Consider the following 118,826-nt stretch of genomic DNA (forward strand, 5'->3'; position numbering starts at 1 on the left):
ACTTTTAAAGTGCTTGCATTACTTGAATATACGGAGTGGTTTACTAAACAATATAGTTTAACAATTATATATTATTTACGATAGAAATGACGCGCATATGACAAACACGTTTACGAAACGTGAATTAAAAAAAGATGTTTTTTTCTCCCCACCCTCTTTTTATACTCCAAAATTTGCCACCCTGGGCAATTAGCCCGCTTAGCCCCCCCCCCCCCCCCCTGTAAAAACAATACTGCCAGCGACACGTTTTCAAATCAGTGAAGTAGCCCGCACTCTTCTTAAGGTTGAATTGAAAACCTTAATTTAGCTTAACACGAATCTCTTCAAATTTCAGAAGATAATATTTTTTTGCTATTTCATATTAGTCTGTAGACATTCAATTTCGGTAATGCACAGAATTATGAATTTTTGTTCTCACTGGACACTTTTAATCCTTCACTAAATGACTTATAATCAGATTCGTCTTTAGAAAGCTATCCTTAGGCAGGGCCGAAACTAGAACGTGCGTCTAGAGCCTGCGGCAAATCGCTTGAAGAGCGCTTTGTGGCAGACGCACGTGAAACTAGATGTTTGGTCAGCCGGAGGGAAGCCTCCCTCTTTCTGATGCCTCCCACCCTTTTGTAATGTTGAAATTACAAAACGCCTTATTACAAAATTACACCTTACCAGACTCCCTTCTGGTAAGGCGCCTGGGGCACCAGACCCACCTTCTCTTCCCCTAGTTGCGGCCCTGGTCACGATACATAAGTCAAGAAACCCGGGCTGCTAGTTGATTTTAACGACATATGTCGGAAGACCCTGCGAGTCAAGTTAGCTCAAGAATCTTTAGCTGTAAGAGAATTTCTACGACCCATATGGAAGCCCTCGCGACGACCCGAAGGCATAGGCAGAGATAGACTTAGATGTCTGGGGGGCGACATGGTCATTATTGCTAGAGGGGCACTATGATGTTGTTGTCAATTCATATATACACAAATACATTGGATCAATCGACTCCACCTTTGAAGCTGGGGGGGGGGGCATTGCATCCCATGTATCTCCGCCCATGCCCTAAGGTTGAGAAACCCTGGCGTAGGTATATTGCAGCCCGTCTCAGTTTTTCCCGTGTTTAAAAATCAAACAATGAGCTATGAAGTTTCATTGTTGAAGCTTTTGGAACCGAATTTCTTAAACAATGTGAAAACTCCATTGTTTTGATTGGAAACATGATGCTTTCAGATTTCTTCATTCTTAACCATCCCCTCTGAGGAGCGCTCCACGGCTTTTGCCCGTCCCATCTTCGGAGACGACGAGTTTGGATGACCAACCCCCAGTTTGCCCCCGTGTGCAGCTGGCCGGTCGCCATTTCTATCGCGCGCGAGATGGTCGACTGTCAAGGAAGCCGGGGCAGAGGCAAAGCAACCTGTGTCGAAAGGCTTCTTTCCATCGTTGGGCCGAGCCATACGACCTTAACCGGGTCCGGGGCTCGGCCGAAACGTGGTGTACGGGCGAGGCCTCTACCAGGGCACCCAACCAACTTTTACGGTTGCTGCTCTGGGGCCCGTCGAGAGAAGATCTTCGACGGGTTGCGCAGGGTGAAGACGGAAATATGCCTACGTGGGAACCCGCCGTACACAAAGGGGTAACGCGCCTGGCACCATACCTCTTGGGTGGTGTGGAAAATGGTGCATTTTTTAGTTTTGAAAGAAGTTTGTGTACATATACAGTCGAATCCCGTTATAACGAACTCCAAGAGACCGGAGAAACCACTTCGCTGTAACGAAATTTCGTTTTAAAGGAATCTCAGGTTTTTGCATTTTATTCCTATGTAAACTTATCTGGAGAATTAGAAAAGTTTTCGTTAAAACGAGATTTTCGCTATAACGGTATTCGTTAAAACGGGATTCGACTGTAGTTCTAATTCTTTCTTCATTGATTGAAGGGCAAGGTGTTGTATACAAGATCCATTGCCTATGACTAATTGGTTATTTGTGGAGATGAAGATTACAAGGAAGAGAAAATTCATCACTGCCCCCCACGGGGACCCGAACCCCGGTCTCTCGTTTGCCGGACGAGTGCTCTACCATCTAAGATATGGAAGCAGATAGAATATTTCAACCTTGGAACGTATATACAATGCTCCAAGGCTCCGTATATGAACGGCGGCAGCAATCAACTAATAGCTCGTGATATAGTACACAGGCACTCGTCCGGCAAGCGAGCGACCGGGGGTTCGAGTCTCCGTGGGAGCAGTGATGAATTTTCTTCCTTGCGTAATCTCCATCTCCACAAATAACCAGTCTTTCATTGGATCTTGTATTAAAGAGTGGAGAGGACACACGTCTCTATATGCAAGGTGTTGCATGTATACTGAACACTACTACCCGTATTTATCGCATTTAATCTTGACACATACAATTATATAGCCTATATCGTATTTAATCACGTAATTCACTGAAATATAAACATACATACACCACTCTGTTGTAACCAATAGGTGGAGGATTCCGCACTTATTAATCAATTATTAGCTCAGATAGGCTAATTGATATAGTAAAACCCTTCTTTTGCGGAACGTCTAGATACGTACAGGGAAGCTTATGGGAGTCTATAGACTTGGTACGCCCTGAGAAAATGCATCTACCTCAGTCAGATAACATTTTACAATATACAAACAGCAACTGTTAAAATTTTGGAGCAATCTGATTTTTTAATTAATATTATTGCTCATAAAATACATTAATATCATATTGGTTTTTTTCTTTTCCATGCGGTTAGTACATTAGTCGAAAACCGGTTACCCATATCAATCATAGAATTATAACAGTTGTGTTTTTTTATTTGATAGATGACGGAAGGGGTCATAGTTCAATGTTTTTTTTTATATAACGGTATACACTTAGTAGTTATTTTCAATATTTTCTAGAAGGCATATTTTGAAGAGAAAAATGCGTGTCTGACGTAAATATTGTTTTGAAGAATCTGCCTGCTCCCTGCAGAGACACTTTTTGAATGGAGGACCAGCTCACAATCATGCCCAGAAGTTAGAAAAACCATTTCAGGCAACTAATCGCTGCACCGTCAATAGGCCATATGGAATGACTAAATACGAAGCCTGATCCTTAGACTGTATCTAAGAATAGTTCTTATCTAGAAGGCTGCTGTGTTGGTCAATCTGTATCAAGTATTGCGAACATGTTATGATCAGGATTAATGCATCAACATAATTGCTCGTATATATCTCTTTTGGAAAAGAAAATTTATGATTGATAATTTTGATTCAAATATAGCAGTGAGACCTCAATGATCAGGGCCGGATTAACTATTAAGAGCAAAATGAGCACGTGCTTAGGGCATCCGGACAAAAAGGGCACCACAAAAAAAAGATCAAATAGTACATTGTTTTTAAATGTACAATTTTTTTCTGAGCATCAACCATCCAGTAGAAAATTCTAAAATTTTAAATTTCAAGAGCATTTGATTTCACAATTGAAGGTTTTATCAAAAGGTTGACCAGGGCCGCAACTAAAAGAGGGGGGGGGAGTGGGGATCTGTTCCCTGGGTGATGGGCCAGGAAGGGCATCGAGTTTACACTTTTTCCCTTTATAAATTACGGGAAGGGGGATGCCAAAATGGACACAGGACCCCTCCCCAAGCAACGGTAAATTTTCATTTCTACTTACTAAGGGAGCAAAAGCGGAGAAACTTAATCCAATTGCGAACAAGAACTCGCATTAATGATCAGTTTTTGGATTGAGATTTTGCTCAATTTCCATAAAGTAAGCCCAGAGCTGCCTCAACAGCAACATAGGCAAAACGAATTTTTCTGAGCCCCCCCACTTAAAAATACCTGCTTTCCAATTTGCATGCACTCCCGGCACTTGCATTTCCCGGCACTTTGGAAATGGTATGATGTAATTGAGGGAAAGTTCTTCGGTTTTTCTAAAATTTACCAAATAAATTTGTAAAAATTTGAGTAAAATATATACTATTATAAGTTTGGAGCCCACTAAAACATGGGACCCTGTGCAAATGCCCATGTGGAAATCGGGCCCTGCTTACTTGCACTCGAAAATTGTAAACATATCCAATTGTCATGAAGGACCATGGGTTATACTGTATAAGGTTAAAAGTAAAAGGGGGACGGGGCACACACTACCAAAATCATGAGTGCTTAGGGCCTTCATATGGGTTAATCCGGCCCTGTCAATGATATAATCAGTCTATAAATAAAATGAAGTTATACAAAAGAAATCACTCAATGCACAATGGTTTTTATTTCTGAATAATGTGATTAAAACAAATTAATTTGTTTAATTTACTAAATTAAACAAATTTAATGTGTTTAATTTATTAAAACTTAAAAATTAAACACACACACACACAAAAAAAGAAATTTGACAGCCTATAATAAAATGATGCAAATAAAAGCAATCTTTATACATAAATCTCTCAACAATGGTATTCTAATTACTGATATCACAACTCAGCGCAATCTAATCAAAACATAAGTGGTGCAAATTATCGCCCCCCGCTGCATGTGTATTTAAAACCTCTATAGAATAACTGTCTTGCTTTAATTATTTCAATAATCTATTGAAAATTATGACAGATTTTCCAGAATTAAAAAATATCAATTAAAAACAAAATGAAAACGTCATTATTCAAACTCTTTAGTGAATTGTGGTATATATTTCATTCTGGTTTCCTAAAAAAAATATATTTTATTAATAACACAAATTTATCAATATAAATTGAGAAACGCTCATGATATAACATAAAAATATATAAAATGTCTCAAGTATCATTTTACAAATATTTATTCATCGTTAAGTGTTGTCATAAATATCAATAAATAAATTAATTAAAATTTAACTGCTCATTATACTTCATCATATGTGAATTATATTTGAATATGAAATAACCTTCAAAGGGGTTGAATAATTAACAAAATGCTTGTACACAGAATACTCCAAACACAACCCACTATTAATACTCCTTTATAATTATTTACAATGTGATTTATATTTTGCTTCTTTGCACCACTTCATGTTACAAGTTATGCAATTTGACTTATTTTATAAAGACTAATGCAAAAGCAAGTTATGACTAGAAAAGAAATATTTCACAGGTATAATATATGTATATAAAATACACTAATAACTTCCCTTATGTAATTTCTGAAATTTTTTGCAATAATTAAAAGTACAACTTCAAAAACAAGCAGAAACTATACGTATAAAATTAAGCAGGAAGACAATTATATACATTTGAACCTGCATTATAAATCACCATCTAAACATATTTCAAAATTATGCCAATTAAAAAAAGCTACTCATAGAAAAAGCTGTATGTAAATGTGGTTATATGAGCATTTTACGAATTCACCAAAAGATATTTCAAATGCAATGTCTGATAAAAACCTTTAATGGTTCCAAAAACATTGGACGCTCACAAATCTTGCATTAATTAACAAATATTTTACTCTTACATGTAGAAAACTTTTCTCAAAATTACTATTCATGAAACTATATGAAGCAATTATTTAAAAAAGTTATTTCACGAAAGCAACACTTGTTTCATTTTTGATAAACAGCAATTTCTGAACCAATCTATGCACAACACAAATCAATTTCTTCAAAACTATGCAATGTATAAAAGATCAAAATGAACATGTACATGCAATTTAAAGGTGCTAAAAATATATGCCATAGTTATTGATTCAATTATTATTAAGCTCCAGAGAAATTTCCTCTTTTTATTAATCATAGGCTTAAGTTTTGTTATATAAATTATCTTTTATGAACATGAATCTCTTCAAGTTTTGAATCTCACAGAAAACTATGCAAATGTTCTCTGCACACATTATAGTGTAAAGATTATATGTACAAATATTTAAATAAATCATGTATACAGTTGTGAATTAAGTAATTAATTTAGCGTGTAAATACCTAATAATTTCGTGCAACTACAATATATATACATAGCAAAATAGGATATCAAAACATACTAATTATAACTGTACAAATATTTATTTAATCAGCACATCAGTAATGAAATTTTTTTTCTGGCAACACTGACAGAAGATGAAATAGAATTACTTATTTGATAAAGGAAACAAAAATTCTTGCATTAACTATCAACAGCAATCGCAAATGGCCCACTCAAATAATGTCTTATGATTTGAAAAATGGCAGTTTGTGTATTTATTACTTTCACTTGTTTAATTGGTTAACATCAATATCTCTGGTTTCCAACACAAAAAGGTGGAAAGAGATAAGTTTAGATTAATTTTGTGGTGGTTTGTTTGTTGTATTTAGATACTCAAATGAGGCTATATTTAAATCAAAATTAATGTATAAAAAATTAAGAACACAAATGCATCAAATGACATGTGTTACTAATAATTTCTTGTTAGTGTTTATTAATTTTAAATTTCGATTCTGCATTTTACATTCATCAATAGTGAAATACATAAAAATGGAAATTCATACCATTCAAAAGAAAGAAATTGTGGATAAAAAAAATACAAGTAACTTTCGGCGATAGATATAGAAAGGAAAAGAAGATAATAGGTACAAGAATGTCTGCTAGTGAAACTAAGATTTAAAAAAAAAAGAACAGAGCTTCAATCAACGAAAGAATGAAAACATTCCCATTACTCTGATTACATAAAAACCGATCAAGGGATGTCCTGTAACTTTGGAATTGATCTGTGAGAAGATTAGGTTGATTTCTAAAAAATAGCAGCAGAAAACTGCAGTTTGTACATCATCCTGCAGAAAGTTGGTTTTCTGTGGTTCCTAACAGAATTGAGGTGTGAATGCAAGCCGTTACCTGTTACAGTCTTGCCACATAGAGCAACAAACCTACAATTACCCAAACATTCAGTCATTACACTTCACTCATAGCTTGAGAAATAGATGGTGGCACTAAGAATTCACACGCAACACTAGATACAAACCCAGGCTGTTGCAAAGAACGATTGTTCATTAAACTAGAATATGAAATTCAAAAAGGGAAACACGCAGATAAGAGTGAAAACTTTTTTTTTAAAACAGATAAAAACAGAACATTGTGAACATTTTTGAAGATTTCATTGAGGAATTATAATTTAATAATATTCTCATCCCAAGGAAACAGGAGACAAGAACAGGTAGAATAACACAATATCTTTCAGCATCTACAACTCAATAAATTAGTAATGCATATATATTTGGTAATGTACGTTATTTTCTAATTTTTTTTACACAAATGCAGGAAAACATGTAACGAAAGTAAATAATATAATTATTATTCCCTTGCGCTATTAAGGGTAGAGAGATGAAGTTAGAAAACTTATACAGAAAAAGTTATAGCAAAATTTAACATGAATTTATCGACTGACAAGTTTATGATTGCGAGGCACCATATTGTATACTCATTCTAATATTATTTGAGAAGGCCATGTTGGGTTGCCACGAGTCAATGCTGTTCTACACTAAATTCTCAAGACACTTCTTCTAAAAATTGATCGTCAATAATTAAATGCATTTATTGGCCACAATATGCCCCAGAGTTTCAACTCGGCAATGAAGGGTATTGCACCACAAATTCATACAAATAATTTAAAAAGAATCTTTTTCCTCATCAGAAAAAATTGGTTATTTCCCCCACAGAAAATTAACATACTGGAAGGAAGAAAACACTATAGAAAATATTGAAAATTGACTTATAAAAATTAGAGAAAATGAGGTAGTAGGCACTATTCACATTTGCCAATATCGATATTTCCTCAGAAAAAAAGCACTATTTTAAAATTTAAAAATGAAGTTAATAAATTTTGTACCATTTGATAAATATTTATTAATTTATCAAAAATAACTCATAATAATTATGACAAAATTAAGTAAATACCTTAAATATTTAAATGATTGCTAAAAATAATTCCGCTAATGATATCTTCTCATTACGCTTAATATCTTAGAAGGTGTACAGGATTTTACTTCATTTTCATCATAAGAATTAAAAATGTCCTCTTATATGAAAATGAGCAGAATTGATTATCGATGGATAGATTTTCTTCTGCAATGCTAAAAAAGGTATCATTCAATCATAAATTTGTTTCCTTGGGTCATTTCCAAATTCATTTGGTTCTTTTCATTGGTTTTCTTGGGTTATTTCATTCGATAAGTATAAATTTTTCAAACGACCAATAGAGTCTTCCCATTTGCACACAAAAATCTCATAGGAGACATAAATCCATTTTCAACATTTATCACATTTTACTATATCCTACTAGCTCTGCACGTCCGCAATACTTTGAAATATACACAATTCATTTTGTACTATTATCACTCGCAAACATTTTAATAGGTTACCGGTATGTGCATATATACAATATTGTAAGTACTATACTTGTAAGAGATAGATTACTTTTATTATCAACATAGAGCTGAAAACTTTCTAAGCACAATCAACATAAAAATATAATGTCAAATCAGTTACAAAATATTTTCACATTATGATGGCCGAATACGAGTCATTCACGATAAATGTTCTTATGTATTCTTAAAATTTCTCGAACCAGATAAAATCTAAAAAAATATCGGAATTAAGAGAAATAAGCTATAACAAAAATTTACAAAGCATAACTCTCCTTAAAACACTGTCGACACAGACTAATATAGAAAATTAGTTCATACATATAGTTTTAGGAAATTATTTTGGAACTATGGTAATCTAATGAACTATATATTTTGATTTTTGCTTGACATTGTAAATAAAAATATACCGTAATTTTTTTTTGTACAAAAATTACAATAAATCAATAATCGTACAAAGATAATTTACATTATTGTCATGTATCACAGAAAAATAAATTCTAAACTAAAAACCGGCTTCACACATTCATGTTTTTTTTTAGTATCTACTGGAAATTCATCTTCGGAATTTTCAAGTCCACATTTTTTATCACAAATGTTCACAGCGATCCAGATCCTTGAGACAAATGACATTCCTATGTATGTATGAAAATTTAAACAAAAATTAATGCAATGAAATAATAAACTGAATGTTTTATAAAATCAATAAAAGAAATATGAAATGAGTTTAATACTGATTAAACTAGGGTACAAAGAAAATAGGATATAATTAAATCAGTTTTTTTTGCCAATAAATGATATGTCCCGAAAAATGCTTTTGGGATGCATGTTTGTCCTTGTTTTTCATTTGCGTAGTTAAAAGATCAATGAAGTTAGCTCATGATTGCACGGGTGAGAAAATATTCTGTTAGTGCACAGGTCAGGTATCACAGACCCATTTTTGAATATATTTTATATAAAGTAGCTATAATACCCGGCGCTGGCCAGGTTTTCTTCAATTACTGGGAGGATTAAAAAGATTTCAAACCATTATAAAGGCGTAAACATAATACTGGCAACATTGAAGTGACGAATCATTGTAAAGGCATATACATGTCAAAAGCATTGCTAGGGAACTACGGTAACCAAAATAAATGTACTGAAAGTGATTGTTGAGGCCCAGGAACCATTTTTGCCTGTCTTTTTTTTTTTTTTTTTTTTGCCCATTCGGGACATTTTCCCAGCTCTGAGAAACTTTTAAAGTAGCTTATCGTTCAAGTCAGGTCTTGTTTGGTATATATGCAAAATTTGACGATGATCTCTCTAAAATTGTATATTTGTATAGAGAACAGACAGAAAATCAATTTTATATATGTATAATTATGCAGATTTTACTTATAATATTTTGATTGATTAATGATTATACAGGGTGCATAGGAATAACTATCCTGCAATAACTCCCAAATCATTGTGATCCTAGAAGTATACTTCTAATTGGAAAAAGTATTGAAATAATGTGTAGAGCGTAGATACGTCACTCATATTGTAAGGGATTGCATAGCTATTAAAATAAAAAAAAATTAACTTTTTATTTGGTCACCCTGTCCTAAAAAACTCAATTAGAAAGTTATTGCCCTGTCGCTCCTGATGCCAATTAAAAGTTTCTTGTTTATAAGTGCAATATTTGCTTCAATGTTATTGAATTCAATATTTGCTAAAAATGAGGGAAAGAACAGCATACAAAGCGTAGAATGAGCTTGTCCGCTAGTTTATTTATTTTGCTTATTTATTTTTTCTTTCCCTCATTACAGTCACTTTCGAATTCAAATATCGCAGCGATTATTACAATATTTTACTTGTAAACATTGTTTCCCCCCCCCCCTGTTTTGTTGGCCTCGGGAGAGAAAGGGCAACAACTTCCTAATTAGGGTTTTTTAAAAAGACTGTAATCAAATAATATTTTTTTTAATTTTGGAACCTGTACAAGCCCTTGCAATATGAATGATGGAGCCAAGGTCTACACATTATTTGGATACTATTTATAATTGGAAGTATGTCTGGAAATAACGGTTGACGAGTTATTCCAGAATAAAAAGACTCCCCCCTATGCACCCTGTATTTTTAATTTTGGAGGAGAAAGTATAGTATCAGTTGATATTATATCAAATACTCTACACCAGAGGTGGCCAACAGCTGATCCTCAAGGTGATTTTGTATGGTCCTGACAAGATGAAAATACTGTTATATTTTTGATATTAGTTCCGATTGGCGAAATTGTGGTTATAATGTAGAAAACAGAATTATTTCTGATTTGACAAAAACAATTTGTATTTTCAACACACAAACATAATACCTTTTTAAACACAAAGGTCACATAACTGATTTCAAAAAACCTACTGTGGAAACTCATTGGAAGGTCAGTGATGGTAATCTCAACAAGCAAAATTTCCTTTTTTTTAAGTAAAGCTAAAAAAAAAATTTTTAAATATGCGAGGCACACAAAAAAGATTTGGCCAAGCTGCGAGCAACTGACATCAACTCAAGAAATAAAAGAAACCCTAACCAGAAAAAATTAAGTTCACCAAGTTTGAAAAATCTGAGAAAAGCTATCCCAACACCACATTTCTATCGTAAAGTGCTTGGGAAATGTTTCACAACCATGAAGAAATCAACGTCCGAAATCCAGCCATGAGTGGAAAGACTGCACATAAATGATCTACTGAATCTAATGAGTTGCTGACAAACTTGGGAAAAAATCAGATGTGTCAACCCCAAAAATTTTTTCAAGTCCAGTTTTGTGGACTTGCGGAGTGGATCTCCCGACTTTGACCAAAGCTCTGGAAAAATTCTAGCCAGCGAGGACTTAGTGAGAAGCAATCAAGTCTTAATTACTGATGTACATTAAATATCTCTTCCTAGGCTGTTTACTAACTCGTCTGTAATCCCACCATCAGCCTTGAGAGCTGGGCATCGGGCAATACATTTGAGTCTGATCTGATAAGAAATTGTAGTCCGCGCTGCAGCTATTTGCGCAGTTTCTTTTGAAAGAAAATATAAATGCTCTTTTCCAAAAAATAAGGAGTCCAGTTAATAATTCATTATATAATAATTAGTAATTAAATTAATCAGTCAATAAATACAGTCAAAATGTTTGTGGCCTACGATACCATAGCAACCAATCCTTCTGGGTGCAGATTATGTGCTGAAGTTCTCTCCCCTTGTGCATGCACGGCAGCTTACATACCGAAATTGTAACTGATGTGGCCCGCAATACTACCTCTGAACATTACGTTGGCCCTCGTACAGAGAGAAGTTGGCCACCCCTGCTCTACACACAATAAAGGCACTGAACTGAATTAAGAAAAAGGAATACAGTCAACTCCACTTAATTGAATTACGCGCGGATATGCACAAAAATTTCTCTCATAGAGGCAATGTTCCCAGCTTAATAGGATAATTTCAACTACTTTTTCCCTGCTTAATTGAATGGTACGCTTCACACGTCAGCTGTAAATACACATCAACCACTACACATATAATGTTTTTATTGAACCAAACATTTGGAATTAATGTAAAATAATGTTACTATAGTCCGTTTCAGGTTAACTTTGCAGTGAAGAGGAAGCTACGAGGGAACCTCATCACTCGTTGCTATGGCAACAAAAGCCTCTTAACCAATGTATCGATGCGCGGCCTGGGTAAGGTATGGACGATTTCTAGGATACCACGAAAATGTCGTTGTGGTTGCTATAGATTTTTGGATAATGGTAACCAATATTTTTTTCTAATTTAAAAATTTCAAACGAAGAAACATCGGTTCAAAACGATATTTTTCTTTTCTTTTTCACAAAATCATTAAAAAAATTGAAATATTCTGTATAAATGATCATCATAAAACTCCGATTTATGGGAACTTTATTTTGCGGCGGAGGAGTACACTCTCTACCTTTCTCTCCACTGCAAAGTTAACCTAAAACAAACTATAGGTTAAGATAGCTACATTTAAGAGTATGTACATGCCTCCAAGTATTTAAGTTGTCATCAATACGTACATTTAATTATTTTATTTTTGTTCTGTGTTGAGCCAATAGAGGGAGCTAACTTTCCTGATGAAAAGTAAAAATATCAGGTACTGCAATCATTGTAACTAAATATGATTTTCATTTTTCCTGTCTGATTTATTTGAAGAGCTTTATTAATATTTTGATAATATATAATTTATTCAATATCCTTCATTAAATATACAAACTACACTAACGTTGTAAAATGGCAATTGAATTGTTCCCCTGCATAATCAGAGCTGACTGTATTTACTATTTAGCTTATAATAGATCAATGCAATTTACATTTCAAAAGTTACCAAACTTTAGTAAAATAACTGATGCTTACACAGTCAAAAATAAATGTAATAAACAATTAAACGAATAGGATCACACTCACCATCACAATATTTTTAATGTTAACGGAATGGGTCCCTACATGAATAACTGAATGGGGTAGTCACACACTTTTCTCCCTAAAAATAACATGTTCATTCCTCAAGGCCCTGAGCGAGTGTGTGTTATATATATCTTCACCCTCAGTTCCACATATCTCCTGTCTTTGATATCAATGCATTGTTTTATTTTTTGAAGGGATGCTTTGGTCATGGATTTGCACATACAAAAGTTATATCTTATAAAGTGATTAGACCAGCTCTAGTAACAGATGATGGTTATTTATATTCTTAGAAATTCGAATATATATCACTGATTTAGGTCTTACATTTGAAAAAATTCAAATGAAAAATTATTTTTTATATTGACTATCTAATAGTTATTATGTGCGGATTTATAATTTAAAAATAAAAATTATACGTATTGAATCATATATGTTTACCATTCATTCGTTCAATGGAAGTCTGGGGTGGTGGTCGTCTGCCTCATGTTCTGGTGGTCTGGTCCACTTGATCAACATCTCAGGAGAACGGTATAGGAATATCAATTTGGCAAATAGATCTTCTTCCAAACTGAACTCGCGGCTCTCACGAACAAGATATATGTCTAAGCAAAGCTGGAGTACTCTATCCACATATGGCATGTCATCAAACATGATCACGAAAGACTGGCCAGCCACTAGAGTACGTACAACTCTTGACACCAATAGAACGAATGTGGTATACAGGCCGATGATGCTGTAAAATATTGGAGAGAGAACATTTTTATACAAATCAAATACTCTGATAGATTTTGTTTATTTTGCATACTAGATATGCGTTGATTGTTAAGGTTTTGACAATACAAAGGATTATATTATAATTTTCTAAATAATAATAATGGTGTGTGTGTGCGTGCGTGAGTGCAGGGTCCATATACTTGTAATATTATTTAGAGAACTCACCCATATCCGGAAATTATGGACAGCTCTGCAGGAAAAGCTTTTTCGTTGAAAGCAACCATGCGCAAGTAATCACAGTTTTTGACACCTGGAATTCTGTACAGGGGATCTGTACACTCATTACCAATCTTCTCATCTTGCACTTCCCACCATTTTGTGCTCGTTGTATCATTAGGATTTAGAAGGCACATAGATATCTGCAAACCACGATATGCAGATGTCCCGAAATAGTTAGATTTATCTTTGATATCTAATTTGAAAATCAATAAAAAAGATTTGCAATTGAAGAACAGCGCAACAATGAATTGCAATCACTAAGCCAACTTGATATACATGTGCCAGAATCTAATTTCAATGCTAATGCTAAATATATCTTTTTAATTATTTCCTATATATTGATAAATAAAAAAATTATATTTTTATTTTACAATAAAAAATTCACAATAGAGTAATGGTTTCCAAACTGTGCATCACAGCTCCCAGAAGCAGGTGTGGATCCAGAAGAGAATGGAAGCAAATGCCCCTCCCGAGCCCTATGAGCAGAGAGTGAAGTTATGTAATATGAGAAAAGTTGGTTTGTCCTGTAAAATACAGGATGAACCACCTAACTTACACAACAAGTTGCCCATCCTGAAATATTGCCCTGAATCTGCACTTGTCCAGACCAGCCCTCAAACTTTGCCAAAGCATTGCATAGACTTGGGATAATGAAAACGATGCATGCATTAACGATTGACAGAAATTTGGCTTTTTATTGGACTATTTAAATGACTGTTGCAAAATTGTTACGGGTACATAGACATAGGGTTAAGATTATGTCTCTCTCTAATGGTCATATATCCTTACTAAAGCAAACAAGTATCAAGGATATATGGCCATTATGAAGAAGAGCCATTGGTAAATTATCACTAAGCAAGAGTACTTAATCTAAGGGTTAATGACAAATTATCAAGCTAAATTATCTTCAAGGAAAGAGATTAAACCCGAACTTATCAATAGGTGAGTGACCACTAAGCCAGGGAAGCCACTGTGCTGACATCAAACATTTGAAAATCACTGTACGAAAGTGTTGAATGACTAAGGTAAATGTAGTGCAGGGATTAACACTCTATGTTCTTGGAACCCTTGGTAATTTGAAATATACCAGGGCACCCCTGCCCTATCTCAGAGTATATCTATGACACACAAAATCGCCATGACACACCGGTTGGGAATCACAGCCCTATTGCTACTTTTAATATCATTTTATTTCGAAAGCACCTCCTGCCATATGATAGATTTTATGGCCTCACTACACTTTGAGAATCCCATACAATTGGTTATAACCAAATTGCATTCCTGGACGTATTGGTCACTCGCCATGAACAAACTTTCTCTACCACTGTATTTCGCAAACCGTTTGCTGTTTCTCTACCCCCTCACAACCTCTCTGTGCATCCTCCGGCACAAAAGAATGCCTCGTTCTACACATACGTGAAGCGAGCCATTAATATCTGCTCTTCGCTGACGTTACTCGATGCTGAACTGAATATCCTTAGAGCAATAGCAGTCGATCGTGGCTACTGTAGCTCTCTCATTGATAATCTACACAGCAAACTGATTAAAAACACTTCCAAAACCAAGCCTAAACCTGAACACAAAAACTTGATCATTTTGCCTTTCTTCCCAAAAACCAGCCAATGCATCGCTAAAATCCTTCGAAAATACAATTTTTCTGTGGCTTTCACCCCCGTCAATAAACTTTGTTTCTCTCAACTAAAAGATCCCATTGACACACTCAACAACTGGGGCATCTACAGCATTTCATGCCAATGCAGATTATCATATATAGGCCAAACTAAACGTGCCCTAAAATACCGTTTAAATGAGCATAGAAGATATGTAAGCAACCAAGACTTTAACCGCTCATCCATAGCCCAACACTGCTGGTCCTTTGACCATAAATTTGACTTCTCTTCTGCCAAAATCATCCAAAAATGTCTCTCACCATCTGACTTGGATTTCTTCGAATCATTCCACATCAACAAAAACACAAACCAGTTGGTCAACGACCTATCTAGCACACCACCCTTCTCAAAAATCTGGCAACAGTTTCTACAATAATTATTCTTCTCCATCAGCATCACTATCACGTTCTCTGTTGCGATTGGCTCCACCATTTTTCTTTTTTTTCCGTACTCTTACTCTACTCTTTTGTTGCTGGTTCATTTTGAATTTGACTCTTGTCTACAACAGCGAGTAACTCCCGCTATAAGGAGTTTCAATATTTTTCTTTCTTCTTTGATTCTGCTACTGATGAAGGAACTTCATATAGTTCTGAAACGCATATAGCCGTGTTCGTTTTGGAATTTTGGGTACACGCAAACGTCAATTATTCAATCGTATAATGATATGGTGGTGTAAGTTTTAAGGGCGTTATTAAAACAAGTGTCAACTATTTTTTCAAAGAAATAATTTGACTTACTTTTGTCTGGATAAAACTGCTCCACAACAACAGGGTTCCCTTTCCCAAAAACTTCAACAAAATTCGGGAATATTCCTGGGATCCTGGCAGATATAGGTGGATCGTCTGGATGAGGATTGTCGTCGATCATGTCTGCAAGTTTATCTCGTAAAGTTCGATTCTCACTAGTCAAATTCAGCTCCTTCTTGTCTCTGACTTCAGCATTAATGAGTGGAGTCGACTGTTCTCTCAGAAATGACCATGTCAACGTGATTTTTATTTCACCTTCACCTCTGAGTTGATTCACTAGAGCTGTCCTACTCGGGGGACTAATAGACCAAATAGATGTTGAATTACCACTCAACTCAATAATAACAGTATTATCCTTGTCATAATTAGCTAGGAAACTTGTTGCACCTGGATCTGCGAGTGCAGTAACACCTTCTTGCAAATATTCCCACTGGTTGTCGTCTAGGGTTTTGATTTGGTATTGCAGAGCACTCATTCGGAATAGTGGCTCAAAACCACTTATTCCAAGTTCTACAGAACAACTCACTGGTATATTACTTCGACCGACAGTGCCTCCAAGGGCGAAAAGCAATAATGGGAACCAGATGATCAGAATTATAAGAAGCAGTGATGTTCCACCGACACCATACTTCACTAGAGCGGTTCGCGGAGCTCCTCTTGGTGTTGGATATGCATCCTCTGCTCTTCGAGTACACTTCAAGACAAATATATTCGAATAAATGTCTTCCATTTTCAGCCAGTTTGTCACATTCATACTTGTATCCGTCCAAATCCAGTCCATCAAACTTCGTAGTTCATAAAGGAATGGGATAAGCAAATACCTAAAACAAAGACATAAGTAAAAAATATGACAAACCATATTTTACATTCCAATCACAGTATCTCAAGTCTTAGACTACCACTACTACAACTATAAAGCACACATATACCATCATAAATTCTTTTGAGAATAAGTGCTGTGCATTTATATATGTGGCCCTTATGTTATTATGGTGTGTGAATTATGTGTGCTTTATGTTCGAGAAGTGCTGCCACCTCTTTCATATGAAGTGAAAGTGGCATATGCCAGAATTTTTGTGTTTATACAAGTATCATGTTGAAAGCCAGCCTGCTGTCTGGAGATAAATCTATCTCCAGAAGGCACAAGATGTTGAGCAATATGATTTTTGATTATATACAAGCCTGTTGGCATTATATTATTTGACTGCCCATTGGCTCATATTTTAACACCCATTGAGCATGAACAGTAATTTTTACTTTTTTATTTTCAAGGTTCTAATTAATAAAATTTCCATATGCACTCATAGTTCTGCGCCACTTCAATATCGACCTGAGATATGAAGCAGGGTGTGTCTGATCCTTCAATGCTCAATGTCTGTGGATAGATATTTTTTAAATAGGAGATCAGCTCAAATTAACTCCCTGAAGCTACTTCACCGCACACCAACTCTGGCCATATTTCTATAGTGCAATTTACTGCCATTAACGAATTGGGTTGGAAAGGAAGGTGTCATCTATCAGTGATCACCTCAAGATCACTGGGGAAAATACTATATCTATATTTTTACCCCTAATTAGAACCTGGGACCTTACTGTAATTTTTATTGCTGTAGAGGAGCATCTTATACTCTGCAGCTGATGTAGCACTGTTTCCTGTAGCAGGGAAAACAGTGTTACAAGTGCTGCCCTCTCTTCCGAATTGGAAGGAAATGTGAGAGATGCCTAACCTTTTGCATTTTGTAATAATCACGTTCAGGAGAGACTCAAGGCAATATTCTCACCTGTGTGAGACATCGTTTCAGTACTCCTCGTTTGTATACCCCCCACTAGTAGTATGACCCTAAAAAAGTCACAGCTGTGTCGCCAGTTGGATGAAACACATAAAAATTAGTTTTTCTGCTAATTAAGCCATCCAATGCATTCATATTCTAAATTTTGCAGACAGAACACTTTTTCTGAATTTTTCAGCAATAATTTTTTTCCTTTACACCTGATTTGGCGCTCCTTCTACAATGGGCCTCTCCATGCGGCTGCATGGGTTGCACAGCCCCAGATCCATCTCTGATCATGTAGTAAGTCCCATTGCTGCACCGTTGTTCTGTGACTGCTGATACTGAATGCAATTTTTCAAGTAAATATTTGTACAAAAAAAGTATGGGGGGGGGAACTCTAATGAACTTCCTTCAAAATTTTAAACTTACCCTTTGAAAAGAAGATAATTGGCATAATTATATTTTTTGCAGAAAAAGTTTCCAAGAATTCTCGTAGGATATCCAGACCTTATCTGATAGGCAGACAACAGCAAATACACAGACTTTGTGAAATACCAAAGTTTCGGGGGAAGGTTTTTGCCTGCTGTGAATTCCCTGAATAAAATTAGAATATTGAATGAGAAAAATATTTTATATAAAAATTTTTAATGTAGCAGAGATATTTTAGATAACATATTATAACATACAATAGGCAAAATCTATGATTATAAAGCTGAAAAATTGACATATTTTTTAAATCTTTCCAAATTAGAATGTTTCTCTCAGATAAATTTCAACACTTAACAATTAGAATTAATATTTGACCCATATTCAGAATTCACACACATTGAAGTGAATTAGGGAAACATGAAAACAAAATAAAATTTTATTGCAATGATCTGAGGTTTCAACTTATTCATCTGTTTTGTATTACAGTAGAATTTTGATTACTAAATCCTCGTTTATCTGAAATTCTCAGTTAGCTGATGCTAATGTTCTTTACAATACTTTTTTCTTTGATAACGAGGAATTACCATTTGATCATTTTTGTCGCACCACTGTCATTTTTTGCACACGAGGGCTAATTAGAGACTGGGACCTACAATTTATTGCCAAATCCGAACGGCAGGCTCCTTTTTTTATACTCATCGAGAGGTTGGTGCGCTAACCCCTCGATGGGGGACTCCCTGCGGTAGCAATTTTTTCTGCGGGAGGAATTATCACTGAAGTCTAAAAACACTTACCAATGACAATAAGGATAAAGAAATTTAGCATGTGCAAGTAAGCAAAAAAAAAAAAAAAAAAACACTTTCAAATAACACTTTTGAAGAAGTGCTTGGTTACAGCAACAAGAACATTGCCATACTAAAAAAAAAGTAAAAAAATGTGTGCTTTAAAAGTCATAAAAAAAATTCCAATACAGCTGTAAAAATAAAGATGACCAAATTATCTTCAAGTCTGTTGAACACTATATAGAATAAAAATTAGCAGCAGATATTTCAAGAAGCTACTGAAGCCTATATTTCTCCCCCACCCCACTTTTCACTGCAGGCTCATTGACAGATTCTTCCAACATAGGGTTATTTCTTATTTGGGAATGGTTTAGCTGGATTCTTTTTCTTGGAGATACGGTTTTTGGTTAGCATTTGCTGAGAAAGTGTCTTTGGCAGAAATTTGCCATTTTTTCGTTTTTTAGAGAAAAAACATTTAGTTTTAGCTATTCAGTATTTTTGTGTTTTTGGCGTTTTAAACAAATTTTAGCTGGATGTAAGTCAAGCATCTATAACCTTGTGTTCATTCACTCTACTTGTCAAAATGTTGTAAAAATGTAAAAAAAGTTTGTTCACCTTTAAAGCAAAGCAGCGTTATAGTGGAGGAACACGAAAAACCGACTAATTAAGAAAATTGGTATCGGGATGTAAAAGCACAACAGACAGACTTCCAATTTTGATCTTCTTTGGAGAATAGGATCGTTTTTTCACCTTCCAATTCCACATAAACAAAACTCGAAAGTTTTTTTTCAGTGAAAAATATTATTTTTTCGAATTCATAAAAAATATTATATTTTCATGATGTTCCAAAAGAATTAAACTGCCATACAAGGCAACAATACTTTGGTTCTATAAACATGCAGAAAAATTTGAAAATTTTTAAAAATCGAAAAAAGTAGTATTTTGTGTTATTCAAATGTTAAATAATGTAGCAAATAAATATTAATTGATTAAAGAAAAACTCGAATAATCAGTTTTTACGATTGAACTCACTTGGATAACTAAAATTTGATTTCTTTCTGCATGAACGCATCAAAAGGAAGACCAGAATCGGCATGGCCATGGCTTACTCCATTTAATGAGTCACTCTGCTTACGAGTTCATATTTTTGGTCTCCCAAGAGTGACTTATTAATGAGGTTTAACTGTATACAGAATCTTCATGAAGATTTGAAAATTTCAAGTTGAACAAACATATAAACATTCTTGGCCTGGGTTCGAGTCCCTGTGGAGACAAGATGTGACTTTTCTTTCCTAGTTCACCTCAGCATAATACCCAGAAAATATCTGTTTCCTTGATTTCTTGTCATCGTTGCATAAATCATTTTACGGTTGGAAAGATGAAAGGTGAAATTGAGGAATCAAACAAGGAGACTGACACATTGAAACCTGCAGAGTTAATATTACAATAGGTGCATTGCACGTGTGTCGATGATGTGTAAAGTCTATTATTGATTGTTATAGTACTAAAATTTATATTTAATAGGGTTTGCTAATAATGGCCACTTTAGAAATAGTATGATGTGATTTAGAAAAAATTCCTCAACTTTCTAAAAGTTCACCAAATAAATTTTATAAAAATATGAGTAAAATATATACAATCATAAACTTGGGGGAGGCCCCCTTAAACCATGGGATCCTGGACAAATGCCCATGTTGAAATCGGGCCCCGATTTCAATTCAAAAGTATTAATTATTGAAACTTTCATTCATCGTCAAATAAAATCTATTAAAGCAAAATAACAACTTCAGTATAATGACAACGTTTTACTCTAATGCATACCTTAATGTTATACCAGGCAAAATGAAAAACATCCACATATGTACCACTATCACAAGTATTATTTGGAAGATGAGTTTTCCCAAGATATATTTTCTGAGATACAGTGCTCTGTCGATTACAATCAAAGCAAACTGTGCTATCAGCATAATTAGGAAAGGTATGGGAACCTGAAAAACAAATTGCTCTTAGTGTATGTTTATAAAAAAACTGGAAAAATTCAAAGAAATTAAAATAATAATAAATTTATATTAAAGATAAAAATATATGCTGCTCACTTTATTGTCTTTGAAATATGAAGTTACAGCCTCTGTACCACCAGTCTAAGAAATTAGAATAACAGGGATTAGTATGCACATCTGCTGGATTTTCTTCATAAACAAGTTGAATTTAATTGCTCAAAGCTCTCGAATCTAATCATTCAATATTTTTATAGCATAAGAAAGCAAATATGTAAAGATGCATAAATAATACATACACCAAAAGCCCAATAACCAAATCCAACTATGAAGAAGTTGATGAAATCGCAGAAGAACATGAAAGCATACACATCAACAGTCACTCTATATCTCGGGTAAAGCAAGCGATAAAAGAACTGTTTCACTGGATTAACCATTTCATCAAAGCTGAAATAAAAGTCAATAAATATGCATAATCAGCTTTCTATATACACTTTACAGAATTCTTTCATATACTTTTTATATGAAAACAACAAGTATTTTCACCTCACTATGAAGAAAAATGACGAACATGCTTATATTTACTATGAAAACACTATAATTGGTTCCTTAATTTCAGAAGATTGGGAAAAACAAAACTCATTGTGGAATGCATGAGATTTGTGACTGAAGTAGGAATGTCATAGGTGGTACAAAAGTTTTATTGAACACATGAATATAATTCTCTTACACATCCCTCTAACTTGATCACCAGAAAAGGGCTATATTTTTCTCTAAATGCATCAGAGCTGTTGGATGCCATCTCAGCAAAGTGTTTGCTGTTGATCAATACCCAATGGGAGTAACACGCTGACCTCATGCAGGCTTTATCTAATTTTTATGACATTCCTAAGCATTGTTTTCAATGGACTACCTTGATTTTAAGCCATGTGATTGCTGTTCAATCTTTGTTAACAAGCTTTAGTGTTATTAAGATAGCACAATTTCTCCTTTTACTGTTCACACTCTGCACATCAATATTAGCTCAGCATAACAAAACCTACTTCTTTGTTTTGCACGTGTGTGATTGTGTGCAAAATTTTGAGGCATTTTAGTCTGTCGTATTTTCCTGAGTATAATTCACTGATTATACATTGCATATTATCAGCAGGTTTTTTTCTCAGAAGTTAGAAATAAATATTTCAAAAATCAACTTGAATAAAAATTCATTTTTTTAAGATTTATAGATGGCAGTAGAAAAATCAAAAAAATTTCTGCAAAAACACAACAACAACAACAAAAAAACCCTGTTCCATTCTTTAAGATTTCATTACCAATGGAACATTAACTTGTAGTGAAATTTCATTACAAATTTACATTAACGAATGAAATTTTCACTTCAAACTATATAATGACATTTTTTCCCTCAAAGTAACAAAATTTGCATATGCGGATTATACGCAGGAAATTAGAGTATGTTATCATTACTTTATTTTAAAATTGAAATACTTAAAGTATTCAAGCATTTCCCTGAATATAAAAAAATCTATTCTCACCATTCTTTTACTTTCAGGTGTGCCTGAGCTTCCAATTCATCTAGCATTGTTTCACTGCCTGTAAAAATTACCAAAATATTATGCATCAGTTTTTAAAAATATCTGCTCACAGACTTTTTCAGTGAATATTTTTGTTTGCTACACTATCACATAAAGTAATAAAATAATATAAATAACAGTAAAAAATATCAAAACTGGTAATTTAATATTCCATTTAATCTGAACGATGGAAAGTAGTTTCTTGAAATGCTAAAATTCTTTATAATACACCTCCAATATCTGCATGCTCTTTTTCAAAGTATGATAATTTATTGTGCGTATATACAGGGTGATTCAAAACTAAACATACAAACTTTTAGGGGAGGTAGAGAAAACAAAAACAATACAGAATTACAAAGGAATGTATGACCAGAAACCCCAACCTGATCAGCTGGAGGATAAACGAAGATACAGAAATGACAAGCCAATAATACATGGAAAAACTCTTTATTTAAAGATACTTTACACAAGGACAGTACGTGTACACTTTAAGTTTCACAAGTGCTCAAAGATTTTACCACACACATCCACAGTTATGCACACTTGAGGGCACACAAACCTCGTCGCAAGAATCTCAGTCGCAGCTGCAAACGTCAGCAAAATGTAGGGTTTTTGAAAAATTTGACAATCAATGCATCCCCATTGTGAAGTGTGCATAACTGTGGATGGTAACAACTTTGATCACTTGATGTGAAACTTAACATGTAAATGTACTGTCCTTGTATAAAGTATTGCTAAATAAAGAGTTTTTCCACCCATTATTGGCTTGTCATTTTTGCATCTTCGTTTATCCTCCAGCTGTTGGGGTTTCGGGTCATACATTCCTGTGTGATTCTGTTTTGATTTCGAAAGCACAAAATCAAAACAGAATGCACTTTACAAACATTCCTCTGTGGAATTTCCAATGAATTAGACATGCAAGTATATGTGTTATATGTGCATGGTCCTAATGTCATAATGTTGTCAGAACTATGCTTTATACAAAAATTGCCACGTTTTTAAGACAAATAAATTACACTGGTTGAATGGTCAACGCGTTTCGGCTCTTCAATGGAGAGCCGTCATCAGGACCTCGTGGTCAGAACTCACACGAATGAAGAGTGATGTTTACGTCTGGTCGTCCGAAGAGTTCGCCTTTGTATTTGCTGCGTCCGAGTGGTCTTTGGATGCGAATTGGGGAGCCATCTGTTGTAAAGTGTTGAAAGTTTTTTCACGACTGAGGTTAATAAAGCCTGTCCAAGCTGACGAAATAGGTGGTGTGTTTCTTCCATCATTAACGAGGATTTTTGTGATAAGAACTATGCTTGTTTCATAAAAAACTAGTACCACTGACTTTCTTCCATATTTTGAGGTGAAAATGGCTAATGCCTGATTTTTTTCATGTTATGCAAGTATTGTGCTGAACGTTTGTGTGCATATACAACAACACAGCATAGAGCAGGAGTTTTCAAACTTTACGCTATAGTAGCTCTCCCTGAACTCCCAAAATTTACATGTGGGCTTGCCCATATCTTATTTTTTTGTCATGTTGCTGCTAAAAAAACTTATCATTGATTAAATTAATGAATTTGCACATTTGTCCAAGAAACTTTGTCAGTTTCCCTGGCACAAGCGCTCTAAAGTTCAAAAATGCCTGTCATAGAGAATAAATGAAGTATAACCTTCTTCATCCTCAGCCTCATCTTCTTCTGAACTTGGACAGTGTTCACTTAACTGCCCATCATCAGGGGGTAGAACAGCTATAGCAGTTGCAGCAGAAGCATCTTTCTTTATTTCAGGAATTGGTGGTGGAAGTGCTTGCTGCAAAAAAAAAAAAAAAACTAAGTTCAAATGAGTAAAGCACAGGTCAGCCTCAATGACTGGCAACTATACTGAATGACTAATGAACTAATGACTGGCAATCATCATTAAAAATGCTGTACTTTTTGTTCCAGAGGAAAAAGTATCATTTATTTAGATATGATTACAATGTCAAATATTTCTTTTTTCCAGGGCCATAACTACGACTTTTGCCACTGCCCTCCCAATTTTAAAATTCAATAATTTATCTTTTGCTCCCACTTAAAACTGCTACCCCCACACTAGGCTTCAGCTAGTACATATACTAAAATTGGAATGACACAGTGAAGTTACCCCTCCCCTTTGCCTTCTACTTACGTCCACTGAATTTTATTTTGTTTATCAGAATTATTCATTATCGCAGAGTAAGTAAATAAATATGAAGGAGTTCTTATATGCTCAAATTATTAAAAAATTACAAATCATGGCTGACTGATTTATATTTGACGTAAGCCACAAGCTTATATAATAATTTTTCTCAGCTTCACTAGCTTTGTTAAAAGCTGGGCTAATGAATCATATAATGACTGCACTTACATCTGATTTACATGGTTCTTCATCTTTACTTTCATTATCTTTCTCCAATTCTGCATCATTATTTGGGAATGTCATATTTCTTTCAGTATCTTTCCATAGACCAAGGCTCTGTGTCCCACAGATAAGAAGTTAAGAATTTTAAACCACAAATGTGAAAAAACAAAACTAGAATATTTTGAACACATTAAAATGTTAAAAACATCACATGTTTATTGGTACACTATTGCCCATATAAAAAAAAAAAAAAAATGAAATAAAAGCAACTCATTAGCATACTACAAAAATGTAAACAACTGGTACACAAGAATTTACCATGCATATTTATCAAATTAAATTACAGAGCCAAATACCTTGAGCATAATGCGATGAAAGAACACAACCATGAGTACCACTAAGTCATATGCAGCGTAATTACCTCCACGCATTACGCCAAAAAGCACTGGTGGATAAAATGGATCATTTGGAGGAGCCACGAAGACATTCCATTCAAAGAAATAAAACTGGAAGAGGTATTTCAGAACAACTATTGCCTGGAAATGGGTAATGAAATGATGGTAAGTTGTACTTGAGCTGATTACATGAAAAAATTACAGTATATTTCAACATATATAAAGAACCCTTGTGTGTAATCAACCTCCTGATTTTTTGGGGCTTAAAATTATGAAAAAAGCTGAAAATATATATCTAATACTATCCATGTATATGCAACCCTCAGTTTATTAACGTCTTGGTTTGTGTACGATTCGGTTAACAAACAACAAAAATTGATTTGATTTATCAACTTGTTTTGGTTTACAGACATGCAAGCCGGAAAAAATTAGTCTAAATCCGAAAGAACAATAAAGAAATTGAGAAGTCTACAGGCACATGGCATTTTTTTTAAAGTTCTCTCGAAATACAACTCCTATCCAGCCCATGGATTATCATGTCATTTCAAATTTTTAGAAGGTTTACATCAAAGAACTTTGTCAGAGATGTTTTGCAATAATCTCTGACCCAGAAGCAATACTTACTGACTTCTGAAAAATGTCCTGCATATACTCATAGTGCTCAATCGATAAAGATAAGCAACAAGTGCCCTACGAATTCTGCTCCCAGATTGCTTTGCAGGCAGAAATTTTGCGGGATTCCACACTGAGATTAATAGATTAAATAATTGAGACTAGACGGGTCCAGCTTTGCCCTGGTATAGGGTATAATTCTATTATATCATATTATTAGGATTGTTTCTCCTTAAGGAAAAGTGTTTTTCATGTAAGTATGATGATTTCAATTGATTTCACATTATGAACTTGAGTGTAAAAACTCACACTAGAAATCTTTGGGGACCCAGAAACGAATTAATAGATTTTACAATAAGAGATACAATGCAATTTTACAATACTTATAAGAAAAGTAATTTCAGTTTGGCAACAATTAGGTTTGCGAATAGACTTCAGGAATGAATTAAGTTTGTAAATTGAGAGTGGGCTGTATAAAAAAAAACCTCTCCTATTTTTGGCAAAAAGGGGGTTCCTTAGACTTTAAAATATGCTAGTATAAATGGTAGCTCGTATATGTAGATATACTGTAAAAGCTGAAACAGGCCCCGGCCTCTTGTTGACTAATAATATGCTAAATATTGTAATTTTATGACACATCTTAAACTGAAATAAATAAAGAAAAAAAAAATATATAAAGTCCAGCTCCAATATAGAGTCCCCAATTCAGCTGTTACCTCCCTCCAGCACCAAGAAACTTTCAGTGAAAAAATTTTCTATGCATAGGGATTGCAAAGAACCATGATTTGGTATGACATTTAACTTGTGGTAGTGCCAGAACTTTGCAAAACGGATTGGAGTTGCACTGTACTTTGCTTATAATTTTTAAAAATAGAATTAAAAGCACAGCTCATATATTCACTTACTTCGGTATAGGTAATGATGGTAATCCAGAATGCTTTTGTAGGCCTGGGTACAGACAAAGTTCCCCACACAAACACAAACAGAGGTAGAGGCAGTGAAAGTATGCTGGCAGTTTTTATCTGGTTAAGTATTATGGTAAGGTAACATAAAAGCTCTGAACGAGATATCGCAGCATAATAGCATGCAACCAGGAACTTGATGCACACAGGTTGAGATTTTTGAAACTCCCTGTCTAAGGCATCTGGCGTGCTTTTCAATTCGGCACTGCAAACAGTAATATCAGATTAAATTTCCTATCTTTAATATATATAAGTATTTCTTTTCATATTAACAACAGATTTTATTGGAATACAAATGAGATTTTAACACAAACCTATCAAGAAAGTCCAAACTTGTCTTTTTCGTGACAGACAAAGTTGACTGCTTCAGATCCTTAGATGAACTGCATATAGAATAATTACACAATAGTACACTATTAGATAGTACAGTAAAATAATAATTGTTTTATTTCTTACAGTTATATTATTTTAAAATAGCTTTTCTTAATTTTTTCTCCTTTATATCAGAAGAAAATTTCATAGGCATAGAATTACATTAGAAATATGTATCTGAAAGCTAAGTTAAGTGGATAAAAAAAGATTTAAAAATAAAATTACTTATTACCCAGGTAATGCGTCGACGTCTCTATTCTTCATATCTGCTTCAGCTTCCTCCATATTGAAACAACCCTCTCGTATATACTATCATATCGAGGAGAAAACATTTATGACAGTGTTTTTTAAAATTGCAAATTTATAAAAAATTTTATTACAAATATCATGGGAAAGTTGTTAACATGGGAACATTTACCTTCTCCTTCAAGAGCTTTTTCTCCATAGATAACTTCCTTGCTACATAACGATAATCTCTTGAGATTGCATTCAGCTTGGCTGTTGTGCTGATCAACACACTGTCCATAAATTCACAGAAAAAATTCCACCAACGCTTCACTTTTTCAACAAATGTCTCTGATCAAGGAAAAAGAAATTTTTAACTTTCAGAACACAAGGATAGAAATTTCAAAACTATGAGTGAGAAAGTAACAAATATATATATTATACACAGTATTGTTTTTATTCAAATGTATCCACATATTCCCATGAATAGGGAATTTGTATTTCTCTTATAGGAAAAGTAGTGTGATTTTAAAAACAAAAAAAGCTAATTTGTTGTTAATGATAATTTAAACAAACCTTCTTTAACTTCTTTCTCTTCTTCTAGTTTCACATCTTCTGGTGTCAGAGTATCTTCATCCTTTGATGTACTGGCAGTCAAATCTGGACTCGGAAGGGACAACGTCATGGTCGGGCCACTGCTGATTATGGTGTGGGGATCAGGAGACCTCACTGATGTTTTCTAAAAAACAAAACAAAAAAATGGTTTTTCAGAAATTTTTTTTTTATAAGCACTTATCATCCCAATATATTTTATTAATTTTCATTCATAAACAGTAATTGTATCCATGGCCCTCACAAGGGTAGGGCTGACAGGGCTTCAGTCCTGGGACTATTCTCATTATTTGTTTTTTTTTATGCAACAGAATCACTATAGAAGGCATTCGATCGGGTCCAACAAGGTAAACTCTGGAAACGTTTACATGAGATTGGGGACACCTTGTTGTGTGAATTGGATAGAATCGTGTGGTTAAGATACAGGTCCAAACAGGTTATGGTGAATGGAGAATTTTCTGATTGGACAGTTGTGAAAAATGGGTACTCCTCAAAGGCATGTCTTTGGGCCCATACGTTTTTCAATTTTTATCGATAAACTTGATCAGGGTATCAATTTGATTGCTAGCAAATTCGCAGATGATGTGAAGTTAATGTGGGTAGTCTGAAATCCAAACAATCGGGAGAGATGCTCGAGATGAACTTGATTATGATTGCATGCAACATGGGCTAATGAATAGAGAATGGCCTTTAGTGTTGATAAGCACATGGTCACTCATTCACTCATTTTGGGTCAAACAATGCACGTTTCACTTATGAGTTGAATGGCATTATTATCCCAGATACAACTAGTGTCACTCATTTGGGAATTCTCATTAACGAGCTGCTTAGGTTTTTTAAACATTGTTTAAAGATGGTAAAAAAAATTGAAGAGAATGGTAGGTTTCATTCTTAAAAAGGTTTCTTCACGTTCTTCTAAAGTTATTTTTCCACTTTTCCAATGCTTAGTTTGTCCTGGACTGGAATATGCTGTAAGGTTTTGGAGACCATACCTACAGAGGGACATAGACTTGGTTGAGGAGGTGCAGAAAAGAGTTATTATTTTTATAGGCGGTGAATACATTGTTAACATTGTTAATTACTAGTTTTTTTGTGATATATGGTCTTTGACATCCATATTTTATGGGCATCTTTCTTTAACCACCTCATTAAGAAATTTGTCTGTTGTGACCTTTTTGTTTGTATTTGTATCGGTTTTCTTTTAATTCATCTCATGTTCTCTGCAAAAATATGAAAAATCACACGAACCTAAGAGAAACTGGTAATAATGTTCCAAAGACAAACATACCTCTGTGGAAGTGCTCTCAATAGGAAAGCGATCTGCACTCACAATGGTAGACGACTGTCTACTATATTCTACACTTTCATCTCCTTCTCCCGAATCCTTTTTGGGTTCAACTTTCAGATTGCTTCTTATTGCTTTGCTTAAGAGCTATTAACAGAAAAAATTATAACATTGTTATTCCCTAGACACTCAGTAATAAACATTATAATGAACATAACGTAGATGGTAAAAATAAATATTATCCTTAAAAAGTTATATCTAATCAGCATCTCAATAACTCTGAGAATATAAATGTAATTGAATGTACAGTGGAATAACTTATTTAATGGCCTATGCAATTAATTTTTCTTTGCAATAAAATTTTGCAAGGAACTCATTTTTATTTAATACACATTAATTTACATTGGGGGAAATTTTGTTTATAGTTATCAGGATTTTGGTTTATATAATCAATTTCTCTTCATCAAAAGTTTTTCCTTGCACATTCTGAAGCTGAAATAGTTCAAATATTTTCCCCTCTAGAAATTATTGTTATCAGACTGCAGACTATGATGGAGGCTACCCGCTTCCCATGTTGACTAATGTTTCCATACTCTATTCATGCATTCCTCATAAAGCCAAAGTAACCACTATGATCCATGTATTTATTGTACGTTCACAATATTTGTATATTCTATAGCAGAAGCAAATGAAATGTAAAGTAAGACCCTTCAGTTCTTGGTCGGTTTCTTTCAGTTGACCAGTTTCACCCTTCCTCAGCTGAAAACTTTCTCAAGGAATCTAAAGATTGCACCATACATAAAAAAAGTATGTGTTGTGGTGCATGTTAAACAGCTCTATTATAACACTATGTGTTATATTTAGTCAATCTTTATCATTATCTTTAATATCAGTCTTTTTATCTCTTAAGATGTAATCTTAAAAACAAAACAAAAAATCATGCTTTAGAATAGAACGTAAAGTTTCTGAAAATGAGTCAGCAGAATGCACATTATTATGCAGAATACATATCACAGCCATCCTGAATTTCCAGAATTATATTCAATTTTTTCTTTCTATCTTCGAAAGCCTCAGAACAGTATCAATTGATCTTTGGTTTTAGATCAATTGGAATAGTCAGACAAATTGAAAGTTTAAAGTATGTTTCTTTTATACAAAATGGAACACGTAGTTATCTTTATTAGCACCTATACCTTTTTCAGTTTTGTTATCAATCGGGTTATTGTTGTCAAAAATCTGTATTCTGGAGTGATCGCATTAAGTGCTGTACACTGTATTTGCAATATAACTTAATTCGCTCACTATAAGAATATAATGAATATGCAATTCATTGATACACATACTGTGCTAAGCTTATTGAAACTGACCATTGTGCTAAGCTAAGACAGTAATAGCCAGTTAAAATATTCTTTATCTCTATATAATAATGATATCAGGAAATTATAATCATGTTTAGGTAGATATTTGCTTATTAAATGCAAGCTGAAGGAGCATCATGGAGTTACCATACGTACAGCATTTATGCCTTTCTCTTTAACTTCTGCGTTCTCCTCATCCTCTTCTTCAGTTCGCTTATGGCGAGACGCAAGTTCTAAATCAATATCTTCATCTGAATATTCTTCAAACATATAGTAGTCCCCAGACCTAATAGCTGCAAAAATAAATATTGAAACATAATTTGAACTATAGATACTTTTGCGAGTGGCAAGAAAATGCTGATCGTAGAGAGAACCACAATTCTTTCATCATATACTACTGACGTGAGCAAGTATTCTTTAGTGAGCAAGATTTGAGTATTTTGAGTCCAGAATCAATGTCAAATCTATGAAATGGGTTAAGTTCAGTAGCAATTAATGCACATCAAATAAATCACAAAGTTATTGTCAAAAATTTGTTTGACTAGAATTTGGGTTCAACTAAATGAAGAATGTAAAGCAGTGTTTGTTAGCTTTCTATGTACCTCATTACCTCGGAATACAGAAATAAATATAAATAAATATTTTCCGTAAAGGAAATGTATTCCAGTTCTCATACCGATCAGCATCTTCTTTTCATAACTACCTGAAACTATTTTACACAATAAAATACATGATTTCACATATATCCATACACATGCAAGCTTTGCAGGCAACTCAAACATTTCAGAATTTGAAATGTTTTTAAAAGTAACTTTGTCAAATGACCAGTAGAAGAGACAGAGATAGTGTAAGCTGCTATGAAGAGAGAAAAAGGTAATACTAAAACAATAACCACACAACAGCCTAAAGACAGTTTCATTCCTTTGAGCACCTACGTTCTACAAAGATAGAGGTACAGAAAGACATCATTACAACACAAAAATAATTAACGAACAAAAAAAAAGCAAGGACAGTATTCTGCATTCACCAATTATTTTTCTAGATAGAAAACGCTTTTGTATTTATGCCTCTTTTTTTTTCGTCAAATCTATGGCCAAAGTAAGGTTTTATTTAAAAATTGATTCTACTGAAAAATTCCAAATGGTTCAAATTTTATTCTGTAAGTTACAGTGAAACCTTGCCGTAACAATACTCGATATAACAATAAATCCCTTTATAACGATATTTTTCCAAGTCTTATTTGGAAATGTCCATACTCTAATGTTTAACTGTTGCCTCTTGATATAACAAAAATCCCTCTAGAACATAGTTTCCCAAACTTTTTGTTCCATTGCCCCCCTTCATCAACAATTTCTTCTTTCTCATTGCTTCCTCCAACTCAAGTGAACTCTTAGGATCCTGTGTTAAAGTCCATAGCTTCTATTCCCCCCCCCCTCCCAGACCATTCCATTGCCCACTTTGGGAAATACTGCTCTAGAACGATATTTTATTTTTGGCAGCTGAGTATCATTATATTGAGGTTTCACTGTATATCATTCTTATCAGGAAACACTGTATATTGCTACTGAACGTTATCTTTACACAGTTTTAACAGGAAATGGCTTCCATGTACAGTATTCATAACTCCTGATTCTGTGAATGCAGAACTTTGCTGAAATAATAATAAAAAACTAACAATACAGGAACAGAGAAGGTTAACTTTAGTTACACAGGTGATGAGATGAAGGAATAGATGAGGAACGGGTATGATGTGATTGGTAAGGAAGCAGGTTAGGAAAGCACTTCACCAGCTGCGGACCACATCCACAAGGTAAAAGGTGCTCAGGATCATAGTCAAGGTTCTCCAAGGTAGCAGGATAAGGTGGAGGGGAGAAGACAGGATAGGAATCATCTGATGGCGTTCTGACATGATGCGCTCGAGTGCCTAACCTAGGCTCCATGTAAGCATCGAGCGACTGCGTATTGAATGCAGAGCCTGGGGACATTGTACGAGGTGGTAAGGGAGTGAGAACAGCGGTCTCTACAGCTTTCTCTTCTTGTTCGAGAGCTTGAGGAGTAGTGGCCATGGAATACATGGGAGTAGAGTAAGAACAGCATTCCGAGCCTGGATGCATCAAGGAAAAATGCAGGAGACAGGTTAAACAAGGTTAACAGCTGGTTTCATGAACAAACAAAGATTACAGTTAATAGCAATGATCTAATACTACAATGTCTTGTTAGTTTACTACTTGTTTGCGCTGGTTACTTTCTTGTTAGTTGTGTTACAGAACACAAAAACTTAGTACCTTTTCCTATTCGCCAATTTAGATGAAACTCATCACCTAAATAAGAAATCCTTAATTTATTGTTGACTGAATTTTAATTTTTAACATACTAAAAAAAATGCAAGCTAATGTGGTAAGCGCAGTAAAAGCCATGAGTAAACATGATAGTATTTCCGCCTTCTCCATAAGAAAATAATTTAATTCTGAATATGATTTATTGGTTGGAAATGAATTTCATATGTATGAAGAACCAATGTCCTTGAATAATGTCAAGTATTTGTTTTGTATAACTTGTAGTAAAAAGCAGCACCATAGCTGCAGAAGCCAAAGATAATTAATCATTTATATTTCACCACTGTTATTTCCTGCACACATGAGCCAGTTAGACTATGACCTAAAGTTTATTACAGATTCTGAACGGCAGTGTTGAACAGTTATTTTTCTCGCATGTATTAAATCAAGAGGTTGGTGTGCTAACACTTAGGTAGGAGACTTCCTGCAGTATCAATGTGTTCTGTATATATCTATACATGGATGAATCGTGTATCAACCTTGCGACACCTCTGAACATCCTTTGGTATAATAGCCGAGTATCTTATTGCCCTGGGCTGCCCTGCCCAGGAACAGCTCAAAAAAATCTCAGCCCATTCAGAGCCTATTTTTGTCACCTTCCCCTGGCCATGTTTTTCTGTGGTTCACAAACGTTTTTTAGATATTTTCAACTCAACTTTGGTGGCCCTCATAGAGTAACACCATATGCAGCAGCATGGTCCAAAAAGAATTAACTCGCCCTCTAGACAGATTAAGTTCCATGGACTGGATATTAACCATATTTTTTTGTAAATGGCTTATCTGAGTGCTCCCTGAAGCTCAGAACCATGGAGCATTGCTCCAGAGTAAGCATGACCCTGGTAAAAAATATCATGATTTGATTTTAAAAAGAAAGAAATGTACCTTATTATGAAATGCAACTATAATTTTTTTTCCTTTCAGCTTTATACTTAGATAAGTATTACTAGAGAGTTTTTGAGCGTATTTAATTTTTTGTTTTCCACTGCTGTATCAAAAAAAATTCCCTGCTGGAAAAGAAACATGCATGATAAAAACTACTAAACATTAAGTTATTAAATCACAACACATTAAATATACTTAAATTTTAATCAATTAATTAATTTCAAATAAATTCCATAATCAGTTCTACAAAATCAATTACTTGTATTATTTTTCCATCTAAGAAGGAAATCATGCTGATAAAAATGCAAGAACATAAGAACATTTTTTAGAACATTTCCTTGCTGAAAATTTCTCAAAATAAAAATAACACGATACCTTTTGTACGATATTTTACTGTTGTGAATCTATCGACATAAATACAAAATAAAATAACACAATAACAAATCATTTGTTTTTCTGAAATGAAAAAAAAGATCATCTATTGCAATTTATAGATAATCAGCTGCTGTAATGTACAAGTTACAATCAACATTTTACACAAGGTAAAGTGAGTTTCAGAATTTAAATTTCATTCTTATAAGACAAGTCAATGCTAATTTTTACATACTTGAACAAATAGTTCCTGATTAGAAGAGATGGTCAAAGAAATAACAATGCTTGGAACCACAGGACTAGTTCTTCATGAACATATCGATTCTTAAAATTGAGTGCTAACTGTACTCTGGCTCTGTTGTTCTTATTGCTAAGTATGAATGCAAAGTAGTTTTTCTCCCTTTGGTTTCAATTAAATGAGCTTGGACTCTATACATGTTTCTTTAATACTAAATTATGAGAACTTATTTCTCTTTAAATTTGAAAAAATAAATGAAAAAACTTCAGTTAAATAAATGTTTCTATGTAAGGAAAAACATTATAAAACACATTGTACTTTTATTTCTTTTCTGTGAAGAATTTTACAAATACAAGAAGTAATTTTGTAACTCTAAATTGTATTTACTCATTTATTTATTATTATTTTTAAATTATGTAAATCGGAAAAATGAAGCTCTAACTTTACCTTGGAAATGTGTTTTTGGTTCCATGTTCTTGCCACCTCTTATCTTCCGCTGGTAAGCACGAATTCTATCCATTTTCTTTTTGATTTTTTCCATTATTTCTTTTTCGACAATACTCTGCTCTTTGACATCACGCATCTGGATTTCATGAATAAGTTCAGCTCCTCTGAGAACAGAACATATTATTTGAATATATCATTGAAAATTTATATTATATAAGAATAATGTGTATTCACTACATTTGTAATATAGCTTAACTTATCATAACTTTAGCAGATGAAGAACATTATATGTATGCATGTTGTATATTAGCAGTCACTAGATAGCATTATATATACAGAAGCTTTCAGCATGTTTCATTTTTTTTTTCCTTCAGTTTCAGGAACATTTCATGAACGAGTATATGCAAATCACTCGGATGAAAAGCAGCAATGACTATCATTGAAGTGTACAAATTTACTCCGAGTGAATAATCATAAGTATTAATGCAATCAATGCTAGGGTACAACTTGATGTAATTTACACAGATTTTTCAAAATTATTTAACAGTGTGTCCTATAATATTCTTGCTCAGAAAACTCTTGGAATCGGTTTTGAAATTAGATTGGTTCACTCATTTTTGTTTTACAAAAAGGCCCAGACTTTTTTCTATTAACCCTTTAAGCTGCACAGCAGAAATCATAGTCCCTTCAAAAAAAACCTAATTTTTTTTTAATGAAGTTGGCTTTTTTCTGATTTTCCGCAGGAGCAAAGTAAAAGATATAGGGGAAAAGTGTCTCATTGAGAAATCCACTTTACAGAACATCTGAACTTGTCAATGCTAAAATAAGAGGCTTTCAAGGGAGGCAAGATATCTTGTCAATGCTGCTTAGAGGGTTATTGATATATCATTCCAAACACCTCCCATACTTAGAAAAGTCTGATTCTGATGTCAAGAATATCAGTATTGGGACTTTCAATAGTCAAACTTCTGAGATTGGATATCTTTGGAAACAAAAACTTAATATTGACTACATTAATGTATGGAAATGCAAGCAGGAAACAATTATCCCCTTAATTCAGTGTATCTCAAAATATGGGTCACAGCTCTTAGGGGCGTCACCAATCTTTATTTGGTGCATCTCACAAAAAGTTGGACTATTGATCTGTGCCCATTCAGTGTTTTGAAATGATTATTTTCTAGACTATTTTGGAGACTGCAGACAAACAATGGCTGCTGTGCAGTCCTGCACTCATAATAACAGACTCACATCAGAAGGACACAGGTTTGAACCACATCGGTAGCATATTGGTGGTCAGTTGAAGTTTTCTGTGATTGCAACTTCACTTCAGGCTTGAGAATGTGAGTGAATCTCCTTGTTAAAAAGTCTCACTGCAGAGCACAACAGACCTCCTCCTCCTAACCAGATCATGGCTTGCCACTGTCTTGGTGAATAGCAGGTGTCAATATGCAGGTGATCAACGAAGATTGTGGGGTCAACTGGTTTCACTTCTTCCCTATATGGTGGTCCACTGAATAGCCACTAAATGGAAATGGGGTTCTGATGCAACGCATCCATTGCTCCCCCTCCCCATGAGCCTGAGCCTGCCATAGATTCTCCGAAGTTGAAGAGAAAAAACAGAAGACATTCTTGCATTTTTTGAATGACTGCATGCAGACGGCAGTTTTGACAAGAAAAAAGAAAGTGTATTCTTTCAGTTGTTAAGACATACTATATGATGACAGGAGCTCTGAAAATTCTGGTTCTTGTCAGTGAATGCTATATACGTGCTGTAAGTAAATTGCTACTTTTAAACCATGTTACAAACGTTTTCAAATTAATGATGTCTCAAAAGCGAAAACTCTCATCTTTATCTTTAAAGGAGAAAAAGATTTGGTTGCTCTTTCGAAAAATCGAATGTTTCGAAGTTTGCTTTTGCCAAGGAACACGGTTGAACGATATTTTATCGTCCAAAGGAAGTATAGAGGCAAGTGATTGCATGGACCAAAGGAAACGATTTCGAAAATCAAAATTTGAAGTTGTCGAAGAAGTCCTTCTCAGATGGTTGAAATTCATTAGATCAGAAAATGTCCCAATTTCCGCTGTTATTCTAAGAGAAAAAGCCCTAGAAATTGCAAAGGAACTTGATGTTGAAGGTTTCAATGCTAGTAATGGCTGGATTGAATGCTTCAAGAAGAGACATAGTCTTTCCTTTAAGAAAGTGAACAGGGAAGCAGCATGTGTTGATGTCAGTGTGGTAGAACACTGGAGAAATCACATTCTCAAGGATATTTTATCACGTTATTCTGGATCGGATGTGTTCAACGTGGATGGAACTGAAAAGCTAAAGCCTCTGGTGATTGGAAAAAGCAGGAAACCTTGGTGCTTCAAGAACATTAAATCCCTCCCAGTGGATTATGATAGCAATTCAAATGCATGGATGTCATCAATAATTTGGGAACAGCAAATTCGTAAATTGGATAAGCAATTTTCAAACCAAAGAAAGAAATTCACTATCATAGTAGATAACTGCCTGGCTCACACTCATCTTGAAAATTTGAAAGCCATTGAAATGATATTTTTACCGCCAAATGTTACAGCACTTCTCCATCCCCTCGATCAAGGAGTAATTCGAGAATTCAAACAAGGTTATAAAAAATTGCTTATTAAAGATTTACTTAAAGCTGTTAAAGAAAATGAAAAGTTTGAAGTGTCCGTTTTAGATGCAATTAAGTATACCCACAAAAGTTGGAATTTAATATCACAGAAAACAGTGAAAAATGTGTTTAAACACGCAGTGTGTGGTTGAAAATGAAGACCCCGATTCTGATACTTTTCCCAATTTATTGGATGACATAAGTCTTCAAAACTCAAATATTCCCGATATCATTGATTATATGGACACTGATAACAACCTTGCAATATGTTCAGAAGCGACCGTGAAAGTGTTATGTGCGGAACTGTCAGAGGAGAAACAACATAACAGTTCAAATGACATATAGGAAATTTGTTTGCCACCTAAAAAAACAAAAGTTCTTGAAGCTTTAGAGACTGTTCGAGATTACCTTACATCTGTTCAAGGAACAACCGATGAAGATTTCAAAGCACTAAATGTGTTAGAGAAAAAAGTCATTCGTTTTAATAGCTGCTCTGTTCAGTCTAAATTAGAAAATTACTGGAAAAAACCATAAATGCACCTGTATACATACAAGAAATACAAGAAAAAAACCATACAAGAAAAGTAAAATTCGAAAAGGTGAAAGCTTTTTTTTTTTGTGATCTGAAATCACAATTTTTTTTGTGAAGTTATCCTTTAATACAATGCTATGCAGTGTAACCTTTCAATAAGGGACACCCACAGAAGTGTTGTCCCCTTATTCAAAGGTAAATTAATTCATATTTGAAGGTGACAGATCATGGAATAGAGGACTTAAAATAGTTTTGTGCCTTATTTTATTCCCTAAAACGGAGGTTTAACTGTATATTTAAATTTTATAAAGTTTTACAATAATGCACATTTAAACTGACGGCACTCCGCTTAAGCTGTCACAATTTTTCGATAACTTGAGGTGACGACTTATTGAGGTTTTACTGTATATTTCAAACTATGAGTGAAGTGTAATGACTGAGAATTATAATGTTATAGGGCTGTTTCTCTCTGTGGCAAGACTTTTAATGGGAAAGATCAGCTTGCATTTGCGCCTCGAAGTTGGGAACCACAGAAACTAACTTTAGCCGGCTACCACTGTAGTGGCGGTGGGGTTTGAACCCAGGTCCTCATGATGTGAATCCATCACCATGATTCTTCTACCACTACAACAGCACACAACAGACCCGCAATTAAAATTTCATCATTGCACTTCACTCACAATTTGAAATATAGATGGCAGCACTAAAAAATTCACATACTAGATACAGATTATTAGGTATACACACACACTTCCAGTAGAGCTCACTTGGTTGTGCATTTCCCATGGCGATAGGCCAGAGTGGTGTTTTATTTGAAAGAGATAAAAGACAATAACAAGGGGAAACAGTAACAGGTGGAGGAAGTTTGAGAAACATTGCCTTAATGAGTATATTCCCCTATCTGATACACACTTACAGATGTTAAACTGAAACATAAAATAATTAAAATTTACCTGGAAGAGAGCACCTGTTGTGCTTTGATTTCATTAACCAGGTGTTGAAAGTAGTAACTAGAGAACAGCCGTTTCTGAAGGAGCAAGAAACCGAAACATATCCCATCTACTATAACACCAGCATCATGATCATCAGATGGACATTTGACTAGTAGTAAAAAAGTATATGAATGAAATTGTACTTAACCAAAATCAGTGCCTGACTAAAAGTATTGTTTTAATAATATTAGTAGTCTAAGTTTTATAACAGCAACAATGAGTTACTGTGCATGAATAGAAATGAAAGCAGTATAATCAAATTCACTAGTGACGATACATCACCGGTCTTTGAGAAAATCAAGAATGCCATATAAATATGGTGAATGAACCCCAATTTAACGAATTGGAAGAAATCAACAATTTTATTCATTAAATCGAGAAAATTGCTAAATCAGTGTTAAATTGATCAGGGGCATAAACACATTAGAAACAGAAAATTTTAAAAGCTACTACTTTGGGGTTGCTATGGCAACTTATTTCTGACAATAATTGAAAAGAAAATACGTAAACTTAAGGACAAAGTCAAGATGCATTGCTTAATAGAAGTCTGATACATCGAACATTTTTTATCAAATTCTGTCAAAATTTTCATTTTTTTGCTAATCAAAAGACGTTTTCTCCTCAGATGACCTGCCATTCTTAAAAAAACCAAGACAAAGAACCAACTTGAATTAGAATATTTTTTACTGAAATGTAAACATATAGACAGCACAATTTTTTATGGTATTGATGTTACGCCGATTACTGAAACCTTCCTATGTATACTATAAATGACTTCATGGGTTCCTTTGTTAAAAAAGAAACAGATTCCTATTCTCCCTTTTTTTGGTTTGTCTGTAAAGAACGGCTGAAAATCAGTTCCTGGGAAATCAAATCTTCGGATTGTGGTATTGGGTAACAAGAAATGAGAAAAAATTATTTTCAATAGTTCAAAAACATTCCTTATATTAAGGTATTTATTAGTTAAATGGTTTTGTCACTATTTTCACCAGAATTTCAGAAAAAAACTTTGTTAAATCGAGGAGTTCGTTAAATCAGGGTCCAACTGTATTTAAGACATGGAAAAACTTTTGAGCATTGAATTCTTATTATAGCAATACATACATCTGTCATCTGCTGAATATTTCTTCAAGCACGCTATTCCGAATAACTGCACTACAACACAACAATTTTTTCTCATTGCCTCATTATAAAGACAACCTATAAGCTGCAAATGAACAAGACATACCTCATTTAGTACAATATATTTGTCTTTCAAGTTTCGTTAAAATGATAAAATTTGATATGGTCTTAATCCATGTATTAATCTATACACAGTAGAATCTCATTATGATGAACATCGCTTACAATGGACAGTTAAAAAAATACAATAAAAAGGTTGCGTATTTTTATCTGACAAGTTTTATATTCCTAAGCAAGTGATTAAACATTGATTGTCCTGTTGTTTTGAGTAAACATGGATGCGCTGCATGTGAATCATACTGCAGGCGAACCAAAAAAAAAATTAAGTTTTTCAATGAAACAACCTATGTTGAAGGCTTAGTTGTTTTTTATGTGATACAAAATAAACACTTTTTATAGCTAACTACTGTACTTTTATTGATATACACCCTGTTGCATTATATCTCTATGAGAGGTTCATTAAAACGGAAAACCCTATTAGTTTGTTTTAATGAGGTTCAACTGTACATATATAAACAAATCCAAAACATTGAACCAAATGCCTGCCTTCCCTCTGGATAGCATGTTACTGCTGTTGAAAGGTCCCGAAATATTTACATGAACAATAGTAGATTTTCAGAAACTTGTGCGACTAAAGGGTATGTCTAAATCTGATAATTGAAATTGCCATATAATCAAGAAGTGATATTACCAGGGCTATTTTCTAAGCATACAAACATTAAATAAAAGTATAAATAGTATAAACGAAGAAAAAATAACTATACCAGTGAAATACTATAAGTAAAAGATAAAATAAAAATAATACGAATTCAACATGTGATTATAATTATCTTTTTGTCTAGTTTTTCGGAACATACCAATTTTGTTAATAATCTTAATTTTTTCACACCAGTGCATTAAGGTTATACAAAGGGCCACAACAAACAAATGCCCAACGAGGTGGCTGAAAAAAGATGCCCATAAAAATATGGATAACGAATATGTATCTAAACTATAGCAAAAATACAGCAACCCAATAAGAGCAATAAAAAACCAATAATTATGATAAAATATAAATATACAGCCCAGAAAAAGTTATGGCTGTTTTATTCTAAGTATGTATAGCTTCTCGATTTATCCCAATGTGTTTATTGTATTTCTTTTTAAACGTGTCAGTTGTGTTAGCATTCATGACCCTGTCAAGGTGGAAAAGTCATGGCACACTTTTCCCCCTCTTTTGACATATGACATAGTGTTTTTTGTAATCGAGAGTTATTCATATCATATTTATGTGTCATGTTTTTGTGTCATAATTATGTGTCATGTGTTTTGTGTTGTAAGAAAATAAGTTTGTTGTCCTTTTTTTTTTTTTTTTTTTTTTTTTTCAGTTGGGAAAACGAGTAGGTTACACACATTTTTTTTTTGTACACACGGTATGTGTTTTCGAAATTTTTGATTTTCCACACGATGTCGTGGACTTTGACCGATTTTTCTAAATTAATCCCCTGGAAATTTTGCTCCTTGGTGTCAACAGTCAACCGATTTTGAGGCATCTTTGTTGAAAAAATTAAGAGTTTGTAAAAATTTAAATTTGTTCCAGGATAGTGAAGCAGGAGATGGCCATTTTTCGAACTTTCGTTTCCGATCTCGAAGGTGACGCGGAGAGAATATTTTTTTTTCTGTTTGTTTGTTTATTTTTGCAGAAGGAAACACACAAAATTACCGCTTTTCGTGTTTGAAACTTTTTGCAACATCATCAGAAATTTTCTAGAGGATGAGACATACATGCTGATCTATTTTGTGGAATCATTAATTAAGTAATTCATTAATAATTTCTTTTTTTTGAAATGGAAACTTACACACGTGCCGTTGATATTTGTTAACGTTGAATTTGAATAATAATTCTGATTGGAAAATATTTAGATATTTCAAGAAAGTGTATTCTATGTGTCATCTTGAATTTAAAATCATGTGTTAATTAATTTTTTTAATTTTCTCTGTCATATGACGAAATTCTTTCTGTATCATTAATTATGCGTCGAAGTATGTCATGTGACCTATCATTGGAACGCGGAATTAATTTCCCATCTAATGGTAAAATTTAATTTGTATTTTTTTAATGATGTGTGTACGTAATTAAGCGTTTTCCATTTTGTATAACATTTATGCATTGTCCTTGGGATCAGAAGAGACTCCCCGTAGGAAGAAAGTTTCGTTCAGGGCGTTATTTTGTCTGGATTTTAGACTTGCCCTTTCACCTTAATTGGTCAAAATTGATGTCGTAAAAATTTACGCCACGAATCAAAGTGTGCGCATTTTCGAAGCCACGCCCACTTTTCATTTTACTTATACCCTCGAAACGTCGGTGGGTTGGTCAGTTTTGGTTAGTCGTTGGTCAGTCTTGGTGCAGTCTTCCGTGTTTTCTCTCGTCGAGAAAAACGCGGTAAATTTGATGTTAGTAATGTGAAATCGTTCTCGCGAGATGTTGCTTTCGCTACCGCAGTAGTTTCTTCATTTTGTTGCCGAGGCAAATCCTGAAGCCTGTCACCATGTCCAGAGCAGAGCCTGTTGTGCCAGCGGAGAAGGATCCGGAGAGTTTTGTCCTATCTTGGATAGACCGCCTGTTTCCCGATGTCTCTAGAACTTGATTCGAGATCCAAGAACTGTGGCAGGAACACTGACCCCTGGGTGGCAGAACGTCGAGTCACTCGGAATTTGTGAGTATGTGAGATATTTCCTCTTTGTTCTCTCTCTCATTCACCATTTATTATGAGTTCATGGCGGTGATCCGAAAATTTGTTAAGTTGTTGTTAATATCATGATTTCTTTGAGGTTAGATCAAACTCCCCCCCCGTTGAATTATTCAGTTAAGTAGAAATTTCTTTAATGTGTCTTAATGCTAATGATCGCTATGGCAATGCACCCATTTGTGTTTATTTCAATATGTTTGTTTCGCTGTTTAAAGTAAAGGTTTGTTAAATGTTGATGTTGGAAAAGCATTTATTTTCTGCTATAAGAGACTTTTGAATTTGCTCAATGTCAGTTTTGAAGTATTTTAAATGATGCTGCTGTATTGTTAAAATATCTCATTGAGGAAGAAAAGTAATTAAAATTTAATTATCTTAACTATTATGAATGTGTATGTGTGACTTGTAGTGATTTGGTTTTTTTTTTTTTTTTTTTTTTTAGTTAAGATAATTAAATTTTAATTACTTTTCTTCCTCAATGAGATATTTTAACAATACAGCAGCATCATTTAAAATACTTCAAAACTGACATTGAGCAAATTCAAAAGTCTCTTATAGCAGAAAATAAATGCTTTTCCAACATCAACATTTAACAAACCTTTACTTTAAACAGCGAAACAAACATATTGAAATAAACACAAATGGGTGCATTGCCATAGCGATCATTAGCATTAAGACACATTAAAGAAATTTCTACTTAACTGAATAATTCAACGGGGGGGGAGTTTGATCTAACCTCAAAGAAATCATGATATTAACAACAACTTAACAAATTTTCGGATCACCGCCATGAACTCATAATAAATGGTGAATGAGAGAGAGAACAAAGAGGAAATATCTCACATACTCACAAATTCCGAGTGACTCGACGTTCTGCCACCCAGGGGTCAGTGTTCCTGCCACAGTTCTTGGATCTCGAATCAAGTTCTAGAGACATCGGGAAACAGGCGGTCTATCCAAGATAGGACAAAACTCTCCGGATCCTTCTCCGCTGGCACAACAGGCTCTGCTCTGGACATGGTGACAGGCTTCAGGATTTGCCTCGGCAACAAAATGAAGAAACTACTGCGGTAGCGAAAGCAACATCTCGCGAGAACGATTTCACATTACTAACATCAAATTTACCGCGTTTTTCTCGACGAGAGAAAACACGGAAGACTGCACCAAGACTGACCAACGACTAACCAAAACTGACCAACCCACCGACGTTTCGAGGGTATAAGTAAAATGAAAAGTGGGCGTGGCTTCGAAAATGCGCACACTTTGATTCGTGGCGTAAATTTTTACGACATCAATTTTGACCAATTAAGGTGAAAGGGCAAGTCTAAAATCCAGACAAAATAACGCCCTGAACGAAACTTTCTTCCTACGGGGAGTCTCTTCTGATCCCAAGGACAATGCATAAATGTTATACAAAATGGAAAACGCTTAATTACGTACACACATCATTAAAAAAATACAAATTAAATTTTACCATTAGATGGGAAATTAATTCCGCGTTCCAATGATAGGTCACATGACATACTTCGACGCATAATTAATGATACAGAAAGAATTTCGTCATATGACAGAGAAAATTAAAAAAATTAATTAACACATGATTTTAAATTCAAGATGACACATAGAATACACTTTCTTGAAATATCTAAATATTTTCCAATCAGAATTATTATTCAAATTCAACGTTAACAAATATCAACGGCACGTGTGTAAGTTTCCATTTCAAAAAAAAGAAATTATTAATGAATTACTTAATTAATGATTCCACAAAATAGATCAGCATGTATGTCTCATCCTCTAGAAAATTTCTGATGATGTTGCAAAAAGTTTCAAACACGAAAAGCGGTAATTTTGTGTGTTTCCTTCTGCAAAAATAAACAAACAAACAGAAAAAAAAATATTCTCTCCGCGTCACCTTCGAGATCGGAAACGAAAGTTCGAAAAATGGCCATCTCCTGCTTCACTATCCTGGAACAAATTTAAATTTTTACAAACTCTTAATTTTTTCAACAAAGATGCCTCAAAATCGGTTGACTGTTGACACCAAGGAGCAAAATTTCCAGGGGATTAATTTAGAAAAATCGGTCAAAGTCCACGACATCGTGTGGAAAATCAAAAATTTCGAAAACACATACCGTGTGTACAAAAAAAAAATGTGTGTAACCTACTCGTTTTCCCAACTGAAAAAAAAAAAAAAAAAAAAAAAAAAGGACAACAAACTTATTTTCTTACAACACAAAACACATGACACATAATTATGACACAAAAACATGACACATAAATATGATATGAATAACTCTCGATTACAAAAAACACTATGTCATATGTCAAAAGAGGGGGAAAAGTGTGCCATGACTTTTCCACCTTGACAACCCCCCCCCCCCCCGGATGCAAGCTATTTCATTTATTCATACCCTATTAGGAAAAAACTCCCTGAAACAACATAATCTGGTGTTGTCTCTTACTAAACAATACTGGTGCCCTTGTTGGAGCATTTGATTGGGAGTTTAGAAATAGCTTGTGGTCCATTCTATCTAAAATTTTAAACACTTTGGAAAAGAGTAGATGTCAGGGATATGATCAATGTAAACATTTTCAAAAAATCAAGTCTCTTGTAATAGCTTAAGCCCTGTGTGCCATCAAGATCACACATGGCTCTTCTCTGTACCCACTTGACCAAGTCAATGCTTCTCTGTAAATATGGTCTCCGAAACCTGATGCATACTCCAATCCAGGACGAACTAAGCCCCAGAAAAGTGGAAGGATCACTTTAAGAGAACACGAACAGTCCTTTTTGAGAATGAAATGGAGCATCCTATTTTTTGGGTTTTCTGACCACCGCTGAACAATGCTCAGAAAATCTAAGCTGCTCATCAATAAAAATACAGACATCATAGAAGGTTGTGTCGAATAGTTAAAAGTCTACTCATTAATTTGAAACTCTTAAAAATAAAAATGCAAACAAATTTGTATCTACAGTTTAATGCTATCCAAAAAGCTGGAAAGCAACCAAACCTTATTTATCCTTTCATGAGCCATTTTTTTTCTCATTCAAATTTCTGGAATTTTAATTTGGTTATTTACTGTTATTTTCAGAACACTGTTGAATGAAATAACTTTTGTTTTATTAAATATATTTACACCCGCACTAGAAATTTACAATCTTGAGGTGGCAACCAGTGATCTGTCATATACTAGCAACACAAAACTATTATGCGGGGGAAAATGCACTTCTCAAATGAGTATTTAACATGGAGAAATTAGTGGAGCAGTATAGATCCCATGGCTAATGAAAGGGTTAAAACGAGACCAAAGAATTTATTTTGTGTTATCCTAATTTGGTTTTATGCAACAAACTTGGAAACTGCAAACTTGAATGAAGACTTGCACAATAAAAAAAATAAAACCAATCTTTAAATCTGAATTTCTTGCAATTTATCGTGAAAAAGTTTTTACCTGGAGAACAGTCTTTATAAGAATGACTCCAACATTATATGCAACCAGCACATTCCACCTAAATAATTGAAAGAAAGTGCATAAAATTTTATTGGTATTATAAAAAGTAATGAAACAAAATATATTATATCACCACTTTTAAACATACATTTATCACTGCTTTTGAAAATTCTTACAAATTTTCACTGCTTTTAAAATTTTTTACATTTATTACTGCTTTTAAACATACTTACATTCGTAAGAGAACTTTGATAGGCTTGAGATAGAATTCATTCCCATTCCACAAGAAATAAAAACATCCAATGACATAGCCCATTGCAAAAAGATTTGTTCGACTGGTGCCTGCTTCAAAAACCACTGCTAAGGTCACCCAGAAAAATGAGAAAAACGAGAGAGCTTTCAGCATATCCAAGCCTGACCTGAAATATGAAATAATTTCATCAGAAAGCAAACATTATTAAAATTAGAAACTTTCACCTGAGTAATATTCTTTTATCCTGAAAAAACCTTGTTAAAATTATCAAGGATAAATCATATATAACTGAATTCTAAAACTAGTTTTTATATATACTTGGTGTATGTAACAAAGTCTGGAATAGGATTGCATCGAGCTGCTGCTCCACTGTCATCGCCATAAATTTCTTTATTGCTGCCACCTTCATACATCTCTGCTATAGGACTTGTCTCGATTCGGAAGACAAAAAGTTGGCAACATGCAAAGAGTAACTGGAAGAAGTCCACTGAAATATTTAAAAAAGTTGATACACAGAGTTAATACAACTATACTACTGAATTGGTATACTGAACAAATATAATTATAAAAAGAAACCAAAGGCATCAAGAAAACAATTTTAATTAAAAAGGTTTGGTGGTTCATACACAAAAAAATATTACACGCTATACTCATTTATTATTGGAGCCAGGTTATGTACATATGCATATTTCAGACTTTTTAGTATTCATGCATATAAATACATAAAATTGAAGAATTTCTAGAATAAGTGCATATTTTTGAAGTTTTATGGAAGCTCAATCATTTTTATAATTTTTCAAAGGAAATATTACCCATTAGCACTTTTGGCTATGTATTCCTTACATAATATTCACAACAGATGGCATCACTACATTTTCCAACCAAAACAGAACCACTTTTTAATATGTGTGCATTTGTATAACAGTGCTTTTTCAACAGAGGAAATTTATTAATTATCAGGCATTTCATATAATTTTACATCCATTTCATTCCTGTTCGTTTTAAGTCCCACCAGGCATGTGACCTGGGGGCCTTCATGGGCTCAGGTACTATGATAAATAGCAGATATCGTGCAACCTGGGCAGTTGCCTCATTTTCACCAAGTAGGAATTCAAGTAATTGACAAGGGCTACATAATTTTAGTGTTCTCTGATTAGGGCTTTGCCCAAGGACTTGATCTAAAGGCAGATTTGTGGCAGATTTCAAAAACTTTTTTTTTTGTGGAGTATTCTTGACACTTTTCCTCAGTTTTAACACATATTTAGAAATTTTTAACAACTTTTAAAGGATTTTCAATGCATATTTTGGCATTTTTAGTGCATATTTGCATACATTTACAGCACATTTCACCACTTTTTAATGTGTATAATCTTGACTATTTATTACTATTCTGAAGCACATATAATCATTATACTCATAATACTTACTAATAATTTTGTGTGCATTTGGTGGCATTTGATAATTTGGAAGGAACAGCCATTCCTGGAAGTCAGGTTCAAAGCCTAATGCTTCCCATGGGTAGCCTGTGGGTTATTTATAAGGTTATCAGAAAATAAATTTCGAAAGACATAGAAATCAAAGTACAGCAAAACTTTTATTTACTGAATTTCTCCAAATAATTACTTTAGTGCTTATGTTTTTAGAAACATAATTTTGAAAGTTGTGCAACATACAGCACAATTTTTTTTTCAGTCTGTTTTGGAAAAAATATATTAAAGAAATTAACAAAAGGAAAGAAATATTTTAACATTTCTATTATTTTTTTCAGGTATCAGTTCACTGAATAAAATTTTAAGCAGCCCAAATATATACTAGTTATTCAGCCAAAACTTTCAGCATAAATGTTTATTTGTGAAATAAAAATTACCATGACATAAGTGAGTTTAATCATAAAACTGAGCAATGCATTTGTTGTAGTAAAAATCCAAATACTGGTAAAACCTAGAATTTGTCAAAATGAAATGGTAAAAGCTAAAAAAGGAAACATTTTATAGGCAGCATTATTAATAACGTATAAAAAAAAACACATGGACTATCATTCAGGGAATGTGTATACTAATTGATAAAAATTAAATAACAATATTAATTTACGATAAATATTTAGAGTATTAAGTAATTTTAAGTTAGTGATGATCAATTAATAACAGATTTATAAAAATGCATGCTCGTTTCAAAAAATATGATTATAAACACTACTGAATTTCACTTGAAGGATGAATCTAAGTTACATTGTACAAGAAATTCAAATTTTTTTCCAGAGAAATATGTCGTCCCCTTATGTCAGAAACATAAATGTGGAGATTTTCAGTTTTTTGGTTTATCAGCTGGTTGGATCTCTTATTTTGCCAGAAACATGAATGTGTATCCCCTAGTGAAACAAAACATTTTAGTAAAATAACATCAACGACATGAGTAGAGTAAACATTCGTATATATGCAATTTCCCACGTCCTTTTTTTCTCTCAAGAATTGTACATTCACGTTTCCGACATAAGGGGGGGGGGGACGATGTGATATAAACACAAAATTTTGAGTGTGAAATCACCAACTAGGAAAAAATAAATTGATATCAACTTACTGATACACATTCCTGGAGGTAATCCCACGCATAACAAGTATTGTATAGGAATCATGATGCATTGATACACAACATAAAATGGCCATATTTTAGCCAATATTCTTCTTCGAAGGAGAAACAGGCACAACAACCAAAGTGCAGAAAGCACAGCAAATGCATCCAATCTTACACCAATGCAAGCAACAGTTGTTATAAAACAAATCTACAAGAAAAAAAAAAAAAACCTTAGAAAATTATCATCTAATAAATTATATTCAATGCAACCAGAAAAAATCAGTGTAAAATTTAATTCTTTCAAAATTTGGAATGAGTCAATTTAGGAAAATTTGGAGTTTTGAATTAGAATATTTATGGAGATGATTGAAAATCCAAAGTTCTATTTAAAAAAGTTATGAACCATTAATTTGAACCATTATGAACCTCTGATGCATTTAATCAGTCTTTAAAAATTTTGTAAAACAACTTATTTCTTCAAAAAAATTGTATAATTAAAGTTTTAAGTTTTTAACGCAAAAAGAAATGTTAAAGTAACAAATGAAAGAAAGACGTTAACACAAAGAGAAAGATTACTTCTTTGGTGAACGAAGCTGAAATTAAAAAAAAAAGATGAGATATAAGGATTTACAGAAATATATGGAAACATTCAAAGAAAAACTACGTATGTTGCACAAAACTTTGATCCTTCGAAATAAATATATTTTTAAAATGTAGAAAAATCTTTAAAACTATAATTCAAAATTGAATGTTAGTGTCTAAATCTAAAATAATATTATCTGAATTATAACTGAACTTTTAATGATATTCAATAGCGTTTGGGAACAGCAATGGAAAAAAACTATTGGGGTCATTCAAGTATTACATCAGCATCGAGAGGGGGCAGGGGGGGGGGGGTGTTGGATTTGTTGACTTTTGAATGACAAGGGGGGGGGGGTCAAAAATGGCTGAAAATCTGCTTACGTAATACTTGAATGGCCCCATTCCTAATAATTTGAATATTTTATTGTATCACAAAAAAAAAAAAAAGACTAAAAAATTACATTCATAACATTTTTACTATAAATATGGTTAAATAAGAAATAATTTTCACCTCAAGACCAAATTTGTAGAAGAAATAGTTGACAAGGAATTTGACGCATTCCAGTAAGTTCTTGTCTGCAGTGGCACGAGTACTATCAGGAAACAAGACGCCTGGCTTTGGTTCAGGTTCATTCAACTGAAGTCTATTTACTTTCTGCCTAATTTTGACAACAGCTTGAATTGTTAAAACCAAGATCAGGCCAATGTATCCCTGTTGAGTCAATGATTCTGCATTACATGATTTTGAAACATGTTATAGCTCAATTTTTTGCAAAGTGAATCTCTCTCTCTTTAAAACTTACATAATTTGAAAGGAAAATGAGAGTTCACCCATATAAATTTCACAGGTTTTACATTTTTAAAAATATCCTTTAAACAGATATGGAATGCCATAGATTTTTTTTCATATGGTTATCAATGATATTTTTTTCTTTATTATCTATTGTAATTGTATTATCAATTTTTCTCAGCCACCTCGTGGGGCATTTTGCCTGTTGTGGTGTTGTATTTGTATTTATTCACAGTTATATGGGCATCTCTTACAGTCGACAGTCCTTTTTGACGAGCTTCACCAATTAGCACATAAAATCAAAGTTTGTAAATGGGAAAGATGTTTAAAAAATGGACTATTGTTTGGGACCAGACCAGTTTGTAAAAATGTGTCAATTCCTAAATTGGAGGTGTGCAAAATCAAGCATCGTGACTGTATTATTACAATATTATCATTTAAGTAGAAAAAATATTGAATAAATTTAATCATACCTTACAATAATCAGCTAAATATGTTTTTCTCTCATATCCTATCCATTGCCTACTATCAAAGGTATCATTGTAAGGATAAGGCATATTGGACGAATTCTAAAGAAAAGAAGAAAAAGACAAGAAATAGGTGATTATACAATTACAGATATAAATTAAATTCATTAAAACTTCACATAAATTTTATATACATAAAACTCTCAGATAACTTAATTTCCAATACAAAATTCAATAAATTAAAGCATTCGTATAACATCAGTATACGATCATTTGTACATACTTTACAAGAATGTGTAATACATTTATCCCCGTAGACAAATATTAGAATTAAAAAAATTGTAAATATAAATATGGTAAATTTAATTTAAAAAACTTACTGTGCAATTTACTGTCCAGTCTAAGTAACTAGTTACATTCAGTTGATAAATCATTTTGGACAACAACAGGGTCGCAGTCCATACAGAGCAGCAATGTGACATGAAAGTCCGCAGAGACTTGGTAGGCAAAGCAATCACCACAAACACAACATATACAAAATGTATGGCACAAACCTAGTTCAAGCGACAACAAAAATATGTAGGAATATACTTTCAGTAATACAGTTAAAACTAATTGCTACAATGCTTTGGATAAAAAAACAGCGTTGTTCCACATTTTACTGAATTATTGGGCAAGCCTTAGAAGGAAGTATTGGAATTGTTGTGATCTTGGGAAGGAAGTATTGTGATCTTGAGTTGTTTCTGTTCTTTTCGGACTAGAATAATTAATAAAATGAAGTCTGCTGAGTATTTTAACATACTATGACTATATTTATGTATCAATGAATATTTTCTTTTATGAAGATTATGGCATGATGCAGAATAGCGATGCCAACATATTATAGTATGTCTTAAATGACGAAAAAGTGACTGAAAGAGCTCGAAGGTTGTAATTCAATAGGTACTCATTTCAATTTAGGAGAGGACACTTATGAAACTTTTTACAGAGATGACCAAGAGTCTACCAAAAGTCATGGGGGGGGGGGGCCATTCAAGTATTATGTCAACCAATATTTAGCCATTTTTGATTCCCCCCCCCCCATCAGAAAAAGTCGGCGAAACTGACCTCCTAACCTTGTCCGCAAATTTTCATCTGCACCCCCCCCCCATTAACGAATATTGGTGGGATCAGAGATGTACAGGGGATATAGGGAGGCTCATGTCCTCCTCACACGAGAAAAAATTCATTTTTTTCATGCAAAAAATATTTTTTAAAAATTAAATTTCCAAAGAAAATATTTTTATATATGTTATTACATTAATTTCTGTTAATTTAAATGCTATGTGAAGACTTAGAGCTCAAAATGTCTTTGAGAAATTTATTAAAACCCGTATTCATATCATTTTGACCATATTCATGTATGGTAAACCCTTGGCCTGTAGACCAAATGTAGCCTTGGGGGTTATCTGATGCGGCCTGCACCCCCAAACCTAATTTTGTAAAAATGAATTAAGCAGCACAATTCCAGAGCATTTAAGCGGCTCGTGGCACATTTTATGATCACTTAAGTGACCTACGAAACAGTTACAGAACACCTAAATGTGCCATGGATCACTTAAAGGTTCCTTTAGTGACATGTGCCACAGTTTTAGACCATTCAAGCAGCTCCACTGTGGTTCTACATAACTCAAGTTACCCATGGCATAGCGACAGATCACTTGAGTGATGCGTGGCTCAGCTCCAGAGCACTTAAGCAGCCTGGACACATTTTCAGATCACTTGGATCTGTGAAACATTTAGAGATCACTAAAGTAGCTCTGTAGATGACTTATCAAAAGGTAGAATGTTCAGGTGTCCACAAACTAGGGAAAGGTTTTTGTCCTTTTTTGATGCACCAAGTAAGATGCCATTAAGAATATTTCACATGTTTTATAAATGGTGGTTAATGACGTAAGCATCATCTAAACCCCCTCCCCCTTGTCATCAAAAGACAGCAAATCAGAACCCTGTGGTGGTCGAGTGGTCATAGTGACGGACTCACATCGCAAGGTCCCGGGTTCGAACCCCACCATCGCCGCAGTGGTCGTCAGCTGAAGTTGGTTTTCTGTGGTTCCCAACTTTAAGGTGCGAATGCAAGCCGATCTCCCCATTAAAAAGTCTCTCCGCAGAGTGCAACGGGGCTACAATGGTAAAATCGTCAAACATTACACTTCACTCATAAGTTCGAAAAATATGTGATAGATGGCAGGACTACATATAACAAGCATGACACAGAAACAAACTTCAAGTCAGGTTTCACTACATGTACATGCACATTCCAACATGTACCAATTCGTTAAAGGTTCCACAGAGGAATATAGACGAGGTGCATGTCTGGTGCAGTAGTAGCAAATCGGTGCCCCTCAGCCCCTTTACCGCATGGCCCTGGGCTTAATGAAAATTTTATGTTTAAAATTTTCTAGAGTGGGCATGTAAAATGAAAATAAAGTACTTTTTTTCTGGTGGGAGGGGGGGGGGGTTCAGAAATATCATTTTTCCTGGTTCCTATGATGCTACATGTCGGTAAGTGCCATAGAAGCCTTATGAAAATTTAATCTGGTTAAAATTTTAGAGAGTAAATGGGCAAGCAGTAAATTGCATACCTGCAAATTGATAAGCAGGTATCTATAGCTAGGTAGGGCTGGGGCCTCAGAAAAATTTGTTTTGCCCTGGGGCCTATAATGCTGCTCAGACGGATCTGGGCTTAATTTACGAAAATCGAGTGAAATCTCAATTCAAAAACTGATCATTAACGAGAGTTCTTGTTTGCAATTAACTTAGTTTCTCTGCTTTTGTGTCTCCCTCAGTGATGCAACTAGAAATGAAAATTTATTTGGTCACTTGGTATGGAAGGGGGCATCTGTATCTGTTTCAGCATCCCCTTTCCGTAATTTTTAACTTAAATCGAGTAAACTTAGCGCCCTTTCTGGTCCAGCAATCAGAGCACCCCATCCCCTACCCTCCCTTGATTATGCTGTCCTGGTCAACCTTTTGATAAGGATTTTCAACCTTACAATCAAGTGTCCTTAAATCCTTAAAATTTTGGGCTCTTCTACTGAGTGGTTGATGCTGGGTAAAAAATGTGCATTAAAAAATATATATACACTGATAATTTTTAGTGTATGGCATAGGGGCCTTTTCTCCGTATGCCTTAAGCATGTGCTTATTTTGCTTAATGGTTAATCCGGTCCTGTACATACTATGCAACATGCTGCTATTGGCCACAATTTCAATTAATAGACATTTTAATACAATACTTAAAATAAGAAATGTAATAATTTTTTCTAATTACATCATAAACTGCTAGGCACAACACAGAAAACATCACTATCTTTATGATATGAATCTCCAATAAACGCCATAAGAACTCAGCAATGTAAGTAAATATCTCACTGGCTTTTTGAAAAGCATTTCCCAAACAATCCTTTACTGCTTGTATTTCTGAAATGTATAAATATATTCTTGTAAAACTTAATAGCCACACAGTTATGAGGGATTCAAAACAAACAACAAAAAAAATGCACGATGAGAAATTTCAAAAAAGAAACTAAAAACTCCAAAAATTCTGAGTGAATTCACCTCTTTCCACTCTGGTGCTATCCATCTCTTCTTTAGGTGGTGTAGTAGGTGTCTCAGGTTCTGAAATTATTGGTTCCGATGGTTTTATAGGAGAAACATCTTTGATATCGATTTGGTTTCTGGATGTACCAGCAGCAGTTAATTCATTTTCTGGTTCAATAGTAATGTTTGTTTGTGCACTATCATCGTGACCTCCAGCTACAGTTAGCAGTGTGCATCGGTCTGCCAAATACTCTGAAGATCTGTTCATTATAGAAATCAAAATATTGTTTTAAAATCTATACCTAAAACATTTCAGTCCGATTCTCTTCTTTAATATTAATTTAAGTAATAATTAGGAAAATAACCTTTAAAACAATAAAATGTAATTTAAAAACTCTTCAAACTTTTCACAACTCTTAAAGCAGTCAATTAATATGACTGCTTAATTCACCAACTCTAGCCACATTGCTATTTGCTGCCATTAATGGAATTGAAGGCACTATAGATTGGTGGTCGCCTCAAACTTGGGGAAATATTTAGGGAAATATCTGTATTCTTTCCTAACCTGGGATTTACCATAGAAAAATTAATTTTTAGAACTCATGGAGATTATCTGATGACAACTTCCGCAGTAGTAGACGAATGTCTTACCATCACATCACTCGGGCTCTAAAATTGATATGACTGATAATATTCAGGTGTTTGGGATACAATTAACTTCCCAACACAGGGTAAAAACTTACCAAATTCGAGGTTTCAAAACATCTATAGCCAATATTTTAAACTTATCTGAATTATAAGGAAGCATCAAAAATATGATCTGCAGAGTAGCACAAAATACATTGAAATAATGTTAAAAGTAATTGATATCCTAATATAAAGTTATGATTGGCATTGGCAGGTGGTTAGAATTATGGCATTGATTTTTACAGAAATGTCAAAATATTAATTTCTTTTCATTAAATTTAAATAAAAAATGAAAAATAAATTACCTAATAAGGTTTTCAGGGCTGTCATTTAATGATAGAAGAGTTTTTAAAGTTAAAAAGAGCCATATCATTTCGACTTGAGTATTTTTTTATAGTAATTTTTTTTAGTTTCTATAATTCTAGCTGTTGTACCATCAAAGGGTGTCTTCCCAGGCCTTGAAATGATGGGATACAATAGGTTTTGAAAGATGAGATGGTTGACGGCAACATAAAATTAAAGAACAATCTAGAAAACACACTGATAGCAATGCCACTAAAACCCAAAAAAACTCTTCATTACGAATGAGAAAATATCTAAATTTGTTTGTATATGTTATTCTGTTTCCTCCCTTTTTGTGTCTTTGTTTTATTTTTTCTCACTTCTCCTTCATTTTTATTGATGTGATAAAAATACGTGATAAAAATTTTATAATATTGTACAATTATTATACATAAATTGTACATACATGACAATAATAATTGTATCTAGATAAAACTTATGTGTTTGCCAGCATGGATCCTATAAGATCCCGTGATAGATTTCTTCTATTACTTATTTTTTTATGTTCTGTAAGAATAAATAAAATGAGGAAAATGAAGTTATGAACATTCTCATATTCTTTTTTTGCCCCTTTCTTTGCATGTGTAGCGAATCGACCTGTAATGTGAGATTGTGATGTGACTCTTTAGTGAAAGGAAAAGGGATTATGACGTCAATTGTGCTGTAGCACATAAGACGCTAATGCTGCTTTTTACTAACTTGATTTTATTTTTTTATACTAATGTAGGTAGTCTTGTTAAGCTAGTCGTTTTCTTAACATTTTTTTATACTTACAACTGCAATTAATTTTTATAATGCAAAATATGTTCTTAGCTTAAATTAAAAACTTCTGATTATTAACCTCTTGCGCTGGAAATTAATTGGCAGAAGCCTGTGACTAACTCATCCAAAACGAGCATTTGCTTGTAATAATTTCTATTAAAGTTTTAAGCAGGTTGTGTGTAAAAAATGCATATAGTCGCACTATTTAGATAAATATAAATAAGATTTACAACGTTTTTTAAAGCATTTTATTAATAATTCTGTACAGTATGATAACCTTCAAAACAATGAGGAATATGCAATGCAACGATACATTTTAGGATCTAAATAAATGTAATAAACAGATAAAAATAATGCTTAATAAAAAATAATGTACTATTACTGACTTGGTTGTTATTTATTGTACAGCAATAAAACAAATAAAATTTTAACAACAAATGCAGTTCTTTGCAATAGTGCTACTGATTGCACGCTCAAATATCGTGTTGCTGTTATACCTAATTACTTATTTATAAACAGTAAATTCAGTGCCATTTTAGAAGCAGAAAACAAGCGAAGTGCATAGTACATCTTTCCAACGCAAAAGGTATGTATGTATGTATATATTTTTGGTGTTACATTTATTTGCATTGAACTCCAATATTATTTTTTGTATTATTCTTTGCCTTTTTTGTATTGCATCATAGTGTTGATGTTCAATTCTTTTTCTTTCACTTTGTTTTGCATATGTCTATTGTGTGAGTTTATGAGGAATGCAAGGATTTTTTCACAGTCTTACTAGTTTATCAATAAATAAATTTACTATTAAAAATGGTCTATAAATATATCAATAGTTAAAAAATTCATAAAAACAAAAGAATTTGCATATTTAAAAGTGCTTTGGGAAAAAATTATTCTCATTGAAGGAGGATTTAATTTTTGGTACAGAAAAATAAATTCAGTTCAAATTTCTATCAAAAAAAGAAAATCACTGGAAATATGCAAATCAGAGTCCTATAAAATGCAGGGTGCGTGACTAACAGCTCACTTTTGAATTTTCCCATTACTGTGGTGCTCATGTAATGTTTTCATTGTGATGTTGACATAAGTTGGTAAAGCATTATTGATGAAGTTGTTTTACCTGACAAGGAATCACCTGCTGAAGCTTTATGAATGTTTTGAACTTGGAGGAGATTGAAGGAAGGTTCAGGTCTAATCAAGTCTATGTGCCATCCATCGACCAAAATTTAGAATAATTTTTTTTCTGCACCAAAAGAAATCTCTTTCTGTAAGAATAACTTTTTCACCAACTGCATTCAAATATATAAATTCCTTCAATTTTTATGTATTTTTAAACTATTTATGAATGAATTTAAAATTTAATTTGAAGTATTTATGGGACACCCTGTACATTAAAAATCATTTCTGTGCTAAAATTTTTCATACAATTTTTCATTAAACAAAGCAACTTTGTTCTGTAAAGATTTCATTGCATTGATCTGCAAACAAATAATTTTTTATAAAAAATACCATTTTTTTTCTATTAAATTTTAGATTCAAGAATTTATGGAAAGAAAAAACATCAAGATAAACTCATCCTAGATTTACTCACCTGTGTTGAATGTCACTGATAATAAGAAACTCTTTGTGAAAATAATGAAGTTGTATGATGGTTATTATTAAGAAAAATGTGGGTGTCAACAAACGCAAGAAAAGAGTACCCGTGTCCGAGTTGTAAACCTGGAGGCCCAGATCACCTTGACTATGGACAAAATATAAAAATATGAACATCATTAATAAGAGAAGATTTATAGAAAACATAATACAGTGGAATCTCTCAATAATAAACACCCACAGGGTCAATGTTAAAAAAAAAAATGTCTAACCCTGTTTCACAGGCTTCAAAAGTGGCTGTTAGGTGTCCATTAACAATTGCTGTTAAAGGAGGTTCCACTGTATAACTACATGAATTTATAGAACACATAAAACAAAATTTCACAGAAATTATTCATCCAGATAAAATAAGCAAAATAAAAACTTACACATTTTTGGGAATGTGCAGATATTGTTCCCAGTACTTATCGAAATCTTTGAATTGGTATGTGTATATAAGGATAAGGACCAGCATAGAAAATATGATGACAGTAAGCCAGAATGCATACATTATCTTCCGCCAAATTATATAAGAAAACTGATGAAGAAACAAATAATAAATTAAGGAAAAGTTACTAAAAATATACCATGCATAACTTTCAGAGTGTAAAAATTAATTCAAAGCTGATTACAAAAAAACACCTACTTACTTGAAACATTAGAATAAAAAATAAGAACAAAAACATGTAGACAATGCGATAGGCAACGACACCTTCACCGCCAAGGGAAATCACCATCAGCATTATTGCAACTACCCATATCCAATATTTGACTAGGAACCCATACATCATTTCTGCAATCAAACGGATGTAAGGATTTGGCGATGCCATGGATGGTACTATACTAAAGTGCCTTCTCAAGGCTAGGAGGAAAAAAAAAATCAATGTTTATACAATGTTAGCACTTTGTTTAAAAAAATGTCTAGTTCATTTTTACTCAATCATATGGGTGCGTAAACATCATAAACCTGTGCTATAATGTTAAAAGCACCAGATGAGAATTTAAATTTTATATATGTATTGAAATTTAGAAAATAGTAAGATACATGGAAATAGTCCAAAGATATGGAAAGTGTAATAGTAGCCCCCCCCCCATTAACCCCTACTTTGTGGTAACACACATTTGAATACAGTGTCATTTATTAGAACTGCTGTCAAAATTTAATATTTGAACCTAGATAATTAGAACATTCGAGGTAAAAAGTGGTGGGTGTTGCTTGAAGTATATTCATCCACATTTCATCAAATTTATATATATATATACTGACCACAAGTCCTGTTTGTGTAATTAAATTATATGCAGGAAGTTACGAGGAGTTAAGGTTATGAGAAATACAGGAAAAACCATTGGGAAAAAAATATGGTATTGATGTATTTGAAATTTGCAGCAGTAGCATTTTCAATCAACTTGTGAAATTCAACAGCATGCATGCAGAAAATTAGAGCTACAAGCCACTCAAGATATATTTTAAGGTCAAACAGTCACAAAACACTAAAAGCTTTCTTCCAGCTTAACGTCAAAAAAAAAAAAAAATTCAAGCAAGAGAGCATGATTAAAGTATTTATGAGGCAGAGCTTGTATTTATGGCATATGCTTTAAAAGGACTTTTTGAACATTTTTGACATGCGTGAGTGTTGACTGTAATAATAAGTTGAGATTAAAAGTCTATAGAAATTAGAATACAATATCTTTGAGAAGACATAAAAAATGTATGAGAAGCAAACTGATTTTGATGTAAGACATTTCATGGATATCCACTTAAAAAAAAAAATGAAGAGCAAATGAAAAACATAGGTAAATGATCTAAAAAAAGATTTTTGTAATCGCATGTTGAGAGTACTTGCTACAAGAGTTAAAAACTTGTTCGACAGTATTTTAAAAGGGTGGAAGAGAAAGAAGAAAGAAATATGCAAGTTATAATGCTAAGATAAATGAAGAACCAAACATCATGAAAACTGTAATGTCTGAATCAAGGATAGCTTATAAAACAAATGAGTTAGGCAATTTCATCAAGCCCAGATGTAATGTTCCACAAGCCTCTTGTGCCGATAAAATGAAGGTCACGGATCCCTTATGGCTACTTGACCATCCATTGTACCTCATAACCATTCCTCTGGGAAATTTATACAAACTGGTAAATGCAGGAACATGTTGTGTGTGCGTATAAGTGACCCTAATGTATTTATGTTGTCGGTTATGCTCATGTTTAATGTTATATTGGTGCTGCCTATCTGTCTTACATATTTTGAAGGGAAAATGAAAAATGCAAAAATTTTCATGTCATGTAAGTATCAAGTCTGCCTACTCTGCAGAGTTTCTTATGGTTATAAAATGTGCACTTCTATAAACTCTTTTTTGGAATATTAAGCAGGATTTTTATCATGTGGGATTTTTCTTTAGAAGGGGTAATTGAACTTTTTTTTTTCTCCTTCCTAATGGGATTCTTTGACTGCAAAAAAAAAAAATCACCATCTTTTCTCAAGCAGAGACTTTGGACCCAAAACTTCCCCCCCCCCTCCCATGTATACACCAGTGAAACAGAAGTAATTAATAATTTTCTCATCCAAGCTTTTGAATCCCCCCCCCCCTCCACAAAGGAGCCCATGGACTTAGTTAGGAGCCCTTGATCTAGCCACTGTGCTGCCAGAAGATCCAGGTTCAATCACAGTGGTGATTGCATGTTCCCCCTCCCCTCACCAGGGGTGGGACCGACAGGGCCTTGGAGGGTTCTCGTCATTTTTTTTGTTTTTCATACTGTAAATTTCATATAGAAAGGACCAGTGAAAAATCTGGTCTGGGAACTCGTCAAAGATACTAGCCTAGGAAACATAAGTAAGTAAGGAAAGGTAAGCAACTAACGGAAGTTTCTTTGCATCAGTCCAGGATTGTGAGTGGTTCTATCTATCTACTAGCCTAGAGACCCTGCTACAAGATGTGAGGGCCATGGGTGATTGGCTGGCTCAAGTTGGCTTTCCATGTTTTTTAATGATATTTCAGTTCCCATCAGCTTTTTTTTATTCATAATGCATGCAGAGAAGTGAAATAATTTGAACAAAACCAATCAAACAAAAGCAAAGTCATGCAGAATAAAATGTTGTTGCAAATTCATGCACATATATATAGCATGCTTTTCTTGTGCTATAAGTGAAATGAACTTTGTGATAAGTACTAGCATACTGAAGCAGGATAATTAAATTGGCAAAGATTGATCATCATTCTAGTGAGAGCAGATTGAATACACGTACATGGACGGGGAATGCCAGGCTGGGATGTACAATAAGAAATGTTAAAAGGTTCCATCATCACACCTTCTGATATGTCTCTTTGAGCAAGTTCTTGCTTCTCCTCAACAAACTGGCTCAGCGTAATCCAAAACATCATTGTGTACAGTATCTAAAACATTAGAACACAAAGATTTAAGTTGATACAGTGAAATGACTATATAACAATGCTAAAGGAGAAATATATTATTATGAAGGAGTTATTGTAATAGATGGAATATATTAACACTATGAAAAGTGCATTGGGACAGCAGAGTAACAGCATTATTATAGGCAATTACTTTTACAGAATTGTTACTGTATTTACATGAAGATACATATAAACAGAATTTACATAAACATTTTTTTTCTTTTCCAACACATGTACTGTATTTCTCGGAATAAGTATCATGTGTGAATCTGCCACAGTGTGAAAAAAAATAGGAAAATATGTTTGTGAGATTAACATAAACATCAGATTAGCGAATCCACCACACCTTTTAAGGCTAAAATTTTATTTCCATGTAATTACTGTTTTCTTGTATGGCATAAACAAATATTTGATGGAAAATGCTTTATAAATGCTCATAATCAATTCTGAACAGTTCAAATGAAGTTTACTTAATTGATATTTGAATGTTAGAGGATAATTGAGGAGGTCCCGTGGAAAAGTACTCAAGTTGAAAATAGCAATTTTACAGGCGAAGATAACTGTTTCATTTCTATTTTGCTAGTAACCAGCTGTTTCCATCTAATAAGCCTTCAGAGAAACTAATCTAAACAGGGTACTGAAATAAGTGCTTTTCTATTGGGTTTTACTTGCAGGTCCAAAAAAAAAAAAAAATGACTAAAGTACTTCCCACATAGGAGCTCCTAAATTCTCACTTTAAGATGGTGCTTTTCAAAACAAAAAATAATGCAAGCTTTGCAAATCTACAAAATTATGTTTACTAAAATGCGAGTGCCATGGTGGATAGGCCAAGAAGTTTGGTAGTATAAAAACAAAAAAATTATGGGAAAAAATTCTAATTATTATAAAGTGTTGCACTCCTATAACATCATTATTATAATTTATGGTAGCGATGATACGAAAGAGCAATGCATAAATTATGTTAGATAATTAATTTTAGCTAGTTTAACAGATTATAGGAAAACCACTCTAAAAATATATGTTGAAAAACTTAGAGCTATTCCTTAAATGAAAAACAATCATGCTTACCTTAATGGCAAGAGGCTGATATGTAAGGTCACCATAGCTCACCAGCCCAATTTGACTAGCTGTGCTGTTCTTGTCAAACTTTGGAAGTTCTGATGCATTTAGATCTAATCCCAAGATGTACTGTAACAATAACAATGCTTCTGCATATGTTACTAATGCAGGAGAAGATCTCAGGCAGACCTGCCGCGAATTTGGACACATCCATAGAATGCATGACCATAGCAACAACACGAAAGTTAACCAGCTGTGATATGTTATACTCCAAGTCTAAAAGAAACAAATAATTATCCATGAGTATATTGAATAAAATGAATAGCTCTGACATTATAACGTATCATTAATATATGGGGTGAATGAAGAACCAAAAAATAAAAATAAAATTTTTTTTTTAAAAATTAAAAAAACAAAAAATATTTAAAAAAATTTCTTTCAGATTGAATAATATTGTAGAGAAAGATGTCCTCTACACTTGTTAACACAAGATATAAGGAAACAGGATATATGTAGATATGCTAATATTTTGGGGAAAAAAATCCATCTCTGCCCTCGTGGTGGAACTCCCTTCCCCCCATCGCCATCTGGTGGCCTTGATGTCATTTATGAGCAATTAGCTGATTGTTGCCACTGTAATTCACACAGCGTCGTCCAGCATATATATGCTCCAAGGATGAAACATTTTTGTCTGCCTTCATAGTTTAGTTGGTACTGCGATCCTCCGTCATGCGAGAGACTTCGGCTTCAAGGCCCCCATGAGGGCATAGATGAATTTTTCTTTCCCAAATATCAGCATCTGTACATATCACCAGTGTCCATATATCTTGTATGAATAATATTAGTTTAAGGAATATGTTCTTTATGGCATTTCATGGCTTCAGTTAACTCACCATCATTATAATGAGAGTGACTACATAGCTTCCTCTGGCAATCAGTTTCAACGCGGTTACAACTAATGATGACACTTTCCGAAGCCTCGATGTAATGTTGCCTGATGCAGATGTGTCCATTTCTTCCGCAGCTTTATCTGGCATATCAGACTCACTGGTCCAAATGACACTGCCATTAGGGTCAACTGCCAATGTCTCTTTGTTATCATCACCAGATGCAGTGGCTTGATATGTTCTTGCCATGTGGTCTTCATCTAACAGCTGTTTCAATAATAGAAAAAATCTCAGATTATGAATTTTCTAATTATTATGGGGAAATTTCATAGTTAACCATGCAAGAGCATGCTGCAATGATTAAGTAATAAACACACACAGAGTATAATCAAGCTGTTTTATGACACTAGCATAAGCCCTGTTTACGTGAGCAAGATTTCCCTTGTAGGGAGAAAAAAAAGAGGATACAAAAAATTGTACCCTTTTTCGTGGATCTATGGGGGGGGGGGGTGTTCACATCTCCTTTCTTATGATTGTTTGCACCGCAAATAGAGAAAACTGTCCAATATCTCAGTGCCATGCAAAACTGGTTTAGGGATTTTTTTTCAATTGCCAGGAAAAAATATTCTGGCTTTCATTATTTCCTAAATAAACAGGGGCTTTATTAACACTTTAACACAGTCGCCGCTCGATTTTACGAACTAATCTTCTGGTCCCAAAAAACATGCCATTCCTCTAAATGTCTTTCCCATTTACGAGCTTTGGATTTTTCAGATGATTTTTCACATCCGTACAGGTTTGTAAAAATGAACGTTGACTGTAGTGAGATATACCTTCATTGTTGCAATATTTTTTACCTTGCTTCAGCCAATCATGCATCGAAACTGAATTTACAATAGGTTTAATTGAAAGTGATGAATATAGAAATTTCAAAGTTAGATTTTTTTTAGATACATTCATATACATTTTAATTGCAATAATTAATGCATGTTAATCATAATCAACATACTTGGTGACATATTATTCACGCAGGATTATAAGAACCACCCCCTTTTTTTCGCATATCAAAACCCAATCAAACAGTTGTAAATACTGGTATTAAAATTAGTGCCATGTTTTTCTCCCACACATTTTTTTCAAAAGAAAAAGTGTCTTATAAATTGGAAAGTCCAGTGATTATTTTTATTTCCATGATTTTTTTATAATGGAAATCATAGATAAAGCTTCATTTCAACGAACTTCGACAAAATTTTGATGTACATTTTACACTACAAAAACTTAAAAATTTCTTACCGTTTTCTAAATATATCCCGTTAAAAATAATGTGTAAAGCATGGTGAAAGGAAAAAATCAATTTAAAGCAAAACCATAAAAAATTAGAAACAGCAACTAATTAATGTGCATTATAATAAATATACAATTTATTGTCATTCGATGAAAAATTATGTTGGGTCTGACTAAAATTGGAGATGACAAATTAATAATTAAGTTAATAAAAGAATACAAGTTTTAAATAATCATTTTAATTAAAGTTTCAGTTAAGAGTTAATGGTTTAATTGCTGAACAAACCTCCAAAACAGGAGGTGAACAAAAGAGAACAAACCGGTAAACATAAAACAGCCAAATATTTTCCCATGCATTATGATATTAATGAAATTAATATTAATTGCTGTACTTTTTTAAAGGTTTAAACTAAGCCAAATATTTCATGCTAGGTTAGGCAGTGGTATAGATGTATTGAAATTAGCATATTTCATTAGCTTACCTCATAACATAACATAACCTTCAACCTGTGACCCCCCTAAAGAGATGCTTAATTTGACCCATGCCCCTCAAACATAAGTTTATGATTATTACTTGCAAACGGTTTCTGGGTTATTAAAGCCTCAGACAATATTTTATGATTATTAATTAATGAAAATGCGAGTTAAAAACTGACATAAGACCTGATAATTGATTTCAGTGTAAAATAATCTACAGTATACAATGCTGTTCATCTACTCCTTCATGATTTGATTAAACAGAGGGTGCCCAATTGGATACTTTTCCTACATTTTCTACCTTTTTTGTTCCATGGATCCTTTGTGCCAATAAGATGAGAACCTTGCCAATAATATGAAGGTCAGGCAACCCCTTACCAATAAGATGAAAGCCCACTACTCCTTTATGAAATAAATAATTCAGTGCATAATAATTTAAAAACAGTAGATTGTGTCCTCATTTAAGCTCACAATCCCCTGAAATCACTTCAAGGATTCCTGGTTAAGAGTCACTTGTTCTGAAGAAAGCTGTCTTCAAGTCCAACAAAGATTAGTCCCATAGAAAATAATGATCCTTATTGTTGTTCAAGACCATCATTACGCTATCACAAATAGAAAAAAAAAATCTACTTTATGAACCATTTTATTTCACTGGAACCTGAATGGTTGTTCAAGTCCAACAGCCTAGGTTGCCAATGACAGGTTATCAAACCATTTGCATGGCCTCTACAAAAAGTTAAACACCTTTCATATACATATAATTCTAAGTTTCTTTTTTTGCAAATCTTCAGGATTCGTATAGATAGAAAATGTATCACAAGCATTTCCAGTTTGAACCTATTCGTAATTATTTTCATTACTGGTGAAAAGTCGTAGTTTATATTCATATATAAAGTTCAAGTACTTTTCAGCGCAGCTTGTTATGGCATTCAGCAAAGTAGTCAGAAAATGTGTTAGTATTCAAAGCAATTTGTAAAGTACAGCAAATAGAGCAAGAAGAAATTTGCAAGCTGGTGCAACCCATTTAAGAAAATCGCTTCGAAATAAACACACATGCAAACAATACAAATCTTGCATTTTATTGAGCAAAAGAAGTTTTTGGAAGAAAATTTAAATACTTATCTTTATATGTATGGGATCATAGAAAATTTTGCATTCATGTTTTAAATTCGTGACTATTTTGGGATATGCTGCTGAAATTTACCGATATGGTATGAAACAAGTTTATAAAGTGAACATTCATGTTAATAGGGAAGCTTCTCATTTAGTCTTAAATGTGTTTTAGCGTCTTATTATACATCATATGTTTGAATAAATATAAACAATGTTCAAGTTAATGTTTATGAACAATTACTTTCCTGAAATTGCATTTAAAAAAAGCATACTGTCTAAAATAGGGTCTGTATGAGAGTTTCTACATACTCTGGTTCGATCATCCTGTTTCAACATATAGTTGCAGCAGCAGTGGCCAAGCAGGAACAAAATTTGCGCAAATAAGAGCATAAAAAAGAAAAACAATTATTCTTTGTCGCATGCAAGGGAAACAAAAAAAAGGAAATTAGTCAACACCAAAAAAATATGCAAATATTCTTTGTGAGATAGGGTAGAAAATCCATGATCAGCAAATATATGAAATGCATTTGAGGCGAAACTTTACAAAATACACTCCAATGCACATGCTGATGTTCACTGGCTGTTATCTATGTAAATTTAAGAAAGAAAAAAAAACCATGTAAATGCATTACAAGTCTACTAACTATTGGCACTACTGGTTGTTTTGATTTTATTGATTCAAATTATTCAAAATTAATGTACACAATTGTCAAACCAACTCAACCCAGTTGTTTGAAATATAAATACTTTGGAGCTGTTAGCTCAGTTATGAAACATGACCAAGCACTTGGTCTCTTGAAAAATCAAATTCCACAATTTATTTCCTGTTGTTTTCCTTTTTGTAGCCCTAAGTTGATGAATTTTACTGTTGCACACAAATTTTTCATCAATGCCACATAATGTGCACCCTTTACTTGATCAACCTTTGTAAGACATTGCTGTATTTCATTTCATTTATACACATTCAGATCAAGAAGGAACTTTCCATTCAGAATATGTGTTCAAGCTAAAAATCAATTTTAATGATCCTGTAGTTTAACAATTGTATTTATACAGTATTTGCAATAACACATCTTTTTTATATCCATAATGAAAATGCTACAAAAGCCAGAACTCTGCCACCAGACTAATCCCATTGCCAATATCATCTCTCTAACAACTCCCACTTTCTAATGGAGTCAGGAACATATACATATTTTTTGCTCCCTCAGTGATCGAAGCCTTATTCTCATTAGAATTTTGAGATGTTATTGTGCTTCTAAAAACTGAACTTCAATTATCTTTTAGAGTTAATCCATTTATACCCGGTGCTGTTTGAAGGCATGGGCCCACCCGGGCATGGCTGGGGGCCTCAAGAGAAAAGGGGCCTCACAAAAATTGTTGAGATTTTTGAATATTTGCCTGGCAGGGCCTCAGAAAAATCATTTGGCCCCTGTTTATACCCACTGTACTCATTTGAGTACAGCGAAGATTTGGGTTTGTATATGCCTTGCAGCTAGATATTATATATTTTAGCATGCGTAGACGATAATCCTACTCAGAGATTGGCATTGAAAAAATTCTCAAGAAGCCATTTCTGGTTTAGAAATGAACTCTTGAAGTTGATGTGTTTTATTACCTCAAGTGGGTACTTTTTTTTTCCACCTCATATTATTGACATTATATTGTTATTTTTATGTAATGTGGTTCTTTTGCAATTTATTATTTATATTATAGTTTTTTTAATGTGAATAACACAATTCAATTTCATTTCATTTACACCTTTTTTTTCATATATGTTGTCACATTTTGCTCTCCTCAATTGAGGGCACTTGTCATCCAGTGTAAATACTTTCTGTTGATATATTTAAAAAAATTTCTTGGAATATTCTTAATTCAGGAGTGGACAATATTTTTCCAAGCTGTGCCAAAATAAAGATTATTTTTGACACTCATGTTACTGAACAAATTTCAACATGCAGACCATATGTCCCATTTTATGGGACATGAGCACCACCCCCCCCCCCCCCCCCCCGCAAAATACTGTTTGGCTATCTTATTTTTGCAAAAATATTAATTTTGTCATTTTTTTGTAATCCTAATATATATTTTTTTAATTTTTAAGTCTAAATTCGATTATCACAATGCAAATTGTGTGTGTAAGCTATGCATATCGGTAAAAAGTTCACTTACCTACACCAGGTGGGCATAGGTACTGAAAACTAAGGGCTCAGGGTGATTGGTCCCCTCTTCTCAATAAACTTTGTAAGAAAGATTAGCCCCACCCCCAAGAATTTATGGATATACGATATGCAATTGAATTTTATACATTGCAAATTCCCCCCATGCAGTCGTTCTTGAATTTCACACATATGGGGGGCTCCATAACTGTGCCCAAAAGATAAAAATCACATAGAAACACACAATAAAAAGCCATCACATAATTATTATTATGAGTGTCTACCATAGTTAGTTTGGCAACCTGCAGGAATACCATTCATAAGAAAAGGATTGTTCAAAAGTTTGAGAGAATTTCTTCGATTAAAAAATTAAATAAACTTTCTTAAAATTTTAGAAAAAAGCTTTCACATACTACTCCTGATACAATGCATGCCATTTGTGGCATGTGTACTATGGGTTGCCCACTCGTTCCTTAACTGGTGCAATTTCAACAAAATATCCCAATATTGAAAGGAAATTCAAAGCATATCAAGGCTCGGGCATAAACGGGTTAATAGAGCAGAAATGTTTTTATTTTCCTTCATGAATGATACAAACACAATCACAGCTAAACCACACTACAGACAATGATACGCTATGCAACAATAAATCTCATTACAATGATATTTTTTCAAATCTTGTTTGTAATTGTCTTTTATCTAATGTTAAACTACTCTTAATGCAATGTGCTATCCTTTACTATGGTAAATCCCTCCAGAAAATATATATCCCTCTTGAAAAATATTTTTGAAGAGATTTTGAAACTGTTGCAACAGTATTCGGTTTAAATTTCATTCAAAATCACGTTCAATATACTTTTAATTTTTAAGTTCATTACCTATTGTTGCATTTCAGAGGAAATCCAAGAACATTGGTATGTGCACCACCTGATCACCAAAAAGTGTTAATGTAGTTGTCGGTATTACAACTTTCTGTGTACAACACAAAAATGTGATAAACCACTTCACAGGGGCAAAACATCTGACTAAGCATTTCAGTGATAAACTAATCAATTACAACTTTTTAACGGCAAATAAATACTGTAATTAAAAGTGCATTTTTGGAACTACTAACACCACCAATTCGGAAGAGATGCCAACAATAGCATAAATTTTATGGAGTTGTAATATATACTGTTGCTCGATATAACAATAATCCTTCTACAATGATATTTTTTTCTTGGTCTGCTAAGTGTCATTATATTGGTATTTCACTGTATGTAATGTGATACTAATTACTGTGAGGTACTTCATATATTTTGTACAGGAAGTGGTAATTAGAATGCTAATTTTTTCTTGTTCATGCACTGTTCAATTTCAAATATCGCAAATCTAGAAAATGAGGGAAAACCTATGTATCACAGAACCATGTAGCCCATAAAACATCAGTAATAGTAAAATTGTTAAGAAAAGCAACTTTAAGCAGAATAATAAAAAATTTGATCATACGCTTCCACCCTTTGTTGTAGTCCTCCTTGTTGTTCTTCGACGACGCAAGCTTCCACCAGAGACATGAGAACTTTGTTTGGAATCAACTCTTGAAACTCGAGGCTCTATTTTTGTTATCACTTCTTTCACCTAAAATAAAGGGAACAAAACTCAATTCTTATTATTAAAAACCAGAAGAATCATAAGCACTAAGAAGGACTTGCACTGCACCCAGTCAAAAAATTAGAAAAAGTAGGATTTGGGGAGGGGGGCCATAAACCACCTCCTTTAGACAAAATAATCCTAACATATAATAAAAATATCTAAAAAATTTTATTATTTTTCATTTTTAAAAAAATTTAAAAAAAATTCATAGTACTATTTCAATACCCTATAAGACAGATTCGAGTCAAAGCAGAATGACAAATGATTTGGTAGCAAAAACAAGGCCAAAACAGTGTATAGCAACCACAGATAATTCTTTTCTGCTCTCCTCACAATATATATTATATTCTTTTTTGGAGTATTCCGCAAATCCAGTCTGTCAACTTCTCTTTGACAATGCAGAGCAAATTAAGAAGACATGTAAGTTTTTTAAGAATGGAACTCTTTCGGGACCACTTTCAAAAGCACGGTGCAAAATGTGTAAATTACAAGGTCCAATGCAAATAAGTCAAGATGAATGGATGGTTTTACTGTATTGCCCATAATTTTTTTTAAAGGGATTTGTTTACATTTTACTGTTTAATGCCAATAATAATTTTTGACAAATGAAGCACTTTCATTTCTAGCTCTTTGATGAGTATTGTAAATATTGTTTATGCCTCTGCATGCCCTAAAAATAAAGACAATTGAATGCTATTAGGTAGCATCAAAATCACCAAACCTAGCATACATCTATGTATCCATAGAACTGCTTTGTTATGCAAACTGATGCTTCCCTATACACAAAATGTGCACCATAATTTGGAATATGATAAATGTTAGTAACTGTCCAAGACCATGAAGTAGTGAATACAAAATTAATTTTCCATCCAGACAAGTTTTCAATGACTGGTACTCAACTTGATGAACTCTCAAACTAAGCAAAAGAAAAATTAATCAACTAAATGGCCCACACATACACCCCCCCCCCCCAAATAACCTGAAAAATGAAACAATTTCTGCTTTGGCAAAATCATTAATTGCAATCTACTACATTTGTATTATTTGACAATATATCGATAATTCCATCCTAAATTAAAATCAATCACACAAATTTGGTGCAGAAGTAGGACATTTTACAAAAAAGTAGGACAAGTGGGAGCCCTGAACTTGGTAAAAATTATAAAAACCAATAGATTTTTTAAGGTGTTGATATAGACTCTAAAAAAAGTTATTCTCTACCATCTGAAGAATAAAATACAACATAATACTCACCGGTGAAATGATTCTATGGCGAATTATAATTGCAAGGATCCAATATAAGCTTAGTATGAAAAGAGGATTGACGTATAATGTCCAGTAAAGCTGTTGGAAGACAAGTGCACTTCCATTCGAACAGTTAAGCTCTATCAAACTTGTGAGACCTAGCAATCTGTGAAAAATAGACATATTTAAACATAAACTTCATCTTATGGCACTTGGAAAATTTCAACTCTGGATATTTAATGAAAAATATTGATTGTAATTAAACTTGAGATAAATAAAAGCATCTCACCTGGCAGCGAGAGTCTCTGGTTTTATTAGATCCTGTATATATTTCAGTTGGTACAAATATAGAACAATGAAATGAGCAGCAGCAAATACAGACAAAGGAATTTTCGTCAATAAAAATATCCTCCCAACTTTCTGGTTACAAGCAAACCATGTACAAACTGTTAAAAAAATTAAAAAATAAACAGCTGATGTCAATGACGGACGAAGAATTCCAGCACCAACGAGAAAACAAAGGACTAACACTTCTCCCGTCCAGTGCCAGAGTTCGGATTTTCTCCTCTTCTTGCGACGGACACATCTGGACACATCATTTCCAATCCCATTCTGATCTACATCTCCATTTTCTGTGGCGTTTTCTACCGGCACTTCCAATTTGCTGCACGTTAAGAAAACACCAAAGGACGAAAACAACACAAGAAAGTCAAGCCCCAAAAGTCTGACGGCATCGAGTGGCTTGATATGATACATGCTGTGAAAGCCGAAAAATGTGTAGAGGTGACCTTTGTGATCACCTGTAATGAAAAGCCAGGTATTATTATAGTTTTGATAAGTTTCATTAACAACAAGCAACACTGAAATATGGATGTATTGATACATGCAGTGACAATTCCTCACAAAAAAATTCTGGGGGGAGGGGGAAGGAGGCAAAATTGTTTTGCATTTTATTATGATGCTGGCAGGGCTCAATTTCCACATGGGACATTTACCCTAAGCTTCATGATCAATAAATGATTAACGATGGTATATATTTACTGATTAATCAAATATTTTTGACCCTAGTTGCAAGGAACCCCACTAATTTCTGCTTTGCTCAAGACTCCCTTCCTTCCCCCCCCCCCATCAAAATCAGACCCGGCGTACAGGTTATATACTATTTTATGTTAATCTAATAACTTTTTATATCATCTGTACATCTATGTGGTATGAAAATAATAAAATTGTCTATAAACACGACATTAACACAAATAATTTTTGCAGTGACCCTAAAGCCTAACTGACATCTCAACAATGTTGAAAATCATCGTTTAGATTCAGCAATTGCCATTGGAAATCATTTTCTACAAATTGTGACAAATAGTACTCTTATTTCAATATTATATTCCAATTTAAAAGACAGCATAAATAAAAAATTAAAAGGTAGATGGCAGCATCAGTGTCTGTGGGCACTTTTCTTCTCCCAGCAGGGTGCGAAGTATAATAACCAGTGTAACAGAAAAACTCTTTCTCCCTTTCCCTGTTCTAACTATCAAGTCTCTCTCTTGCCAGCACGTGAGTGAGACTCTCAGTGCAATTCTGCATATGGGGTGACCATATGACGTATTTTACTGGACACTTTTTTTTAATTAGTACTTTCGAAAATATTTCCCTTTCTAATTTTATCAAATTCATTCGATTAAAAGTGATTCAATAAGCACTAAATTGGTATCAAATCCATAAATTCATTTGAAAAATCAAATTAATGATGATTCTAGGGAGGCATGTGTCTCTGTGCCCTCTTCAGAAGTCTTCCCTCTGGATATACAACAGAACCTTAATAACTTATGTATAAGTTGACCCTCCAAATATATGAAAGATTTTCTGAACAAAAAAGTTTGGATTATACACGAGTATACATACAATATATATTTTTCTTTCATAAACTGAAACTTTTCCTTTTTTATTCAAACCAGAATCAGCAAGTTTGAATAAAAAAAGTGCTGGACATGGGAAACTTTTCTGGCTTCTATTGGGACAATTTTTATGTCCACCACCTATAAGTTAATTTTTTTATATATATATGCAAGACATACTCACAGTAATTATAATTTGCTTCATAACCACCAGGAAGAAGCAGTAATACTACTTGGAAAATGATGTGAGCAATGCAGAAAATAATACTAGTTGATAGTATTGTTAAAATATAGCGTCTTGGATGGCCTGGAAAAAAACCACAATGGTAATTTTTAATAGCAGAAAAAATGAGAAGTCTTTTAAATATGCAGTTATCTTTTACGTAATTAATTTATATCTTTCAAGTAAAAAAATTTACAATGCTTAAATATGAGAAAACATTTAAAAAATTATAAGCATTATATGCATTATTTCAGTATCAATAGTGCAAAATTTCAGACACACTCATTAGTGTGCTGTTCAAATTATTTTGGTTTGTCATATAGTATAAAATATACCTGTCATAGTCAGTGTATTGATCGTTCAAATAAGGAACTCACCTGAGCGAATGTTTTCTGGTGATGGACTAGGAAGCAATGGATTAAGTAACATCAGTAAAAGATATATGAATGAGAAGACATTGTACCGGAATGCCACGGCTGGAAATCATAATATTGATCAGTTAATCAGCTGATATAATAAATAAGTTTATTATGTACCGATATAAATACCATCTTTTTATCAAAGTACAATGTTTAAATCCTTGAATTACATACATTATGGACACAAAGTTCATGATGCATTTCAAAAATTTTAAATCAATCAAATGGCATATAAAACTGCAGTCAATATGTTTGTGAGGGTAAAAATTATTTGAAAAATATAAGTGTTCAGAATTTACGCAAAGATGGTGCAGTGCTGTTTATATTTGGTTAACATTGAACACCCAAAGACGCAAAACATGCAAGTATTCATTGGCAAGTGCATAGAATACAAATACAAATACAACGCCACAACAGGCAAATTGCCCAACGAGGTGGCTGACTTAAGAACATCATGGATCCCGAGCCATTTTTTGGAGGCCCTACCTACTACTACTACTACACCACACGTGCACCCCCCCCCCCCCCCGCGGAACCCCCCAACGAATCGGTACATGCGGGAATGTGCGTGTACGTTTAGTGAAACCTGACGTGAAGTTTTTGTTGTTTCTCTGTAATGCTTGTTATGTGTAGTGCTGCCATCTGCCACTAGTTTTTCTATCTATGAGTGATGTGTTATGATTGAATGATTTATCGTTGTAGGACTGTTGCTCTCTGTGGTGAGACTTTTTAACGGGGAGATCGGCTCGCATTTGCGCCTTGAAGTTGGGAACCACAGAAAACCAACTTCAGCCGACCACCACTGTGGGGTTCGAACCCGGATCCTCGCATCGCGAGTCCGTCACTATAACCACTCGACCACCACAGCGGCTGAAATTATGTGCCATTTAAATGTGGCTCAAGCTACACAAAAAAAGATGTGATAAGTTCTTCTATGAAACTGTATGTACTTCTGAAAAGCAAGAACTTATTGGGCTGTTTGGCAGTAACTTCTTATCTTCTACAGGGCTTAGTGTCTTAAACCATGGGCCTGGGCCAACCCAGGCACAGCCAGAAAGCATCGTGACAATGAGATTTTATCTACTATTTTGGAGATCATGTATTTCAATCGGTGGGCCACTGCTATCAATGCCTACATGTATCTCGTTAACATTATTCTGATGAAACCGATGAATTGGTGCATACTGGGAAATGCTGTGCACCCCCACCCCCAATACGTACCTATCATGTTTGTTATATGTCCTAGAATGACTGTTATGTGTTCGAGAATTTCTGTTGTCTTCCAAATTCAGAAGCAAAAGAAAACTGGCAGGTTATTGCCTGCATACATTATGCATGAATTTTAAATGTTGCGACCTTCTTTTTTCCAAACTGAGCATGAGTCGGATCTACCGCCATGGGCAATTTACTACAGAGGTTTATGTATCGAGTGTTGTGAGTTTTTAGTGTTGCCATCTACATTTCGGGTTGAGAGTGAAGTGCAATCTATACATATATATAATAGCATGTCCTGACTGACTGATTCATCATCACAGAGCCATAGCCACTGAAGCTATAAATACCAAATTTGGTCAATAGTTCTGTTTTATTACATAAAGACTCACTAAGATGGAGTTTTCCAAAATTCGACCCTGAAGGGGTCAAAAGGGGGTTCAAAGGTTTTACAGAGAGATCACCCAGAGACGAAACTGCTCTGGAGCAATATTTATGAAATTCAGTCAGTATTTTTATTTTATGGCGTAAAGACTCACTAAGAAGGGGTTTTTTCGAAATTCGGCCCTTAAGGGGATGATAAAGGGGTTCAAAGGCTATACAGAGAAATCATGCCAAGCCGAAACCGTTCTGGAGCTATATCTACATGTATATTTATGAAATTTAGTCAGTAGTTTTGTTTCATGTCGTAAAGACTCACCAAGATGGGGGGTTTTAGAAATTCAGCCCCTAAAACGGTCATAAGGGGGGCTCAAAGGTTATATGGGACAATAATTGCTGAGCCGAAATCACCAAAGATTTAAATATGAAATTTGATCAGTAGTTTTATTTCGTAATGCTAAAACTCACTAACAATAGAGGGGTTCAAAAGTTATATCGTGCAATCATCACTGAGTCCAAGTCGCTAGAAGCTGTAAATACGAAATTCCATCAGTATTGTATTTTATAATATAGAGACTCGCCAAGACGGGATTTCTGGAAATGCAACACCCAGGGGGGGGGGGGGTCATGAGGGATTGAAATGTTATAGGAAGGAATCATCGCCAAGCAATTCTCAGATTACCAAATTCACGCGAGCGAAGCCGCGGGTAACAGCTAGTGATTGAATAGTTTTACTGTTGTTGGTCTGTTGCTCTGTGGCTAGAATTTTTAACGGGAAGATCGGCTCGCATTCGCAAAGTTAGAAACCAAAGAAAACGGACTTCAGCTGACCACCATTGTGCTACGGGTGGGGTGCGAACCTGGGTTCTCGCGATGCAAGTCCGTCACTATGACCACATGGGCGTAATTGCTTTCTCTATACACTTTTTTTAAGTTGGCTATCGGCTCGTATTCACACATAGAAGCTAGAATGCTACCGAAAAATCAACTTCAGCTCATCGCCGGTGTCCCGCCAAAGGGGATCGGATCCGGGTCCCCACGATGCAGATGCCATCACGATGCTCACATTCCCGCACAGCAGCAAATTAATTGAAAAGCTGGTACTTTCACTCAGACACAGTATCACGCCCGAGAACATCACCTTGCTATGCATGATGATGTTAAAATGTTCCTGATCACCCGCTGCTATACGGATATCATCATAGGTGAAATCGCACCACAGAAGATGGCCGACACCGGTGAAACGTTAATAATGGAAGAATACCCCGGCCGAAAAGCCTTGTAAGTTCTTGTTCTCGACTAGATGTCGGCAGTGAAAGTATATGCAAGTATTTCCCAAATTGACAATAATGCCCGCGGGGTCGATGGAATGATCTGGGAGCGGTTGAAATTGTGGGTTTAGTATATGATCCTATGGGTTGACTTGAGTTGGAGATGAAAGAAAAAAACATTTAAGGAGGCAATGGAAAAAAAGGTTTGGGAAAATATGGTCTATGCCAATGAATGAGGATATATATGTTATGATAAAGTGATAAATCGGTGATTATATGCATACCAGCCAGTAATTGAGCATAATCATTAAGCGTCCCGGTAAGAGAGTTTGATAAATTCCACTACATTTTACTATTTTTACCAGTGATTATGCATAATTCCCGGATGGAGGCAAATAAATATGGGAAAACTATCTGTTCTTTTCATTTAATCAGTTCATTAATTTCGGCCGTAGTAAGTGATACGTGTATTATACGTGATTTTCGTTATAGATTCAGAGGACGATCTGCATAAATGACTAATTCCTAACGATTTTGTCTGTGTTGCATACATTGTGAAATAAAGATATAGGACCAGCATTTTTTTTTCCGTTGTGTGTGTGTGTGTGAGATCATTATATGAAAAAATTATTACAACTTAAAACTCTAGAAAATCTTGAAATTTCAATAAATCTCTTTAATTGAAGCTCAAACACATTTATAGTTATACTAGTTTGTGCCAGTACATATAAATGACATAGAGAAGAAAAGAAAAAACCAATTACACTATCGTGAGGAAATAGCTATATCGGCACTATTTTTCTTTTCTTTTTTTTAATCTTCTAAAATTGATAAAACCTTGCCCTCAGAAATAATCTCGAAAACGTCGTTGTCCTCATTTCTGATTCCGGAAAATCGTTTATCTAAATTGCAAGTAGTATGTCAAACCGATTCCTTTCTCCAAAACAATATTTTCAATGCGCAATTTCAATCACATTAACTGAAGACAATTTGTGATGGGAAATTTTAAAAAGAAATGCATACATAGATGCTAAAGAGATTACGCTATCTATAGAGGTGCGAGTATTGGTTTTTTTTGTTTTTGTTTTCATCAACTCGATGACGTAAAGGAATAAACCACTTCAAATCGCCAGCTGCATAAAATATATGCGATGCCACACAATCACTATTCAAACAGCTGTCTTCTCTTCCTCCCCTGTTTTAATTTCCATTGATGTATTCGGCATGTATGCGACTTTTCAAATTTTGAGAATTATAAATTTCAATGACGAATTTCTGAACGCACCGAATTAGATGACCTCTAATAAAATAACTATTTTCATAAAAAGATTAGAAACTATGGCATGGTGTGTATGGACTGTTCGCGACTTTGGTCTATTTTCATAATTCTGAACCGTTGCATGAACAGATGTAGGGATGAAATATTGCTGCATTAGAGTAAGTATGAGACGGAGTGCACAGCCTTCGGCCTACAGGCCAAATACGGCCAGCCAAGGAGTTCCATTATGCCCGCGAAAGATGTTTCGGAAGAAAGAAAGTATCAATACACACAACACGATAAATCCCTGTCATGACATATAAATTCCTTCATAAAAATACGAGAAAGTTTGATCCATATAGTACATTGCCAATTACCGCCAAAAAACTGTCATAAGCAAAGTTGTCGATTACAGCCGGTAAAGTTGTTAAAAGTAAGTAAAATTTCTGCTGAAATTGCCAAAAGCAAGTATAGTTGCCATTTATACCAAAAAAATAGTCAAAGTGAAGTAAAGTTACAAATGGCAGCAAAGAATTACCCGCAATTCAGTGAAAAAATTAGAATAGCGGTCAAAAAATGTGTTGATTCAGCACCTCCTAGGGATAGAAGGCCTCTGCACTGTTTGCCATAAACGTCATTTAGACTACCTAGCAAGTTTGCCACATTTTGAAACACAGCGTCCTATTCCGTTTCTTCTTATTTTTGCGTAGAATCTTCCTGATTGGCTCACATATACCGCATTGTGATCGGATGTGGGGCATAGAAATCCCCAATTCTGAGATCGATCATTTCTTTTCCTCACAACGATGATACTGGCACGAGCAGGGAATTTTTTCCCTTGAATATTCTGAGGGAAAATGGACTACTTACTGACGTCACAAGCAGACTGCGGAGGCCTTCCATCTCTAGGAGGTGCTGGTTGATTGCGCATGCCCGGAAATATTCTTTTTCCTAGCGTCCTCTGCTGTTGACTTAAAATATTAATTTCTGAATTCATGCATATCATAGGAATGTTTCTCTCTTCTTTTGAAAATATTTAAGTTGTAAGTTACTATTCTGATGAAATTTATCACAGTTGAGTTCAATTATAGAGAAATTTGATGCAGTCACATATCGGGGGTTAATACGTTATTTTTTTATTTATTTTGTAGTAGTGGATAAATTTTGTTCCGTTTTGAAAAAGTTTAAGTTTCTATTTTGTGCGTGTCAAGATTAATTAGTGTTGTTCTTTAGCGCCATCTATGTTTGACTTTAGATAACACTTTCTGATTTTACAAGTATAATTTTTTTTTTATATCTTCCCACTTTCTATCATTTCTTTTATCTGAAAAATCATTTCTCAGAAATTCATAAAATAATTATTTTGATCAGTCGTGCCCACTTACAAAAAAATCGGATACACAGTTGAATATCGGTTAATACGATGTTTCTTTTGCCTAATGAGTCTTAACCATTGAAAGGATGAGCAAGGAAGCCAGAGGTGGCAGCCACTCCGCAGAGAGCAGCACCTTCACCGACGGGAGCCCGTATGGCGAACTACGATTTCGAGCCAGGAAAAAAATTTGCATAGAGGACCATTGTGTATATTTGGGCAATCTCAAGGGTTATCTTAACACCACCCGGTTACGGCTTGAAAGCCTAATGATAATGAGATATGGTGCTATTCTTTTCGAGATTATGTATTAAAATTGGTAGGCGGGCTATTCTAACCTGATAGAGAACCCAAGAACATTACTTTCCTTGAATACCCATGATGCTGTGAGGTGTATAACAGCGATTCCCAAATTCTTTGCTTCGCCGAACCCTCGAGAAAAAGATAAGAATTTTAAATACTCAGTAGCATTTCAGTGGCACCCTAAAAGTGCGTCTACATCCGCATACTATATGTTGTTCTTGAGTGGTTTGCTGAAATTTCCCATCAATGTGCACGGATGTCACGCAAGCCAAGCAACGCGCACTAGACGAGCGTCGGGCTTAAGAGGACACGCGGACGGTTGGTGCATCAGACACCTGGATTGCGTCTATCGAATTTTGTATAGTAAAGTTGTGGCACTGCGATCGGTAAGTGGAGGGGATAATAAAAACAAAATTTCTCAGCGTATTTATTCATCCTCCCCAGGTTAAAGCGAGTAAGCATGTGTAGACGTATGTTAAAAATACTCTGGCACACTATTTCGTGATACTATTAGAGCATGCATAGTAATTTCACCCTCATAATCTCGCAGCACCCTTGGCTGCCACGCACACAGATTGGAATCTTTACCTATGAGAACGCATATTGGTACCTACGTAGTTGATACATGAATGAATGGAGATCGGGGTTCCTACATAAATATGATCTCTGAATTGAGCCAAAAAAAATGTGGGTTAAAAACCTACGTATCCACCATCTTCTTTTTCGAATCTCCCAAATCATCAATAACGTCGATTCTTTCAGAAACGAACCGAAGCGACAACAAAATTTTCTCTGAGTGATGGCACAGTGGTGTGTACAATAGAAATTTCGAACCGCACTTTTGTATCACAAAAGATAAAGAACGTCAAATTACGAAATAACAACAAAGAAAAGTGAAATTTAGTATGTACTACTTCATTCAGAAACACGCTTGACCAAAAAATGTGCATGTCTGCCAAGTTCTAGCTACGGCTTCAAAAAAATTATAAATTTGTTGCTCAAAAACTTCTTGTTTTCCACTTTGTCACTTCGGAAACTTACATGATAATAAAAACATAATTTTCTTCCTAAACGAAAAATTGGAAAACAACAATCGACTGCATACAATGCCTCTCAAGACTGGCACGATTCCAGCTTATCATAAAGACCATTGAAAGAGCTGTCACTGATAATTAAACTGAAGAAGCCTCTTCTTCTTTTTCCCCCACAGTTTCTAAAATTTTTGGATCTTGGAAAACCACATCACAAGATGTCATGAATACTATTATACAGGGTGTCCCATAAATTCGTAAATAGTTAAAAAATGAAGGAAATTGGAATCGGTATATTTGAATGCGGTTTGTGAAGAAATTATTCGCACGGAGATTTTTTTTTTGGGGGGGGGGGGGACAGAAAAAAAAATTAGTTTCTGTCGACAGACAGCGCCGCACAAAAGCAAATCACAGAACCCTTTTCTGTTCACATGAACCTTTCTTCAATATTTTCTGCGCCCGAAATGTTGGTAAAGCTTCATCAGGCCATTCGTAGCTGGGGTGAAACAACTTCACCCATAGTGCTTCATCCACCAATGTCAATATCACAACGAAAACCTTATGTAAGCCCCGGTAACAGGAAAATCTGTAGATGAGCTGTTAATCGTAACCTTGCGTTTTATAGGACTCTGATTTGCATATTTCTAGTGATTCATTCTCCTGCAGCACTCGCTATCGATAAAAATTTTAACTAAATTTTCTTTTCTGCATAAAAAAAACTCCCTTTCGCGACAATAACTTTTGCGCAAACCGCTTTAAACTATACAAACCTCTCCAATTTTTAAACTATTTAAGAATTTATGCGACACCCTGTACATACCTAATCCATTATAAATGAATTTTAACAATCGACCTATGGTGTTCCGTTACGATGTCTATATTGCGAGCAATCCGACTCTCATATCTCTCGTATCAAAATAAAACACCTCATAGATTATCAAATTCATCTAAACCTTAGCAACTCTGACTGAGGAATTCGTGGCTTTTTTTATCCTAAAAATTTGCTTATCTTCTGTTAGTATTCTTTTTATTACCCCCCCCCCCACACACACACACACAGAATAAAGGCCTGTTGATGAGGGGGAAAAATGAGCCAGTTTTCTTCTTTTATATGTTAGTGTTGATAAAAGTTATGATATCGAATAGACCTCTTTATCTCGAACACATGAAACGCGAAATAATTTAGGGCCTCCATCGCTCTCAAACTGGAAAGGTTAGAAGGTTAGAATTTGTAACATGCTCCCACAACGTGTCGATTACCGTCTGATTTTCGTCATTGTAGGTGGTGGAGGGATTTTTAATTTCTCAAAACGTGTTGAGTAATCAGTAATCACAAAAACATAATGTGTGTGTGTAACTTGGTTAAAAATTACAAAAAGCGATCAAAAATATGTAATTATTATGACAAGTTGTGCCCACTTATGAAAAAATTGGACGCATAGTCATTTAATACGATGTTATGTTTCTTCTGTCTAATGAGCCTTAACCATCGAAAGAATAGGCAAGGAAGTCAGGGATGGCAAAAGTTGGAGAAATACTACCTTGTGGGAAGCGGCCCATCAGAGAGGTTTCGCTGTGTTGCATTCAAAAGCATCTTTGACAACAGCCAGACATGAAAAAAAGGTCTCATACTCAACTATTCAAATTTCAATACTTTTTTAAATGGGGGGGGAGAGAAAAGGGGTGGAAGTAAAATTCAGTGACTTTCTAACGTTCGACACCCTTCCCACTCGCTTCCTTTGGTCTAATTATACTGTATATCGGTTGCGCATTATCAGAGAAACAACAATTTTGCTACAAATTTGATAAATTTTTTGATTCTTTTTCAACCTCCGTGCGGCATGCTAGACTAAATTTGACGACGTTTTGGGAGCCCCTTCTAAGAACCACTCGGAAAAATGTGTGATATATCATCCCACTTACAAGCAATTCATCGTTGCACATTTCACCAAAAATTTGTTGCATTGAAAAAACTGTCTCAAGTCGGAAACCATTTTTAATCAAAATAAAAACCCTTAAAAGAAAAAAGTATAAATTTTTTTGCTTATCAAAACTTACCAGCCAATAAGACCAGTGGCAAAAAAATCCGGTACAAAATCTTTGACACGACTTTTTTCACCATGATTTTTCTATGGTTTGCGTAAAACTAACTTCTCATATTCTGTAATTACAAACATGGAAAAAATTAGTTTTAATTCACTGTGCAATCAATTTCAAAACACACACACACATAATAATGCTCGTAATTCGAAAAATATAAATACAAAGCCCCTGTGCGCTGGTAGAGCAAACTCCAAACCAACCTGTAACTTTTGAAGGGGTTTTAAATGACAGAAAACCTCCTCCACACCAATGCCTACCAAGACATTTACGTTCGAACAATACCCCAACATCCTCCTGAATATTTAAAGATATCCGGTATGGACTGAATGACGTCACTGTTAACGTCTGTTTTATGTGAAAAAACACATCGTTACCAGAGTATAAACTTTGTGTCTTGTCTTGTATGAAGGGTGCGTTTCTCTATTTCGCTAGATCAATGCTGACTTTTCAAGATTTTCAATTTGCTTTACACAGTAGAATAAATTAAAAGGAGGGGGGGGGGGAAGGAAATTACGTAGAGAAAACTGCAACTAGAAATGAAAAATTACTGTCGCCCGAGGCCAATAACCATTTTGCAACTCTACTCTTTTTTTCAATGGAAAAAAAGAATTAAATCAACGATTTACTTAAACGCGCTGGACAAGCGCTCGTGGCACCCGATCCCCTTGCCTTTCTCTAGTAGCGGCTCTGCGCACCAATCTTTCATTAGACTGGCCTGGCTTAACCCTTTCACTGCTGACGGTACTTCAAAGTACCACTAATTTTTAACCCTTCTCCTAAAACACATCCCTTACATACATTGTTGGGTGTTTGTATTTTGAAGTGTAAAGGCTGAATTACCAGAGGACAGCGCAGGTGTGACATCTTGTTTTTTTTAAATGTTAATTAATAAAATTTACTAGGATGTTTCACCCCGGTAGAAGTGTTCACTGCATTACACTTGTGTGTGATGAAGTAAAACACTGCTCCCCAAAAAATGTTCCCTAACAAATGTGTAAAACAAATTAGTTTTCCTTGTGATGAAATGAGATAAATGTTCATGCAACTGTACTGTTCAACATATTTAATTGGTATTTTCTTTTCGTTTTTGCCAGCGTATAGCGCTGACGAAACTTTCAAGTACCAGGTTAATTCGTTGTGCACCAGGGTATGAAAAAATTAGTTTAAAAAAAAAAATTGGATTCTTTAATTCAAATCGGATTTTTTAAATTAAAACTGACTGCTTATTGATTAAAACAAATCTTGTTAATCATTAAGAATGCATATTTTCATATCACCTGCTTTTTCTCTTAATCTCTCAAATTTAATTCAGCATTAATAAACGAATTACAAGCAAAAACTACAAACACCAAAAATCTGTGTCCATGTAACATGAAAGGTCTTTGAGCCCGAATTAACTTCATGGCAGTGCCGTCTTAACGCACGGCCCGGGGGGCCTCAAGAAAAGAAGGGCCTCTCAAAAACAAGAACTGGTTCAAATTTTCGAGAATTCTCCAGGTAGGACCTCAAAAATAATCGCTTGGCTCTGAGGCCCCATGATGCTCTTAAGACGGTCCTGCTTCATGGATTAAAATTTTTCTTTCAGAGAAAAGTTATCTTATTCATGAGAGCTTCCCCCATTAAAGTGAAAGGGTGGAAACTCAGTATCAGGTATCTCAATTCACTGGATGTACAACAACCAAAGGGCCATTCAGCATATCAACTAAATAAAACAAATTCCATTGCCAAGATCGTTTCTTGCATAATTGGTGGATGCGTTTCCGACTTGCACGATGTTTACTTAATAGTTTACACATTCTTATTCCTTCACGGATTTAATGAGTTTTGGTAAAAAAAACCAGCAAACACTCGAAATTTTAATGTGAAAAGTAAAGTCGATATCCCAATAATATTTACGTTGATACAACATCTATTATTATTTTGAATCAGCAATTAGGGCAAATATAATTCAAGGCTTTACATAAAAAAATTATTACTGTTTTTTAATCAGGGGAACCCTAGTGCCACATTGTACTAATGCATTGAAAATACTTATCAACTCCCTATATTTTTCTGTAATTTTTTTCATGCACAAAATCTAGAAATAGAGCAGATCTCTTCCTGTACTGTATCTATGGATTAAGTTTGTCTATATTTACCCCAAAGATCTTCTATACTTCTTTTTAATGACAAACTTTACCACATATCAGTAACATTTGCATAAGATAACCAGATTATATTTATTTCAATACTATTGAAGTTATGTAAAGGAAAAACAAAATTTAAATTTTGTGATTTAAATTATGATAAAACAATGATATTTAAAAAAAAAAAAATCCAGTCGGAGCACCCTGTTGTGCACTAAATTTTTTGAAATTTTTTTTTTCCCTGTTTGTAGGCTTTAATTAAAACTAAATTAACCTACCAAAAAATTATTTATTTTCACAATGTGGCAGAGAAAAGGTTGGAGGAGCATGAGCCGCGATAGGAAGCATTGAAACCTGCCTGCTTAAAATGGATTTAAACACTGATACTACTTAACCTTCCTTTAAAACCGAGCACAACTCTGGTCTATCACCATGGGCAATTCACTACCGAATGAGTTGTGCCGGAGGTATGCATGCATACCTAAAAGTTTTAGTGCGTATCTTAGACCGTGTGGTCTCCCATTGAAAAAAAAGTCTCTCCGTAGGTGGCAAACCTACAACTCGATACTTTCATAACATGAAAATTCAAACATTTACCATCTTCACTTCAAAGGATGAGAGACAGATGGCAGCACCAGCAGAACACGAAACAAGCGCAGTGCTGACCACATTAATACGTTAGGGCCATACACACACTCAGTACACAAATTCCGGCATGTATCAATTCTTTAGAAATTTCGCAGAGGGAATGTGCACACGAGGTACATGTACGGTTAAGTAGTAGATACATGGATTGATAGTATGTATATCGCCATTTGCTTTTAATACTATTAGTGAAGTGTGATGACTGAATATTTGTACCGTTATAGGTGTATTGTTCTATGTAGCAAGCCTTTTTAAATGGAAATATCGGCTCGCATTCACGCCTCGAAGATGGGAACCACAGAAAACCAACTTCAGCAGACAACCATGCGGGGGGGGGGCGATCGTTCATCCGCTATTTGTGGTTCGAATTACTACTACTTAACCGTTCTTGGTTCTCATAAACATTCCTATGTTCTATCTCAAACGAACTGGTACCTGCCGGAACATGTGCATATAAATATATGCGTGACCCCTAACGTATTTATGTTGTTAAAGTTACGATTGCTTCGTGTTTCACTGGTGTGGCCATCTTTCGGCTGTATTTTGAAGTGAAAATGGCTGATACCTGATTTATTTATTAATTTTTTGTTATACAAGTATCGTATTGAAGCTCTTCCTGCTCTCTGCGGATTTCAAATGGAATTCAAATTCACTTTTTCAAACGGGAGACCGAATTTCGTATTCGGGTGCTGAAGTTTCAAAACCACAAAAAAAAAAAAACCAGCTTCACTGGGCCACCAACGGGGTTCAAACCAGAATTCACACGACGAGAGTCTAGCACGATGCCCAACCACTGCATGTCCTGAGGCGAATGTAAATGTATAACCGAAATGGCCTACTGAGGAAATGCCGGAATCATGCTTTTTAAAGACGCAATATACGTGACCCCCTTCACTGTTTGAAAATATAAGTCTGAAGGATGTGCATTGCGATTTAAACAAAATATTTTTTAAAAAATGAATATGTTTTGGTGAAATATAAGGCGATTCCCGAAACACGTGTCAAAGTCACATCCGGAAAATAATGATTCTTTTGTGTTATGAAATCACCGAGGAAAGAAAAACAAAGATATTATTTCAAACGTCGAAATCGAAGGTATGTGTGTTTGTGCGAATTTTTTTTTTACCCACTTATTACGAAAGAGCGTTAGTCTCCTCCACACCCGTACATAGAAATGCTATCAGGTCACAGATACTAAAAATCGTTTATGGGTTATTTCTTCACGCAATAAATAATAATAATAGGGGGGGGGAAACATTTTTTTTTCTTTTTCATTTAATGTCCATATCCATTATTCAGCGTGACTTGTGACTGAACGATTTCCTGTTTTTTCCCCAGAGGAATACACACAGTGTACTTAGTAATCTCTCTCTCTCCCACTCCTGTGTACAACGATCACGCTTAAACAGCGCCAGATTCAGTTGGAATAACGCTGGTGTTGGGTTTTAGAAGATTAATACAGCAATATGAGCAGGATCACGTTTGGAAGATGGGTATCATTACATCACGATTCCACCTACGTGGGAGGCAGTTCCCGGATAAATACCCAGAAACAGTGAAAGTAGATCGTTATTTACACATTTCAAGCTGGTTTTCGTCATCCAGAATTTACAAAATTGAAATAACTGCAACTCCCATAATATAACTGCAATAACGTTATACAGTAAAACCTCCCACAACGGTCATCCAAACAACGGCCGCATTTTCTTGGAACGGAACGCCCCCATCCCTTTGGATTAATATTAAGCTTGACCTCCTAACAACGATTTCCAAATAACGGACACTTTTGGAAATTAATACGAGAGAAAAATGTGCGATGCACATATCATCGCATAAGAAAAATAACCCTAAAAAGTTGCTTTGAAGGATTTTTTCCTTCCTTGAGCCCTTCGAACATAAAAAATAATTACGGGCACTTTCCTACATCAGTGGTTTCCAAAATGTGGTCCGTGTACCTTTAGGTTCATCAAGTAGGCGCTAACGGGTGCACTAGATGCGTTTCAGAAAGGACAAAGCAGAATTTAGGGTTAGAAATTGGCAAGTGGCTATTTCATAGACCAGAGAGTCTTTTTGTTTCCATGCTGTTTGACCAAGGATGCCCTGGTGAGTACTCATTGAAAATACTGTCCTATATAAAGATGAAAAATTGCTGATTGCATCGGAAGATGAATCTGATCTGGGAAATGCATGGCCCAGGATACAACGATTAAGGCGCAGCTCTGTATGCATTTTTGAATTCGTGAAATTTTTGAATGAAATTAACGATAGAAAATCACAAATGAAGTTCTCCATTAAAAAATTCGAGCATGTTCTATGCAAAATAAATGTCATGCGCTACAAAATAGTTTCTTCTAATTAATTATAGAATGGGTTGTTACAATTCTACAAGCAATCACAAAATTTAATATATGTTTCAGAAATACTGAACCTCTCTTAACAACGGCAACCTCCCAATAACGGCCACATTTGTTCAGTCCCGTCAGTGGCCGTTGTCAGGAGGTTTTACTGTACTCGTGATTTTTGCATTTCCATAAGATATTCCAGCCTTAAAAAATATCATGTACATATAACCAAATGTAGTCTGCTGAAATAGTGCCAATCTCAAGGCGCAAAAGAAAGAACGGTTCCCATTTTTGCACGATTTCCAATTATGCATCGAGAAAACTGATAGCACCGATTCCATCCACTACATTTACAATATCCTCGATGCACCTGGGAGCCCCCAGCCCGATTCTATGCGACAATACGTGCTTTGAAAACAGCGACCAATGTCGAGTACGAAGGTGCAAGCACGCAACACAGAGAGGTTCTGTGTAAATATTACCTCAACATACGAATTGAATACAGTCGATCCCGCTCATAACGTCCCCACTTAGTAGGAGTTATTTTCGTGGTCTCAACTCTAATATTTATCGAGATATACCTTTTAAAGCTGTATCTACACCTAACATTATATCAATATATTTGTATTTCACTATTCGATGTGTAATTTTGTATTGTCTCGCAAGATGGCACTTGAAAAAAAAAGTCAAGAGTGAGAGAGGGGGAAAAAAATGAAAAGTTTAAAAAAAATAATTTTTCCAATTTCAGCAAGAGAAACTGCAATCAGAGGCAAATTGTGGCCCCTTCAAGGGAACAAAAGAATAACATCTCAGCTCTGATTGGAGACATGATACGTGACTTATGACGTATTCTACCATCAAATCGACTATTTTCCCCTCACTTACAGAAGATTTTTACACGTCCTTAGTCACGTAACTGCCACAAGAGTGAATCACTGTACAATCAACGGAAGGAACAAAAATGAGAGCTGAAAACAAAGTTCGAATCTCCCGAGGAAAGAAGATTTATTTGACAATTTCTTCACAAAGATAATTTAGTGGCGGAAATAATTTTTTTTTTCATTGTTTCACACCCTAACTCAGACCATTAGACCAGCTGTGCGGTCGCGATGGTCAGTTAAAGTCAGTTTTTCGTGATTTTCCAACTTTGAGGCGCGAAGTCCACACTGTGTGTGGACACCACGAACTCACATCTAAAAAAAGTCTCTGCAGAGAGCAAGCAGACCAACGCGAGACGCTGCGCAATCCTTTCATCACGACGGACTCATATCACGAGGGCCCCAGTTTGATCCCCGCAGGCAATGCAATTAGCGGTCAGGTAAAATTGGGTTTTCTAACTTCGAAATACAAATGCTTGCCATTCCCTCCTTTAAAAAAAAATCAACGTGACAATTTCGTGCGATAGAAGTGAAACTGCTAGGTTCGACATGACTAAACTCAGCGCTCAATTAAATTTAATTTCTAATTTAATTATTTGAAATTGAATTTAAAAATTTTACATTTCATTTTAAATAAGATTGATCTTGTTGACCCCTTATCTTTCTTAAACTCACCCCCTTTATCTAATTGATCCCTTAAACCCCAAGACACCATCCGCCCCGTAGAATTCTAATGTGTTTGGCACCATATTTAATCATGATTGAACCCGCTGTGAATCCCATATGTGGCAGATTTATTCACTAAAAATTTCTGGCGGTGATCGAGGCAGACTCAGAATCGGGGAGGGGGAGGCAGGGGCTTTAGTTAAGGAGAAAAATAATAAGTATGACTGCAGCCAATTAGGAGCTGGTACTGTGACGTCACAAAACATTCGAGTGCGAAATATACTCTCGTGTGACCAGGGGGTGCGGCGTCACTGGGGTAGGGAGAGGTTATAAACTGTCTTTGTCCGACACAAATCGTCCCCAAATCAACCTCCCCACAACTTTATTTTCGGCTGAATAACTGGTGACACACCCGCCCCCCCCCCTCCCCACAACCCATCTGCTTCTCGGGGCTTCATCACACAATCAGTTATTCTACGGAACGCGTTTTGAGGGAAAAGAAAGCGCTTCACTTTTTGTGATGAAATTCCTTTTTCCTCCAAAAAATTCTCTTCCCCTGGCTAAAGTTTCACTTCGAATATCTCGCCTTAGCGAGTACTAGACCTTACAAAGTTTCACAATTACATTCATTAATATATTCATTTATTGCCAGTTTAGTCTTTTGAAGGTAGATGGCAGCAACTGTAATCATTAAATGCATGAAACATAAAAACAAACAGTACCGCACCGCAACCTTCTGAGGTAAAATGGTAGTCGATCGCCTCTGACCATAGACTAAAGATATAATTATTCTTACTCTGTGCCTCTGACGATGAACCGGAGGGCTGAATATGATTTCAGAAAGAAAACGTTTTCAACACTATTTCTACTCAAACACGAAAATGCGGGTGTCATTTTAAGTTCCGAAACGTAAGATAGATGGCAGCATTTCACGAACATGGAAAATACGTATAGAGAAAAATCCGGCACTATATATAAGTTTGGGGCCATTCCATATATTACTGCCAAAGCCTGAAGTTGACCACTTCGCGAAGGGGCCAGCCCAATTGATCGACCAATGTCCAAAATTCAATATTTCGCCAGGTTTTAGCAGGCCCCTATGTATCGATCCCTATGATTCGGGGTCATCGCCACGTTGGCGCATTTTTTGTGATAATTATGGCCATTTATGGTTAGCTATGGCAACCTTAACGATCAAAGGAATTTGAATATCTTAGCGATACATATACAGGGGTGTATAGGGATCGACATGTGGGGGCCGGGAAAAGCAATTACCTCCTAGATACTGTATCTCTAGGGCAGCGGTTCTCAATTTTTTTTTTGACTCGCGGAGCCCTTTCTGGTCTATAATTTCTATGGCGAAACCCCGTAGGCCAAATATTTTGTTTATCCATCAAAAGGTTACTGATTTATTTATATAATTTCAAATATTTATACATATATTTTCAAATTTACTGGGTTTTTTTAAATTTTCTTCGAGCTTCTACGGAGCCCCTGGGGATTGCACATGGAGCACCGGTTGAGATCCGCTGCTCTAGGGTAAATCCTGAATTTCGGACATTGACCGGGTCTCTCAACTAGGATTTCTTTTTTTCTTTCAAGGTCAACTAGGCTGGCCAACTTCGGGATTTGGCAGTAACACACACCGCAAAAAATCTTAAGCGTCTGGTACGAAATTCGCTTCGGAAAAAAAAACTGACGCTTCACGAAAGTTTCCGTTAATCACTGTGTAGACAAAAAAAAAAAAGAAATGTACGCACGATGTTAAAAATCACGTCTGTTAGTTAAAATAAATATACGCGTGTATTTTTTCCCCGCTTTCTTCTTCTAGGAGAAATTTCCATTGATTGGAGTTGAAGCACTACTCCAGACAGATGCTCTTAAATTTTATTTTTGGCGAGCCACCCTTGAGAAACACCTAACAGCATCTTGGCTAGATCTTTGACAGAAGAAATTTTCGCCGGTGTCTGGTGTTTCCGTGGTTTTGGGAGCAAACAACAACGCCTCAAACAACTTGAAGTGCCTCTTGTAATACACAAAAACTATAGGAGGAGATAGACTTGAAAGTCTGGGGGGGGGGGGAAGGAGAGCACGATGATGATGATGTCTATACATATATACATTGGATCAGACGACTCCACCTTCTGACGCTGAAGGGGGCAATGCCCCTCCAGTATCTCCGCCCATGATAAAAACACCTTGTAATCGGATCGAAAGGGGAATGGAAAGAAATCAAAAATTCACTTGTTTTCCGTTAATCATCTCAAAGATGCAAAAATATAGGGTGTATATAACTAAAGTTCTCCTGTTCTGAGCTGTGTACAGCCGCAACTATTCATCAGAAAACTACGAAGCTTTGGGAATGTCTATTAATGAAGGGGTGGCAAAGAAATTGGCAGTAAAAAACAAAACAAAAAAAAAAATACTAATGATAATCTTCCGACATTCACAACTAGAGGATGTTTTTATGCCGATTGTAGGCATAATTTTTTTTTTTTTTTGACAAACACGTGACCAAACTACTCGAGCTTCATAGGAGGGCTTCTCTTCTTAACATCTCTAAGGCCGGTATTATACTATAAAAGGTTGATAAAATCCCTTTTATAAAACTTGAAAAATCCAACCAATAAGGTTATTGGTTACATTCTAGAAAATGCAACCGGTGACATTATTAGCTGCATTTTTCAAGTTTTATAAAAGGACTTTTACCAAACTTTAATACCGGCCTTACAGAGATATTTCGATTCACCAAAGATATTGACGCTGACTTTAAGGCGCATATACACAAGCGCGCCGATCTCGTAGCGTAGGACCCGCTGCAGCGGTTCTAATCCGTTCGTGGGTGCATGAACTTCCTTTGTGTTCGTTAAAACAACCGATTCCAGGTGGGTCCAGTTAAAATAGCTCAAGAAAACGTTCACAGCACCGTACAAATTACTGAACAACCAATTGCGAATACTTTCATTGCATGATCTGTGTGCTATTGTATACGCGCCTTAACAAGGCCCTAGGTTCCAGCGCCTATGTCACCAACCATTACACGAAATCTCAATGATTAAATGGCTTATTCTGGTGAAAACTTCACGAACACGGTGATTCCACACCAAAGCACTTCCTTCAACCCTTAGACTGCTCCCACTCCTGTTATATGATAGACTCTGCGAAGAAGATGGGCTGGAAGAGATCTCGACAACGGGATAAGTCCAGTGGCAAAGTCCTGGCGTTCATTCGTTTGCTGTTAGATGATGTCCTTAGGGACCTGCTGCTCAATCATTTCCTGGTGATTTGAACTGCTTCCTTGAGTTGAAATTTTCAAAATGATGCACAGACGGCGTACGAATTATGTATTCGTTTTTTTCCTTCCATTACTGACAGGTTTGCTTGTACTGTATACCCCCTCCCTCCTTCCGATTCTATTCTACGTATGAATTGCCTGAGTTTGAGTGTCATCTCTCTTCCACAAAAGAAAAATAAATTCTATGCTATTGCTAAAAAAAAAAGAAAATTTTTCCATTTGCGCAGAGAAAAAAGCATTTGACCATTTGACCAACAACTTGCGCAGTTAAAGGGGTTTCGAGAATTCCCATCAATTCATTAGAACGGTCCAAATCCCAGGCGCAAGGTTACCATAGCGACTAAAAAATTAACATATTGGCGCTAAATTTTTTTGTGTGTGATAATTGAAGTCTGGGAGCAACACAAAATTATCAAAATTATGTCAGTTAGCCGGGAAAAGGAAAACTGTCCTGGACAAGTCAAATAATACGTTATTTTAGACCAATTTTTTTAGGAAAAAAAAATGCTTGGTGAGTATGAAATTTGCTGGCGCATAGATTTTTTTTTTATTTGTCAAGCCTTGACCAACCATCTTTCTAAATGGAACAGATTTTAATGGAATCACAAGTGTCCAACTTAGACAAGTTTTACTGTGTATCCATAAGGTGCTTACGACACCACTGAAACATGCTCAAAAAAGTTAACCTAGCATATAAACTTTCTTTTTTTCAACCTCGCATCCCTAATGCTTTGTTTGTTATTCTGTGACCAAGTTAACGAATACAGAACGTATTTTTCCTGATTTATAGTGACTGGTAATTAATGGCCATAAATCAACCACAACCATGGTGGATAAACACAAGTGTCAAACACATTCACGTGGAAGTCGTGGGCTTGCTTGGAGCACCAGTATTTGTTTGGACGGGGGAAAAAAACTGGGTTAATTACGCGTTTGGTGTCTTTTCTTTTTTCTTTCATACGGGAAAAATTCCGCCAAGTCATGCGTCTACATGCAACACAACAAACCTAAACGGAGAAGATGTAAAGCAATAAGATACGCGTGACAAAAGATGCTTCGTACACAGAGTTCATACACAGTTGAGTCCCATTATTGTGACCACCTCCCTATTTTAAAATCATGTGCGTGTAACTGATGAAATAAGGAAAAGTTATGTACATAAGTTCAGATGTAAACCAGGGCTTGACAATTCCCCGGCATGTCAAGTCAAGTTGAAAAATAAAAAAATTTCGACTGTTTTCGTTGAAAAATTATACTTTTGGTGCTTAAAAAATAATTTTGCTGGCACCGGAATTTTTTTTTCCTCGATCCGCCAACCCCTGATGTAAGCATTCTAAAAATGTATCAGTCGTTACCGTCAAAGGTTAAACAAGATATTTATCCGATTTTGAAGGAGGAGGGGGGTGGGGGTGATTGAATCAGCTTCCTGATTAAACATCACAATATGGTCTGAAACTAGTCAGTTTCTGAAATATTCGAATGCTGGCGTAGTTCAAATTTACCGTAGCTAGAGTGGTCCCACCGTCATTCACTGAAGTATAGACAGTGGAGCACCAAGTGTCGTTACAGTGACAGATGCATGTTGCCTGAGAAGGAGCGTGAGGGTCCACCGATACGCTACAAATGAGCTGTTCAAACAGTGAGCTATCAGAATTTTGTCTAAAATGGCAGCATTTAAGTGCGAATCCCGGGCGATGCGTCAGGATGGGTGACGTGTTGTGTAAGCATGCTTTGTAGTCCCGTGTTTTAGGGACAGATTTTTCCCATCTTGTTTAGCTCTTTGGATGGGGGTGGGGGGGGGGGGTTTAGGGCGATCACCCCTTTCTGGATCTGCGCCTGTGTGCGTACTAAACCCTGTGGTGTATGGCGCTCTAAAGCAGATTGAAAGTAACTACACCAATGATAACGAAGTTGCCTTGATAGAAACAATTTCGATTTGCAAAGCATCGTCCAAATTGGATGTCTTCTGATTGGTAAAGGGTTGTATTTTCAGATGAATCACATTTCCCGCTATGTGGAATGGGTGTCTGCTGTGGTATTCAGGAAAAATATCCCAGAATAAGAACTGTAACTATTTCTATTAGAACACAAGTTGTGTGGTGATAGCGGTATTATTCTCTCAAAAATGTTGTTGTGGCAGTTTATAGGCTCGTCGATATCCATCCCTAGACGCCACTTTCAACCGTTATGATTATGAATTCATCCTTCCAGATCATTTGTATAAATGTTTATTGCCTTTCCTGGGGTGGATGGAATCTTCTAGAACGGCAATACGATACACAGTGTTGCTCTGAAATGTCTGAAAATTGTAGAAAGAGTATAGCCGAGACATCCACGTTGAGAGATAAGGTTGCATTAATATGACTCGACTGCGTACGTCTAATAAAGTGTCACGGCACAAGATTCTTCCTGCCTCTCTTCATTTCGCTGCATATATTCACAAAAGATATTTACGATATCATTTCACTCTTCCCCCGATTTCCGTGTCACATACCAGCAGACGGAGAACGAAAATGAGCAGAGAAGACTGTCAGAGGCGGTGCCACCAACCCTGGGACACACAAGCTAATGATAGAGGCAGCAACACCATGAATCAATAAGAAAGGATGGGAGAGACGCTTATAGTGAGAGAATGTCTTCGGGAAGTGCTATCCTGCTTTCATTCATGAACATGGGGTGGTTGTTTTTTTTTTATCTCCCTGCTTCCGAACTTCCACCTTAACAAGATGGAAATTTCTAGATCATCAATCAGTACAGTAGCCGTAGTACGTAATGTATATCAGCCGGCTAGGGAGGCTTCTTCTTTTACATTTTTCGTATGTATAGAGCTACGGCCTACTGCCCTGATCATGACAAGCTTCAACGTAGAAATTCACATGAAACGAAAAAGCAGCGAATCAAAGAAAAATTTTATTTGAAAAGAGCGTACAATAACGTAATTCAGTGGTTCCCAACCGTTGTAAGTCTTGGAATCCTTTTTTGGAATCAATTTCTATGGCGGAAAGCCCCCCCCCCCCCATTTATTTGACGTATTTTTTTTATATTTTTTGTTTTTTTCATCCACTGACACTACTTAACCGTACATGAACCTTCTTAAACACACCGCTATGGAATTTCTAGCGAATTGGTCCCAAAGCAGAATATGCTGAAAAGTGTGCTGCTACAGAACAATCATCTCGGAAAGAATGTTAAGAAAAGAACTCTTATGCATAGACAACACTATAAAGACAATACCAGAGAATATTTTCAGTCAGCTGAGAGCTCCTTGCAGAACAATGCAAAACGTTCTGCTTTTGGGGCAGATTGGTACATGCCAGGGTTGGACAAATCTATTGCCCGAGGCAAGTAAAAATTCCGACCGGGTATTATTTTTTTCGAACACATGCCCGACGCGGGCATATAAAAAATACCAACAATTTTTTTAAAACAATTATTTATTTAAAAAAAATTTTGATTAATTTTCGTTTTTTTTTTTAAATTTTTCATCGCCGATATTGCAAGTGTTCCCACATACATGCATGAAATTCCACGGAAATTCTCTCTGCCAGCTGCGATGCAAATGTGTAGTCAACGTATTTTAATCTATTTTCATGGTCCTAATATGTATTTAACAACGCGGTGCTTTCATGGGTCTTCATACGCTGCAACTAGGCACATAGGTTGGAATCTTTGGCCCTTGATAACTTCGGAGAAGCGATTGGGCGAACGAAAGATGTTTGTTAAAGAATATTAATACTGAACATTTGTGTGTGTCAGAACAAATTATGTTATCTTCAACATTGATGAATGAGTTCCATTAGCTTTTTCGCACCGGTAATTTTTGTATAGAAGAGAAATGTGCATAAACATCGTTTGAAATAGAAAACTTTTGTCTTAGGACGTTTACTGCCATCTATCAAATAAAAGCAAAACTATCAGTTATAATTCTAAAAATGAATAGGTTGTTGGTTTAAACAGATGTGCAGCAACTGATAATATATAATATGAAACTAATTTTTTTTTATTTTTAGGCTGCATCCTGGTATAACTTTTGTGCAGCAAAAACAATCGGTTACTATATTTTTATGTTTGCCACAAAATCACTCTGTGAAATAGCAAAAAACATAGTAACCAGTATTTTGGCGCATGAAATTTTCATTGGTTTATGCAACGTATAAATAAAAAATTTATAGTTTCATACCATATGTTGTGTATTTTCATGTTGCAAATCGGCTTAAAACCAACGATTTTATTTTGAGTATTATAAATAATTTTGTTTTTTATTCAATAGATGGCAGCAAACGAAACAGTGTTTCTCGCAAAATATGAAAAATATTTTTTGTTTTCTACAATTTTTATTTATAAATAGGAAATATTTATACTGTTTTTAAAAAATTTTAATTTATGAATATGAAATATTTTTAAAAAAAAGTTAATAAATTTTCCATCCTAACATTTTTTCCTCGTCGTCTCACAAATTATTTTTCATTTATGCTGGTTCGTAAAAAACGATCTATAATGAGAAAAGGGTTGAAGAACACTGAACCAAAACAAAGTGTAGACTTTTAGTGCCAATATGCAAATAGGTAATTTTTATCTATTGTCTTACAATTCGACATTATAGTGCCCTCAAATTTTTTTTAAAGTCCCGGTCACATGATGTGGCCAACCTATTCTAGATTTGCGCCTGCGCTAGTCCAGTCCTATACCGTAAATCGGTTATGATTTTATCTGCGAGGTGAATTGTTACTAGGTGGACTTTTTTAATGCCGTCAAAATCGCTGAAAATCCTAATTAGAGGTTTGAATAATTTTAGATTTTTTTTTTTTTGATTGGTGACCACATTCCCACTGAATTTCAATTAATTCTTTTAAAAAATTTTGATTTAAAAACAAAATTATCACTTTCGATATTTTTTATGAAAATAAATCAATTTGCACAATAAATTAATAACAAATAAATTAACATGTATTTTATTCTTTTTTAAGGAAATCCAATGATATTTTTAGAGCATGTAAAATATTGATTCGGGCATCTTTTGCTTTAATTTTTGAAGCTGCGTGCAGCATGAAAATAAATAGTATATGGTATAATATCCAGTTACATTTGCCCAACCGAGATTTTTAGAGAAAGTTTTGGCGATTTTTCCAGCCCTGGTACATGCAGAAACGTGTTGTTTGTGCGTTGGCCCAACGTATAATTATGCTGTCAGAGTTATGCTTGTTCCGTAATTATACTTGTGCCGATATCTACCAATAAAATACATCAAGGCCTACTTTTTTTGAATTTGTCAAGCCCTGCACAAAAATCACGGTAGCTGATAATCGTAATAGGATGAAAGGTACATGATAGATAGAGAACTTTTGCTATGCAAAATACTGCCACCAACCGGTGAAAAAAAAACGCGTTATGAATAAAGAATTTCAAGAAATACATTTAAGTATGGAAATTTTCGCAGTTCTTTAGGTTGTTTTGACCTAATAGCACGACTTTGATTTAGCAGCGCGTCAGTAAGGCGTAAGCCACTTGAACCAAATTCATCATCACCACAAAAAGTCATCTTAAGAACGTCGTCGGCTCCCCAGGCCGAACAATGCTCTGAGGGTCATGATACAATATAGATTTTTATACCAGGTCATTAGATGTCTTCATTTCCACCTTAAACTTAGTAACATGAATTCAGAATCACCTTGTATATTCACACCAACCAGACGCACCGACACGAAGAAACCACTGGGGGGGGGGGGGGCTGAAAGTTGCTGGTCGTTCCATATATACGGGACTAAAGGGCATACGCAGGAGAGGGAAGGTGTGTATTGCATTTTTTTTTTTCAGAAATTATTGGTAGAGGCTAAAATGGCCTCAGTCCCTAGGTTCCAGCGCCTATGTCACCAACCATTACACGAAATCTCAATGATTAAATGGCTTAATCTGCAAACGCGCACATGTGTAAAAATATATATAGATTAGGGAAAAAAACTCTTCAATCCCGACGTAATTTTTTTTCCTGAAATTTCCAGAAATAACTCCATGCGTGCGGTTAAATTCCATTAACCCCATCATCATCATCTAGAGCTAAACGACTGCCAAACGCCATTATTATTATTACGTCCATTACCCCAACCTGGGGACAATTGAATAACTATTACAGCCGATATAACAACGATCAATATCAGTCTGGAATGATTTTTCTTCTTTTTTTTCCAGATTTTTTTTTTTTTTCGGTACACGCATCTCTTGTAATTAATAGTAAAGGATGATTCTGGTAACGAGTATTTGCTTAATACCTATGGTTGCCAAACGTTCCGCATATAATGTCTATATGCGTTTTAAAAAAAAATGAGGCAATGAAATTTTTTGGGTGCTTGTTTTATCCCATGTTTCAATTTTTAGAGAATTCAGTTGCATGTTTTACCCTCACAAAGAAAGACAGACATAAATTCCAAAAAAAAACAAAAAGCTGTCGTCGTCGTCGTCAGACTTCGTAATCTATATATATATATATATATATAAAATTGATTTTCGGCCTGTCTGTCTGTGTATGTTCTCTATACGAATGTAGAATTTTAGATCTATATCGTCGCCAAATTTTGCATATACAGTATACCAAATGGGACCCGTCTCAAACGATAGGCTACATTAAAAGTTCGTCAGAGCTGGGCAAATGAGCGGAATGGACGAAAAACTCTCGGGCAACAATGGTTTTGGGGCTCAACAATCACTTTCGGAACGTTCACTTTGGTTATCGTGGTTCCCTAGCAATGCGTTTCAGACATGTATATGCCTTTATAATGGTTTGTCACTTCTTTAACGCTGCCAGTATATATAAGTATAATAGTTTATGCCTTTATAATGGTTTGCCACATTTTCAATCCTTCCAGCGATGAGGCATAATCATCATCAGCATCATTGAGGGTAAGGCAAAGGATGATCCCCATAGAAATCAGTGTTGAAATTGCCGATTTTACTGTAGAAATGCGGAAATTTAGTGGGGTTTTCCGCCACATTAATAATTTTAAAAATTGTATTGAATTCTTGATTTTTGAAATATTGAGTTCGCTTAGAGAAGCCCAGAAAATTAAATATGAAGTAATTAGCAGGACCTACTTTTGAGTTGGATATTCATGCAATAACATTAATTTCAACTTTTTATTTATATCTTCTCAAGCATGAAAATTAATGTCTCCGTATTTTATTTTAATATTCAACTGCATAAATTCATATAGTTTAGGTTGTTTTAAAATTAATTACGGGCCCGTAAAATATATCGAAGAAATTCCACAGGTTTAATTGAGCAGTTTTGGAAGTAGAAATAGGCAGATGGATAACTTGAAGTTCAGGGGGGATCGAAATACCTAGCGCTCTTAAAAAGGGGGAAAAATTAATTTCTACGTTTCTTTAAATCTAGATTTGTTTATTTCATGAGTCACACAAGAAGTCGCCATATTGGTTAACTTGGACATGGCTTGTATGTCCCTCAAAGAAAGAGGGAGACATCACGTTATCCAAAAAGCCTCATTGAAGAAAACCCGGGCAGCGCCGGGTATCATAGCTAGTCGTACATATAAAAAATTTTAAGCGTCAATAACACTTTTTTTCGTCACTACAAACGCATGAGATTAGTCATCCTACAATAAATACATAAAAATTTTTGATTGGCTATTCATTGTTTTACAAATATTCTATGACAGCGAATGACAAATCGAGGAGAAAAAATTCAAGTGCTAGTCAGATTTCTTGACTTGAATGATCACAAGAGAAAGGATGTTTTTACACAAATGTAGAATATTGTTCTTTAACCACCGCCCACGTCCGTGGCAATTTCCAGCCAGCCCACGAAACATTTCGCTAAATTTTCAGTCACTACGTGATTGGAGAGCTGCATTGTTTCTGGGAGAGAAGGATGCTTTTGAAATTTCAGTTAATGTGAAAAAAACATTGTTCAGCAGTATCGGTAGTAAAAACCAAACAGGGGAATCGAATAGAAGTTGATGCTGCACTTTATATCTCAGAAACAGCGATGAAGCCACGTATATAAAAAAAATTTGACAAAGAAGTTAAGGCGATATGATGAGAAAAAGAACGATATTGATGGTACATATGTGGTAATGATGCTATATCTATATACGAGTCGTCCAGTTGCAAACTCGTTAATCGCCAATCAGATTTTCTTACAGAAAGTGAAGAAGGAACTTTTGTAGAGTGTATTTTTTGAGCTGACTGCTAGAAATTTAAAATTTTAATAGCATAACATTTCAACAAGCGTCAGCTCAAAAAATACACTCTACAAAAGTTTCTTCTTCACTTTCTGTAAGAAAATCTGATTGGCGATTAACGAGTTTGCAACTGGACGACTCGTATATGAAATTGATTTTTTATGTGTGTCTGTTCTTTATATAAATCTACAATTTTAGATCTATCGTCACCAAAAATTTTGCATGTGGACCCGACTTGAACGATAGGCTGCTTTAAAATTTTGTCTGAGCTGGGCCTTGTTACCGTGTTTCTCAAACAATGCGTTTCAGATATGTATATGCCTTTACAACGGTTTGTCACTTCTTTAATGCAGCCAGTTTATGTATAATAGTTTATTCATTTGTAATGGTTTGTCACTTTTTCAATCCTTTCAGTAATTGAAGAAAACCCGGGCAGTGCCGGGTATTATAGCTAGTGAATAATAAGATGCATAAAGGAAATATGAGAAGAATACAGGTAGAAGACGTTTGTCACAGATTGCTCCAAAATAGCCTCAGGGACCTGTATCCCAGGGATCTGTTTTTGACCCCCTACTCTTGAATATATTCATAAACGATTTATGTAATCTAAAAATTGATGACAAGATAATCATGTTTGCCGATGGTACAGTCATTTTTTTACTCTGCTACTTTTTATGAATCTCTCCAAAATACAATAAATTCTGACATGATAAAAATTAGAGACTGGTTTCATGCAAATGATCTACAATTAAGTATCACTAAAACTAAATATATTAACTTTTCTTTGCATAACATTCCTGCCTTACACATTCACTTTATGATTCATAAACCTATATGTAACATTAACACTGATTGTAACTGCAATAAATTAGAACAAGTGAATACTATAAAATATCTGGGTATTTATATTGACTCTGACATGAAATGGAAATCACATGTTCATAATCTACAAATCAAATTAAGATTTACAATGTATAAATTTCATTTTCTAAAAATATTTTGTTAATCATTCTTTTATAATCACCCTTTACTATTCACTGTTCCAGTCTTACTTATTATACGGTTTACTTATTTGGGGAAGTGATTATTTGACTAACTTAAAACCTGTTACACTACAGAAGAAAATTGTAAAGCTAATTTTTAATGACTATCATATACGCCTTCCATCACTCTCTTCAAAAGTATAGAAATCCTACAATTTGGATGCTTATATTATAAATCCCTGTTGCTTCTCTTTAAACGTCAATACTCCCCACCATTAATATCCACTCGATCTTCTGCTAGGCGTAACGCTGCATATTCTTTGTCAATTATTCAGAAAAATATGAAAAAAACTCATTTCTCTTACCTAACACCAAGTTTTATAACTCTCTTTCCATTGAAAAAATAAGAATGCTTCCTCTCTTTACACCTACAAAAAGTACCTCAAAAGATATCTATTGTCTATTGATGATATATATCTCCATGCACTTTCAATTTTTTTTAAAGCATTTGTCCCCACACTACTTGCCTTTCCGACAGTAGCTCGATTATTCAAATCATAGTTATTATCTCTAACTTTGATATTTAAAATGCACTCACCACGCGTTGCCACAATGAGATGTTACTACTTAATTTTGTTTTTCCCCCTTCACGCATCTATTAACTTGATATTTAACTATCAATATCCCCCCCCCCCATTTATATTTGTGTTCATACAAGTGTGTGTATATATATATATATATATGTATATAGGTATTTCATACAGTATGTGACAGTAATGTTCACCTTGGATGAAAAGTTGTCTGTTTGTGTATGTATGCTTGTACAATTAAAAAATATATATTTGAATTCGTCAAAAGAATAATTTGTGTTGCCTCGAACATTGATGAAAGAGTTCGAATTCTATTCGTTTTCCATTCCGATAATACAGTATCGTATAGAAGAGAATTCGCATAAATATTGCGATAGGCCTTCTGCTTCCATCTATTATATAAAATCAGTGTTCGAGTAAATTAGTTGCTGATTTTAAACCAGCGTGCACCATGGAAATAAACAATATGTGATTTATAATAGAATATTTTTTTTATTTTTATGCTGCACAGCGACAAAATATCGGTTAATAAGTGTTTGGTGCTTGCAAAAATTATTACTCGACAAACATAAAAAATACAGTAACCAATATTTTTTTGATGCATTAAAAACATACATTATGGTATCATACCATTCAATTTAATGCCGATTCCAGTTTTTAAAGTTTTACTTTTAAGTTATATTTTTATTTAATAGGTGGCAGCAGGAACCCCAATGCAACGCTGTTTTTCGCATGCATAATATGTAATAAGGTACAAATATGAAATACGAATCAGACGCGGTCGGGAAATTTTCCTTATATATTTTTTTTTTTCACTGGTTCGTAAATTATTTCTCCCACTAATGCCGGTCCGGGAAATTGTTCACTTCATTCCAGCGGTCCACAAGCTTAGAAAAGGGTTGAAGGCCTTGACCTTCTAAGCGGAAATTACGAGATATTTCGCCTCCTTAAAACCCTTTCATTTGGACAAAAACCAAACATGCGTACAGCATAAATAATACAAAAAGATAGAGTATTTCTCTTCCTCGGTTATTGCTCTCGGAGTTCGTGGGGGAGCAATATCACTTACACAAAATCTGGAAAAAAGTCTTCTTGAAAAAAAAAAATGTAGATTTCAAAGAAGGTTTGGTTGTTTTCAATGTGCCTGTTGCAATGCGGATCAGTGGAATTTTAAAAATCACTTAAAGGGTTAAGAGACACACTGCCAAGAAATCAGAAAATTTTGTGTCTTTATAGACTCCCTTTTAGCGATCACAAAGAAAATTTTACGCAGCAATACCGATTTTCTAGTCGCTGTGGCGATCTGTCAAGCCCTGTCCTGCAGTCTACTTTTTTGGTGTCCAACGAGGTTTAAATTTCTCTGAATATTCCCTGGCATTCAAAAGGTATTGAAAATATGACCAACCATCGAAAACTATCCAATGGTCAATAAATTGATGTTGAAAATTTCGGTCTAAAACCACAACATTCGGTCTAAATACACCCATACCAATCCCTTGCAAACGGGAATAGTGAGAAGAGAATAATCACATAGGATTTTTCCGTTCGTAATACTGACTGACGTAACATAATGAGTCAGTGCACTTTCGATCACAGCAATCGCTCCTTCCAATGAGTGAAGTCACTAACGTGCTACATGAATAATACACAAATGCAGGTAAGCGGCAAACTCAGGAAAAACGTCGCCGAAAAGTAAATGGGGGGGAATGGAAGTAAAAAAAAAAAACTCATTAGTGAAAGCAAAGGCACGGCAGCGGCAGCAGCGGGATGTCGTGCGAAAAGTGGGCTGTTTCAAGCATAGTACGTATATTATTGAAAATGCACGGGCGACAAAGAACAATGAACGCTACTGGCGGCCGGGATAAAAAAAAGAAAAGACAAGATGTCACGAAACAAGGAATTTGAGAGATTTCCGAAGGATTATTCTTCTCTTTTTTTGGATACCTTGGGCGGATGTCTTTTCTAGCGCTTAACGTGACAATGACGGCCTTGAGTAAAAAGCTCCTGTCACTCTTTTTGACTTGCCTTACAGAGAAAATTCTAATTGCACTTAAGGTTTCTAGAATGTATACCGCCATATGGTGGTTCCAAGGTTTCTAGAATATATACCATATCTAAAATATAGATCACCAAATTGCACTGCCACTTAATAAATTATTTTAGTGGAGTTCTTGAATTTATTAACTGCACTAAAATAAATTCAAGAAGAAACAATTTTTTTTTTGTTTCATAAGTCAGTATGCGTTTACAATATATGTTTGGGACCCTCAAGTCCACGGCAGTTTTAACAGCATCATGAGATCAGTGAGCAAAGTGATGTTCTGGAACCCTCTACTTTGCTAAAAGAACTGCTTACCAATATTATATTACCAGATCTCACCATCATGCATTAAGTCGTATTCACATCGAAGAGCAAATTCCCCTGTACCAATCCCCTGCAGTTAACAAATCCCATCACGACCATAGATAGAAATTTCTTTCGGGGGGGGGGGGGGCGGGAAGAGAACAAAATAATAAGATAATATTCCATACATGTGTCATTTTCTCATATTTCAGGGAGCTGCCATCCATCTTCCAAAGTGGAAGTGACAGCCACATAAATTTTTCTGATTGTAGTAACTTTTGCATTTGAGGGTCTGCTCACTTTCTGTGGAGAGACTTGATCCATAACATCAGACTGACTAAAATCAATTCCAATGCATAGTTATCCTAAGGGTTAATAAGCATTAACAGGCCTTGGATGATTAATGCCCAATTAGATTCATGTATTCAGATAGGCCAGCTTATACTTGACAAAATTGCCACAAACACTAAAACAAGTACTTTCAAATGATATTTCCTGTATGCAGAAATTTATTACATACCTAACAAGTTTTTTTTATAATCAAATGAATCTTCATCATCCTCACTGATAGAGCAATAAAGGATTTAAATAAATCAATGGGTAATGTAATTCCATATATCCATTCACTTTTTCATTGCCCTTTTTTTATCCATGACATTGCATGGAAAAACATCATTAAAAAGAGCATTGTCAACAAAAATAAATCAATTCAAAGATGCAAGCTTCACAGGACATCGGAAGTGCTCGGGTTCCATACTATGAAATACTGTAAGTATTTTTAAGCCCCTTAATGAGGAAAAGTAATATTTTTCCAGTGTAATTTAATTAAACCATAACGTCAATTATAGTTTTTAATTCTATTTAACCATAAAATGCTAACTCTATGTCTCAAAACATAAAGGCATAGGCACAGGGTCGTAGCCAGAAATTTCGTTCGGGGGGGGGGGGGGGGGACCAAAGTGACAGAATAATGGATTTGGCCATCTTTTTCCCTTTTTTCGGTCATTTTCTCACATTTCGGGGGGGGGGGGGACCAGACCCCCAAGTCCCCCCCCCCTGGCTACGCCCTTGCATAGGCAGTTAACATGCAGTTTTTATCAGCTTTTTTCAGTCAGTATTCTAGGGTTAATGAGAGTTTGATTATCTTGATATAGTGATTAAATTAAAAAGAAACAAAACAAATACATATGACACAATAAGACTAAAATTAAATCAATTTGTAAGATAACATGAAATTCACATGAATGATTGTGTAATTGCAGTGATAATCAAAGTAATTATAGTGACAATATTTCACAACTACAAATGTTCACATGCTATGAATGTTCTTCATGAAATCAAATTAAGTCAACATAATAGCAGGCAGGGCTGGAGAAATCGTAAAAAAATAATATCTAGATGTTTTAGACACCAAAAAAAATTTTATCTGCAGAAAAAGGCCCAAAATATGCTTTTTTTGACTTTTTCAGAGCATAGTGGCCCTCTTTTATGTTGGTAGATATGCTGCTACAAATTTCAAAAATTTTGTGCTGCTCTCAGCCTGAAATTTAGTTACCACAAAGAAAATTTTCAATACCAATTTTTTAGTCACCATGGCACCTGGGATTTGTCAAACCCTGATAGTAGGCACAATATTAATTTTGATAATTAAAAAGAGACCGATATTAATTTTCAGAATAATTCTTTCTTTCATTAAAAAAATAATCATTGTCGTTTGATTCTCGATTTTCTATAAAAGTATGATTAATAAAATTTTTATGATTATTATCTAAAAAATTCAATCAAAAAATACAATGAGACATAGTATCATGATACAAAAACATTGTTTGAAAATTGTTTCGATTGTTATCAATAATATCATTATTGATAACAATCGAAACAATTTTCATTGTTCATAATATCATTATTGATAACAAAAAAAAAAAAAGAAAAACACTTTCAAAATTTATCAAATGCTTTGCTTAAAAATACAAAATAAATATCCTGTATAACTCATCATTATGAAGTAATATATATCTCTGAATATTTTCCATTAGTATTTATAATAATGTGTATCCTAAGATAATAATCTCAATGATAATTACAGGATGACTACACTACATTGACTACACTAAGTTCATCAGAATAATAATAAAAAACATACCATTTAAGAATAAATGTGTTTTAAAGCAAATATATTTTGTTTATGCATAAAAACTAGATTTTATGTGCACACAATTAAAAAATACAGAAATTAGTATTGGATTTTAGGTTTATTGGAGCAAGGACCAGTTTGGTCAAACTACGCCAAAACACATGATTATAAAAAAGATTGTCCTTTTGTCATGTCGAAAAATTAAAAAGCAGCATGAAACGTAAAACAATGACATGAATTGTAAAACTATAATTTGTTATAAAAACCAATGGCCTTGATGAATTTAAAAATGCGAGATGCATAGCTATTGTCATTTAAAATGTCATGAAGTGAAAGATGACTATGACCAAAAACCGAAATTAGTATTGATTAATTATATTGTTTAATTACAGTATAAAATTATTATCAAACACTTGATAGGTCTAGTGGCATTGGAATTATAAAAACAAGACTTTTGAGAATGCGTTAAAGCAAATATATTCTGTTTACATGGAGAAAATGCATAATTATGCAATTAAAAATTCACAAAAATCAGCATTAATTATATTGTTTAACTCTTGCAAAAATAATTAAAAAATTTTTGAACAATTATGGAACACAGAAGCATTAATTACCCTAAAATTTATCGGAACCCCAATAAGTCATAATTATGTAACATACACATAAATATTTATATAAATATTTGTATGGTTGAAATTGGGACCTTTAAGCCATTATATGCATTTTAGTCATATTGTGTCTAGAACATTATTGGGGAAAAAGTATGTAAAAATTACGTACATAAATAAGTACTGTTGAATTGTAGGATAATTTTGTCATTGTTACACAGAGCATTGTTAATGGATCGAATGGAGAGATATTGTTTCCTGAACATATTGTTTAGAGAGATTTGCCTGGAGATAGTGTTGCGCAGAGGATTATTTATAAGGATTTGCCCGGAGGATTGTTTGCAGGCACATTGTTGTGTGGAGGTTCCTCAAAGATATTGTTGTCTGGAGAATTGTTTGGATAGATATTGTTGCCTGGAGGATTGTTTGGATATTGTTGTCTGGAAGATTGTTTAAATGTATTTTTTCCTGGAGGATTGTTTAAATGTATTTTTTCCTGGAGGATTGTTCAAATGTATTTTTTCCTGGAGAATTGTTCAAAGGTATTGTAGAATGGAGGATTGTTTAAAGAAATATTGTGTCCGGGACCACTGTTGAAAAAATATTGTTGGGAGGCAATTATAATGAAATTAAATAATAATAATAAAAAAAAATTTATACTTACAGATTGGATGATGAGGAGGGACATCGTGAATAAAATTATCCTTATTGCATCGCACTAACACAGTTCCGTGCACCACAATATTCAACACATCAAAAAACAAATTTATCTTCTTTTTTTTTGTCACACAATTCACAAATTTATCGAATTTTGTCCCCTCATAATTTAGAAGATAAATTATGAAAGACATTTAAGCAGAAAATAAATAATATGCGTGTTGATCTTGCATCCATCTTCGTACGTCGGCGGCTGGTCAGCTGACGATAAACAAATATCTTCCAGCCTCGCAAGCTGTGTATAGGCTTTTCTTCCGAGAGCACTTCCTCGCCTGTCACGTGAAACTTACATCCGCAGCGCCATCTAGCGCTATCAATATCAAACGTACATGGCATCATTAATCATCTTCGTGTTAATTATTGTCAAGGAAGTCTTGGTGTTTTGGAGCGGAATTTCAAGAGCCTGAGAGACGACGCGGGTGGGAAGGATGAAGCCACAACGGGGCCACACAGCAGAATAAAAATATTCTAACTCATGGGTTCACGAAGGGCCGTAACAAGAGCATTATGGGCCACAGAGCCAAAGCCTCCTAGATACTACTCTCTCGGATAGTCTCTTTGGGAGGCTTTGCCAGAGCCAAGTGATTTTTCCCTCGCGCTTTCTCGAAAATTTCAAAGCAGTTGTTATTTTTGTGAGGCTCACTCTTTTCTTGAGTTTCCCAGGCCGTAACTAGGTGGGGCCCATGCATTAAGACGGTGCTAGATTCATCCATGGTTGCAACTATGTAGATACAATAAAACCTCGCTATCATTGGCGTAAGCAAAGGAGGCGGGTGTTGGGGTTCTAATCCCCCCCCCCCCCGAGCCAAGGTTATAGTGTTATTTTGCAGGGAAAAAAAGTAAACCCCTCCCCTCAGAAGGAAAAAAATTTGAAACCCCACCTCGAGAGAATTCTGCGTACGCCTATGCTCGCTACAACGATACTCGACGTAACGATGATGAATGCCTCCACAACGATATTTTTTAGAATCTTGTTTGGAATTGCTTATAGAGAGAGCAGTGTTCCTCAAAGTGTACGTCGCGGCTCTTAGGGGTGTCGCCAGCCTTTGTCAGGGATGTTGCGGCGAGCTGCATCATTTCTGTGACCATTTATGCTTCGAACGTGGCTCTTTTATAATAACGTGGTGAAAATACCTGCTGTGTGTGTGTGTGTGTGTGTGTGTGTGTGTGTGTGTGTGTGTGTGAGCTATCCTGGGGAGCCACAGAGAAACCATGAATTGGACAAGGAAGCCGCGGTTGACAAAGGTGACAGAAACACTACTCTATACAGAGACAGTGCATCTAAATGAATTTTATTAATCAACTTATCAATTTCGTGTTTTTCACGGATAATTAATACTATGAAGAACAGGGTAGTAACAATGCAGATTTAGAAAAGATGTCTACAACAGCATACATTTGGTGGCACGCGATAATGATGCCTCTCGTTGTAACGATAATCCCTCTGCAACAATGTTTTTCTTGGCTAGCAGAGTATCGTTATATCAAGGTTTCGCTGCACTTATTTGTCAGCCGGGCAAGCAAGCGTTTTGCCCCTGCCCATGTTATGAAAATAGGAACAATTGAAGTATGAATTCGGCACCATTTCAAGTCCATCGTCTAGAGCAGCAGACCCGTCTGCTCCCTCCTAATTACAATTCTAGGTTCACCACTTACGGGTCCTTAGATTGATTTCAATGGGGGTCTTTCAATGGACAACTTATTGCTTCTACATTGCTATAAACTCAGAGCATAGGCGGAGATAGACTTGGAAGTCTGGGGAGGCACGGTCATTATTGCTGGGGGCACGATGATGATGTCAATTCATGTATGCATATGTACAGTCTAACCTCGTTAATGAGTCACTCTCGGGAGAGCAAAAATATGACTTAGTAAACGGAGTAAGCCATAGCCGTGCCAATTCCTGCCTGAGGACAATTGGCACTTACAAAAAGTGACCCGGTAAGCGGAGTGACGTGTTAACCGGGTGACGCACTAACGAGGTTTGACTACATTAGATCAGTCGACTTCACCTTTGACGCTGGGGGGGGGGGAAGACCTCCATGTCCCCCCGTAGCTCCGCCCATCCATGACTCAGAGCCCTCTAAAAACATCATAGGCTTCCCGGCAAAATGATTTTTTTCTGAGTCTCTCCCTAATCTGGCTAGAATTTCCAGCCTATAAATACCCGTATACTATGAAACTAACCAGATATCTGGTTAGAAAAGGGTCCTCGTGATAATGAGATATCTCATTATCACGAGGACCCTTTCGTACTTGAGGCCTTCTGGCCGTATTCGGATAGGCCCATGCTGTAAGACGGCACTGTCATGGGTGGAGATACGGGGGGGGGCATCCCCCCCCCCCCAGAATCGAAGGTAAAGCCGACTGATATAATGTATTCGCGTATATATGAATTGACATCATCATCATCATCATGCCCTCCAACAATCATCGTGCCCCTCCAGACTTGCAAGTCTATCTCCGCCTATGGGCACTGTATATACTGAATATGATTTTGTGGAGGGGTCCGTGGTTTCATTTTATTGACACTGAGGTATCATGGCTATGGGGCCCCCACATCCTTCAGAAAGGGCCTGGGATCTGTTTTTAGTGAATTTACCACGTGAAAATATAAAAAAAATCAAAACAAAGAAAATGCCAATTTTGAGGACCCGAAAATTTGTGTACTCTGGGCACGTGTCCCGTTTGCCCGTGTGAGAAACAAGCTATTTTTAATATAAAAGCAATTTCATATTAAACAAGTCTTTAAAAAAACACGGCCGCAACCAGTGGGGGAGTAGGCGGTCAATGAAATGCAGGTCATTACTTGACCAGAGCCAAAGGAATTCCTACGGGTACAAAAGAATTCCTACAGGTAATCCTGTGTCTAGGAGATAATGGTCTGGTACCCCGAGCACTGGACTAGAGAGGGGCAGTGCCGTCTTAACGCATGGGCCCAACCGGGCACCTCAAGAGAAGGTTGGGCTTCACAGTAATGAGATGGTTGGAATTTTCTAGAGTAAGCGAATTTACTCTTTAACTGCTTCGTCTAAATTACTCGGGGGAGCGGGCAAAATGCGTGCGTGTTCCGGCTGGCGAAGTATCTAGTGTTGCAGGTCCTTCTTAAAAAGATCTAAAGGACCCACCACTACGTTCTTGAGAGGGTCATCCTAGAACCCAGTGACGCTTTAAAGGATGGGCCCAACGTCAAACCGGGCCCTCAAATTACCGAAGACTTATTTCATTAATTCTGATTCTAAACATATCCCTTTCATTAAATCGTGAATTTTCTTTCTTATAATTTTGAATTTTCATTAAATTCTGAGAAATCAAGTCTTGAGACTATCGTATTTTGAGTTTTTCATTATAATCATAGATTTTTTCTTGAGTAATGTAGAGTTTTGTAGAGTTTTCTTGAGTCATTCCGAAATTTTTTTTTTTAACTAATACTGGAATTATTTTTCATCAATTTTTTTTGGTGTTTTTAATTTTTTTGTATTGTAGCCATATTTTTGTGTTTTTCCCAGAAGCTCCCTGTACATTCTGAAATTATGTATAATGGCTTTTACCCCTCCAATATTATTGAAATCGATTCGCTAAAAAAATTATTTGGGACCAAGAATTGGTTAAGTTGGCGCCCCGTCCCGTATATGCGGAGGAATCGAAGTCATGGATACGGGGGGGGGGGGGGGAACAATGCCCTTCCCCCCCCACACAACGTCAAGGGTAAAGCCAACTAATCTAATGTATTTGTGCATATATAAATTGACATTATCATCATCATGCTTCCCCAGCAATCATCGTTCCCTCCCTAGACTTTCAAGTCTATCTCCACTTATGACTCGAGCACGTGTACGCAGGAGGGGGGGGGGTGCATTTCATTGTATAGTCATTAATTATGATTAATGAATTTGCAACGCAATGCAATAATTATTATGGATGGAGTTGGGGGAGCTCAATGCCTCAGTCCCCAGGTTCCAGCGCCTGTTATCTAGTAATTGGTTTTGTATGAATTTTTTTTGCCAGCTTTCCTGGCTAGGATTTTTTAGCGGTCCCTTCTTCCCCCACCCTGATTTTCATAATGTAAAGCAGGGGTGGCCAACTTATTTCTGTTCGCGGGCCGCATCGGTGTACAAGCCGCTCCATTATTAATTGAATTAATTAGTTATTAAACTAATTTCGTTACTAGAAATAAGAAGTTTGTAAGCAGTTTATTAATCAAGAAATCTACTGTTAAAACCGATGGTTCAAGTAATGCTCACAAATTTAATTTTTTCACGGTACTTTTATCTTATCGTGGGCCGCGCAAAATCACTTCACGCGCCAGCTGTTGGCCACCCCTGATGTAAAGTACATATACTCAGTGCCATTTTAACGCATGCGCCTCGTCCGGTTGAGGCCCATGCATCTCAAGTGAAGAGGGGGGGGCCCCTCACAAAAATTATATCTGGTTGAAAATGAAAATTTTGAGAGTAAGTATGTAAATTTGCCTCGTTGGGCCTCAGAAAAATCATTTGCCCGGGGGTCAATATGCTCCTAAGACTGCCTTCCATACATTGCATATACAAGGAATAGGGCAAGAGAATTTCTTTGAGCACCTATTTTAAGTAACTATTAACTTTAGGGGTTGTTAAAGAAAAAGGGGGGTTTTCTTTTGGAAATGGGGGGTTCTCATGCAGTGGCAGCCACTACAAAAGAACCCCCCATGTGGACATCATGCTGAACTCTCATCGTGAGGATTCAAGTCTGAACCCCATTGATGACACAGTAGTGGTCGACTGAAGTTGGGTTTCTGCAGTTTCCCAACTTCATGGTGTAAATGCAAGCTGGCCTTCCACTTGAAAAAGTCTTACCACAGAGAGCAGGCACACCTCCAACAAGATACTTTGTAACATGGAAATTTGAGCATTCACCATCTTCACTTCAAAATATGGAAGCCAAATGGCAGCATCAACCGAGCACAATTTAGACATAAATATGTTAGGGGCCTCACATACACTCAGAACACACATTCTGGCATGCAACGATTCGTTAGAAATTCTACAGAGGAAAGTGCACGAGATTTATGCACAGTTTAGTAGTCGTAGTGAGAAGGGAATGCCCCCCAGCCCTTCTCTGAGAGAAAATTGTGCATAATAACTACATGTAGCAAAAATATATACAGTATCAGGCCAACTGTGGCACATGTTACTGTCAACCACGGGTCCAAGTCCCACCCCAATACTTACCGAAATCTTGATAATATTCAATAGATATCTAAACTGAAGAGCCAAAAAAACTGGTACAGGCATGCGTATGCAAATAAAGAGATATGGAACCAATCAGAGCACGGCGCTGCGCCTATATAACACAACAAGTGTCTGACATAGTTGTTAGATCGGTTACTGCTGTACAATGGCAGGTTATCGAGATTTAAGTGAGTTTGAACGTGGTGTTATAGTCGGCGCACGAGAGATGGGACGTAGCATCTCCGAGATAGCGATGAAATTTGGATTTTCACGTACGACCATTTCACGAGTGTACCTTTGATGACTGCACGACACAAAGCTTTACGCCTCGCCTGGGCCCGACAACACCGACATTGGACTGTTGAGGACTGGAAACACGTTGCCTGGTCTGACGAGTCTCGGTGCCAATTGCTTCGAGCTGATGGACGTGTACGGGTATGGAGACAACCTCATGAATCCATGGACCCTACGTGTCAACAGGGGACTGTTCAAGCTGGTGGAGGCTCTGTGATGGTATGGGGCGTGTGCAGTTGGCGTGATATGGGACCCCTGATACGTCTAGATACGACTCTGACAGGTGACAGGTACGTAAGCATCCTGTCTGATCACCTGCACCCATTCATGTCCATTGTGCATTCCGACGGACTTGGACAATTTCAGCAGGACAATGCGACACCCCACACGTCCAGAATTGCTACAAAGTGGCTCCAGGAACACTCTTCTGACTTTTGACACTTCCGCTGGCCACCTAAATCCCCAGACATGAACATTATTGAACATATCTGGGATGCCTTGCAACGTGCTGTTCAGAAGAGATCTCCACCCCCTCTTACTCCTACGGATTTATGGACAGCCCTGCAGGATTCATGGTGTCAATTACCTCCACCACTACTTCAGACATTAGTTGAGTCCATGCCACGTCGTGTTGCGGCACTTCTGCGGGCTCGCGGTGGGCCCTACACGATATTAGGCAGGTGGTTCAGTTTTTTTGGCTCTTCAGTGTATTTTGAAGCTTTCTCAGTATCTTCAACAGTAAGTTCACACCAATGCTTCAATAATCCATGGCACTCCCCCCTCCCCCCATGGGGAGATGCTAATAGAAAATCAGATCGAATAAGAATAAAAAAGAATGCATAGTTTCATTCATTATGACTTTAATAAAAATTCAAATAATCGATTTTGATGTATAAAAAATACAGATCTTCCAGAATAACATGGACGGACTCGAAATTCTCACTGGTTGTTCATCATATGCATGCATCACCGATTAGAACATTTCTACAGATTGGCATTTCGTGTAGTTAGATATTCTGAGACCATCTTTCGATCAAAGTGTTATTTAAAAAGTCAATAAAATCTATCGGTATGACAAAAAATATATAAAGTATACAAACAGAAATACAACAAAAACAATAAAAAAAATTTCAATTTTTTTTCTAGGAAAAACATTTTTGTTCCTTTTTCTATTTTTTTAATAGCTGTATTATAATGTATAAACCTATCCACAGATGGATCCAAAATTTTTTACAGCTTTTATGACTGAGAGCAATTCATGATGATTATTGCACAAAAATTGTTTTTTTTTTTTTGTGAATGTAAAAGCTTAAAAAGAGCACTAATGCAAATTACAAATTAGACTTCAAAACTAAAAATTCATTGGAAAAAAGAACTACCTTTTAATTTTATGCTTGCATCAGTTATCAATGGAAAGGACAATATGAGGACTAATAAAAAAAAAACGAGAATTGTTTTATTACTCACAAACTAAATTTGTTTAGCTTATTTCAGTCAGTTTTGAAATTTTCTTTCGTTGGCTTTTCTACCCTTGGTCCAGCAGTATGTCTGCTTCTCTTGGAGGATATGCTAGAACTCATCTTTTGATGATCTTTTCAAAATTTCTTCTATCTTATTCAGAAACCGGGTTGATGAGCAAAATTGTTCGGTCCACAGAACCATTTTTATGGTTGTCTCAACAAGTTTTTAGTTACATGGCCAAAAAGGTTGTTGGGGGGGGGGCGGCTTCAACCCAGATTTTATCTATTGGGAGAAGGAAGTCAACATCGAAATACCTATCTTTTTTTTAATGCTATAATTTCCATAATAAGAAAGTAAAATGAGGGAAATAAATTCACAAAATATAATTATTGAGCACCTTCCTGTATAGTGGGAATACTAAAAACAAGATTCTAGTAATTTTCAAGATGATCACTGCCTTCATTTAACCCTCACGTTATTATGTATCTTTAATGGTATCTTTGTATAAGTTTTGAATGATCGCAAATTACCCTATGGCAATGCTTCTAAAGGGCATGTTTTGGCTCCCATAAGGGCAGGGGTTGACCTTCTGCCATTGTGCTAACGACAAAAAAACCACATATTCCCCCCCCCCCCCCGCCTATGACAATATAATAAAGCAACAAACCATATTAACAAAATAATATTCAGTACATAGCAATGTAAGAACAATTTCATTCTTGTCTCCTTTAACGTCTTTTAATCTCTCCAAGGGATCTGTGAATCCACATTAAGAACCCCTGTATTGCATTATGATTTGCTGATGAGTGCCTATTCAATGATGAAAAATAATAAGACAAACAGATAATAAGTGTGTGTTAAATACACACAGTATAGCATACTCGATCTCGATAACTTATGTCACTTCTGCAACTGGTCACACCACAGGCGATCTTTCATACCTCAATTGTAACAAAAATCAAATTCGTCTATACTTTTTCTTATAATTCATACTGAAATTTCCATAGAACTGATACTAAAAATAAATACATGGGTCCAAAATTTTATAATAGTTGATTTCATAACACATAATAGTCATAAAAATTATCTCATCTACAATTACATAAATTAAATTTGAATTTAAAAATTGCAAATTTAATTGTGCTTTACTTTGAGTCCCGGTGGAGACAAGATGACCTTTCTTTCCTAGTTCACCTTGGCATAATATCCCGAAAATAAAATGTTTCCTTAATTGTGCTTTGTTAAAAAAAACAGGAAATTTTTATTTTAACAAAACAAGTTAGGAAGGTAAAAAAAAGTGAAATTTCAGAAATGTTCTATAAAATATGAGTGATATGATCACCATAACAAACAGCAATAAACATAAACAAAATGAGATTACTAAGATGGAATGTACAACAAAATAGAAGTAGATATAGAAAAAAAATAACGTCACTGCACCAACACCTTAAAGTCAAGATTTCGAAAGGAAATAAACTAATTCAACATCAACTGAAACAAATACATGTTGAAAAAAATACTCATTCAGTCTATGTATAAAAATATTCATCTGTTAGAGCTGCATTCATCCTGTGAGGTGCCCAAAACTGCCATATAACCACAGTGTGACACCAATTTTTGCATCAACAAATTAACAGTCTTTTCTGTCATAATACTAAATTTTGTTAATGATAAAACCACAGTAATCGGTGGTCAGGAATGTCTCTGTCATGGAATGCAATATGTTTTGTGATAGAGTTATAAATATATACATAAACAGCAAGCACGTGGACGGATAACTGGTGGGAATCTAGGGAGGAGGTGATTGGACTGTCCTAAGAACATAAAGGCAAACAAATGTAGGAAAACACATGATTTCAGTCCTTTAAAAAATACAGGATGCACAGCCACAATATGGCATTTTCTCCTACTAAGTCCATCTCCCCTTCTTCAACTCATCTTCCTAGATCGATGGATGACAGTAGTTTTGAAAATAGAATAATAACCTCAGTTTCTCCAGAGTCAAGCGTTGCAGATTTTTTTTCAGATCTATAACATTGATATGTTGCTTTGTGCATTTGCTACTCACTAGAATTCACTGATAATACATGATACAGAAAGACACCAGTAACTGCAAAAGTTATCTGATAGAGATATATACACCAATCAACCAAAACATTAAACCATCTACCTAATAAGGCGTAGATCCTCCTTTGGAAAGTGAAAGATCCTTGATGCAACAAGGCATGCTTGATGAATGACAGCAGAATCAGGCATTTCCCTTGAAAAAACCATTCACACCTAAACACTTCTTCCATCAGCCCACATCCATTCAACTGTGTAGTTAAATGAGAGTTTTTCCACCATTAAGCATACACAGACTCGTACATCCTCATGATGTAAACCAAAATTAGATTTGCAAGTTCAAGTGATCCTTTTCCACTCCTCAGCAGTCCAATGGCCATGTCCCTGTGCTTTCACATGGGTTTTATTTTTTGATTATGAATTATAGAATGGATTCTTATTCAGGCACCCACAACCACTGATGCAGCACTAGTTATATTTGGGATTTCATCGATGCCCATGGGCTATATGAAACAGATATTACCAAAGAGCTCAGCCAGCAAATCATCAGTTCTATAGACCAAATTGTGCAATGAATTGTTTATTCAGACAACAGATGGATGCAAGATTTATTCTATTATCACTATTAAATTCAATGGTAATGGCAACCGCTATAGCATGTCTATCCACGCAAGCAAGTCAACAAAGCCTCAGCTGACCTCTGCCATTAATAACCCTCGGCAAACAAAATCCTTGTCTTCTGCTCAATAATTCCCTGTTTGACGCCACTTTTGGTGTATCCTAAGTATGGATGGCATTGATGTTTCCTGTGAGAGGTTTTCAGACTGTGACTTTCATTTGCATCCATCCAAAAGGTTCAAAACCACATAAATGGTGGGAACATCTGGGTGCATCTGGTTCTTCAGGTTCAGGTATACTAACTACTGAACCAAGTCGCATGCTACTGTTTCACCATAAGCATTGGGTATGGCTATCAACTTTTGTAATGGCTTCTTCATTTTTACATTTGCTAGATAGTTGCCTCTACCAGAGGGGGAGAACACTGGGAGAGATATGATGCTTGAAAGCATGAGGCAGTGGTTCCACTGCTGAATCTTCACTGACTGTAATTTTCCTACACAACTATGCCTCATTTGAGGTAACAGGAAGAAGAG

The 118,826-nt window shown here is 35.1% G+C and overlaps 1 protein-coding gene across 6 annotated transcripts; it reads right to left on the reverse strand.

Annotated features, from left to right (window-relative positions):
• Positions 1 to 4,398: 4,398 nt before the first annotated feature.
• On the reverse strand, positions 4,399 to 108,873 carry Piezo (piezo type mechanosensitive ion channel component). 6 transcript variants are annotated; one of them, XM_089250674.1, is made up of 47 exons: positions 108,591 to 108,873; positions 83,076 to 83,178; positions 74,148 to 74,246; positions 73,732 to 73,854; positions 71,939 to 72,449; positions 71,659 to 71,815; positions 70,261 to 70,389; positions 66,923 to 66,937; positions 63,746 to 64,006; positions 62,862 to 63,128; positions 61,628 to 61,775; positions 59,033 to 59,244; positions 58,772 to 58,920; positions 58,342 to 58,491; positions 54,978 to 55,219; positions 54,691 to 54,839; positions 51,758 to 51,931; positions 51,384 to 51,479; positions 50,632 to 50,832; positions 49,545 to 49,746; positions 48,395 to 48,490; positions 47,286 to 47,454; positions 46,948 to 47,133; positions 46,715 to 46,772; positions 40,455 to 40,557; positions 39,312 to 39,459; positions 35,191 to 35,354; positions 33,201 to 33,236; positions 31,072 to 31,208; positions 29,561 to 29,704; positions 28,237 to 28,399; positions 27,854 to 28,011; positions 27,668 to 27,744; positions 27,378 to 27,446; positions 27,007 to 27,268; positions 25,451 to 25,630; positions 25,101 to 25,208; positions 24,386 to 24,524; positions 22,686 to 22,743; positions 21,450 to 21,597; positions 21,250 to 21,294; positions 20,975 to 21,141; positions 18,372 to 18,536; positions 16,162 to 16,991; positions 13,701 to 13,947; positions 13,200 to 13,494; positions 4,399 to 8,977 (listed from the first exon to the last, which is right to left on the reverse strand). In XM_089250674.1, exons 2-46 carry the CDS (start codon positions 83,137 to 83,139, stop codon positions 13,203 to 13,205), a joined length of 7,698 nt encoding a protein of 2,565 aa, XP_089106800.1. In that variant the 5' UTR covers positions 83,140 to 83,178; positions 108,591 to 108,873; the 3' UTR covers positions 4,399 to 8,977; positions 13,200 to 13,202. The 6 variants fall into 6 exon arrangements, with proteins under 6 accessions (XP_089106800.1, XP_089106803.1, XP_089106806.1 ...); XM_089250677.1 differs by having other exon boundaries at positions 61,691 to 61,775; positions 108,591 to 108,872; XM_089250680.1 differs by lacking the exon at positions 66,923 to 66,937 and having other exon boundaries at positions 61,691 to 61,775; positions 108,591 to 108,872.
• Positions 108,874 to 118,826: the final 9,953 nt, after the last annotated feature.

Source organism: Pholcus phalangioides, unplaced genomic scaffold (assembly GCF_987345545.1).
Source record: "Pholcus phalangioides strain wild (caught in Gottingen) unplaced genomic scaffold, Ppha-v1.0 ptg000024l_1, whole genome shotgun sequence".
NCBI classification, from domain to species: Eukaryota; Metazoa; Arthropoda; class Arachnida; order Araneae; family Pholcidae; genus Pholcus; species Pholcus phalangioides.

What these genes read in the sequence shown, in the direction of transcription:
- Piezo (XM_089250674.1), bottom strand. Translation starts at nt 83,139, where the DNA reads ATGGTGAAAAAAGTCGTGTCAAAGATTTTGTACCGGATTTTTTTGCCA. An exon ending in TCACTCTCATTATAATGATG is followed by an intron (nt 63,129 to 63,745) that starts GTGAGTTAACTG and finishes TGTTTCTTTTAG; the next exon opens with ACTTGGAGTATAACATATCA. An exon ending in TCCATAATTTCCGGATATGG is followed by an intron (nt 13,495 to 13,700) that starts GTGAGTTCTCTA and finishes AATATTTTACAG; the next exon opens with CATCATCGGCCTGTATACCA.